General features: G+C 40.9%; 3 protein-coding genes across 3 annotated transcripts; 1 reads left to right on the top strand and 2 right to left on the bottom strand.

Annotated features, from left to right (window-relative positions):
* Positions 1–16923: 16923 nt before the first annotated feature.
* On the bottom strand, positions 16924–27383 carry slc17a6b (solute carrier family 17 member 6b). Its single transcript, XM_056412523.1, has 12 exons — positions 27310–27383; positions 25660–25915; positions 24652–24770; positions 22935–23049; positions 21508–21595; positions 21313–21399; positions 20675–20817; positions 20359–20508; positions 19536–19668; positions 19062–19172; positions 18085–18212; positions 16924–17265 (listed from the first exon to the last, which is right to left on the bottom strand). The coding sequence occupies exons 1-12, from the start codon at positions 27381–27383 to the stop codon at positions 16924–16926; spliced, it is 1746 nt and encodes a 581-aa protein (XP_056268498.1).
* Positions 27384–29271: 1888 nt separating this feature from the next.
* Positions 29272–50844, bottom strand: ano5b (anoctamin 5b). The gene is made up of 21 exons (XM_056412521.1): positions 50576–50844; positions 45455–45499; positions 41481–41545; positions 40098–40205; positions 39578–39646; positions 39112–39396; positions 38702–38821; positions 37932–38047; positions 37687–37821; positions 36172–36277; positions 35927–35987; positions 35339–35490; positions 35157–35231; positions 34822–35047; positions 34162–34340; positions 33854–33951; positions 33014–33144; positions 32641–32846; positions 32285–32472; positions 31451–31556; positions 29272–31353 (listed from the first exon to the last, which is right to left on the bottom strand). The coding sequence occupies exons 1-21, from the start codon at positions 50649–50651 to the stop codon at positions 31123–31125; spliced, it is 2778 nt and encodes a 925-aa protein (XP_056268496.1). The 5' UTR covers positions 50652–50844; the 3' UTR covers positions 29272–31122.
* Positions 50845–55445: 4601 nt separating this feature from the next.
* Positions 55446–108734, top strand: igdcc3 (immunoglobulin superfamily, DCC subclass, member 3). Its single transcript, XM_056413027.1, has 14 exons — positions 55446–55512; positions 61029–61334; positions 84634–84778; positions 84889–85019; positions 85232–85369; positions 87636–87794; positions 93183–93348; positions 101193–101440; positions 102584–102748; positions 102879–103067; positions 103338–103442; positions 104125–104260; positions 104413–104620; positions 108342–108734. Exons 1-14 carry the CDS (start codon positions 55446–55448, stop codon positions 108465–108467), a joined length of 2289 nt encoding a protein of 762 aa, XP_056269002.1. The 3' UTR covers positions 108468–108734.
* The last annotated feature ends 13639 nt before the right edge of the window (positions 108735–122373 follow it).

Raw genomic sequence — 122373 nt, 5'->3', positions numbered from 1 at the left:
TCTGTCTGACTAGCTGTATGTTCTCTATCTGTCTGTCTGTCTCATTCTGTCTGTCTCTCTGTCTCTTTGTCTGACTGTCTCCCTATCTCTCTCTGAATGTCTGTCTCTTTCTCTCTGTTTGTCTCTTTCACTCTATATGTCTCTCTCTCTCTCATTCTGTCTCCCTATCACACTGTCTGTCTGCATTTTATGCTCTGCAAAAAAAAATTTGCAAAAAATGCAAACTTATGTACAGGGCTCATAAGGTTTCCCTCCTCTGCTTTGAATGAGGAGGAGAGTTTGCAATTAAAATTTATATTTTTGTATTGTTTGCTGGTTAAATGTTAGTGTGCATTAAAAGTTGAAAAATTGCTTTAAAAAAAACAATGAATGCAAAGATGAATGATCCATCAGTTTCATCAACTCATCATTCTATCGGCCTCATCCGCCACTACCAGTGTCTGGACTCCACAGGGGAACTTTATTACTTGTTGCATTACTTTTGTAGTTTTTATTACTTTTTACATATTTATTACCTTTTTACTGTTTATTACTTTTGTACTTCTTTATTACTTTTGTCCTTTCATTACTTTTGTATTACTTGTATCCTTTTCATTACTTTTTTACTTTTGTTTAACTTTTTTACTATTGAATACTTTTTTATTACTTTTGTCCTTTCTTATTACTTTTGTACTTTTTCCTTACTTTTAATTACTTTTTTACTTAAAATTACTTTTACATTTTGTATTACTTTTAATTTACTTTATATAACTTTTTTTCTTCTTTTTCTTTTTCCTTTATTAATTTGTTTTACTTTACAGTGATATTGATCCAATAACAGTGATATTGTTCCAGTTACAGCACTCAAAAAACAATTCAAGCCCTTCTTAGTGGTGACCCATTTAATAATAAACAATTATCTTTTCTTTTTCTGACTTGTCTCTCCTGATTGAAATAATTCAAAAGTTTGAGTTTGAGAAAAATGTTTCTTAACAACAAGTGTTTTCACCAGGAGTATGCAGGGAGGTACATGAGCAGTCTCATCACCAAAGCCTACGCAGAGCAAGTACCTCAGCAACAACTGCATTGTGGGAAAGGGAAGGTGTGGTCCATCCCTCACTATGGTGTCCATCATCCAAGAAAGGGATTCCTTCATGCGGTGTTCGACTTTGGGCCACATTTCAAAGAGCATCGTTGAACAGCGAACTCCTCCAGAGTTCTAACCTACAAGCTCACTCTCTTTCTCATACTCATACTTCATACTTCAGACAGGAACTTGTGAAAATGGCTCAGGAGGAAAGAGATTTTCTTCGTTTTCTCTTTTGGCCAGATGGACACGTCACCACGGACCTTGTGATCTATAGAATGACCAGCAACCCAGATCACATGGATGACCTATGAGTGCACCCTCTGTGCAGAAGTGACCCGGCTGCCCACACCTCCAACACTTCTACCCAGAAGCCTGAGGAGCGCCCTGTGGTTTGTGAACCGTACCTGTAGCAACTGGAACAGATGGAGAGTAAGGGCGTGGTTGAAATGGGTGAGCAGGGGAGGGGTGCTGGAACGAGGCTGGAGTGAATAACTTTCTGCGGGGATCCAGAGTCAGTTCGGCACTGGTGTCGACTGAAGTGTTGGGTTGTGAACGCAGCCCTTAGGCTGGCCCCTCCTCTAACCAATTCGGTGTCAGCATAAAAATGGCACCTGTTGGCCTCATTCATTTTGTGGTCCCTGTTCTGGCCCTGTGGTGGCTCCTAGTGGTCTCCCTGTTTCCGAAGGTTCTTCATTGTCCCGCCGTCTGAGTGACTTGTGTCGGTACCCCACATATGAAGCGGTTCACCTGCTGCTGTTCTGTCTGCTGCATTGCTTTTGTTTTGTTTCTGTTCTAAATGTGTTGGCTCTTTATTTGTCTTCATTATGTCTCTTTGATTTCTTTAATAAAACCATTTGTTAATTTTTCCGAAAAATATCAGTAATGGACATATGCTCCATAAAGTTATGATGTGAAAAAAAAGATCTTAGGATCTCTGAAATTCCTACGATCGCAAAGTTAATCGATACGCTTTATTATTATTAACCACACAATATATGTGAGATTAAACCTGATACTAATAGCCAATTCAATTCAATTCAATTCAATTCAGTTTATTTGTATAGCATATTTTCACAAATTAGAAATTTGTGCTTTACAGTCTGTACATATAGACATCCCTGTCCCAAAACCTCACAACGGATCAGGAAAAACTCCCAAACAACGCTTCACGGGGAAAAAAAGGGAAGAAACCTTCAGGAGAGCAACAGAGGAGGATCCCTCTCCAAGATGGACAGGTGCATAGATGTAATGTGTACATAAGGAATCATGATACACAAATTAAAACACAGTAACAACACAATCACTGAATATGACAGAGTGTATGAATAGTTGGTAGTCGGCATATTCCACGATCCAGACCTCCACGATCCATCAGGCAGATGGAGGTAGAGAGGAGTGCAGGGCGGAGTCTCAGCAGGGCCATGGCATAGTTGGTAGTAGGAATATTCCACGATCCAGACCTCGATGATCCATCAGGCAGACAGGATCTATGACGTCTCATAGGGTCCGATGTCAAAGAGGAAAGTCTTAAGTCTACTCTTAAAGGAGGTGACTGTGTCTGCCTCCCGGACTGAAGGTGGAAGCTGGTTCCATAAAAGAGGAGCTTGATAAAACTGAAGGCTCTGGCTCCCATCCTACTTTTTAAGACTCTATAGGAACTACAAGTAGCCCCACATTTAGTGAGGCAGCTCTCTAGTGGGGCAATATGGTACTACAAGCTCCTTAAGATATGATGGTGCATCACCAATCAAGGCTTTGTAGGTTAAGAGAAGAATTTTAAAAGTGATTCTTGTTTTTACGGGGAGCCAGTGCAGAGCAGCTAGTGCAGGAGTGATGTGATCTCTTTTCTTAGTTTTAGTGAGAACACGAGCTGCAGCATTCTGGATCAACTGGAGGGACCTAAGAGACTTATTAGAGCAGCCTGATAATAAGGAGTCGCAGTAATCCAGACTAGAAGTAACGAACGCGTGAACCAATTTTTCTGCATATTTTTGAGACAAGATGCGCCTGATTTTTGAAATATTGAAATATTCAAGTCAACAATCAAGCATTAAGTATTACAACTACACATTAAATAAAGATTTTCTACAACATGTGGTGTTTGCCCCTGAGGGACTCAGTTACACCTTTCTTTCAGATTCAGAAAACTACAGTATTAGATTGTTTCTGACATATATCTTCAAACATGTTTATTTGTTGACTAATGTACATAAACAGGCTGCATTCCTTTGTTTTGAGATAAAATGGCTCAATATCAGTATTGAAAACTAATATCTCTTGAGCTCATTAACATTTTGATAACTAAATTACACTTCCACAAAAGCAGAATAATGCATCACTGTGTGTGTGTGTGTGTGTGTGTGTGTGTGTTTAGTCCCATGTGTGGCTGCAGGTTCATTTGCAGCTCTCTCCCCAGGGACTACGCCTTCGTGTCACTACATCTATCAGACCCTCCCCTCTTCCTCCATCAGTACACTTCACTGCTGCCCTCATGCTTATTTGCACTGGTTAGCATTCATCTGACCTATGCTATTGTGCATATTAATCTGTGTGTGTGTGTTTGTGTGTGTGATGGTGCATTAGTCTTGTTTCATGCTACATGCATACAGGATACGACCAAAACCTTTTCCAATCCCCTAAAACACAAAGGAGCCATTTGAGTGTGAACTGAGTGAATCACATCCTGTCTCTGTTATAGAGGCACAGTGCCTTTGAGCAGGTATATAGCGGACATACTGATGATGTTTTAAAGACCCGTTAAACCAATTTACTCATGACTCAGAAGCACCCACAGAGTTAATAAATAGTCGCTCAGCATCTGGAGCACAGCCCGAAGGATCCCAGACTGAACACATGTCAGTCAGGTACACAGTTCATGCATTTTATTTTGGAACTCTGTAATATTAATATTTTGAATTGCAGTAATTTATTGTCACAGGCTATTTCTCTGTGATTTTTAAGTCCAAAATATATTTAAAACGCAGCACTCATTTTGAAAATAGTCCCCAACCAACACACAAACTAAGCACGTCAAGAGCGCATACCTCTATCAACACCGACAGTGGTGACCCCTGTTTGACTAATTGGGGCACGGTTGACATTTTGGGAAATATGCTTATTTAAGTGAAATATTTTATCTTGAGCCAAAGCCAGGCCAGCTGTTTCTGCCTGTTTCTATTCATTTAGCTATAGGCTACACTGATCAGCTCCTGGCTGTAGCTTCATATTGAATGCACAGGCATGACCGTGACATCAATCTCCTTCTCTAACTCTCAGCAGGAACGTGATTGAGTGCTCTTAGCAAAATGTCAAATATTTCCTTGAAGGAATCACCAGTCTTTGGTTTGTGTGTTTTAAAGCCCTTCATGTTGCTCCTCAGTTGTATTTCCAACAAAAAACAATCGTATAACTTTGCTTGGTAGAAACATGCTGACATGAGTACCATGCATTTTAGCAGGAGGTCTGTCTGGCATTGAGAAAATGATTAAATTAAATCAATGTCTCAGCTACACGATGTGCATCAGCACACACATGACAGATGGCATCTCAGGTTGCCAAGACAACTAAACCCTAATCCGCCTCCCTCTTGTTCCCTCTGCAATGGTGGTGATGGTGGGGGTCGATAATTCAGCACAGGGCACCATGTGCTGTGTACCACTCAAATTGGTCCCCTGGGTCAAGAGGACCCGAGGCCCATCAGATGGGGACACACTTATTAGAGACTCACAAGTGTTTTATCATTCTGTCAGATTAAAGCAGATCTCATTGTAAATTGGAATGAGCTGCGTTCATGTAATTGATTATTTCTATTTTGTTTGCCTGATATGTGCATGCATCCATTATTATGTTCAGGTTTCATATACTTTGTTGTTGCTTCGTGGAAAAAAGTGTAAGCTAAGTCATAAAATACAAGTTAATTTTCACACATTCAAGTGGACTTTCAGCTAAAATGGGAACATTTTAAAGAGTTTTTCATCCGACAATACTTGTTTGTATTTGAATTTAAGGTGGAATTCAACCAGTTTTACAAACATCAGGTTACTAATCATTGAGGACTACCCAGCCAGTGAAAACCGCTGTATAATATCATCTGTAGCAGTGGATGAATAATTTCCAGAGTTTCTTAAGCACAGGCTTTGAGATGTCAAATGCATCAGAGAAGCCCTTTGTTACAAATGAAGGGGATGACATTTAAAAGATTCGTTTTTTTACATTGCAGAGTATGAAACAAAAAAAGAGGCTATTGGTTCCATCATGGATAATATAAGATCACGTGATTTTGGAGACTTTTACGAGGGCCTAAAATGTCGAGGCTATTGAGAAATGCTTCTTAAATGCATTCAAAGCTGCAAAGTGAGTTTATTGAAATGTCTTGTAATTTATATCTTATTAAATATTCTCCCATCGTCATATTATGAATTGTGAGGAAATACTCCACTCTGCCTCTTTTCATCTCCAAGGAATTTATTATGATTTATATAATGCCATCACATCATCTTAATTACCACTGATTATCCCTACAGAGCATCAGAACCCTTTCTTCCTGTCGGTGGGTGTGTGGCTGTGAGGCATTCATATAAATGACTAATAAATAATATGTCAGCCAGTCGTGCACATGACAAACGCATACTGGTTACCTCGACTGAGGCTGGCAGGCCAGGGGGTCAGTAGCTGCAGGGCAGACCTTTACTTTAATTAAACTACCTGTCACACTGAGCATCTGGATATGGAGCCAGGAAATGACTGCACTCTACCTTCAAGTTTACAGCAGCACCGTGGGAATAAATACACCTACAAATTGATATATGTATACAAATGTTTTACATTTTTTGAAGTTCTCCACACTACATAAAACACAACAACATGCAATAAGATAAAGCAGAATGGTTCAAGGGAGTGTGAAGACATGGCCACCAGAGGGCAGCATGGCAACTTAATCAAAAGCCCAGGATGATCGACTAAAAAAGGAAAAAGGGAGCCATCTTTACTTTTAATGGAGTGGGGCACATCCATCATGAATATTCTTTTTAAGTTTTTATAGAAGAAAAAGAGGAAGAAAGGAAAAAATCACTCCAACATTGTTCAGGTCCTTCACTTCATCCTAAAACTCCAAACAGCAAATGGACCAAAGAGTGAATACCTGCATTTAAAAGTGCATTTCAGTACCTGTATGCCTATGCAGCGCCATGGTTACTCAACAAAAGCGAAATGCACTTTAAAATCTTCAGTCAGACGTGGACAGGGCTCGGCTCCACGGCTGCTGCCTGGCTGTCATCCATCTCTCTGTCACTGCGATTCCAATCACCGGGATTTTAACAAGATTACCGGGAGCGAGTGGAAGCAAAGGAGTACCAGTGTAATGTAATTATCAGGTGATGGAGTGCCTGAAATATCTGTATTATCACTGGCCAGTCGCTTAACCCCTGTCAACACGTGAAGGATCACACCTCACTCCCTGTGTGGTTATGAACAAAGGTTTATCAGCATATTTGAGCATAATTGTGGTAATTTCTTCATTCATTAGCAACACGGACAGGAGAAAGATGGTGGCTGAAAGTCTTTTTTTGTGTCTGTATCTTTGTGTAAAAAGAAGAAATGCTAAAAGAAGAAAAATGAATATACTGCACTGTGGAGAAAACCCGAACACGTAGACATGCACCTGAACACACTCTCCCAGCATCAAAGTCATCGAACGAGAGTGTGTGGGGTTGCTTCTGTCTAACACCCGCGAGTGTGACGCACCTGAACTCGTGCTCCCCACATTTCTCTCTTGTGCCACTTCCTTTTTACACAAGTATCCTAGTCTCCATAGCAACTCATCTCAGTTTTAGAAACATGGACAAAAGACACAGTGGCAGAAAAAAAGAAAAGAAAATAGGCAAGGACATACACAAATACATATTGACACACAATAACAAACCGAACAGACACAAAACCTGAGTACACACAGATGCAGAGGCACACATATTACGATCACACCTTTCACCAATGGGAAAGGAATAAAAAAGACAGGAATAATGTTTTAGATTGGAATATACATTGAATGTTATAATTCTTATAATTGTATTTCCTTCGTCACAGATTGCTCTATTATAAACATCACAGAGCCACTGCAGCTCTGTATTCTGAAAAGATCTGTCATCAGACATGTGAACAAACTATGAACTTTGTGGATCTCTTCCCCCTTCGCTCTGTTTATTCAGGTGTACTTGAAGACAGTGATGGGGAAAGTATTAAGATCATTTACTCCACTGATTCAGCATTGCATTGCGAGACATTGCCGTCAGAAAAACATTGATGCAGCACAACAAGATATGTTCTCTTTTTTATTCTGTGCATTCTTCTTCCTCGTTGAAACGTGGCAAAAGATTTGGTAACGTCATGCTCCAAGCGGCTAATGTTGCCTCGAGCTGTTTGAGACAGGTTGGGACAGAGGTCTGAAAAGCTCTCTTCTTTCTAACTACTACTTTCTAACTTGTAGACTTCAGACTCAAATGAAGCTGACACAAGTGTCAACACTTACTGGCAACACCACTACTTAATACTTAAAGAATGAAAGTATTTACTATGCAGAATGCTTCCTGTCGGTGTTATCATTGGATCATTGTTACTCCCCTTTTGAGTGTGTGTGTTGGTCATCATGGCAACATGTGGTTCTGGAGAGAAGAAGAAGACAAGAAGACAAGATTAAAGTGCGTTAAACCAATTATTCCATGTGTTGAAGTTGATTGCTCATTTTATCTGCTTTATAAACTGTTCTGTAGACCACCCAAGTATTTTAATGTGTACCTACTTCCCTCTGAAATTAGTCAAGACAAAGTAACATCAAATGTAAATATACTCTAAAGCTCTACAGTGCTTGAGTAAATCTACTTGACTGACTTGTTGAAACCCCTGAAACAAAGACCTTGCATGTGTTGATGTTTGTGTGAATGTGCGTGTGTGTGCATGTTCATGTGTGTGTGTGTGTGTCTGTGTTTAAACTCTCCATTCGAGCAGAAGGGAGAAAGACTGACAGATGGACAGACAGAGCGAGGGAATGAAGAGAAACCTTGGCCCTCTGCGGAGCAGCTGATTGACAGATCTACCGTGTGTGTACACGTTTGTTGTCGCGGTCAGGGCGGTGTGAAGGGAACACCACGAGAATCAGCTTGTTTGTTAAGTCAGGAGGGCAGGTGCGGAGGAGAGTATGAAAATAAGCTATGATTGAAGCGTCGATCATGGCAGCTCGCTGGCCGAAGAGACACATCTGCTCGGGTTTGATTGGATATAAAGTATCTTAGAGGTTACAGCGTTGTGTAGCTCCTGTGCACTTGTGTGTGTAGAAGAAAAACATAACTTTTCAGTGATGGACAGCAGCAGGTCGGTGTGTGACTCATCCGGTATACCATTCAGTTGTAGCATCTCTGCAGTGTCTGAGTCACCATGCAGCAGTGGCAGAGGGAGGAAGAGGGAGGTAGAGAGAGCAAAGAGAAAAGACTAGATAACAAAGGAAGCTGATATGAAAGAAAGATCATGGCATTATCTTATCCTTTTCATCTGACTCTTTTCTGTAGCCTTCACTTGGCTTACTTCAGTCTGTCAGAGGCGTTATCTGGTGGTACGAGGGATATTGTCTCAATCTAGAGCTCACAGGAGGTGCAGCCTGGTGATTGTCTGGCTGAACACTGACAATGCTGCCAATACAGTCAATATTATATGACTTTGGGAAGTGTGACAATTTAGCATTTATTTTAAATATTTACAGAGCTCGGAAAATATGTTTTACTCTGTGGAGAAAATGAGACACATTTAAATATTGAAGTGCATTGCCAATAATGCAAAGGAAAACCAATTAAACTGGATTCTTTAATTTTGCAGTACTACCAAACTCAATAATAAACACAGTCCAAATAAGCAATAACATATAGATGTCTTCGTAACTTTACCAGTTATGATATATAGGAGTTGTAGCGTGAGCGCTCTTTTTTCATGTAGAGCTTTCAAGCTGGAATTTGTTCTTTCCTTTTTCCAAAGCAAATGTCAGAGACAGAGTCTCCTGTGTGTTGTATGCTCTTTGTTTATTGTCTGTCCACTCTCTCTCTCACACACACTCATCCCAAGGTGTCTCCTCTCTCAGGCTCGGCTCTTAAAGGCACCGCACATCAATATTTTATCACTGCAACGACACAAACCAAAATCCATTAGCTCAATGCAAACATTAAGTTATCGTTACAAATGGCTGCAGGAAGACACTAACAACAGGGTTAAATGACCGACTGCTTGGATTCAGCTTCTTTCTTTTTTTCAATTGAGGAGCTTTAGTGTGTGGTTGCTGCAGTGAATGGGGAGTAATTGCTCACAATTGCAAAGCAATTTCCAACCCTAATAGGTAAATTGGAAGGTGTAAAAATGGCTTGTTGTTCGGCCATTCACACTGTCAATTAGGACAAAAGGTGATTGAGATGATAAAAGGACTGTTTTGAAGCTTGTTTAACAAGTGTTTTTGTAAGGGTTGCTTTTATCTAACACAAAGTTGTCCAAGATTGATTCATCTAGTTCAGCTCCGGCAGAGAGGAGTGTGTGTTGAGCCGTTGCTCTGAGAGCAGAACAAAGGGGCAGACGGTGATAGCATCGCCCTCGTGTTATCCCTCCGCTTTGAGGACCTCTATCTGATGTGTCACATCACTATACCGAATGAAATCAGATGGACAATTATTATCCATCAAATCAATGAAGCATCAACGGTGTGTTTGTGAGCGTGCACGTTTTAGGCTACCCATAGTCTCAGCCTGAGGAGATTGTTTTGCAATAACAAAAGATGAATGTAAGGATAACTGGTCATTTCAAGATGCTCATAAAACACAACATTGCTTGCACCGAGATGGATATATTGCTAATAAATGTTTTCTCCTGTTCTATTAGACGTGAAAGCCCTCCCCCCATTTCTCACTTTTTAATGAGATTTGGAGTGTGTGTGTCACCCCACTGTGAAGCCATCGGTGACAGGGAAGAGGACAAAGGGAGGCCTGATCCTTGGGTTTAGGGAAGTACCCCCCTCCTAACCGAACACACACACGCACAAAAACACACGTACACAAGCACACGCACACACACCGCTAGCTCCCATCTGGTGATGGGCATAAAGAGGCAAGGCTGAATAAGGAGCTATTGGCATACACATATGCATGTTCATGCACACACACACACACACACACACACACTTCAATCCAGGTGCCTTAGCTGCATTAAATGCCTCCCCTTCCCTTCCTCCTCCTAATGTTCTTATCATCTAGTATCGACGTGTGCTGCAAAACTCTGCTTTATGGTTTTTATCTTTTATCCAAATATCTACAGGAGTAGCAGAAGGAAGACATTTTTTGCTTCAAAGGGTAAAAAAAATGTTTTGTTTGTGTACAAAACCCAAGCAAAATACCCAAGAAATGAGTCATGAAAAGGTCAATTTAAAATGTTCTGTTTGAGCTTCACTGAAAGCCAGACCTGTGACTGGACTAAACAAGTGCCTTGTTACCTCATGTCTTCCCTGCACCCCTTCCAAGATATCGCATGGATGTTTTACTCAGAATAACGCAGAAATGTGTGATCAAATCCTTGAACACACAGTGTGCTGGGAATTTCTCTTGAAAGAAAAATATTATTTTTCTTTCTCTGTCTGTCTGTCAATTTCCAATTGGAATCACTTCCTTTTAAAACCGGTCCAGCATTGAAGGTGGAAAAAGAGAAGATAAAGAAGTAAAGAAGATTATTATTGTGTCTGCATGTGACTTTACACAATTCTATCTGCAGACGTCTCCGCTCACGTAATCACATAATCTTGTATCATACAGAGACGCATGTGTCTTCTAAGTGTCTAAGTGTGTGTTCTTGAAGTAGCTCTGATGAAGGAGAGTTTCTGACTTTGTTATGGAGTGCCTCGCCCCAGACAAGCCAATGACGCACTTCCTGTCAAGAAGGTGGTGGGAGGATGTGTGTTAGGGGCAGAGATTGGGGGGGGGGGGGGTGATGGTGAGGACCAGCTAAATATATACCAGCTGTGGTGATGCTGCTAAAGGCTTCCATGTGCAACCAATCATGCTTGCTGAGTCTTGCAGGAGGAGGGTCCTGCTGCTGTATTCCGAGCCAACCGGCAGCGATCCAGAGCCTGTTGTGTGGGGGTCGTTACCCAGCATTCTTGTAGAAGTGCGAGGTATAGATCAGGATCTCGAATACCATGATACCATGCTGCACTCTACATATCTATGTATGGCTCAGTGGACACTCCCCCGGTTGTGATAGCAGCGATCCTTCATGAGAGCGCCATGGACAGCTCACGTGTTGGATGTATGTGACTGCAGAAAACAGGAGAGGCTGCATGAAGTTATACCTTATTTATTTTTCTCCCAAAACAAAGACATTTCTCTGTTTGTAAGCTATTTTAATGAAGCAACTCCTAAAAATGCTAATGAGGGGAAATGTTCAATAATGTATGAGGTTTGGAAAAAGAAAGAGTATTGCAGCAGTAAATTCTTTGTTCATGATTCTATGAGGAGAATAAGTCCTAGTATTAAATCAGTCATAACTGATGTTATGTCTCCTGCTTGATCTTAAGTCGATATTCTATCTAAAGACATATACTTTCTCATCACCCTGTGACTCGCTCAGAGGTGCTGGAGGCACAATGTGCAAATCAGGACCTTATTTATGAGCAGCATATAGCTCTCAGGGGCCCAAGTACAACGTGAGCACAGCCCCCAAGTCATTAAAGAGTGATTTTGGCATCCACTTCCACTCCTCTCACTCACACCCCCTCTGCTCCCTTGAGACTGTAGCAGCACCTGCCCCCCTCCCACATTTGAACAGCCATTTGAGATGCTGAACATATGCGCACGCATTCTCTCAATTTAGAATCCATGCTGTCAGACGCACCCGCCCACAAGCTATATTTATATACATGATGCAGATGAAAAGTTTAAACCCAACAGAATGTTTTAAAGAGTTGCCGGATGACGTGTTTCTGCACGTAGACTTCAATAACCTAGACACCGAGGCTGATATTTCCTTGTTTTCTCTTTTTTCTGACCTTTTTCTGTGAGGAAGTGGCAGGTTTTTGCCAAATAGACAGATTGATTGTCACAAAGGGTTATGGGTCACCTCCCTCACTTGCACCGGGACGGGATGACGGTTCTGGCTGGTTGACTCTGAGAAAACACCAGTTAGGGGTGACTGGTGACGCATTTATTGAGCCTGTCAAATTAACAAAAGCAATGGGCTGAGTCGGGACAAGAGTCACACACACACACACACACACACACACACACACACACACAATCACAGGGACAGAGAGCATGCTTTTAATATCCCCTGTTCCAGAAGTTGTGCATCAATCACACACTGATCTCTGTGTCACCTTGGGCTTTTCACAGATTCTCTTGCAGAGGTGTTTGACGTCAGTGACGTTAGGAGAGAGAATGTGGTCTGAATTTCATTTCACTAAAGCGGCTCTTCACGGTGCAGGACCCAACACAAAATGACTTTAAAGACAGACGTGAAGGTTAAACTCCAGGTGCACATATACTCTATAAACTTTAAATGGGATAGTTTAGCAGTGTTGGACTATTTCTTGTGTGACATCTAAAATAAGTATTATGATTCATTTGATATGATTATCAATATTTGATTCATCGGTTTTTACATTTTTTATTTTTCTCAGGTTTTACATCTTTCTCTTGTCACAATAAATATGTGTATAGCAATGTATTCGCCTTCACTGGGGAATACAGATGATGTATCCCTACTCAGGTGTACATTTTTTGTTGTACAGTATCTCCTCTTATGGTCATCTGTGAAAGTTGTGTGCTGAAGCTGTGTTGGTGGAGGTGGGTGGGGATCAGCGCCTAAATCTAAATAACACCTCCAAATAGCTCGATGAGTGCTCCTCCTCCCTCTCGTCTCCATTAAGAGGTTAGAACAGTCGATAGGTGAAGCAGAACACTGGGGACCGACCCTATTGATTTCACCGATGGGGAAGGAGGGCAGCCATTAACTGAGCACTTCCTGTGGCCTTGGTGGAGCAGCTAAACTACTGAAAACACCAAAATCAGGCTTTCACCCACTCAAGTTTTAGCTAAGATCATTCCTTCGACATCACTATATTAATGTTCCTGTGTCTTGCAGTGAGTAATAATAATGTGTATAATATGTGGGGAATTTCTGGCTTGTCACAGTATATAATTGTCACAATGTCGGCCTCAGTTGTGTGATTTATTGCCCATTTGGCCTCACTGTCCCTCCTTTCAGCCACATTTCCACATCCTCAGGTCCCTTTATTGCCTTTTAATCTGCTTGTAGATCAGAATGTTACACCAACCCCAGTCACCCGACTAACCCCGCCCACCTGCTCCCCATTTACCAGTCTGGCAGTATATACATCAGCCTGTTTAGTCTAGTTTGGGTCCACTCGTTTTTCAGTATTTGTTTCCACCTGAGCCACAATTTGATCACGTTCTGTCCTCTGGTGAAATGTTTATGTTTTTATGTTCTGACCTCCAACTGTTGTTTTCAGCCCCTAGTAGCAGTTTTAGTTTTAGGTCTGCTTGTTTTGTCTTTCTAACACAAGCTCTAACCTAATATGGGCTTTGGTAGTCATGTCTGAAGGATGGAATTGTTACATCCTCCATAAAAGTGGCCCATCACCCTCATTTATTTGTGATGTTTACTACACAATGCAGGGCAACACAGTGTTTATCTGAACTTTCTCTAAACACAGAAACCTATGATGAGAATTAACATGTTCATGTGATAATGAATGTCACAGAAGTTAAAATAAAAACCTAAAACATTTAGCTTCTTATTCAGTGTGAACAGTCCTTTAGTTTTATGGTTGACTTCTTACTTTCACCTACAATCAACCCACTGATTACCAACAACTGCCCCAAGTGACGACAGTCAGAGGTGTCCTCAGACCTGCCTCGCTGAAAACCTCACAGAGCCCTTTCCCAACATGAACACCATTATAATAAGCATATTACATTCACTTTGGATTTGAACACTGTTGAACTGGTGGGTCTGTGTCCGCATTTGTAGGAACAGTTGTCTTTTTCAGTTATTGTGCAATATTGCAGTTTTAACAACCTGAGTTATTAACAACGTGTGAATACGAAATGGAAAATGTTGCAATCATCAAGCAAAGAAATTGCAAATGTACCCTTGTTTGTGTGTTTCAACACTTTTTCATTACTTGTTCTCCTATGTTGCCAACACAAATACAAAAGACACGCATTGTTATTTTTTGTTATTTTTTATAAAAAATGATATAGAGTATTTCATTTTGACACCAACAAACCTCTCAATTTACACAGGAACAGAAGGCATAGAATCACACTATAACTTCAGAGGCACAGAAACAGGAAACGTTTGAACTACTTCAGGTTGCACATTTGTCATTTAAAAAAAAAGTAGAATCTGTTTAGATTTCATCCTTACTGTCGATGAATATTGGGACAATGAGAACAATGTTGAACAGCTGGAGAGAAGAGGTGCACATGGCTAAGTAGGGCAAAAAGGGTCCACTGAATGAAGAACATTAATGGAGAGAGAGAGAGAGAGAGAGAGAAACCACAGCACACACCAAAACAATAACATAAACATGAAGAAAAAGAGTGTCCGCCTCTCAGACGGACCTCTTTTTATCATTCTCATCTGGTGAGCAGCCCCGTCACAAACTCTTCCCTGTTTCAGAGACGTTTGTGTTGGACTCTATTACTATATTTGTCATACATATATTTCTATGTTATTTTCTCTTTAGTTCTATATTGACTCTTACACAAATGCATAAAAAACGGTTACATAATGACTGTTCATGACGTTTTTACCAGAACTGTTAATATGGATTTATTGCTTTGTACACTGAGTAATGTTTTGGTGCCACCTGCACGCTGTGGGTCCAAACGCTGGAACCTCGCTGCTGATGGTTGGTACTTCCTCAAAACATATTTGACTTCCAGCTAAAACCCAGCTCTGCTTTTCACCTTTGGTTGATTGTGCAAAGAAATTGAAGCATCAGTAACAGTTTCTGTGAGAAATACAAATAAGTTTGAAATAAAAGGAAACATAGAAAAGGACACACCACAAATTGCACTTTGTTCCATGCATAAATACACATCCACACACATCTATATTGTGAAGTGCTGACTTAAGGTCTCCACAGACAAATGAAACATAAGTGTTCCCCGTCACTTTGTCTGCGTGAGGGCAGAATGAAGGCAGAACTGATTCTGGACTGTGTGTGCGCTTGTTCTTTCTCTTCAGGAGCCTAAAACACTTTTCATTACCAGACTCAACATAAAGACTTGTCATTATTACATTATTCATCTCAATTCTATCCTGTGAAAGAAATCTCCTTTTATGGTGAACTCTATGCAAAGTACAGATTCATGTAAACATGTTCATACTTGTTTACTTCTATAATGTCATTTGACATTTCAAACTCTTCTCCTTTCAGTTTCAAAGGCTTCAAAGAAGAGATGTAGGATCACATCGCGTTCCCCTAAAAATGATGGGATCATACATGCACTCTCAACTTTCTGCTAAAGTTCCAACAGTTGTGATTCTTTCACATGATAGATTTATTTCTCTGTACTTTGATTGTTGCTTTTTTACTCATAATATGTGATGTCATAGCTAAAATACTTGGTTTTAACATTTAAATGACTCTCTTATCCATTTGATCATATACATATATTTCAAACCCTTTCAACTATTATTTTTTGTCTTGTACTCATTTAAGATTCTTAGGTTTGCTGCTCTAATAAAGTAAGACCCTCATACTGATTTTGATTCATCTGTACTTTCCTAAACTCTTTGCATTGCACAACTCCTTTCGACAGTCAAATATTAGTGTGAATCTCCGAAAGTAATCGATAAACTCTTATACATCTTTTACTCACTAGTTATCTCTGTCATTTATGTTTTCATTGAGACAACTCTTTCAACAATGCTTCGGTGCAACTAGACTTTTGACAGTTATGGTGAGTATAATAATGAGGATGGCTTTACTCCTGCACTACACTGCTGAGATGTGATGGATTAAAATTGATAAAATCTAAATGTTTATCTGCAGAGATACCGTGTCACCAAATGGATCACATGTAACACACATGAGACAGACATTTTCTTTTTTTTAACCTTACATGAAAGTGTAACCAAACGGTCATCACGAGTCATTATACCACTCAAATCTCTAAACAAGCTCACTTACATATTAAGGACTGTTACACACACATAAGCCAGTGATAAGAAAACAAAAAAACATAATATTGTGCATTAAAAGAACACACTACTCTGAGTGCAGAGAGATACAGTACAATCTATTTCAACAGAGGGTTTAGTTTCTGTTCACCACGCTGTGGAGGGACAGATCTATACATTGTAATGGCTGGCTTGTACAACGTTGTACTGTTACAGTTAAATTGATAAATAAGGGGTTGGCACGCTGATGGGCAGCCCCTATGTAACCCTACTGGCTTCAGTGTGATCATGAAGCCTCGGCTGATGGGATAGAAACGTTGACATTTAGACACAATTTCACTCCGAATGAATATATCTATTATCAGTATGCATAATAATACATTTACAGACTGCCAATTTGATATGTGTTACATCTCTAGTAATCCAATATCTTTGAATTGTGTACACACTTTAGAAATTTGAACATTAAGTTGAAACTTAAAAAATATATATATATATTTTTGAATGTGTGCAAACGATACAATGACAGATTGTAATTTTTCTTGTTACTCATTGGTTGATATTTTTTGGACTAAACTGATGCACATTCAAGGAAATAAGTCTACTCGTTTGTGAATGTGTGTTTGGGTCTAGGAGTATCCCTCATCCTTCCTGTATCCATAGCCTCCTGCCTGTGCGTTTTCCTGGACATACTCCTCTGTCTTCTCCCAGCCTGAAGCCCAGCCTCCATTCACCTGCGTGGTTGCACCGTATGACTTAGCCTGACCGCCGAAGGCCCCGTGACTTTGGGTGATGTCGCCCGTCTCTTCTGCCAGCTCGTCCTCGTCTATGAAGCCACACTTCTCCTCGCTGGTCAGTTCTGGGTCGGCCCACGGTTGTTTTTCTCCCGACGCAAAGATCCCATAGAAGATCACCCCCCCATAATGCACCATGGAGGCAATCAGGAACACCGACTGCCACTCCTCTCGAGTCTGAAGAGGGACGCAAACACAAAAGTTGATATGAACAGCATGGACATTTTCTTATGTTCATCTTATTTTAAAATAACTCAAGCCGACAATGAAAAGATCTGACTTCCAAGTAGTGTCTGTGTGCAAAACACATTGTTGTTGAATATTAAAAATACATTGTTCTTTCATTACCACTAACATAGTGAATATGACCCTGTTGCTGCAAGTTCTCACCAGCTGTCAAATGTGTGTTGATTTGCAGCTGAAATTGCACAATCTACCTCTGAGAAATGTGAAATGTGTGTTTTGTGAATCTGTAGTATTTCCCTGTAATAAGGTGGTGCAGACATAAATTAAACATTGAGTCTTGAATATTTCACTTTCAATATTTGACTCCATATGAACATCATATAATGTACATACTTTCATACATTTACTTTCCAGGTACCACTAATCAAAGAGTGTTGTGTGGGGCTCTGAGTCAAGTAGTCCAAACTGTGACTGTATGTCAGAAAACCATTATGTCTTCAGTAGAAAGCAATCTTAATTTATCGTACGAAGACATGTTTTAAATAGAGTCTCGACAGTATTAATGTCATTGCAACTATATTTTACAATACATTATAAGCATTCATACATCCATGCTTGCAGCTGCAATATAGTTTGTTACAGACAGTTAATTAAATGTTCACTGTATTTACTGCTGTGTAATGCTAAATAGGAAGACTTTGAGTGTCTCGGACTAATCTAGGTCATTAACACCGTTAAGATGACCTGCATGCATAAAATGAGTGGATCTAAATTTGTGCCATTTTGGTGGCTGAATGGAGAAGCTCTTACCTTGTTCTTTGTCATAGTACCAACTATCATTGGGCACACCATCCCAGACAGAGTACCCACACCATTAGAGATTCCCATTAGAATACTGGCGTAGCGCGGAGCAATGTCCAGATGATTGACATTAAAGCCTGATGCAGCAACAACAAAAAAGCAACACATTCATTTGAGATACATGTTTATCTTTTTACATTATGACATGACCAGACAACCAGATTAAAATGCCTCATTTAGGAAAACCACTGTGACTGTATCAAAGCCGAAGCTGGACACGATGGTAGATGGTAGATAAGTAGCCCAAATGGTGACCACCTTATTGCAGAAATAGACAGTAACCCGCCACACGTTCTGCTCCTCCCCCACTGTGACTGGCTGAATGAGTAAGTGTCCTCGCGATCTGCCTCACGCTGCCTGCCTGGCAAACCCCCCGAGACAGCTAGCTAGCACTGAATTATTAAACACTCCAAGAGAAAGCTCAAGAACAACGGGCAAGAAACTGATTTTGCACACAGTCACAGACCGGAGCATCAACATGAAAAGATCTGTTGAATCAGTCGCTGAAGAATGCTGAAAGGTCCTTTTTGCTCTTCAGTTAAAATGTGTTCTACTCTATCATGTGAAAATATCAATCTTCTATTTAATGCTCAGCAAGAACAAAATATTTTCATTTATCGAGACTTTTGAATTCCATTGTTACCTTTTGTTACAAAGCACTGACCTATCTTAAAAATCATAATGTCAAGAAACAGAACAGTAATACCAAACAGAAATTGTTGTGAACGGAATTATTTTCCCATGTGTTTCACATTTTGTCACTTCAAATGTGGCTTCTAGCCTCATTGGCCCTTCTTTTGTGAATGCTACACACATTATAATAGTCCCAGTAAAACATCCCACATATTGTATATGTAGTATACCGTACACTAAATTGTACATAAAGGACATTCTGATTGAGCAGAAAGTGTGTTTGACGTACTAACCTGATATAGCAAATCCACTGAAGCCCACTGCCAGTACCAGGAAGGAGATGGCCACCCCTTTGCTCTGGGAATATCCCACCACCAGCAGCAATGTGGCCTCCATGCCAAATCCTAACAGAGATACACAGCAGGTCACACACACACACACACACAAACACACACACACAAACACACACACAGACAGAAACACACAAAGCCCTCAGGCTGTTGGACATTGTGGTGCCAATTGAATTAATCATGATATATGGCCTGCACTCAATTACCCAAGTGACAGATATGAAATCAATGCACAGCACCAATCAACGAGTCAACTAAGTATTGAACAGAAAAATATATAAACACAACTATCTCTTCTCTGGCAGTGAAGAGCAACACAAAAAAGAGCAGTATGGATCTAACACCGTGAAGTGACACCCGGTATCTGAGCAGAGAGGTGTGGAAAATGATATTTCATCCTCAGTTCCGACTTCTCACCTCCACAGTTCATGATTTTCCTGACAGTGGTAGTCGTCAAAATGTTGTTGCTGCGTAGGTAGTCGGCCAGCTGGCCGCCGATGGGCACAATGATGGTCATTACCAAATGTGGCAGCGCGGACAGCATGCCGACCTGCAAGCACAAGCAGAAAATCCACCAATTCAGGCAACGCGATCGATACATTCATGATGCCTTTTTGAGTAAATACATCAGCATTTAGTTTCATCCCCGGCCGGCACAGTCACCACACAAGAGAAACAGAATGTGGTCCCGAATAATCATGGCTCATGAGCTTTTTCAAATCTTCAAAAGAAAAATTGTGGCAAATAGCATCGTAAGATTGTTGCCTTGGACACTACTTCCACTACTTTTTTTTCTCCACTGTCTGAATTTTGAGGGCATTATAGTGAACACATTTCATTTGTTTGGTCGAACATATAAAGTGGGTAAATGTAGTGCACTTTATGGTCAACAGCAGCGTGGGATTACAGGTTGTTAATTACTTACAACTAGAGATGTTTTCCACAAACCTTCAACTTTGAATGTTGCTTCATGAAATGATTTGTGATAGCAGTTACTTTGTATGTTTTTATCTCATTGAACCAAAGCTGCCTTGTTATGTAATGTGTCAGTTACAAAGGACCACAGGCCACCAGTTCAGTTGGTGACATTGATTTTGATAACGAATCATTCCAAGAGCATCGTGTCACATGCTCAACGTTTGGCACGAGTGTTGAGGGATTATTTCCAGTGTGAATCCGTCATTCATCGATCACTCAATACATGCTCCAACGTGTCCACTGACTCGTATCGTCAACTCACCTTGCTTATCTCAAATCCAAAGACTTCCTCAAAGTATGCAGGCTGGCTGATCAGCAGCAGGTAAAACGTCCAGCTCCTGCAGAAGTTGGCCACAATGATTGCATAGACGGGCATAGAGGTGAAGAACTTCTTCCAGGGGGTCTTGAATTTCTGCAATAGATCATCACAAAGGATTGTGTTTGATACTGTCTCCACGACAAAAGACAAAGGGTGATGGAAATGGAATAACTGTACTTCTAGTTCCCCGTACAACAAGAAGGGTTGAGAACAAAGAGGGCTGGGTGGATGAAATGATATTCATTGTCTCGGCCGTTACCTCGGCAGGGCCGGATAGCTGGACGCTCTCTCCAATGCTCTCCTCGATGTAGGTGCGTTCCTCCTCAGTGATGGTAGGATGTTCAGCAGGGCTCTCGTAAGATACAAGGACCCAGAACACATACCAAAAGATGCCAAAGCATCCTGCACATCACAGATAGAAAACATGTCAGAAATTCAGACCATTACAGACAAAGTGCTGCAGACAATTTTGACCTCAGCAATAGGTACACACATAGAGTCTGATCTTTCCAGAGAGAATAAAACCCAGGGAGGAGAGATAACTGTGTCCAGTCCAGTGAGAAACAGAACAGGGGGTGTGGGTGGGGGGGGGGGATTTATTGACACACCAAAACATTATGGGGGGGGGAATCAATATGCATGCAGTCGGCCTGGATAAATCCATTTGACATTCACTGAGTGTCAAACTCTCAAGGTTTCAATCAGCCACACACTTTCCACATACCCACATATTTATATCTATTTAATTACATTAATGAATGAATTTGACTTCATCTCGTATTTTTTTGTGGAATGAGACACACACACACTCTTACACACACACACACACACACACACACACACACACACACACACACACACACACACACACACATCACATGCATTGATCCATCTTACCATAGATGTAGAACACAGAGTACCAGCCTGAATACTGAACCAGGATCCCAGCCAGGGGCATGGCTATCACAGCACCAGCATAAGATCCTGGGAGTCAAGTCAGACTTCTTAACCACCATACGGCAATATGCAACACATCATTTAGTCATCCAATGTCTTAATGTCAATAGGAGAAGCTGAGAAATGAGTATTTACCACAGAATGAGAGGGTGGCCAGTCGACTCCTCTCCAGCGGAGGCGCCCACTTACTCCAGATGCCATGACATGCCGGGTAGGTCACTCCCTAAACACGCCACACACAGACAGTGTGTGTTCATGGAGAAACAGCAGACTGCAACTCCAGATTCTTCAGTTTATCATTTCAGCACTCCTGATACTCAGTTTGTTTTGGAAATGTATTTATTCAGTGAGAGTGATCAATTGTCCATGTAGGACATTTTTCGGCATTTGGTTAAAATAGATGTACGTTTTTTTTATAATAAACTAATTACAGGAATTAGTTAGCATCCATTTGGGATGGATTCCATACGATATTGCACCAGTAAATAGGGATCTTAAAATAAATAGAAACATAAGTATGATGTCCTTTTCAAACATAAACACATTGTCATGCTTCACAGAAATTGTATTTCTGGATTATTTGAGTTCAGGAATTACCAACAATCTAAGAGGCAGCTTCTATTTCAATATGAACATTAATCAACAGATTCTGATGTATTAACTCGAATAATTTAATATTGTCACCCTTTAATTAACATGAACACATTGATGAGCTGTGCATGGAGCGAAGCAGCTCTGCATATTAAATGTTCATCAGGCACTAATCTGAACAAACGTAAAATACAAAACATACTTCCTAAAGAGAGCAGTGCAGTGCGTTATAATATTACATTTCTGTATAATTACGTATTCTCCACAAAACCTTTAAAATCTATAAGTTAGCCTTCAACAAAGATGTGCTGTAACAGGCTGTATGATGCAAGGCTACAATCCACCATCATGACTCAGCATTTAATACGTTTTGTCTAAAAACACTGTCATGGAATGGAAAATATCCCATTTTTACAAACAACTTAATTTTTACATGTGATTACGTGTGTGTAATGTTTGTGTATTTAAGACCCGTGGCATCAGCTGCCAATGTTTAGCATTCTAACTTATTCACAACATCAACTGTAGGACAGCATGCCGATATCTGGGTGTCATATTTCACGATAGAAGCCAGGGGACCGATGTACTTTTGCCGATAAGCATTTTAATTTGCATAGCAGCACTTTGCTGTTGTGTTTCCACGATACAATGTGTGACAGCTAAATAAGAAGCTGGACTAAACACTCGGCTGTGAACTGGATCAATACAGCTCTCACATTACGTCTGGTTTCAAATCCAGTCTTTCCTGCTTTCTCCTGGAGTAACGTCTGCAGGGAGCCCCTTTGTGTTGTGTATTATTGCAAATCCTCAGTATAGCCACAATAACAGTAAATCAACCCGACATGTGAAACCTCTGTGTTCTATGAGAATCGTTTTAGGGCTGAATTTTATTTGTAAATCTATCCACGATTTGTATTAAATGTAAGACATAATTAAACTGTTGTAATGCACCTTTAGATATAAACTCTTACCTCCACCAGCCCTTGTAATATCCTGACAAAGATGACACACCCATAGTGGACTCGGGCAGCCGAGGGAATGAACATGTTGAGGATCGAGGTTAGCACAATGGCTAAACCAAACACCCTGCAAAGTATAAGATGTATTTTAAATGTAGCATTTCATAAATATAATAATTATTTATATTAAACTCAATGAATGGCATTGAACTCTGTACCATGAGCAGAGTATTGAAATGTTGCATGATGAAATATACCTTTATCTTTTTTAGGATAATATTACCACTCTTATCATATCGTATATAATAAACAGCCATAGCAAATGCATAACTTATATATTCTACCTGAAAGGTCATTAAAAGTATCGGTGTTTATTGTGGACACATATCTGTCGCATGTAAACGCCTCTATAGCTCAAAGCCGCATCATTCATCACCAATCGATGTTCGTCGTGTCCTCGTCTCTGAATGGCTCGCGCTCCTCTGACGTCCGAAAAAAATAATATTTTAAGCAGCAACGCCCCGTTAACGGTCACCTCAATGCGCACATGTCGCCTAGCAACCCTTTTTACATCGGTAGGCCGACTGTTTCAAGAAATTTATTTTTTATTTGAAATGTCATTTAATTTTACTTTTACATCGCCATAGATGCAAACAGAATATGTATTGAGCACTGAACATTTGCGGATAATGACTCTCCTAATTATCGAACAAGATGAGGCTGTCTGCAGTCAGTTGTTAAATTAACATGCACCTACGGAGCTATTTCTCATTTCTGTCACGTTTCCCCGCCCCTCTCATCTGCCCGGGGGGCCAATCCTAATCCGGTGGAGACGACTGTTGGGCACGAGACAAATTGATTCGATTACATCCTCGTGTCAATCAACAGGACGAGGAGCGGAATGAAAACGTAAAACACAAGCGAGCGATGGGGCAACTTATTCCATATCATAGTATTTGTTATATACATACTGGACCCTTTAAAAAAAAATAGTGTCTGTCAATATTAGGCTATTTTTTGCCTTTTAATTTATAGACCTAAACGTTAATTTAGCGCGTTCTAGATTTGTAAAACATATATTTAGAACCATGCCTTCATGGTGTTACCAATTGACAAGAGTGTAGGCCTATATCAATATTAAAATGCTAAAAACGTTGTATTGCTGTTATGGCCTATAGTGTTTGTAATAATATGATGACGCATGAATTAAAGCCTTTGGCAACAAGACAGGGGCTGGTCTCGGTGCCCTGAGAGAGCCCCCCCTCCCCCCCCCCCTTGGGATTTCATTAACAGGTGGCAGGGCGCCCTGACACCAGGAGCTGCGGGCCTGCCAGCCCGGTGCCTCGCTGCAGCTCTTCATCGCTTCAGAGCAGCTGACCGTCTGCTGCCTGCTGCCTGTATGCTGTGAGACAGTCTGGAGTGAATTCTTTAACCAATTCATAGTTCAGGCAAGACGCCATTTTTTGTCCTCACGTCTAGCCTTGGTTGTCTTCTTTTTTTGTATTGTCTGGATTTATTCCAGTCCCCACATGTGTTCATTTTCGTTTCCTCTTTATTTTCGAGATAATAGACAATAAATAATGAGAGTGAGACGAAGGAAGAGTGCCACCAACTGTTCAGCCTTTTTGATTAATTGGCAACAAAATGGTAATAATAAAAATATATACAATCTGAAAAATGACTGTCACTGTGTTGTAATTATGGTATTTCCCCAGGAGGACTGCCCTACCTGTTTGCTGCCAGCCTGGAGCATATATATCCTCCCGGGATTTGCGTCACAATATAGCCCCAGAAAAAGGATCCGTGAATCAGTCCCACCGTCTCTGGATCCCAGTTGAACTTGGCTTTCTGGAAGATAATATGAAACAAAAACTCGTGAAAAAAAGCAATGACGCTGCATTTTCTTGAATTGGCTCTGTTGATGAATAAGGGGTCAAGAAAGAAACGAACCATGTTCTCAGAATGGATTGATCTCAATCCAGGCCTGTTTATTAAAGGCCTGCAAAGGGTTATTTCGATCATATTAAAATTATCTTGGCATCAGACCATGCATGCGTCCTGCATTGTGAAAGAGAAATTATGGAGAATATATGTGGACGTGGCTGGGTGTCAGATGTAATTAGGCAGCGATGTTTCGGTTAATATTTGTCTAAAACGCAAAAACAACAAAATAATATTTAAATATACCTAAATATCTATATGTTCTTGTGAATTTGGTTTTTCAAACTTATTTCGATATATGTATAGCTAATATATGTCTTTGAACTTATTTATGTAAATAAATACTGTCAAGAGTTCAGAATAACGTCATGGGTTGTTAACATACTCGGTTTCATGAGATGGACTTTCCACACACATTTGATACTTTAAATGTTGCATCCCAAAATGTATTATACAGAAACATAGAAAGTCAACTTTCAAGGCTAGTTGAAATTATAAAAAATGGGAAGCATCTTTAACCTGTTAGTCTTGTATTAAAATATCGTTCGAAAGGTTTTCCACATATATCCACTGTGCTCATCAGCCGTGATTATTGGGGATTCTTGGCTATTAAAGGGAATTTATGGCGGAATATGCCCCTATAGGCGGAACATATTTAGTAAATCATGTGTGGAGGAATTATTATTTCCTTTTCTGTCCTTTAGTTTCTTGATTAAATAAGAGGCAGGTGTCTTGTGTCTTGAGGCGCGCGGTCACGTTGCCTGTACGTCATGAGTGCGCGCAGCCGTTGCCACACCTCTGTGATGATGATCTTGTCTTTCAGGTGGATGGTGCTGTTGTTGACCATGCCCACTATGGCCACGCCCAGGTTACACCGGATGCCGAAGGAGATGCAGAAGCCCAGGCCGCTCATCATGGCGATGATGTAGCGGCGGGGCAGACCGAAGCAGCGGCAGTCGCACAGCGGGGGCTTCTTCTGCGCGGCCTCCCGGGGCCGCCCATCCTCCGTGAGCTCGATCACCTCCCCGGTTTTCTGTTTCTTCTCCATCACCCTGCAACAGCCAGGCAGGACAGTGTGTTAGTGTGGGAGTGCCCCCTGATCGTACGACGTGATGCACCCTAGAACACATATCCCGTAATGGGAAATATTTCTCGGGAGGCCTTGTTCCTTCTTCCACTTGTGAGAATAATACTTGATTATAGACATGGGTTGTCAGTGGTTTGGGTGCCTGTCTGAGATTAATTGTGTCATGTCAGTGAAGATATCCATATTGTATTTTATTCTGTCACACAATAATCAGCGTCAAATGTGTGAGCTTCAAGTCAGAGGACTCATCAGACACGAACAGCCAATTGAAAGCACAACACGTTTCCTCTATTTGCACATAGGAAAACATAACGAAGAGGAAAACAAAACAGACTTGGCCTGCAGATCTGCGACCAGGTGAACATGTCCCTGACTGTACCGCATTGCAGCAGCCCACTCACTTCCACACTCATTAGCATGCACAGGACCGAGCAGCAGCGCCAGCCTCCAGACACGTCTGGGGGCATTCCTCAAAGTCCCCTTTTTTTTCTCCGTGAAAGTCACATTTAACACGTTGTTCGTCCACAAGCATGCCGCAAAACGATACAAAAAATTAAATAAAAACAAAACCGAAAGCTTTAAATGCGTGTGCCTGCAAACGGATGAAAAGCAACAGAACTAATTAATGAAAAGGAATCGAATAAAATGCAAATCGATGGAGTCTGCAGACTCCATCGATTTGCATTTTATTCGATTCCTTGCGACTTGCAGTGAAATCAAAGGCCTTGGAAATGAAGAACTGAGCTTTTCTAAACGGACATTGAAACCATAATTTATTTACATGCGACTTTACTGTATTTCTACTTTAGATTGTAAAACATAAGAATATATGAATACTCCAGATTGATATTAAAAAGAAGAGCACACTATTTTAAATAAACCCCATGTAACCCTTTTATTTATTCATTTCAGACACATTCCAAAGGTGTATCATTATGCGTCACTGGTTTTAAAATATGATAAGAAATGCATTACAAATTATTCATGAATCCCCTAAAATGTGCGCGTCGCCTTCACGTTGTGTAACCGATAATGCTCGTACCCGCCTGTATCAAGGCGAACTGGCTGCGTGCACGCTCTCTATCAGTGGCTTCTATAGGTACACCCAAACCCCCTGTCATCAGTGCGCGCGCACACACACACACACACACACACACACACACACACATTTGATTGCATCATGTTCCCCACACTTCTAGAGGCGTGACTAGAGATCCCTGTAAGTTGTAAAACAGTTAGGGTGACCTGCACATCAACACACCATCGTGTCTGGTTAAAAACACGTATGCAAATAATCAGACTTCACCTCGAGGAAATTGGCGCGTGCCAATACAAAAAACAAACAACGCCTGTCCTTACCTGTACATATGACCCAGGGTCTTCCCTGCAAATTCCTTCACCCCCGCCGTAGCTCTCGTCTTTACTGACTCCATATCCAGTTTTTATGTCTCGGCCTATATATTTCTCACTATTTTTTCTTTAATGCTTAATCGTCATGTTACGGCGCAGGATGGCCGACTGCAGCGGCTACTCGGAAATCAACAAACGAAGTTGTGATAAATCTGAGTCCAGGGAGGTGACTATTTAAACGACGAGTCTAATTTTCACAATGAAAGCGCCAAAGCGAGCAGAGAGGAGGAATCAAACGACCTGTGCGCCTCCATCCACCACCACACCCCCTCCTGCCTGGCGTACAGTAGCCGCGCCAGCTGCCATCACGACGGAGCACGAATAGGAGAGAAACTGTTAGCCAGCGTCGTTGATCGGCTTTGGATTTGTCCAGAATAAAAATAAGAGAGAGTGAAAGAGAGAGAGAGAGAATGAACGGCAAACTAAAAGAGCTCAAAGTTTAGAAAGCAGAAGTGGGTGTTTGGAGTAGCTTCAATAAATCAAAGAGGGAGTGAGGCTGCATCGTGTCTCCTGTGGTGCGCGCAGGTTCATCTGACGTCGTGTTCAGCACCGAGGTCAGCGACAGCAGCTCCGCGTCCAACATCTGGCCAGTTGCTCAGCACACGTTAAGGCCAGAATCGAGAAATAACATGCTAATATTATTACTATTATAATATATATACATATATATATATATATGTATATATACATATATAAGTTTGTTTCTATCTGCCATTTCATAAATTAACGGAGGGAAAGAGGAGGAAATGTTTTCAATCGTTCACTATAGCTGCGCCTAAATTATGACATTTACAGTAAAAAGCTAACATTTTAGATATTTGGATTCTATATCGTCATTTTGCGTTTTTGTATGCGTAAAAGTATGAATATATAAAACAAATTTAAAAAACAAGGACACCCCATTTATGAAAGCTGCAGCTTTCCCGAGGGCGGTGCTATGGAAACCAAATTGGATTTCCCCCCCCAACATGCTCCTCTTCTCAACGTGCTAGGAATTCATCAATAATTCATCCCTCCGACAACCACATTTTCCCACCAAAGCATGCACACAATTTTGGAAGCATTTATATATATATATATAATGAGATTTTTAAGCTTATGTCATCTCTGCAGACCAAATTGCTAATGCACAATAATGATAATAATTAATATAATAATGATTATATTCATACAAATAACAATACAACTTAAAACAATAGTCATAATAACAATAATGATTATAATACAAAAAATACTTCTAAGATATAAATGTGCGATCAGAGGGGGAAAAAAGAGAAAAGCGATTCTTCCTTCTTGCCATTTGTTGGTATTGGACACCATCATGTGGTCACACGCGACACAGCAGCTTTCTCTCATAATCCTGCAGATTATGTGCGTTGCTCAATCTATTAATATATATTATAATTTAGTTTTTCATAAGGTCACTCTCTGTGTTTTTGGTTATAGTTGCTTCTCTGGGATGTTTGAGCTTCACTGTGCAGAACGGCGTGTGAAGCAGTGTTCGACTGGAATAATGATTTCATGTCCATATATTGAAGGGAGGAAGTGTGTGATGTGTGCTCAGTGATACTATAAGTTTAACACTTCAAATGAGATGATTTGGTGACATAAAAACTCATTGGGAATTCAATCATGGTCCAAGATGCAATTTACACAAGTGGTTTTGGAAATACTAAGAATGGACGTTTCAGTGACCATGGAGACATCTGGTGTCCAGTAGTGAAATTAACAATATTTAGTCTGAATTTGTAACAATCGTTATAATTCGCAATATTGTGTTTTATGCATCTTAAAAAATTGGGGGAAGCTCCACAGTATAAACCTTTTCTCTTGACCTCGCCAGTCACAACAGTCATATTAAATTTAGTCTCTGCTTTTATGTTGTGTGCACACACAAAAACACACTCACACTATAACTTGTTATTTCTTTATTATATCTGCATTTATGTACAATCGTCTGCAGTGAACTTAGAATATAACTGACCATTTTTACACCAATTCACGCAATAAAAAGACACTACTTTGCAATGACTAGCAGCAGCAACATGTTTTATGCAACATGTTTTGAATTCAGATAGGAAACTTTGTTGTTACAAAATCATACAAAAACAGATAAACACAGAGGTTTAAGGCATTTGTTTGTTGAGAAATACATCATGCATGCTGCAGGAAGACGCTCTACACCAACTGACATCTGCTTACTTTATCAACAAGAGACGCTCAGCAAACATGAGCAGATGTCTAATCCTGAGATGGCTTAGTTCAGGCTTAGTTCAGGCTTAGTTTTTGATTGTGAAATATAATTAGCTGATATCTGAAATCACAACTGCATCATTTACAGTAAAACATATTCTGTTATATATACACGTTAAGCTGAAGATGATACAAAGTGATCCTGTATGGCTTTAAATAAGACAGATCTACTGTGAAGAAATAAAACCTTCTTTTTTCTTCACCACACTGGTCGCTTAACAAAGTAGCAATTTATTGAATATAATGTGCTTGAATAATTGTCTGAATTAACGCTACTCAATGTTTATAAGGCAATAGAAGTACTAAATAAGATATCAGGTCTTGCAAATATTGATGAATAACTCTAAATACACAAGCTTCAGGCGACCGAGCAGAAGCAGATTAATTAGCTAATTGTATGGCAACCATTTAAATAGATGATATATTATTTATATTTACAGGAACTCATTGGTAACCACAGAGTATGAACCAGTTACGAAAAGTCCCTCACGGAAATCCTCACTCACATGTCTCCCAACGGGGAGAAGAAGTTCTTCTCCTTTCTGTTTATCATGAAACGACGGTTATAATAGTTTATGCCTACGGTATGTAGACACCAATAATGGGAACATCTAAAAACAGAAATATAGGCTGTTTATTATCTATGTGTAACAAGAGGAGCAGTAAGGTCCCCACATGATCGACCTCAACTCAGACACATAAACTGATTGTATTGAAATAGAAAATCTGTCGTCTTTTCTCCTGGTAGAAATCTTCTAATGAGTCATGCAGCAAGTTGGAAATACATTTAAAAGGTGAGATGCACAAGTTTGCAACTGCTGTCTCACCTTGTTACGAACACAGGTTGATACCCACACTTCTCTTTGTTATGATGGAGGCTCTTGGTTTTAAAATGCAGACTTTAAGAGACTTTCCCTAAAATTCCTCCAATAACAAAACTGACAATCTTCATAGACCAGCTATAGATTAGAGGAGTTTAACATTCTGTAGCTACCAATTTAAAAAGGCAGTGTTGTAAGTTTAAATTAATAGTTACATGACAGAAAAAGCTTATGATATAAGATATCTTTAAAATGATATGATTTTTTTTAACAACAAATATTTTTTTAACTGCCACATATTTTCTTTTCTAAACAGTCAAGTCCTTCTTCTTGAATTCTAATTAGAAGAATCACATGCAGAACATTTTATTAATGATATCATAGCCAACTCTTGAAATGGTAATTACATATAATGTCACATGTTCAACACCACAAACTTTACACACAGAGAATACATTACATGGGGAATGATGAAGACTGAACGTTCAATCTTTTTGCTCTTTGCTGTTCCCACTTTCTTTTTTTTGGCACAGGAATGTTTTATCCACTCAAAAAGCAGATTTAAGCAAAGTAAAGTGTTGCATCCTAATATAGGAGTCCATTCAACAAAAAAAGATAACAGCGTTATTTAGCCCAAAGACAGAAACCCTCGTACACGGACGCTCTCCGTCCGTCTGTGGCTCAAAGCTCAAGGCGACAGGCACTCAGACAACACTTCATGCTCGTCTGTCATCAAGGACAGCTCTGACTGCGGCTCTGTGATGAAACTGGCACTCAGCTGGAGTTTGACGCTCTCCACCTCGTAGTTATGCAGGTACTCTTGAATCAAGTAGCGTTCTCGTTTAAACCGAGCCTTCACGTCTGAAGGGATGTCTGGGATCATCCACGCCACGAAGAACTTGACCACAAACACAACGTGCTGCAGAGGGACAATAATCACGTGGTCAAGATATGATCCTTTCATTCTGAGCATTTATTCTTTGAGCAAGGAGTGGGAAGAAGCGCTGTTGCCTTACCTCCATGATGATAATGAAGGCCATTTTAGCTGCCAGGATGTGCCAGAACTGCATGGTGTGAGTGTACTCCTTCTGGTGGCCTGGAGGGTAGCGGTAGTCGCGGTATCTGGATAAAACAACGTCATTAATGTTTAATCAATGTAATCATGAAAGAAAATGTGTTGACACCAGCACACATTAGTTGATGCGATAGAAACTTTTCAAATAGCGTGTACAAAATAAATACATCTTGAACTAGAACGGGCACTCGGTAGAGCGCATACCTTCGCATATCACAAGATTGGGCATTGAATTATGAACATTTTGGCATTAGTTGCATGCCAATTGGATACAAATTGGTAAAAAGAAGATTTTGACCTTTTCATGACCTTGACCTTTGACCCGATCGATCCTAAAATCTAATCAAATGGTCCCCGGATAATAACCAATCATCCCACCAAATTTCATGCGATTCGGTTTAATACTTTTTTTGTTATGCGAGTAACACGCATACAAATAAATAAATACACGGCGATCAAAACATAACCTTCCGCATTTTCAATGCGAAGGTAATTAAAGCATAATGTTTGTAATGTACACACCACTGACATATCATAAGCCTATATTATTGATATGGCTAACTATTTTCTTTGTTCTCCACTAACTCCTGAGGCAAATATCTGGCCTCTAGTCTCTGTTTAGGGTTTAGCAGATACTGGACCCTCTGGAAACAGCTGCCTGTTGCTGTTAGAAGAAAAACTATTAGATTTGAACATCAAAAATAGTGATTAGTGCAGTTTTAACGCTCTTCAGAAATGTCGAAATAAGCTCAACAAGCTCTTTAAGCTTCAGTACCTGCAGGTAGTGGTGGAGTTCTGAAACCAGTCGCCTCGTTCCTCGGGCATGTTGTACAGAGGTATCTGGGAGATGTTGTATATTGACAGGCTGTTGTTAACGTATCCCCTCATGCCGGCATCGTCATTGTAGGCATACAGGAACACCATCCGGGGGATCATGTCGGAGGTGAACGCTATTATGAAAGCCTGAGACAGAAGAAAGCACAAAAGGCATTTCATGAAATGTTTGAGTCTGCAGTGAAATTGTTGAAAATAAATGTTATTTTGACACACAGTGTCATTCTGACAGCCTGTTCAAACGTTTAACATCCGTGAAAAGAAAGACAAACAAACATATTCCTGCACTAGACTCACGTTGGTCACGACAGACAAAATGGCCACCGCATTGAGGATTTCCTGCCACGCTCCGATGTTTCGGGCCTTAGACGCTACCGGTCTCCTGAACTGGGTGGTGAACTTCCAGGCGTCCACCCTGATCTCCAGGATGTTGTTGAACAGAGCCAGCACCGGAGCCAAAGGGAAGGAGGCCACAAACAATGTGATGAAACCAAACTGGACCACTGAAAAGAAAGGGAGAGCAGGCAGAGAGTTAGTGAGAGCGGAAAGCAGTAAACGGAATACAGGGATGGAAAACAAGACAGTCTCCATATAGCGTACAGCACAGCATCTCGCTCTCCTCCCCAGATATGATCTCTGTGTTGTAAACAAGACAAGTGAAGCATCTCACCCATCTCCAGGTACTCATAAAACAATCCCAGCTGGCTGAAGTTCAGCAGGACGTGGTCCTGCTCCCACCGGCTGTTATGGTACTCAGTATGGCGCCGCCCCTTTCTGCTCGTCCACCAGTTACGCATCAACCTGTCAAGACCAAGAAACAGATGTCAAACAACGGAGATCTGTTGTCGAGATTTACCGAGACCCTCCTTGATCACCACAGTGGCAACACTACGTATAGCTGCCGTCCGATAATCTGAAATAAAGTTTACCATTTTTTTTGCTGTGAACAAGTTGTTTAACGGTATGCGTAAAAGTTTGCAACAACAATGCTCAAACCAACATATTCTTAAATTGTCATTCATGTACTTACTGTAATGTGTCGCTTTCTGGACTGAGTTTGGCTGCTAATGTCTTCTACTTCTAAACTCTGAACCTCTTTTATGGCAATAGTTTAACGGAAATCTTTCCTGTAACTGAGTCGTGATCTAAATCTACGCACCTTTGCCTTCTGTCCGCATATTCTTGATAAATATTGTGTTTGTGGGTGGTGAAGCCAAACTTTCATTGCGTGACCACCAAGAGGTAGAAAATGAAATGCTGTTCATGAGTTCTCTCCATTTTGAAGAGTGTGAGCATCTGCAGGAAGCTGCAGAGCAGGAAATTATATGTATTGAGGGAAAATCTACTTGTCGATAACTTGTGCACCCAACATATTAATCTGTTAAAAACAATTACACAAATTTGTAAGAAATCCACAAAAGGGAAAATTGTAATTGAAAACCTTAATTGAACATTATTCTCTTGTTACATTGGCTAATTGAGATGAATAAGTAAGAGTGTGTGGACTCACGGCAGCAGCGCTTCCTGAATGTTCCCCCAGATTTGTTTTCCTGACATCACGATCACCAGCTGTGTGGTCAGCTCAATCAGGCAGCCTCCAGGGTCACACTACGACAGCAAGACGTGCTAAGTTTACAGAACTAATAACTAAAACTTTCGTTTGATGCACTTCCTGTTGGCAGCACCAGTTTATGATCCTCGTTGGTAGAAAAACATTTCAAAATGTTACGTTATGAACCTTCCCTCTTCTATAAGGATGTTTACTTACAATAAATAAATTTCTTCAATCATTATTGTATAAAGAGAAAGAAAACGCACCTCCTCATTCCTCAGTTTGCTTCTTCTGCCAAACATATATGTGTACTCGCCAGGAAAACCAACAAATTTCCCCTTGAAGAAGGCCACGTAGAAGCACGATGAGTAGTAGTTGACGAACTGGAAGAGGAACATCTTCATGGTCAGCCTGTTCTCATACTCAAGGTGGGTCTTTGGGATTTCTGCAGGAAGCAAACACCAGATAGTAATTCAGTGTAAAATGTTTTTTAGCGTCAAAGATGACTATTGTGTCATGTGTGTTTATTATTATTCTCTCTATATAAAAGGGACCATGTACAGTTCAAACATAAATGTCACCATTTGATGCACTGTACCAGATTATCGCTTCAGCTGATTTGCATCTGTAGTCCCTTGAGAGGTCATAACAAACATAACACAATAGCAAACAGTACAGGATGAAAGACATGATATAACATGATACGTGGTGAGAAGAACACACACGACACACAACACAAAGCTACAGAGCAGCACATTAAAAGTAGGTCGTAAAAACAATAATAATGCTGCTCAATGAGGACAGCGCTGAGCAGCTTTTAACTGATTTTAAAACTATTTTTTTAAAGTGCTGATAGAGCTGCAACTGATTTATGGCTTTCCCAGAAAAGGATATCAGATACCAAATATCAGATTACATCTCTTTACCCATATTAGTGATCCACACAGCCACCCTCTCATAGAAGAAGTTGAGGATCATGATGATGACAAAGTTGATGCAGGAGGCGGTGACGGACGTCGCTAGCTGTGGAGTGATGAATCTGCCCACCAACTGGATCTTGCGCATGGGGTCTTTAATGATACTTGCAAAGGCAGCGTGCACAGCCAGCCTGTATGCTATGACCCCGATGATACAGGCCACGATCAGAGAAATCTGTGGGAGCACACACACGTAAAGCTGAGCGTGTGACTACGCTGGGGGGAATACTCACTATGTATTGTTGTGAATAGCACACACAGGAAAGAGATACATATTCAGTTACCCAAAATATGACAGTGGCAGCCGAGAGGCAGAAGCGAGCACACTTGCTGGTGGCAGGGAGATACGGCTCCATTTCCTGAAACATTGTTATTTATTCTTTATGAAGTATAGCCACGATGCAATTTTTTTGCAAACCACAGAGCACATAACAATCATTGTGTTCATGGTCATGTTTCGAAGCACCTGAGTGATCTTGTTGAGTCTCTTGTTAGTGCATCGGATCTCAAACTCGGGCCGGATTTGAAGCTGCTGCTGTTCCTCCTCAAAGTCCACCAAGTCCCACTCGTACTCCAGCCGGGCTTGACGCCGCTTCCAGATCTCCAAAAACAGAGTTACTGCCAAGTAGATTTGAAGAAAGGAAGCAAAAAGTTGTCAAATCATGTCCACAAATGTTGTTGTAAAGTGAGAAATCTGATGCTGTGCTGTGTGCATCCATATCTCATCACCCGAATACTGTTACACTGGTTGAAAACAATGCCTGTGTTGGGTTTGAGGAGTGTAATGTGTTTCAGCTGAGCAACAACACTTGGCGTGCTGCTCATGAGCCCAGTTTTTTAATTGGTACCATCAGCCTTCATTGTGCTGTGCGAGCTTTCTGACTGCTGCGTACCAACATAACTGTGCTGGCATCTTGTTTTGGGCCCAAGCAGTACCGATGAAGGTTCAGTGTGAAAAGGCTTTAATTGTGAAAATCTGTCTCGCACGAGGGGGACTAAACTGGGTCTCCAACACAGGTCAAACGCAGCTAGAGCAGCATTGACTGACACTTACCCCAAATGCCCATAAATATGGCAAAGAAAACCGTTCCCTCGTTGTCAAACAGATGGGATTGCTGAAAGAGAGATTATGGAAAAATGAGTTGGAAGGAACATGGTGACATACTGCTGACTCGGCAGGATCCAATTAACCGCCGATATTTAAGTTTCGCACACTTATGTAGCACAATTATAGTATGTAGTATGTGCTTTTAGGTTTTACAATGGTGTCAAATGAACATATGAAGTGTGATGTTTTACCCAGGATGAGAGACACGTAGAGTTGAGCTTCCAGAATGAACACTTTTTATCACAAAGCGGACACATCACAATACTTCCTCCAATATCAACGTTACATATTTCTTTACTAAAAGGAGAAAACAAAGAGAACAATTTACAAAGCGATCATCCCATTCTGATCAGACCATCATAGATCCCCATGTTCACATACTTTTCTGTACTTTTAGTTTGAGGCTGCTTTTCCAAGTTGGTTCTGGACACTTTAGTTCCAATACATCTCAATGCAACAGCACAGTGTAGCCAAAACAAAATGGCCGTTTATATAAATAAATAATTGTCCCGTGTTTCCTTTTATTCTTAAGGAAAACTTAGTTTTTCCCGCATGCCGTAATAGGGAAAAGAGAATTAAAAAACTGAAAATAATGTACATGTGATCTGTGTTTAACAACAACAAAACTATATCAAAACACCAGTTAATCCACATCATATGTATCCAATCGTATGCTCAGTACTTCCCAAACACATGCATCTTTGCTAAAACCTTTCGATCTAAAACACTGCATGTGTTTGGGATCTGGTGAGCGAATGCCTGGATAAATGAGACATGGATTATACTGCACAAGTCTTGATATACGTTTGATGGAGTGTATGTACATGTACTTACAGAATCAGTGACTTCTTTTAAATCACTTCTTAAAACCCATTTTATAGAACAGCTTTTAAGTGATCTCGTCCTTTTATGCAGAACTTTGGTTCCCCTAAATTAGTTTGTCTGTTTTTTACATTTTAAATTTGAATACAGTATATAGATATTTTTTTTAAAATGTTATATTTGTTTCTTACTATTCTATTTGTTTTGCTTTGACTCTCTGTAGAGCACTTTGTAAACTTTGTTTTTAAAGGTGCAATATAAATAAAGTTATTATTATTATTATTAAATGTATCACGGATTGTCTCTGTTTTTGAATCATCAAACAAAGTTTTCTCCCAGATTCAAGGCAACACAAGAGCTCATAAAGACGAGGTTTTCCTAAATTTGATTAGATTAGATTAGAAATTCCTTTATTGGTCCCACAGTGGGAACATTTCATGATCACAGCAGAGCACATTAGAGCATTAATAAAAATAAAAGATACAAATAAAAACACAAAACACAATAACAATACTAAATACTAATAATAAAATACTAAATATACAGAGGAAACACAATATATACACAGGGCATTGATGTGAAAGAACATGACTGGCCTGCACAGAGCCCTGACCCCCTCCCCGTCAAACACCTTCGGGATGAACTAGAATGCAGACTGTGAGTCAGGCCTTAGTGTCTAACATCAGTGGACCTCATTAAAGCGCTTGGGGACCAAACTCTATGCAGCCAGCTTCCACCGTCAAGTGGAAAGACTTCCCAGAAGAGAGGAGGCGGTTATAGCAGCAGATAAAGGTTTGTTAAATGGTCAACATTGATATTTGGGTTTATTTGGATGTCCATATATTTTGGGCCAGTTGACCCTGTCACCCTCTGGTGCTACTCACCTTGAAATGTTGTCATCATAACTCAGCAATCCATAGATGAAACATATAAGGCCCATGACGGCTGCAAAGAACAGCATCTCAGTGTAGAAGCCCAGCCAGGCAAAGTAGATCCCAATCTTCTCCCCATAGTACTTCCTACAACCAAAAACAGCACGTTTAACGACCTAATTTAGAGAAAGTTTTCACGAAACATGCTTCAGTAATACGTATTCCCCCGTGACAGCATTGAGATGTTGCCTGTTTACCTGATGAGGTTGAGAGGCTGCTCTTTGTAAAAGCAGAGAAACCCGGCCCAGTGCTTGTACAGGTTGTAGCGCTCACTCTCACACTCAGCGTTTCTGGCTCTTTTCCAGTATCGACACTGAAAGGAAAAGAAACAACGCAACACGGAGCTGTTGAGCAAAAGATATTTTGGGAAATTAAAGGAAAACGTTCTCTGCAAAAAGAGAATGAGCATGTTTCTGATAATGTTGTATAATTATTTATTCCTTTATCCCATTTTCCTTTAAGTAAAAAAAAAAGGAATCCCTTTATTTATATATGTATATATATATTTATATATATATATATAATATGCTGAGACATGCTCATTTGAATAATACTGCTCTGAAACTGGAAACGAGACAAAGAATACCTGACACTAATACAAATATGCTTGAAATGAAAATCCTGCATTCAATGTTTTGCAACCTAATTTACTACTCCCACATTTCTTTTAAATAAAAGTCACAGTAATAGTAGTCGTACTGTGACAGTGGTAATATTAATAAAAGTAGCATTACTCTTTCAACAGAACCGCTCCTGTCTTTGTGTTTATTTATACATGAGGCAATTTATGTTGTTTGTGGTTCAGGAAGCATTACTTTGTTGAGTCTTAACCTAGATTAATATCGTAGCTGATCACATTTTTCCCCCAGTGTAATGAAGTAGAAGGTAAAAACGGAGCCGCTCAAGTAGACGACTGTCGAAATGTTCGACCTCGACATGTTCATGTCTTGTCTTCCACGTGTCTTACGTCATGTAGAGGAAAGGCTGCTGAATACGTCCCATTGCTGAGCAGTCGCTTGATTCCCGTCTTGTCTCTTTCTTTCTGACCCTCTTTGTAGTACGGGCAGCGGGCCAGGATGTAGAACACCTTTACAACAAGGACAGGGTTTACCAAGAGATGAAAGGATTTGGATTTTTAGGAACTTCTTAGCTATATGCATTTAGCATGTTGCTTCATTGTTGCACACGCCTGTATCAACACTGTGGGGTAACTGTAAACAACAATCCTCCAAGGGTCAGCCTGTCCAGAAGAACTGTGAGCGTTGTACTGATTTATCATTCATAAATACTAATCAGAATATCCTATACTATCACACACAGGAGATATTTACGATGTACAAAAAAAGTGTATTCTGATTTTAGAAGAGAAATGCTCACAATTCTGTTTCTTGTGGAAGGCGGGAAGAAAGTATCTTTGTCAGTGATCAGGAAGAAGTCGGTCTTGCTCTTGTCGAAGGGGTAGGTGAAGTAGTCAGGTTGGGGACGCATTATGTGATCAGGCAAGCGTAAAGGACGAGAGAGCCACTCCAGTGGGACATCCTGGCCGTGCGGGATATCACTGGTTTTGAAGGGAACTTTGATCTTTAAGACGTCGGCGTAGGTGGCCAGTACATTCCACGGAGCATGAATCTTTAAGAAATATGTCTTTTGGTCTTTGGAGTCCTGATCCAAGGAGAGATGGAGGAGAGGAACACATACTAATTATTAGATATATTATTTAAGTTGAGTACTTGGATGGCAGTATAATATGAGCAATCCCTTTAAGACTTTTCCTGGAGAATGTGGTGCGCCTCAGCAAACTATCCACTAGGTGGTGTAGGTACTCTGTGGTTGGATCTCTTACCGATTTGTCCTCGGTCTCCAGCTCCAGTCCTTCCTTCTCAAGGTTGGCCTCAAACTCCCTCCTTCTGTCCTGTGGATAAATACACACACACACACCGCAAGCATGATAGCCACGCACACTCTTACAGTCTTTGCATGTTGTCTCCCTACAAAATGTCTGCAATAGTACCTTAAATTAGGGATCTCTCAATCAAGTTATTTTAATCCCAATTCAAGTTCTTTTATATTGGGCATCTGCAAATACTGATACCATCATTTTATTGACCTACATAATGTACCCGGGACATTAAAATAACAGGTGTAGGCCCACCTTATTGTTCACAAGCTAATTGAACCAAATACTGAAGGCCACAAATGTTGTCTGTCTCTGCAAAATAACCTGAATCCCATTTCCTCTTAGCAGTACCACGTATTCCTGTTCTGGATATGTATGAGTTGTGTAACGTCAACAGCATCACAGTTAGTCACCCTGTGAAATGCTGACTAACCGACGACAACTTTTCACTTTTTAGGACTCTTACCTGCTTCTTCTCTCCATCCTTGTCATCTACATAGGACAGCACAAAGTCTATCCTCCGGACTCCATCCCTGAAGAACACGGTGTCTGTGTTTGGTTGCAGCTTGTCAGTCTGAAGGAGAAACAAACAAACTCAATGCAACGCTCAGCTTTGACACAGAGTAGGAAGAGAAAGCTAAAAGACATGCAATACTCGAACAACAGATACTGACAGCAAGAAATGAAGTCTGAATCTTGAAGGCTCAGACTTTAACACTTATAGATATACAGTAGTATGTATGTATATAAATAAATATATATATATAAATATATATATATATGGAGAAGCACATTTTGTCCCAGAAATACACATGTAATTTAGTGCTGCTGACTCAAGGGAACAGTGGTATTGAAAAGTATTTAAAGAGAACGTGGTTTCCTTTATCCCAAGGCCATATGGACTGCAGAAGACACACATAAAACAAAACATTTTGGACACAGTACAATCACAGTTTGTCATTATACAAACGTATAATCTACTTTTTTATTTTACTCATTGTCCCACTACAAATTTGTTTTCTTGACACTAAAAACATTATTGTTCATCCTCACTGTCTACAATATACAGTGTGTGTCCTTATTTGTACTGCTGTTAATATGTATTTAATAATAGTTTCACAACCTGAAGATATGATTTTAAATCATCAGTCAAACAGTTGAATGGCCTGATTTTGATGAACCCCGGCATGGAGTAACCAGTGTGTTCAGTCGTTTTATGGACCCCACCCAGCTGGTTTATCAGACCCTTACATCCACTAACACCTACAGGGTGTGGATGCTGCTCGTTACTGTGTTATATAATCATGCTTGAACCTAATGAGAACATTGGAAACAGAAGTGTTTGATAGATTACCACTGATCCGACCATGAACTGAAGTCGTACATCCCGGAAACATATTATATGAATTATGAATTAAGATTGATAAACCATCTGCGTGTTGTCCTCACTGTGGCACTGACAACACAACAGACTGACTGCTGTGGGAGCAGCGACAGTTTATTTATTTCTCTCGCCGAGAAGAAAACAGAGGAGCGATTAGAGACCCAGAGGTCTCGTGACTCAGGAAAGCAAGTGGGGAGCTGACCAGAGGGTCAGTCATGAATCAAAGGACACAAACATAAACATTGATATAAATAATTTTGAAGAAAAACAACTTACACAGAGATATAACTAAAGCCACCTTCACATCCATAACTGTTGTTGGACATCTTGGTAGCTTTAACGTGGAGGTTATGTGTTAATCTATGCTAAACTAAACTAGCCAGCTTCATACAATACAGATTGTAATGGCAAACGTCTTCTTTCCCATTTGTCTGTGGAAACACGCGTAGAGACGATGAAGCTTACCTCTGTATGTCCAGGCAGTGCTGATTTTTCAGATAATGAATTTACACTAGCTCCACCATTTTCATCTGCAAAATAAAGAAAACATTTAGAAAAAATATATGTCAAAGTTAAACGGGTAGTAGGGGCCTAAAGGTTAATGAAATAGGCTTGTGACAAGATGATTATTGATTCAACCCCAGTCCAGCAAAAACTCTGTCAGTTTATTAGTGTTTAAGTTAGTCATTCGATAATGTGTTATGATGAAACTTGATAATTACTAAAGATACATAGCAAACAGTCCAACAACAACTTAAAGATGTCAGTGTTATGTTTAGTAAGTTTTAATTGTCATATATTTTTTTTCTAAACACCTGCTGTACGTCATATAAAGTGATAGGTCAGGTTTTTTTTCTTCTTTTTTATTGTGTATGTATATCTGGGCCTTCAGTTTGAACATGTGCTGATGAGCCATGACAATGTAGCATCTAAACTTAGAAAGGGAAAATACTGGAGAACCAGTGACTGCTGGCTGGTCAAACTAAACGACGTGTCACGATGTGTTTTCTTTAAAGAGAAAATTGTGTCTTTTCAGTCATCCGTTGCACCTTCCTGCTTATATGTGCCCAAACCCAACAACAGAAAACAATTGTTCAAAAAATAATGTCATTGTTAGAATTTCCTCATGTGCTCGTTTAAACTGTTGATGAAAAAGTAGACAGTGCCAACCCTTTAGCAAAGGAGAGGGTATTCTTCTCTACTGGCACACCAACATCCAGTAATTAAGCTAAGCTATGTTTGTGTCCATGCAGGATACGTGGTATGTAGGATAATACTAAGGTTCACTCAAAACTAAACCAAACCTCCTTTTAGAGAAATGAGCCGGCCAATAATCATTATGGTGGCACAAGCATCTCAAACAAACTCAAATTACAAATACAAAGCCTACAGTCTCTTGGCAACATCAAGCAGAGGAGCTGAGATGAAAACCACAGAGGCAGCACACGCACACGCACACACACACACACACACACACACACACACACACACACACACACACACACACACACACACACACACACACACACACACACACACACACACACACACACACACACACACACACACACACACACACACACACACACACACACACACATCTTCTTCCTCTCTCATGCAATGACACACAGCATTCCTGCAGTGCCTCCCTCTCCCTCCACACTGGCAGAGAGAATGTGCTCATGTTGCTCTGCTGCGCTCGCTGCCTGCTCCCCTGTTATTCCTGGTTGGTGGGGAAATGGCACTTCCTGTGGGGGAGGCTGGAACTTACATGAAGACATCAGCGAGGGGGAGGGGCCAGAGGTGGGCGTTGCTGCTGTGCCAAAAGTCTTACCTCCCCTTACATGAAACACAAAGAAGCCTTCTTTGATTAGACCAAGTGATATTACAGGCAGCAGTGTGAGCCAATAAGAGAGGGGCTGTGGTGGCTCCATGTGGAAGCTCAATATCTTTCAGTGGGCTCGTGGGAAGCATCGTTGAATGTGCAGCCAATATTATATTTAATCTGAGCAGCTTTCTTTTTTTTCCTTTTCTTTTTTTGGTCTCACTCCAACTGTGCACCGACAGTTATCAGAGCCTGACTTGAACAAACAGAAGCAAGGGGCCAGCAGTGTGTCACACTAGGTCATACGGAGTAGGCTGCATTTTGTTGAACGAAGCAACAGTGTCAGACTTAGATTCACAAATGAGCATGCATGTTTAAATAACTATTGTATACTCAAATCACAGACATTCCTTGATGGAAAAATACCATGGTAACTGTGGCTTTTGAGGGCACACATGAACCAAATAACAACTCATTTAAAGGTAATGCTCATGCACTGTTTTCTAACACACCCCAAAAAACCCTCAGCTGATGTATATTCATAGAATAGCTGAGATAATCTTCTATCAACATTCCCACCAGCAGAATGCCAATTTAGTGAAAGATATGGCCCTAACCTCTTGTGAGCTCAAAATCAAGTGGGAACAAAAGGGAACTCGAATCAAATGGTCAGCTGCTGCTGGTCAGCTGCTCACTGATATGAAAGCAATGAGCTAATGCCAACGCCAAATAAGATGTACTGTAACTCTTTTACATCATTTTATACAGATTCCAACTCATACAATATTTTGAATGTGATAGACAGTGCTTTCTTTTAAAACTTCTGTAAAGATGGCGGACTGAAGAGACAGGTTATAAAAGAATCGTCAAAAAGGAGTAAGGGCTGAGAAATGCTGACAGGTGTCGATTAGTCAGTGGCCTCCAGTATATAAGAATAGGAGGTCACGCGTATCAATATATTAGTTTTTAGGGCTTTATATTCTCTCCCGAAACAAGTAAATGAACTATTCCCAAGCTGAATAATTACAAATCCTAATTCACTACAACCTGATGAAGTCTCCATTCCCGTTGACAGTGATTGCCTTTGAATAAGAAATCCGTTTAGTGCACCACGGTTTCATTTGACGTGGCAGCATGTGTAACTGGCAGGAGAGAGCGGCCTCCCTTCGGTGAATCCCAAAGTGAGTCAGCAAAACAAATGTTAAGAAAGGGAACCTGCATCTCTAAATGTGAACCGACAAACAGGGTCTAGTATTTGTCTGACGGCTGGGAGATGATATCTCAGCCACCCACACAGACATAGACACACAAATGCACGCGCACCCACCCACACACACACACACACACACCCACGCACAATAATAATGTATATTAGTCTATATCAAGAAACTATCATGAACTTACAATCTACTTCCGACACTTGGTGGGCTGAAAGCACATGTTCAACAGCAGTGGTAGAAGATAATAAAGTAGTTAACTGAAGAACTCATAAGATAAGATAAGTTAGTACTCCTGTATTAGTCCTACAGAGGGGACATTTGCAGGATTAAAGCAGCATAGTGGATAGTGCAAAATAAAAAAACAGGCATAAGTAGAAAAACAAGACCAAACAAGTATAATAAATATGTGATCACACAGGTACGGTATAATAATTAAGTTAAAACCAACTAAAATATGATATAGTAGATATACTGAGTGGTTGTTAATGTTTCACAGTGGATTGAACACATGTATTTATATTGCACAGTGTATACATTGGATTTATATTGCATTGAATGAATACATGAATGAAGACTTGTGAGTGTGTGGTATGTGTGGTCTACTGGGAGCAGTGTTGGTTGTGCTCTGGGATGTACTTCCTTGAGTACTTCCATTTTTTTCTATACTTCTACTCCACTCCATTGTGTATATGACATATAGTATAATGCTAATTGTATTAAACTAGCCTTTAGTACATCAATAATACAAATCAAACAATATGGCCTGATAAAGCACTCTGACAGGGTCCATGATGTTGCCTAATGAGTGTTTTTACTTCAAATACATTATGATAATATTTGTTTGCAAATATTGTTATACTCCTACTGAAGCTAGCTTGAAGCTCGACTTTGTTATGGTGTATTTGTATTGTGGGGTTTTGTTATCTTTGAGTTAAAGAACATCAATACATCTTCCAGTTTGACTGTAAGACTGACAGAGTGAGCGATACAGCTCTCTGTAATGGTGTAACCTTATATTGTGATATATAAATATATACAGTGTTCTTTTTATGGGAAGTCAATAACTATAAGTAACTGTTTATAGATTAAAATAACCAGGAATGTTATTATATATATGCATATATGTATATATATATATATATATAGCAAGAGAGAGAGAGAGAGAGAGCTGAATGATATATATATATATATATATATAGCAAGAGAGAGAGAGAGCTGAAAGAGCAGACAGACACACAGACATCTGGGTGTGATCAGCAGAAACAGAAAGATTCTCCATTATTGAGGAAAGTTCAGCATGATGAAAGAGCGAGTGGATTAAAAGAGAAATAGCGGAAGTGGTGATGAGAGGACGGACAGACAGGCGTCACATAAAGCCTCCGATCTGCCCGTACCTGAGTGCAGGGTTATGCTGAATGCGGTCAACACTGCAGGACCATCTTTAAAGGACAGACAGATAGACACAGGTTAGTGTTGAACTCCAGGTCGGGAGAGGTGAATATGCACACTTGCAGAGTGCAGAGACGGTCTGATTGACGGCAGATCCATCAGAAAGCCTCACAGTATGAAACAGTGCTCACGCTTACTCTAAGCACCGCAGGGACAATAAACAACAATTAATCTCTTGTGGCGATCAGGCCGGGTCTTCCATCTGTGGCACAGCATCTGAATAAACAATGATGATGAAGACCTGTAATGTAAGTTTGGCTCAATAACAAAACAATAGTTTTTTCACGATGACTCAAGCAAGCTGTGTGGGTGTCTCCTCTCTGAAAGAGGAGCCCCATTAACAGCTCTTGTGTTGCTCTCCCACCAGGGTGGCACTCAGCTTTCAAACAGATGCTCCTCAGATCATTGTTTTGCTTTGCACGTCCACGAGTTCAGACCAACTAACCACAACTCCACATTGTGACGACATGAACCTTTTCTAAAGGGAAGTGATTCAAACATGTCACAGATTCCCTCTAAGCATTCGGTGTGTTAGTGCCAGGTGGATTGCGTATGGATGAATATGAAATATTAATGTGATGCAGGTTAATACTCTGGTTTATAGGTCACAGTCAAAGTCAACCACTATCCAGTCTCAGACAAGCTGAGTGCTGGTCTTGATGATTAGTAATGAGGCAAATGGGCATATGAAATGGTAAAGCACAAGACTGAAATATTACATTTCATACCAAAACATATGAGTGATAGTCCTGACGATCGAGCAGGCGTGGTGTGTACGATACAGTGAACCACAATATCCTGAGCTCAAACCGGGTCTAGGGCTGCTATGACAAGACATCCTCTCTATCTCTCTCGCTCCACATTTCCTGTCGAGTCAGCTAAAATACAAAAGGAAAGATCCATAAACTATGAGAAGAAATTAGAATTTTGTTGTTAGATTAAGACCAAAGAATACCAACTAATGGCTCATGTAATTCTTGTGAATCGTGACACTATGGAGTGAAAATATCGACAAACTAACAAAACTATCCTCTGTTCTATTTTCGTATTGTGTGTTTGATGGGAGAGTTGTGTCTTTGTGTTTTCATCAGACACAAACTTCCTTTCTTATCGTCAGGATATTATCGTCCCAAAGGGGAGGTTTCCTGACAATTCCCGGAAAGTGCAACAAAACCACAAACTCATGTGCAGGAATAACGTATTATCTTCATAAGGCATAACATCACATAAACATATTTGATGAAGGCATAATTATGGAAAAAAATGCCAAGGAGCACTTGTATGGAAAATTGTTTTCTCTTGCTTGCATGGCATGCAACCTGTGGCTTGATTATGTGGTTTTGATATGATGATAATGATGAAGAGTGCGATGGCAACAGGGCAAATATGTATGTGGTTTCTGTACTAGCATTTGCCTTCTGATCATATTATTTTTTTATTATTCGTTTTATTTAAGAAATATTGTACTAACTAAATGACAATTATAGTTCCCACAGGTGCAGCTGTTCTATGAACAGCTCATAGAGTCATTCCTTATTGTGAGGTCCTGGGACAGGGATGTCTATGCGTACAGATTGTAAGGCCCTTTGAGGCAAATTTGTAATTTGTGATATTGGGCTATAAAAAATAAACTAAATTGAAAACAAATGTTGTGATGTCCCACATGAGTGTTAGTATTCCCACCTCTAAGTGTTTCAGGTGCATGTACCCAAAGGCCAGGCAAGTGGGAACAATTTTATTTTGAATGTAAAAAAAACAAAGTTTTAAAAAGATCATTTTGATCCAAAACAAAGAAACCAAAGCAAGTCTACACTAGTTTATTGAGAGTATATCGTGGTACTTTTCCGTATCTTGTTTATTACCCGGCCTCCATCAAAGGAGCTAATTCAATTAAAGGCCTGTTTCCATAGTAACTCTTTGGCTCGGTTTCCCCTCTGACTGGAGAATGACTTCATGTGCCATGACTGCAGAGAGCAGAGTGAGATCAACTTAAAGATCTCCTTTAAATATGAGCATCTACTATTAGGGATGAATTCCTGACTAGCTGTCCCTGATAGATGACAAATAAATTGTCCACCCGCTACTGAAAGCTTCGAGGCCAATTCTGAATAAAGATAACACCAAGTACCTGCCGTGCCATTGTACCGCGACAGTACATCATCCAGTAGTGTTCAGTGGTGGATCTATAAATCAGTGTTTGGCCAGCTGTGAACGAGGTCATGCACTCCAAGCACACATGTGTATATACGGAGGTGAGGACAGAATCCTTCTTCTCTCCCATGTGGCAGAAGGGCGGCCATGATAAGAACAAAGCCTTTTCAGAGCAAGAGGAGACTATTAACCCGCTACTAACCCTTGATAAACAGGCACGTGTCTTCATTAACAACTTGCTGATTAACACAGTATAGAGTGTGGGATTGATGAATGGGAAAGGTCTCATTGTGATTTTATTATATTAAATGTGAATGCTGGGGAATAAATTATATTTGTTGTTCACTTCCCTTGATGATCTCTCGGGGACGCAGCGTTATAAATGCTACTGATTTCATTTAGCTGTTAGCTAGACGGTTATCATTCAAGTGAGACACAGGTTGTTGTTTTTTACTAAAAATATATTTTGAAAATAACTCTGAATTAAATACTGAGTTGCATTTCTTTTAATTGTTTAAAGTTGTAACTGTTACATTCAAGGCTGATAATAAAACATGTCAGGAGCTTGACATTACTTGAATTCTTAAAATCCAAATAATCTGATCACTTTCACAACAGTGCTGAAACTACATCTTCATGTATCAATTGCTTATAAAGTTATACAGGTGCACTTTTAATAATGCTTCAATGGGCATTTGCAATTAGTCACAAATTGATCGTCCATTGAGACAAGTGATTATTATTAAAAGCAAACTTTATTCTCTCATTCTCTGAGGCGTCTTCAGTGCAACGCTGTACTGCTCTTATTGCGAGAGCACCAGACTTTTCCAATCAAGGGTCAAGCAGAGTCAAAAGACATGATCAGTCACTAAATACTGTGCATGTGTCTTGACTCCTGACATGACTTCAGCGACTGAGCTCTTGACTATGATGGAAGTTTACTTCTGTAAATTTAAATATGCAGTTATAAATGTCAATGAGAGGATACGACAGGTTTGAAATAGAAATGTTAGTCCCTGAGAGAAGAGACATGGATGATATAAACAGGGATTCATCGAATAAAGGTGTTGGCACGTGATATCAAAGCCACTATTTATTACTGTGCATAAGACAAATATATTCATGTATGGTTAATTTTAACTTTTAAGTGGGCCTCACATTATGGAACATTAATGTATGTATCAGTCGTTAAACACAAGGAGTCTTTTCTGTTTGTCAACACTCAGTTATTTTTCCATTTAACTGTATGTGTAACGTTTCAAATAGTAGGGAGAACCCAACCACTATTCACTAACAGACAGAATAGTCATATATCTTATGTATGATTCCTTTCCTTGTTTTGACAGAGTTGTTGCTTCAAAACAAAACCACGGCAATGTCATCTTCACAAACTGTCATGCTGTGGGAGCTATGGGAGAGATAATGCAGCACTCAGCAGACCACAGCCCTTCAAGTCAGGACAAATGGAGCTTCATGGAAGTACGAACCTGAAGTCATGTTCTGTCCTCAGAGGTTACTGCACAGTACATTTGTCAGAGTAAATTGTAATCAAATTGAAAAAATGTGTTCTCTAAACAATATAACATTTGGTCCCAGTCCAAATAGAGTAAAATCTATCCTAGCCTCAGAGTTAATAATTCAGAGTAATTTTTACTCTATTGAGTGTTTATATTAAACTCTACATGGTGATAATTAACTCTATGTAGCATCAAATTAAAACAACTCTACAGCCGTTTCGCTCAATTCAGAGTATAATCCCACTCTATACAGAATTGGATCTCATATATTTTAATGACTATTTAAACCTGTGAGAAATGACTCTGGAAGGTCATCTTTAAAACGCAACAAGTTAAGATATCAGTATATTATTTATTTAGAAAAAAAACAAGTGTAAAATATATCAACATATATTTTCCAGATTACTTCAAGAAAATATAATTGGACCTCTGCTAAATGAATTCAATCACATTTCAGAAAGTGGCTTTCTGTTTTGAAAAGAGTCAGTTAAGCCTGACTATCTCAGAGGAGTCAATCCAACTAAATATAGAAATGCATACTCAGCTTGACAGATAGAAATTAGGAACATTTGACTTGTTTACGCACATGCTTTATTGCCTCTGATCATTTTGCCCATTTGTCAACTTCAATTAATTTACGATGAAAAAACATGGGAATGAAGATGCTTCTTGGGCTGGGATATTGCCTGAAATCTGCCTTTGAGAAAGACTTAAAGTCATTTAAAATGAAAGATGAAAAACAGATTAAATACCCACACATGTCTATTTTCCTCCTGGCTTGTCATGGGATATCGCTGTGAAATGCATCACATAATAAACTATTTTGTGTGCAGAAGTGGGTTTAATAGTTTGTTTATCTTTCTGCTATACTTCAGTCCTGACCTCCTGACTGAGATAACTCTAATTAATCCAAATCCTTCCCAAGCACTCCCTTTTTCTGTTCATGATGTCATTGTGCACAGCCTCTGTGTTCAGAACAGCAGTCACACACACCACTTTTAGAAATATAAATAGCATCTCTTCAAAAACTAATCTGAGCTGGTTCTAACACACACCCAAGTAAACACAAGTAACTGAGTGCCACTCAAATGGTAAACTGCCATGCTTTACTACATGACACGAGGGCAGCCTACATTCTCCAAGGGTTTACTTTAATTACACACCAGTTCTTTCGGATAAGGATCATCCCAGTCAAGGATAATGTCGGGATAAAGATGATTTCTTCTAACACCATACAGGCCAGCGTGTTTCTTTGCCACAGTAGGCTATGGCTATAGCTACTCCAGCACAAGCAGTAGTAAGGCAGCCTTTTGGACCAATATTAAACATGTGACATACGATAGAAACCTCCTCGTGGCCAGCTGTTGAATGTTAATGAATGCATATGTGTTTAATTACCTCCAGTCTGTGAATCCGTCGCGCTCTGCAGCTCGATCAAAGTTTCATCCTTCCCCTTTCCTGTTATTCGTCTCATCGCGGCCAGCGGTGTTATTCTGAAGGCTCTCGCCTCCTCAGGAAAGAAGTGGGGGAAGGAGAGAGAGGATGAGCCTCGATGAACTCACGCGGCAATCAATGAGTACGATTCAGATTATTGGATGGATTATTAATCATAGCTACATTATGACCGATCCTCACAGAAACTGTACCCTGCTGGGCTCCCAGGCGCTACCCGAGAAGACCAGGCACTCGGCAAGATCGTAATCGTAAAGGGGAGTGGCACGAGCGCTTTTCCGTCGGCCAAATGTTTGTTGCGCAAGGACGTGTGTACATGTGTACGCGTGTGAGAGAGAGAGAGAGAGAGAGAGAGAGAGAGAGAGAGAGAGAGAGAGAGAGAGAGAGAGAGAGAGAGAGAGAGAGAGAGAGAGAGAGAGAGAGAGAGAGAGAGAGAGAGAGAGAGAGAGAGAGAGAGAGAGAGAGAGAGAGAGAGAGAGAGAGAGAGAGAGAGAGAGAGAGAGAGAGAGAGCCTTCTATAGAAGGAGGACATCGCGTGGCGATCTTCAATACTGCACACTTGTATTTAATATCATTGGCCATTACTAGATTATAAATGGGTTGCCAGGTTTTAAAAAATCTCTCTGGATGGTATTTATCTTTTCCTCTACCAGTTGTAGTCGTTTTGTCTTAGCTAATACAACAGTTCACTTTAAAGACACATTACCACAGGTATAAACGCCAAAGCAAAATGAAGTTTATGACCCTTTATGATGACGTTTTAATATTTATATACAGACGTGATGCATTATTAAATTGGGCCCGGTGTCTTATAGACCTAAGTGATAACAAATAAATAAAATAAAACCAAATGATGTATCAAACAATACAGAAATTAGTAACAAACCCCTTTAGGAATGATGGCCTTTTGAGAAAGTGGAACAGATAATGAAATAGTGTTTATAATATTGACTTTTAACGTTTTAATTATTATTTTCCATTTATTCCAAGCGTGTTGCTCAAAGCTAACTTATTCTTAGCTGGGGGGCAATATACACTCCAAATACGAATGTAAAGCGAAACTATTTTTTCGCGCGACCGAATCCCATGAAAAGTCAACGTACAGATGCGTGTGGCTGCGATAGAAGCGATATTTTCCCGAGCGGCACGTTTGGGGCGTTTGGGGCGACGCGATGTGGGCGACGCATTTACAGCGGCGCAATTTTCAAATATTTCAACTTTGAGGCGGTAATCTCGCAACTCGGGCCAATCAGCTCTTGAGTTCCGCCTCGTAGCGCTGGAAGCGGAAGTCTTTCAGGCGTAACAGTAACTTCATCGGTGAAAGTGACCGAGCTGTGTGAGCCTACGGGTGATGTCATGAACCCAAACACGAGGGCGTTAGTGTGTGGGATGTCCACAACAAATATAAAGCAGAACTAGTTGTGAGTTATTCTGGTGGATGAAGGAAATGATAACGGTCTTTACGGAGACGAGACACGGAGAAAAGCCCCGCCCCTCGCGAAGCGTCTCGACGCTCATGATGCCTATCTGACACCTATTGCTTCACTAAGAACACAGCTGATGTCTGAGCACTACAATCAAACAGCAGGAACAAACATCAATGATAAACAATCTGAGCCAACCTAGTAAATCACATAATACTAAACACCATTTTGACCTCAGCTTGTAGCAGGTATAAAGCTTCAGTGGAAGCTCAGTCAGGACGGTTCATACATCTGACATTCACTTTTCATTTGGAACAGCTCTTGGAAGGCAAAACTTTGATGATGTAAATCATGCGAGCAGATTAACTGCAGATGGAAGAATCAGAGGAATTGAGATCCAGCAATACAATTCAAATACAGGAATGTAATCCTAATGCAATGCTACCACTAATTCTGAAGGCTTCCTCTTTTAGGGGAGTAGTTAACTTGTGCTTGACATAAAGAATTAGAAAATACCAAAGATTGTCTTACTTTACTAATCTAGAAGTGTGTAGATGTCATTGGATCAGATATAAGTACATGTGAGCTGCTGCTCTGAGCTAAAGAAGGCCACAACCTGCTGCTCTGAGCTAGACCTGTTGCTCTGAGCTAAAGAAGGCCACGACCTGCTGCTCTGAGCTAAAGAAGGCCATGACCTGTTAGGCTACTCTGAGCTAAAGAAGGTCATGACCTGTTGCTCTAAGCTAAAGAAGGCTCTGAGCTGAATATGGCTTCTCTAAATGTACATGCAGAGATATAGCCATACGGCTAAACACAGACAACAACGCCTAACAATCACTCCTATAAACTATGTGAGACATCTTAGAGATGTGAGAGGAGCTTTGCTCTCCATGTTTCAGTCTGATACAATAACTCATGGAGTCAACTCCTCAAAACATGTTCACACACAACACAGAGCTCCATCCTTCTGGAGACCAGAGGACTACATGATGATGATGTGATGTAGTCAGAGGGCTAAAACTGCAGAGTAACAACAGGACAGGTTACATGTTGATGATGATGTGATGTAGTCAGAGGAGTAAGACACTGACAGCAGAGTAACAACAGAACAGGTTACATGTTGATGATGATTTAGTTTATTTCGATCAGCAAAATATACAACAATCATAATTCAACAAAAGAAGAAAGTGGCTGACCGAAAGGGTCGAGGCTGAAGCTAACGAGCTTATAAGTGCCCTAACCTATGATTTCTCGAAAAAACGTATTTCAAAGAATCATATATATATATATATATATATATATATATATACATACATACATATATATACACATACATATACGTATACATACATACACATACACACACACATACATACACACACACATACATACACACACACACACACACACACACACACACACACACACACACACACACACACACACACACACACATATAAACATAAAACTTGTCCCCATTAACTGTTGATGTAATGATGATGTAGTAATGAAGGTTACAGGTGAAGCACAGGTAGTGCTGTGACTGGGTGCTAACTGAAGGCTGCTTAATAAGAAAAAATCAACTACTGTCTCTTTATTTTTCAATTGTCAATATGTATTGCCTCGTGGTCATCATATCCTCACTCTTCCATGTGGGAATGTTTAGTTCCAAAATGACCCAAATAAAACAAGTAATAAATACATGATGTATACAACTATGCTGGAAATTAACCATGAACATAAATATCAGAGGAAATAAACGGCATTAAATACATATGTATCAATAACAGGTATACTGCCATCTAGCGGTGGAAATATAAATATAATAACATCAACAACTCTGCACAGAAACATTACTTTGATTAATCTATATTAGGAACTGTGTTGCATCAAACAATGCAACGATTAAGTGAGAAGGTGATTCTTGCTGTGTACTTGAATATTAAACTTCCCGTCGTCACCACTGTCGCTAACATATCCAGGTTTAATTCTTTATTCTTTATATTGACTAATTAATATTCTTCTAACGTTACCCTGCTATGTGTTTGCATCGTTAAAATATCCCCGTTTAATTCTTTATTCTTTATATTGATTAATTAATATTCTTCTAAGGTTAATACGAATATGTATCACTGGCTTTTATTTTGACTTTCATTTTAAGCACTTCCGTTCTGTCGTTTTTGGTTTCAGACAGCAGAAACGAAATACGGGGTTTCCGTATTCCGTATTTGGAATTAAACGAAAAAACAAACTAACATTACGTACACGGACCCTCACGCGTTTTGGGCGACGCGAAAAATAGTTTCGCTTTTGGTGTGAACGCACCTTTACACATAATATGTTTTCGTTAAGAGTCCAAATACATGCTTCGTCCACCAGGGAGAGCTCGAGTACAGCTCATCAACCGCTGCTTTGTTGCAACTGAGTGCTCGAGGTCCCCCTTGTTCATTTATCATATCAGACTCACGTGTCGAACCATACAAAACAAAACAAGTCCAAGTCACCGAATTGTATTCTATTTTTTTTATTGGCATGATAAATATTTAAAAAACTAAGCCTGCTTTTCGAAAAAACGGCTGCCATGTGGTCACTGTGATCAACATGGTTTAATCATTTGTTTTATCATATATGTTGTGTGCAACCAATGACAGGGGAAAGATGTGTGCGGCCATAGTTTGATCATGTATCCGGTTTATTGTTAGAAACATGGTCAGTACCATAATATTATTATTATTATTATGGTCATCATGCATATCACATCCCCCGTGTGTAGAAATAGTCTGCGACCTGTTTCATTGACAGGTTGTGCAGGTTTCTCATGCGTTTTGGAGAAAAGCATTATTTCTAAGTGTGATTCATTATTAGCCTACTATTGTTAGTAATATTGTAATTTCTACCCCGTGTGTAGAAATAGTCAGCTACCACTAGTACATCGTATCATTGGCCGTGTTTGTAGGTTTCTCATGCGTTTTGGATAAACGCAACCAGCTCTTTTGTTCGAGAGAGAGAGAGAGAGAGAGAGAGAGAGAGAGAGAGAGAGAGAGAGAGAGAGAGAGAGAGAGAGAGAGAGAGAGAGAGAGAGAGAGAGAGAGAGAGAGAGAGAGAGAGAGAGAGAGAGAGAGAGAGAGAGAGAGGCTGTTTTGGGGATACAGCAGATTGATTGAGTGAGGAGGAGAGAGAGCGGGATGCTGACATATTGCTGATAGATGGCTAAAATGGCGAAAGCGTGTTCCACCTCAGCGAGCCACCACACTGTCGTACTGTAGGTCGGAACATGTAATAGCTGGAGCTGGATATCCGTCTTGTTGTGTGATTTTTTTTTTAACCGTCCCGTCTGTTCACCTGCACGCTGTCTTCTGCAAGTGCTGGGATATCTTTCGATAAGTGATCAAATGGCATCCACAAGGCGCCGCCGCCTAGTTCCGTGCTTTTGGGGAATACTCCTAAACGCTTTAATCGGTAAGTGGCACTGTCTCGTTGCGGGAGTGGAGAGTCTCGCGCCGCGGGGCGCGCGGTCGGTCTCGTTGTGGAGGATAACCGCTGTGAGTGCGCTGCTCCCCGGAGCCCGCTGCACGCTGCAAGCAGCGATGCGTGCGCGCCTGGCCAGTCACCCTGAACTTGGCCCCTCTCCGGTGTCCGTTAGTATTGTGGACTGAATACTTCGAAGTGTATTTAAAGTTGCATGTGGTGTGCGGAACTTTACATGTTAGAGCAGACTATTGTGTGTTGTTTCAAAGGCATCACTTTACACGGGCAATGTATCAGGTCTATCTTGCTTATGAGCACCATAATAACACACGGTAGCCACGTGCTACTTGCTCTCGAGAGTGTTTCGTTTGTTTTCAAATGTATGTGGATGGGAGCACGGAGGAATGGAAAGACTTCTGTATTGTACTTTTTTTTCTTTTTTTTTTACTCTGCAGAAAGTGCTTCCTTTTCTGCTTAAGTTGTTCTCATGACTGTCTTTTAATCAGGTGTCCCAATATGTCAAATAATGGCTTGTAGATTTAGAGCTCTTTCAGTGTTATTGTTCAGTACATGTTCTCAATTACACTATTAAAAGCACTATGACTGATGCTTCAGTGAAACTGAAATAAACCAGTGTAGTGTTGTGCTTTTAGGTGGTTAAATGACAATATACCCTTTCATCTTTAATTAAAAGTTAATGTTATCAAAATTGACTACCATACCTAAATCTTTAAAAAAAAACTTTAAAAAGTGATTTACTTTAAGAAGTAGACAGAAGTTATTTTTTCATATCAGGAGACTTTCAAAGTGCTGGTGTTCTTGATTGATGAGTCCTTACAGCACACCACCCTGTGGCTGGGGGGAATGAAAGTGGGCATGTCACAGAGGATAGATTAAATGACTGTGGTTATTTCCTGCTGGGGAGAATATTTGTACAGATTAAATGTCAAGGCTGTCCCTCTCCTCCTTTACATTTTTTTTATTTTTTGGCCCCTTTGTTCACTATGATAGACAGTTTCTCTCTCTCTTTGTGAGGCCCCTTAATTCAAAGGCAGGAGAGACTATTGAGTATTTGCAAAGCATACCACACAGGGACCCACAATGGCCCCGACTGGAATCATAAAGACTAGTATACAGTGGTTGATAACATGAACTTCAGTCAGAGGACTGGGAACATACACTTTAGAAACACAGCCCTGTAATGGATGTGGTTCCAATCTAAGGATCCCATTAAAGAAACAAAGCGTCAGAGATTAGATTCAGTTCAGATGAAGGCACTTTTTATGACATGTCACGAAGAGTTGATAAGAAGTAATCCGAGACATATTTGCATTATAGCTCTTTCATGCCACGAGGAGCTAAAACTAAAGCAAAAAGATGTCATTCAGAGGATCTCATGATATGAAAGTTTAAGAGCTTGTCTTTCAGACTTCAGAAAAAAAGACCATATCGGTGGTAAATCAGAGCATGTGAGAGAAAGATATGGAGAACTTTCACTTCATAAACAAAGCTACCAGTATGTAGTTTATTCGCCCATAGAAATATATGAAGATGAATACTGTGAGACAAGATTGTACAACATTGAGATGTGAATTGTGCAACAGCTGCACTCCATCTACCACCATGCCAACACATGGACTATTTCTAAGCATTCATGTGCTGCATTTTAATACCAGTATGACTGTAATGTCTGTTTAATCATCGCTGAACTTCTGTTATTATAACAAACAAGCGAATAACAGCCCTCTTGAAACTACATGCTCATGAGTATTAAGGAAGCTAGAAAGCAAGGGTATTGATTAATACTTTGTCATGCAGAAGCCTATAGGTGAGAATACAATCAATGCTGCATGCATATATTTACTCTGCTGTTTCAGCCATGCATATACATATACTTGATCTAAATGCAAATATTTGACTTCTACCGTGCATGGTTGAAGGCACCTCTATTGTGATATTTGATAATTGTGTAAGTCTATTTCTGTTTAATATTCTCCACTTGTAAAATCTAGTTGGCATGCATCATTTTCTTCCAAATGGAGCATCATATTTCCATTTACAGTTCAGTGAGATTAATGGAGGTTAAATGGAGTGTAGAATACATTTATCCACATTTCAAACATACCTAACATGATGGAATTTGCAGCAGTCCGTCAAAATAAAATTCTATTGGTTATTGAGAAATGCAGTATGTTGTATTTGTTAATATGGTGAAGAGTGAGCTGCAACATATGGATGCTGAAAGAGCAAGGGGGAAAGCAAAGCAGGTCATTTAGCAACACAAACTACCCACGGGTACTATTCTGATATGTTGTGTAGCATTTATAAGATATGCCTACTAAATCTAAACATTTAAAAAACTTACATACAATACAATATGATGCCATCAAGCTGTTTTCTTGCCAGAAGCCTGTGGCGTGTCCTAAGCTCTCTGAGCTCTATCGGTGGTACTCGTGCACTAACTCCATCTGTCTGGCAGTAGCTGGTGTGTGATCCTCACGTTACTGTTGCAGCAGTAAAACTTTGTGCCAGCCAGCCACACTTATCTGTCAATAGTAAGCCAGAGAATGAGCCACAGTCGGCCAACACTTGTCTCTGGTCTCACCCAGTAATCCGACATTAGTGTCTCTTTCCTCTGCATTAGGATGTGTGTGTGTGTGTGTGTGTGTGTCTCCTTATCTAACCATGAAAATCCATGGCTGTGTGGTCTTATGTCTGTGAACATGTGTTTCTGTGGATAGGCCGCGTTCTTGCCACTGGTTTCCACAGCTGTGCTCTCCTCTGCTCACCCTCTGGATGCTCAGCATTCACAGGTGGCTTTAACCTAAACCGCACGGAGCAACATGCCGAGCCCTTGTTTCTTTTGGCCTCTCTTATCTGCTTTCTCTCATTTGGATTCAGCACCGTATCCAAACTGCTTTTCTCTAATCTTGTTCACACTGTTGATTGTAACCCTCTCCCCACCCGGAGCTCAGCTTTACACGAGCCAGTTACTCTAGCGACAAGCTTTTGTAGTGGAAGATTATATGTTTTATTCCTTGCAAGGAGGAAAGTTCTGACACCGTTTCTCAGGGAACTCTGTGACACAAGATTCAACGAAGGAACAGTCACAGTCTTCTTTATACAACATTAGGTTACGCCTCTTAGCCCCGGTCAAACACACACAAGTGTTAATTCTGATTTATACGACAACTTCAAAGAAGAAGTCCCCTCTCCTTCGTCCCGGAAGGGTCAACTCCTTATTTTGATCAAGACCCTGAAACCTTGTATCTGCTTCCCCTAATCCCCCGTTGTGGAAAGCCATTAGTTTTACGACAGCAGGGGTCCAACCCTTATTTTCCCACTATACTAAATCACTCTAAAACTTTTGATCACCGTAGCTCCATTTTCACATAACATGACAGTACTATATTTTACCATTACACTTTATTCAGGAAAGCCAGGGCCCAATAACTTTGACATTGTTTGAGCTAATGGAAGAAACGTATTGTCCTAATTAAAGTAACGAGGATGTATATACAACATCAATAAAGTTATTTAATCAACTCAGAATCAATGCCATTTTAACCCATTGCACACTCAACTGTGAACCTTGTTTGCTGCAAGGCGTGATAGCATTGACTAATGTCATTTGACAGCATTGAAAGCTGCAAATGCAAAGCCTCCAATATATCCGTCAATCTGATCTATGGAAAACACTCATCTGTGTTACACCCTCAAATGTCTCCAGAAGCATTTTGCTCAGTGTATAATACTTTATGAGATAATTATCCATAAAGTGTGTCTGACTGCACGTGTGGCTGCAAGCTCATTACTTTGAAAGCTATTTTCTTCTCTGCTGGCTGCTTCTCATGTGAAAACATCTGATCTTTGTTGGACCAAAAGAGATGTAGCTCATGTGGCCAGCATCAGGTTTTGGAGAGTGGGATCACTGCCTGCCAGCTAAGGGTTAAATATTTCTCCACCACTACCCCCTTGTTTTTCTCAAGTGGCAGGACTGATGTCTCTCTGCTCCCATGGCCATTTACTTTCCGTACTTGTTGAGTGAAAAAGAAAAAGGAGGGCGGTCACATAAAGAGAGGAGAGCAAGAAGAGAGGTAGAGTTAATGTTTATTTGCATTATACTCTATATGTGATCTTCATGGAGGAGTGTGTCAATGAATTCCTTGTCTGCACCTAAGGGGAAGTGTTTTTCGGCTGGAATTTGAGGGATGAAGCCGGAGGTTCTCTGTTTTGACCCTTGTGCTTGCCCCCCCCCCCCCCCTCGCCCCAGTCCTACCAGATTCCAGGGCCTGGGGCAGAGGCTGGTAGTGCTTAGTCCATCAGCAGCTGAAACATGATACCAAGAGAGCCCGCTAAGCTCCTCTTTTATAGTACCAAGTCAGGTCAGGCTGTTTACATCCTTTATTTATTGTTCTCCTGTTCCCCCTTTTTTACCCTGAAACTGCAAATAAAAATAAAAAAAGGTTCTCCTCACGTTTCTATAAAGTGGGAAGCATCACTACAAATACATCTAATCACATATTATTTGGTGTTGAGTAGTGAAAAAGAACACTGCTATCACGGTGACAAAGTTGTTGCCATGAGCATCACATACAAGGCTGTGTGCGTGTGTGTGTGTGTGTGTGTGTGTGTGTGTGTGTGTAGTACCAGAGTATGTACTGTATGCTGATATGTCCAAATGTTGCACCTTCCGCCAAAAAAAATTCCTCGTTTGTGTAAACATTCCTGGCAATAAAACTGTTTCTGATTCTGATTCTGATTCTGATATGGTGCATTCAATCCTATAAATTCCTTTGTAACTCTAGCCTGGAGGTAGTTCCGTCAAGGCTTTACAGCCGACAAAGCTTGTGAGCTGTTATCAGTGATATAACATACAGAGCATTCTTCATGTTTGTTGAGTGTGAGGGTTAATGTTATAAATGTTCAAGGCACAACTGTTGCTGTCCTTCGTGACCGTGGATAGGTATGATCTGGAAGTAAGGAATAGAAAAGGAATGAATGAGTGAGTAAATACAGCTTCAGTGTTGAGGCTTGTGGCTGAATATTAACTCAGTGTCCACTAATTATCTTTTTCTCAAACATGAATGTAGTTTTACTATGACAACAGTGAAAAAACTAAGACATGAACAATACCTTGTTTGGCACCTCCTTTGTACAAGGTGTTACCACCAGGCTCACGGCTGGTAACAAAAAGGGAGGCCACACATCGATCTTTATAACAAACTATTTATTGTAGCAACCAAATCTTAACAGAAGCACATGCCGAGGCTGGTGCAGTAGGCCCAGCTGAGTAAAAGCATCATGTGTGCAGGAGCGAGAGAGAGAGAGAGAGCCTCCCCTTGGTGCTTCCTTTTATCCTCTCTGGTAGCTCCTCCCACCAGGAAGCCCTTTTAGGCCAGGTACCCAGCTGCAGCGGGGGAGGGTCGTCACAAAGGTTAAAAATGAACCTTCATGCTCAACGATATAGTTATCATATATGTTTGTGTGTGTGTGTCTCTCTCCAGGTGTGATGTGTGAAGCAGAGCTCTCCTTCAAGTTGGAGCCCAGTGACATTATTGCTGTACAGGATCAGCCCCTCATGCTCCACTGTCAGGTGGACGGCATCCCCCCAATTACGACCCAGTGGAGACACAACGGTCTGCCTTTAACTCAGGATGAGCAGCACGTCGCCTTCATCAATGGCTCACTCCTTATCGCTCACTTCCAGAAGACCAAATCCCATGGCTCATCTGACGAGGGTGACTACGAGTGTGTGGCACAGAATTTGTTTGGGCTGGTGGTGAGCCGCAAGGCTCGTATTCAGGCAGCCAGTAAGTCTCTTCTTTTTTCTTTCAGTAATGTAAGATGTATGACACTTGTAAGGACGGTATGCTATGTTTAGTTTGATTGCCTACATTCACACATGAGAGTATAGTATCCATCTTTCATCCAACTTTCTTTAATGGAAATACTACAAAATGTAATCAGCTTTTGAACCTGTGTGTTAGTGGTTGTTATCCTTAAATTCCGACTTAAATTCATCTTAAATTATCTTTTTATCTTGAGATACTACCAACTCAATAGTTAGTCTGGGGTTAATCTGTTTGTCAATTTGTCCTCCCAAGTGTAAAAAAGATAAATTATAATTGAGCAATGCAGGTACGACACAAGCGGACTCTGCAAACACTTGCATACGTTTGATTAAGTTGTGATCTGTGTCCTCGACTAATTTAAACAATGTAATTCAAAACATTAAATAATCACATTTCCCTCCAGTGCCATTAATCAGAGTAATGATGCGCTGAAAATGTTCTTATTTTTCCCGACCGTGGAGTCATTTGAATATTTGAACACCATTCTTTAAGCGTAATGAACTTTCCGATGCTCATCTACAGTGCCGCTTAGAAGTTCAAGCTTTTGAGTTTAGCGTTAACAAGCTCTCATGCTGAAAGTCTCCAAGCTGCTTTGTAAAAGTGCAATAAGCTGGAATCAACTGAGCAGCCCACCCGCTGGTGGAGGCATCTGGATAAATCTTCTCTCGCTTGACCACCAAATCTCTTATTTGAAGTCACTCTAGTTCAGCATGACTTTCTCATTATTGTTGCCATGGTTTATTTCCATGTTCATCATATCACAGTCATTCTGAATGTGTGTACTCCTCTCTTCTCTTTGCTCTCACACATACACAGTGCATGTCTCCTCTTTAAATCAAAGGCATAAAGGATGTGCACATTCCTCTGACTCACAGAGCTTCACACAACTTTAGTGATACTGTACTGTTAGATGCTGTGTTGAGTTAAGGCTTTTTGGAGGCTCTGTTAGATATACTCCGTAAAACAGAGATGGACAAAGGCTCGCAGAAGCCTGTTGATTCCCAGGCTGTGTGTAGACAGCTCACTGCTGTGCTGTTGTGGCCAATACAACTTTTTCACTCAGCGGGATAGGGAGGTTAGCATGGATGTCTCACTGGCCAAAGGGAAAAGTCACTTCAGCTCAGTGGCTGGCTCTGTCAAACACATGCTGCCTTTTAAGGCCTCCCCTTCCTTTTCAAAGGTCAGATTTAAGCAGCTATTTAATTGCTTTTTTTGTGCTTCTGGAAAAAGTCTTCAGTATTGTCCGGAAATAGCCTTAGATTTATGAACACAGAGTTCATCACCTGAAAAAGCTACAGAGAAAACAATCAACGTATCCTTATGATCCCCACTATCAATGTAGTGTAATGTGTATGATATAATATCTGTTAGCATACACATTTGACATTTGGCTTGTATTTCCTTGATATTAACATAATATTTTAAGCTGTTTCAAGGTTATCTCAAATGTTGCCTCACAAATTGTGTGTATGTAATATTCCCCAAATGCATCTTTTTAATTCAAGGGATCAATCCTCTATGAGCATGAACACTTTTAAATTATGCGAGCATGGAGCAATCCTGCGCTACTACTCATCTGTTGCTTAAAGACTGTGATGTGAATACAGATTCAATCTCTGTGAATGAACCTGACACAGAGAACTCCTTGGACTTGGTGGCTAAAGTTCAAAATCATTCATGGTGAAAGTATTTTGTTTTGGCGGGGCTTTGCAGATCCTTTTCTGCTCTTCCTGTAGTCTTGTATTAACTGGGCAGGCACTGAAGGATTACTAAAAGTCACATTCTGACCCCTGACCTTTTGGCTGGTATTGAGCAGTTTGAGGGCGAGGCATGGAATGAGTAGAGGTGTTGCTGTACTGTCAGTCTTTCCCTCCTTAATGGAGTCTCACTTTTTTCAAGGAAGCGAGAAACCATCACTGTGGGAATAATCCTCCTGGGACCCTTCAAAGGGACTCACAAGATACAAATTGGTGTTCGCAATCATTACTCACGAATACATTTTTGTATTTTGGAAGATTTTCCATAAAACAGTAACATTTCTCTGTAAATTACACTGTCTTTTTGTTTTTTTGCATTGATTTTTTTATTGCGTAGAGAAATGTCCCACTTCTTTTTTATGTCCTATTGATGAGGCTTTCTTTGCACTATTAGTTGTGGTAGTTGATTGCCAGTCAAACCTAGTGATATTGTACCTTACCTTTTATGTCACACCAAAGTCACATACAGTATTTTCACCATTCAAGTTGGCAAGATGTATTTCCTACCTGCAGACTCTGAAAGGCTTTATGGATGTACATTCAGAAGAAAAGTAAGCAGTAATTTTCCTTCGATTCTCAGCTTCTTTCACACCTCAGCCTCTAGGTTCCTGCAGGCGATAGTTCAGTAAGTGTTCGCCTGTTGATCAAGCCTTTAATTAGTTTTTAGTCTTCAATAATAGGTCTTAAACTATATTCTACAGGGATTTGGATAATCACCGGTCTGTGTCATCTTCTTCTGGCCCACCAGATTTCTTTACTGGGCATACATTATTTTCGACAGTGTTTTCATTTTGTTCACGAAGAGAAATGGCCCAAAACTAGTTAATGCTCTCCTTACAAAGATCACTAACTAGTGTTTGTTTCTTTATCTGTACCAAGTGTTTGTTCATGTTGATGCTTTCTTTGTGTTTTTTAGGTAATTTGCTGTGTTATAGTCCCTCTTACAACAGCTCTGACTTGTACCACTGTGATGCAATGGGTGGTGTGATTACTGAAGCCTCTTTATGGCCCTCCCAGTGGATAAAGCTTCCATCTTACCCTCCACACTACCTCCCTCCATAAATTTCACTTTTTATTTGCTTGACAACCGTTTGTGTGAGCTCACTGTCGGGGGCTGGTATAGGACGGACTCCCCGTTGCCCCTCTAAATTGGCGTTCAGTCCAGGAAACTCTTTTTTCTTCTAAATGTTATCTCTTTGATGGTCGGTTTCTTTCTCTTTCTCTCTCTCCTTCCTCAGTTTCTCTAGGACCTCCTCATTAGCTTACGTTCAGGAAGCTTTTCATCATTTGGATGAATGACAAGCCCCTGCCCCTCCCCCACAGCACACCCGCGTCACCAGGCAACACACCACAAAAGCCCCCCTGTTACAAAATAGCTTTTAGGATCAATTGAAATGACTTGCTTTTGTCTGTTTGTCTAGAAATTAATTGGAAAGAGTTGAAGCTTTGTTCTGAATCCCCCCCCCCCCAGTCCTTATCCATATACATGGAGATGACAATTGACTTCAGGAAACATTCCAGGAAAGAGATAAAGTGTGCTAATAAAAGGCAGTGCCAACAGCAGGATAGTGAAAACACAAATAGTAAAAGAAAAATGGAATAAATTCAAGTTCAATAACTCTGCATTATCCGTGTTATTTATTTTATTGACTACTTCGGTAATAGATATAAAGCGCTGCTGAATTTAACTGCCGTTATAATGGTAGGCTCTTGAATGAGACTTTCATGAAAACAGAAAAACCCAGGGGGCTCTGTAAAGGATGAAATAGGAGAAGACACAGGATGCCTGTAAAAGTGTCTCAGTTGCCTCCCACTTGTGTAAATGTAACTCCTTTCAGCGATTTAAATGTACACATATATATATATATATAAATAAAGTGTGACATCGACGGGGCAGAGTCCGATAGAAACCTCATATGTGGCTGTGGCAGAAGGTGACACGTTGCAATATGCTACATTTAAAAGGTGCGTGGATGGATTGCCACGAGCAGCTACTCAGATTCAGGCAGCAGTTGGTGAAAGTGATTCATGTGGTGCTCCTGTCAGTGTATGTCGTGTGCATGTGTTTGGAGGGTCGACGGTGGCTCTCCATCACCCTCCGACCTTCCTGTCCCTTACCCCTTTCATGGCTTCCTGCCTGGTTGAATTGTGTAGCGCTATCCCCACGTCTTCTTGTAGCTCCCTTTGTCTGCCAAACCCCGCCCTCGATATCCCCACCCACCCGCCCCCACCCTTGCTCTTCTCTGCTCGCTTGCCACGAAGCGAGTCAACTCTCTGTCGTATAGATTAGCTAACTAAATGCCATATACGCTTGTTTTGACATTTAAACATGAAGCCACGTCGTGCTTTATTTAATCCTTGCAAAATCAAGATGAGTTCATGCATCAGACCTGCTGCAATGTCAATATTGCAGCAGGTCTAAAAACTTCATTTATTGCAATGTGGAGCATTTCAGGCAAAACCAATATAGAATAGTCATCTCCCTGATTTCCTCTGAATGATCTCCCTGTCTAGAAAACATTACGTTAGTCGTAGTGCATACGGACATGGCCTGTGACTGCCCTGTTCCTTCCTTTCTGCAGGTGTGTGGCTGATGTTAAACCAAAGTGTTCCCTCCTGCTGTGTGGGCAGTGCCCCTCCATCTGTCCGCCAATGTGTCAGAAGGATTGAGGAATAAAGAGATCTTCTCTTCTTTTTTTACTGCACTGATTAGGTGGGCAGAAGGGATGAGAGCTCTGACCTCTGCTGTGTACTTACAGCCAAAATTGGTTAATTACTGTACGCCTGCAGACTTAATACTCAGATCTCAGATATGCATGCTCTATTTGAGTTGATTAAGAATTTGCTACCGCATGGAAGAGATTGTATTACTTGTAATAGAGTAGTAACCAGCCTTCCAGTGGTTCAAAGCGGGTCTCTTTCCTCTACTCTGTTACAGGGTAAACAATTGCTGGTGTCATTGTCTCTTTCTCTCTCTCCCTCTCTCCCTCCCTTTCTCTCCCATTAACAAGATGTTTGTCCTCTATTTTCCCATGGAGCTGTTTAAGCACAGCAATACATCCCTAATGTCAGCTCTGGATATTTGCATTGACAAATGCTTAGGCAGAACAAGCCTCCTGTGGAGAAGGGGCAGGACGAATCCCTATTATATCTGAAGATGACACATCATTGACCTTGAAGCTGTGAAAATAGGATCCCATACTGCTTTTAGTACGCCTTATTGTCTTAGTGTCCTGTACGTCTTTTACGGTGGGGAACAGTGCGATGAAATGTGAGATTCTCATTGAATTTTCAAACCATTCCAGACAGTTGTTATTACCAAACCACTTTTTATACAATGCATTCATTGCTATTTACATAATATAACAATATGGATAATGCGTGGTTGGAAACAAAAAAGGCGCAATTTACCTGCTTTTTTTCTCTTTCATCCTCCATCTCTAAATGTCACGAATGAATCCCAAATACAACGACGTCAAGAGCAAAATGGTTAATATTTTGAGCGATGCTGACAAGACTCAGAGCCCAGACATACATGGAGAGCTATAAACATCTCTTGTTAGAGGGAGCTGCCTCCTTATATGAGCGATGAGCTGCTGTGTGAAGAGGGCACCCTGAAGCACTAAAAATATCTCACTGTGAAAACGACATAACTTGGAAAATAAAGACATTAAACAGGTGAAGGAAGACTGAATATTGATGCAACTACTAGGTGATGGAAATATTGAGCTGCTCAAAATAGCATTTTGCTTATTCCTCTAGGTGCACTGTCTTCATGATTGACATGGCTTTAATCCTGCTCATGTCTTTCTCAGAGTGATATAATAGCAACTGTAATCGTATCTTATGTTTTTTTATAGAGCGCTTGAAAAATACATATAGAATACACATTCAAGTCAGGGCATAATAAATAGGTTGATGGGCTACATTTACAAACCAACTACACATGTATTTTAGTTGCATTAAACCCACAGAATCATGAAGAAAAGAAAGTAAAGATTATAACATGACGACCAACTTAATCACTTCTCACATGTCATGTCATGATAAAAAAGACAGACATTGAGTGAGTAAACGTGAGTATCGTCCTTCAATCGTCAACATCCTGAATGGCAATCAATCATAGAATGACTTAAATAATTCAAAATGTTTTCCGACATTTGATTTGTCTTTTTAGTGGCGCTTTTTGAGATTTAGGAATCACATTTAGCTCCTGTCCAGAACAACTTCAAATGCCTTTTATGTCATTATATGCTGCACCCTCCAGCAGCTGCTCTCATCAGATGGGTACACTGCAGCTGATCATCCAGATAATTCCCATTCAGATGATGCCTTTTCATATATTTCATTGCCATACTGAGCAGTGTTCACTTTGAGAAACACTCTTTCAATGCTATACAAGTGTTTAAGTGCACATGTGGTTTTCAAACATTAAACAGAACATTTACCTTTTGAAATAAAATCAGGTCTCAGTTCAAGTTCAGTGAAGGGATTTCGCCCTTTTGTTGAAGTGTGTGTAGCATGTGTATGTTTGTCTGTGTGTCTGTCAATGGATGTGTGGATCTGACCTCAGCTGTGCTTGTGCATTAAGCAAAGTAATACAGTCTGTGGTGGTCTCCGGATATGTCCTGACCACCCTTTACTCAAACAAACAAATCAAAAGGGGGCCTAAAGTTCCTTCTGCCTGCTTTTAAGGCTCATGGGAGGAATTCCTGAGTAATAGAGGGGAAAGGTGAACGAGAGAGCTGAGGCTGGGCCAAAGGTTGGAAGGGTCGGGCCAGTCCCTGAATGCTGGAGTCTGGCTTTACAATCTATACACGGCGATCTTGCATTGACTTGGATTGAGTTTGGTCTCGACTAAGTATGTGTTTGTTTTCATGCCAGCATCATGACAGTTTCGTTATCTTAAGGTCACCTGGCCCCTTGGAGGAGTGTGTTCAAAGATCTGTCCTCCAGAGTGAAGACAAGAGCATGGTTTTGTTCGTCCCAACTTCGTTAAGGTCCTATTTTAAAGTTTGAACTGTCATTGAGTGTTGCTCAAAATGAAGATATAGTTTAGGTTTAGCTTGGGCAACACCATATAATTCATTTTGTCAACAGGGGGTTCTCCTCAGGATGGAAGCACAAGGATATGTTGATGTCTATTGAGTGTGTATGTTGTTCCTATGATTCCAGGCTTCACCAGGGGCCTGGCTAGTACTCGCTACTGCCCCTCACCGCGCTTCACTACACTTAACAGCGCCTTTATGGCCAGATTGGGCCGTTAAAAGCCTTTACAGGGTCTGCACCATCCACCAATAAAAACACGAAAACTCCCTCTTCCTGTCTTCTCCTTTGGCCGACATTTTGTTTAGCATGTGTAAAATGTGTAATAAGGACAAAGACAGACAAGAGGTGGAGGTATTAAAAGTAGAGATAATAGTAAGCAAAATAGTGTATCATTATTTCTTCCTCAGTTGTTCACACACACACACACACACACACACACACACACAAATAGGGCCCCTCAATCCAGTTTTCCACTTTGTTTAAGCAGGGATCAGGAAATCTTTCTATGGTGGCAAATAAGCAGACGAGCGGGAGACAAAGGCCAGTCAGTGATGGGCAGGCAGCGGCTCTCCTTTGGGCATCGGCCATCTCTCCCCTCTCGAGCCTGTGTGTTTGTGTGTGTTGGGGTACCTCTCTGAGCGTATTGTTCGTTGTGAAATGCGAGGCATTGGAGTGGCTGGGAACAGGCAGAGGCTGTGGAGATGTGCAGCCTCTGGTGGCTCTGCTTTGTGTTGGTGGCCTGGGCGTTTGTTCTCCTGACCGCCTCAGCTAGCTGTGGCTGAGGCCCCCTTTTGTCACTGCTGACTCTGGGTGGGTGTGTTTTCCCTTGCACCCTCCCTTCTCCTTCTTCTCCCTCTGTTTCAGCATTGACTCAGAAATAGAGGGGTCGGAGGTCATGAGGGGCTGGACAACAGGGAGGGGGGTTTATCTGGGAAACGGTGACCTTTTTGTGTGCACTAAGGCAGAATACCCCTCCCCTTTTTTTTAAATTCTCCTCCGAGTACGTTTCCCCTCCTCCACAACTCAGCCTCCTGCTCATTCCCCAGTGGGAACCCATCCCCCTGTCTGCTGGCCCCGGGGGCAGTGGCAGTGACCTTGGCTTTGGCTGTAAAATAAGGTGGCCCAAACCTGCCACAGCACCAGAGCTCTAACTCTGCAACGCAGCAGCCTCAAAGAACAAGCACAACATAAGCACATTTTCTCTCGCTCAGAGAGGACATTTATTTGTCTCTCATGTTTTTCATCAAAGACGTACGAGCTTGTCGCTCCATACAACAATTACATTCTTAACGTCTAGTACTTCTGTTATTTTTTGAGTGTTGCACTTGACTTGATGAAATGTGTGGAATTATTTCAATAGTTTCCTCACACACTTCTAATTCTACAGTTCTGCATTGAACCTATTAATTTAGCAGCATTGTGTTGGAAGAATTGTTCTTCACTCTCACTGCAGACTAACTGGTATTTGAAAAGGGAATACTGAGGAAGGGATTACTGTAATAAATTGTAGGAGAAATTATTGAATGCATTCATGATCTCTTTGTTTTATGATGTTTTGTAATCATCTTTACAAACAAATTCTGAAATAAGGGATTTTTGCAAGAGACACAAACTCACTGGAATGGACAAAAAAAATCTTTACTCTTGTTTCTCCACAGTTGTCACATCGCAACAAAGCACCTAAAGTGTTTGGGGTTAAAAGCCTGTCAGGCTCCAATGTGTGTGGAGTCGGTCAGCGGGGATGAAATGAATTCCATTTAAAACCAATTAAAAGAGGTTGTTGCTGGCTTAGGATGAAATATTTCTGCAATGGTCAATTTCATCCTGCAAACAACCTGTGTGAAATGGCTGTAGTTTTGTTGTCAGCATGTATCACTTTTGGGAATCTAATGATCAAGCAGCTTACTGTATATTTCCATCTTTTATTTCAAATTATTAGAACATTCAGTTCTCTAAATAGCTGATTTTGGTGAAATAAGAATGATGTAAAGAGTGGTTTCTCATCAGCATATAACAGACAAAAGCAGCACTTAAACATATTAAAGGAACAACCATGTTGCCCAGCAACCCATGTCCATGAAGAAAGCCTGCAGTGACTATCAATTATTTTGATAGTCAAGTTGAGGTCTAAACAATCACTTATTCCAGCTACTCCACTTGTCTTGTATCATAGTAAACATATTGTCTTTCGTTTTGGACCGTTGTTCGGACAAAACAAGACATTTAAAGATGTCATCTTGGGCTTCAGCAAATTGTAATCTGTATTTTTTAAGCAAAAGGGTAATTTATTAATTAATAAAATAATCACCAGATTACTTGATAATAACTACAAAATTATTGCAGCATGAAGTACCATGTGCATTGATTACCGTGTGGAACAATATGATTTAACATATATTTACACCTCATTTGACTTTTCTATAATGGAGGAGTTAATTCAATCATCATCAATCATGTAGTGTGAGTGACTTAGCCGCATTCATTTGAGTGATTGGATCGGCAGAGCAAGTAGACCACAGCAAAGTAAGCGTCCATCAGTAATCCACGTAGGAGAGATGAAAGTGGAGCGAGGTGGGGAGTAAATAGATGGAGCATGTGTCGGTAGTCTCAAATGGTCTGCGGGCCCCTCTGGCTCTGGAGGCTGAACCTTGAACCAGGAAGGAACATTCCATTCTGATGCTGTGCTGTGACCTCCTGACCCCGGCAGCTTTGTTTCTAGGGCAGCTTTCGACAGGCATCAAGATGCAAAGCAACAGTGGCGGGCTCGCTTAGCTTGAGGAAGCACGCCTTTGCCGATGGAACATGCCAGAAAGTTGCCCCCCTGACCTCCCCACCCGTAATTCCTCACTGTAACTTGCACATTACCTTCCCTTAACGTCAAATACATGCACGGACATGTGCACACTCTTGCATGGGTTCATGGTCAGCAACTGTTCATAGCTGATGGTAGTAAAAAACAGAATCTAATGTGAAGTGTGCATTCCCTCAACACAGACATGTGACTGAGGCCCATTTTTCTCCCTGAATGCACCGTGAAAGGTTTTATTTAATTCCCACCTGAAGTGATGTAGTAGCAATTTAAGGATCCATCATAACAGATGTTTCAACCCTCTCAGTAGCCGCTCGGAGGATGAGATGTGTTTATTTTATCATCGCATAAAGAATTTGTATCATCTGTCCAACTGAAGCCTTTAATCATATTTATGAATGTATTTTCTTTAAAGAAGTGGGTTCATGTCATGTAAGGCGGACCAGTTCATTGCATCAGAGTGAAAAGATGAAACATAATGCTAGTAGTGTAATAGCCCTTTCCATTTGCCAGCACAGGCATTATTTGTGAGTGGGAAGACAGTTTTAGAGGGTTCGCTGGCTGATGGCAATTTGAAGGAGCCCGGTGATATGTGACAGATTCTGCTCGTGCTCCTCCCATCCACTGCAGGCAATAGACAACAGGAGAGCACGGCCGTCAGAGAGCCACCTCTGCAAGCTGCTTGTGTGTTCTGTGTCAGCCTCTGTGTCTTCAGGACATTATTTTACATCATATCTGATAGCAGAGTACAGACACATTGATATGCAAGTCAGGGACAGCCAAGAAATATCCTGTCTTTATTTCATTTAGGAAAATGCTTATTTGAAAAAATATATATCATTTAATATCAGTAGAAAAAATAACATTAACTGATGTGATGTCTGAAGTAAAACAAGTGTTTCACAGAAAATGAATACTGTTTTGGTCGTAAATTAATTATTTAATTGTTTTTTAAGCCAAAATGTCAAACATTTCCTGCCTTCATTTGAGGATTTTCTACTTTATTTTGTTTTAGAAAAGAATATTCAACATGAAAATAATTGGCAATGAGGTCAATTGTTAGTTGTAGCTCTAAGGTGGTTGTGGTAGAAATAAGTGTTCCCCCGACAGTGGTCTATACAAACTATAACACCAAATACAAAATATCTTAAGAATGAACCCCAAATACATGTTTTGAGCTACTTGGAATCACAATTAGTCTGTTTAATTAAGCACAAATTGATAATTCTGAGTAATTGAATTGCATTTACAGTAGAAATACAGAGACAAAGTCTGTATTTCATTCAGTTGTATAAGTCTTGGTATTTCTTTTTCCGTAGAAAAAAAAAATGAACGCAATTTATGTAAATCCGTAGCAGCTCTTTGTTTACTCAAGTCCTGAAAATGGTATTTCATTATCCGATAGAATAGATATTCCCTTGTTACGAATACAGTAGCCGCACAGTCTTTGTTTGCACACCCTGTAGGTAGAGGCAGAGGCAGAGACAAAGGGCTTTCATTTGTCACCCACTGTCTTGTAACACAAAGTGGTTAAGACAGGGCCTGCACTTGCCTTTCCTCTTTCTCCTCATCTGCTCCTCTTCCTCTCTGGTTATTTTTCCTGCTGAATTGATGTGAACTAGGTTCTGTGCAGTGGGCGTGTCAGCGGAGTTGCACATGTGCCTACAAAACGAACTTGAGGTTACTGACTGCATATTAGCGTGAATTCATCGGGATTAGCCAGTTTAGCCAGTCACAAAGCGAGGCGATGCAAATTCCCCATTACATTAACGGCTGCTGCTCTCTTTGTCATGATCCTAAATGGTCCATGCTCTTAAAGGACTGCTGTCATTATAGCGTTGTTTTTTTACCCATCCTCTTTCTTTGTTCTATGTTATGCATTTAAGTTTGAGCCTTCAGCACGCACAACATTGCTTTCACGTGTGCACGGATGTGGTCCTGTGATGCTACAAGTTCCTAAAGGCATGCAGTGGTTGGCAGAAGGATGTCCCACCTATCTCGTTTATCATGATTGATGTCACAGCATCTCTCCTCCCAATAATTGAGCTCATATTACAAGAATTGAGCATCTGGGGTTTTTCTACGTCCTGTGTTTGTCATCCATTTAGCGCAGCGTGAGCCAAAGCACAGACACAAGAGCAAGACGATTTACCCAAACGATTTGTTTACGAAACACTATTGTGTTTTCTGATCTTTCTCATTCCTTCGTCATCAGTCCACCCATGTCTTTGTCACAGCTGCAAGCTCCTCTTTTCCTGTGTTTTTGTCCCATTGCACCCCCCACCCCACCCCCCACACACGCATCTCTGTTTGCCGCCACACGTGATGGCAGTGTGTTGCTCGGGATTGTGATTAATGGCCGCAATTCAGCCTGAAAAATTCCCTTGAGTGGGTGCCAGTTGGCTTACGCAGAGAAGAAACTCATTACTGCTGTCAGTTGAGCTGACGAAGCAGGGAGGGTTGTGAGTGATTGTGTGTGTGTGTGTGTGTGTGTGTGTGTGTGTGTTCATAAGAGGGAGAGAGAGAAACACATTTTTGCCCATGTCCGTAAGTGCATGAGTGTCGTTCCACCTTTGCCATGTATAAGCAATCATGCGTGAATAAGTGTATCCACGTGTTTGAAGCTGAGCGTAAAGGTGACAGTGTGTCCCAGGGCTGGTATCCAAGTAACAAGGGTTCACTTCTGAGCCTGGTATCGTCAGGACCCTGCACACACAAACACTCCAACTTGAGGTTTTAAATGGATAACCTGTGGGAACCATGCTGGTTTATGACCACAGTCTTTCCCCTCTACTGCACGTCACACATGTTTGGAACATATGGATCTTTTGTCTATTTCTACACACTCCCAACTCTCAGAACTTTTATATGTGGTATGATAAATATGGCAGATATTACTTCTATTTGTGAGTCCTATGTTAAAGCTAATTTGTATTAAATTATTGGAATAGTTTTTGTTGTAATTACCATAATTACCTATCCACTCGTATTAAAAGTTAGAAAGTAAAGTAAGAAGTTGAAAAAACAGAAGAATAGAAAAGGCATCAATCTAAAATAAGGGAAGGATTGCTTAATATGGATAAGCAGAGAAGTGTGCAGCTCAAAGAGAGATTGCTATCTTTATTAACTGACATCTGAAACACTGCGAAACAAAGATTTGAGGATATGCACATACATTGCACATATAAATACTGACCCTATTGATTTTCCAGTTAGTCTAGGAGTATAAAGTGATCTATGGTATCAAAAGCCACATTGAGATCCAGTAATATAAGCATGTAGGTGGAATTTGAATCAATAACAAGCAGAATATTATTTCCCACTTTATTTAGTGCAGTTTCAGAGGAGTGAGGGACACGCCATGGAAGGATACAAAGATTACTGTTAAATATGTGAGACAAAAGTTACTGAGAAACAACTGAGATCCTGGATGAAGGTATGGTTTCTAAAGTTGAGGCTAACATGCGTCTCAAAGCTAGTGGGGATGGCCCCAGTCATAAGTGATAAATTAACAATATTTAGCATTGTAGGTTGAGAAGGCAGAAGAATTTATATTAACCAAGACTATTTGGTAGTCATCATATGGAGTCAGATGAGTAAACTAAGCTAATGCTTCTTGATACAACATCGCCATTGTCATCTCAGCATTGCATTTACAGAAACCCAGCCGTTCGTGCTGTCAGTTCATCCCAGTATCCAATATAATTTGTATATAGTATCCTCTTCTTCTGGAGTGATGCAGCATAACTTTACCTGAGGAAGTTTGTCCTGAGATGTGGAAGTGGAAAAATACTGTTGGGTAGTTATATGTGTAGCTTTAGGTCTAATCATTTCCACTACCAACTATATAATAAGTGGAAAGACATATTCAGCAAAGAATATACAGAAGAAACTAAAAACATTGAGAGTAGATGAGGATGTCTTGTGTTTGCTTGCAGTGACTTCTTGTGTCACTGTGTTGTGTTTATTGCTCAGACAGGAGATTTATATTAAATGGACAACTGGAGATTTCGGACATGCAGTTGTCACTCTGTTGTCCAAGGTTTGTGTGAATTTTGCAATTTTGGAAACTGTCTAACGGAAACCAACAGGGACACTGAAACCCAGATAAACGCCCAATGGGGACCACGCAGCTGAGGCACTGTGGTCTTACAACTGCCAGAGGCTTCTCTTGAGCTGCGTGTGGGGGTAGGGGGTGAGATTTACAAAGCCGTTTTCATTTGGGGAGCCCAGTTTTCAGGGTGCTGTGAGATGCAGTGGAGCGCATGGGCCGGTCCCGCCCTGCGTCTTTCAGATGTCCCGTGGGAGTGCCAGATGTGGGGTCATCCATCTACCCCTGGTTCAGGCCAGCCCCCCTCAAAATCACTGTCATATGCATAGTTAAAACTGTGGGCTACACTCTCAGAAAGCAACACACTCACACATTGCGGTAAATTAGTCATAGAAGATTTATGTTTCTTCCACAGGCAATATAGGATCACGGAACAGCACAAAGGAAGACTTTTCTGCAGAGATTCATCTTGGCCTCTTCAGACTGGCCTCACTAACCAATAGTTGTTCTCTAATGAGGGGGAAGTAATGTATGTTGGACTGGGGAGAATTGTGATGCCAAATGTTCATCCAGGTTATTATTCAGAGCCACTGCTGTCTCACTTATTTCTTGCTTCACAAAACAAGAGGCGGAGACGAGGCAAAGAAGAATTAAATGGCATTTCCATTTGAATATAAATGTTACCTTACCCCAGATGTCTCTAAAACGTTTTGGAATATTTCAAACTCTCCAACACCAAGAAGCAACGAGACCAGACAAAGATAAAGCAGTTGCAGGGTTTTGCTTTTGTGCAGAAGGCATACAGTAAATGAGCTGAAGAAAAGACAGCACATAATTCATATGGATATGGGCTCACATAATCCTGGTTGGATGATGGGGGGGGGGCGGTGGCATCTCATTTTAATTCTAAAGCAAGCAGTTGAATGCTGAGGTATTTGGCGATATTAATTAGATATGTGGCCTCTGGGCAAGTAGAGAATGGCACTTTGAAGGCATATCCTCTTTCCTGCAACAATCAGGTGGGAAAAAGAGGATTGACAGAATTTATATTTTTAAGAAGCATTAGTCTTTGTAATATACACATGGAGAGTGGTGTTTTTTGTGAAAGCCTGATTTTAAAATTGAAAAAGGAAGAGGTGCGGTCCATGCCTTCTGTTGTCCTGCCTTGTTGTGCTTAGGCTGTTGTTCTGAGTGTGAGGGAGTGTCAGAGAGTGAATGTGCTTGTAAAGTAGATGCATTTGTTCTACTACCAATTGATTTTAATCACAGACCCTTAAGGAGAGATTAATGCGCCCTGAAATGTTCAAGGGAAAATAATTTCATCATCAGAAAAGAGTTATCTTCCAATACCAATTTGACAAGTAGAAGAAAGACACTTACAAATTGGCTTCTGGGATACTTTCAGTAATTGTTATATTTTCCAATAGAGCTTTTCTTTTAGAAATCTTTCTAAAAATACGTTTTCTGCCGAGATGAGTCCATGAGCCACACAGTGTACGAGCAAAGTTCATGACAGTAAGACAGGGTTCAGATTTGACAGGCCAGAACAGAACTCCAGTATCATTATGAAGCTATTTAAACCTTTTTCAAGACAAACATATTGTCTGGCTGATGGGACTTCAACTCTTGGAGCTATCACACATGCAATGTCCTCAAAGAGCTGGTAATTTGCTGAGGGACAGACTTAAAAGAGGAAAGTTAAGAGGAGATTGAATTTATTCGAGTAGAGGATCCCAGGCAGCATTAATGGGAGTACGATCATCCACTTAGCTGCCGGTCCTCAGACCGCCTTTATCTCTCTGCTTTACTATAGCAGAAGTGTAATTGTGTTTCCAATGTACAATCAGGAAACAGAAATGAAACACTTTTATGCTACACGTTGTTTGAAGAGAGGTATTTCTGAAAGGTCACAGATCCGAGAATGTGAGCATTTCGATTCCCTCTCGCTGGCTCTCAACGCGCCGATGGCGACAGCGCTCACGGTGGCAAAGTGCTCCCCATGAGACACAACATGGTGAGGAGACTGGACGGCCTCGGCCTACCTGCATGTGAGAAAGGAACATTGTGATAGACAGTGGGGAAAATGTGCCACCAGAGGAGTGAAGTCTGAAGAAAGAGGAAAAGATTGCCCTTTTGAGCCGCGTCACTGATTATCACAAGTTAATGTTTGATGTATTTTTATGAGTATGCAGTTTTACGCCCAGTTAGACCTTAAATGTTACAAAAGGACTGCTCTTTTTGTTCTCACACTTCAAACTACTTATTTGTTGCTTGTGAATCTCCGCATGAAGAAATACTTCTCATATCCCTTTCTATTAAAAAGGAGACAATACCAACAATGTTGATGCCAAAAAGCAGAAATGCTGGCAGTTTCAAATCAAACTTGTTTGTCTGTTATTTTAATCCTCCTTTTTTATGCCCCAGCTCTCTCACTCTCTCACTTGTTTCTTATCTTACCCAAGCTGCGACTGGGAATCATTTAAATAATCCCTTAATTTACAGCATCTGTTGTGCTTTAATGGGTCTCTTTAATTAGGGCCAGCGTGCTGAAGTAACTGGAGGAGGCTTAGTGTGGAGATTTGGGGCCACAGGGGCCGAGCAGGAGTGCAGGGGCTGGGATGCTGGGGTGGGAGGAGCAGAGGCTTGAGAGACGATGCTTTGAGGAGGATGGAGGGGGCTTGAGGTGGGGCAGGAGTAAGGGTTGTGATGGAGGCACATGCACGGGGAGGCCCAGGCTTTGTCCATGGAGTGGAAAGGTTAGGATGGACGGGGGGACAACGAGACAGTGAGAAATGGGCCTTCCCATCATACTCTTTGCATGACAACACACACTGTTATTGTCTTACCATAATTACTTTGCAAATATTAGCTAATGCAGAGCAAGTGATAGATAACTTAGCATTTTCAATGAAGAAGTTTAAAATGTCTAAATATGCTGTTTCAGTTTTTGATCAACATTGGCCATCTTGGCAGACCGTCAAATAAAGTTTGGCTTCTTTAGAAGCCAAACTTTATTTTTATTTTTTGTCTATATTCATATCGATTGTCTATATTCATATATGAATTTAGACAATCCTTGAGTTGTTATTGAACCACCAAATGGTTTACTAAAGCAGTACTATATAATACTGCTATATGTAATTAATGCCTGCCAGATGACCTAATTGATTTTCTATATAGACTGTATGGAGGAGCTAAATGTATGAAAACCCGTATAATGAAAAACAATCCAAAATAGGTTTACAATTCTTGATAATATTCATTATCGATTAATCTTGCACCCATCATAATTTCTCAAAAGCCCAATTTAACATAATCAAATAGCTTTTTTTTTGTCCAACCAACAGATTTAGATTAATGAATAACTGAATATGTAATGGCCTAATTAATTCAGATCATATTCAGTAAAACTTTAAGATTATAATCCCAGAAATAAGCCCATAGGATCAATTGTACATATGCAGTTAACAAAACAGTTTCAACTTGCTCGTTCTGGATCTTTCGACTGCATTACACCGCCATCCTCAGCAGACTGACTTCTCTCAACTGTCATGGAAGTGCAGATAATCAAAGGGTGATGATTTTGAGCAGCTTTACTTATAGTTATTATTAATTACAGACCATTTCTGTTGGATTGCATTATAATGAACATGGGCTTCTATTTTGTTTTACAGGTCATTGCCTCTCATTAATTTCCTTGGTTAAAGAGAGAACATATTAATGTGACTGGTAACTGTTAGCAATGCTGCTCCCTTTACCTCCTACTGGGAGCCTTACAAGCAGCCATCAATCTTACTATATTTAACGTATTGCTCACAAGCTCCCCGGTATTGATCAACACAACAGACTAAGGAAAATCACGCCACAGGAAAGCCTCATGCAAACAAGCGTTCGACACGAGCCGAAAGGACAACTCAATTCCAGTCTAAATGATTTTAAAATGTGAGATATGAAAGTAAGAGAGCTATGAGTTTAGGAAATCAAATAGGAGGAAATCACTTCAGTGAAATAAAGGCTGCAAAATAATGAAATTAAAAACTAGGTTGGTGTTTGAAGTGGACTAGATATACAATATATGTGTGTCATTCCCAACAGCCATAACAGACACAAAAATTCAATGCATCACATTGTGTGGTTCCGATACAGCTGCCTGTGATTATACACTTGACCAGTAGGTGGTTTCGAGAAATGAACCCTTTCTCGAACAAATTGGCTGAAGTGGTTCGATGCCTCATGAGGCTTCATCTCACCATCACTAGTGATTATGCAAGTAGTCTTTAGTCACACTTGTGCTGTGTGTCGTGAGGTGTCACAGATGTCGCAGCGAGAGAGAGGACCCAAATGACGACATAACTTCTGCAAAACCAATATATTTAATTTCAACAAACTAGACAGGACGACAAAACGCGGACCAAACGGTACGAAGCCACACTGGGAATAATACGAAAAGGGTTGACATACACAGGCAGGCGGAGGTGATTGGACAAAGGGGAACGAGACACAGGTGGACACAATGAGGGCGGGACCAGCAATCACACAGAAGGAAACAATCAGGACCAGGGCAGACAATCACAGGGAGACAGACGACACAAGGACTTCAAAATAAGACACAAAACGAGACACAAACTCCAGATCCTAACACTGTGAGTCTGGGGACCGCATTGTGGGTCTGTGGCTCACTCGGTCACTTGTTCCACCACTCTGGTCCAGAATGAAATGTGTCAACACCTATTGGATGTACTAAACTTCTATTTTGTAAAGACATTCATGTTCTCCAGAAGATGGATCCTTATGACTTTACCACTAGCACCACCATGAAAAAGACATTTCCAATTTTTACTGCAGTATCTCAACAGCTATTTAAATGAATTTTGCTATCCAGATTCCTGCCCTCATGAGGATGTTGTAATAACTTTGATGATCACCTGACAAGCACCTGAACACTTAGGGTGAACAAATCCATGTCTGCAACATGTAAAGGCAAAGTTTGCATTGGACCAGAAACATGTGCCTGTTGAGTAAAGACTGATCAAATGACACAAGTAGCAGAACACATAAGGTTGAACTCAGATAGCTGAACTGCTCGACGAAATAGCAATAAAGCATGCTTGTAACCTCCTGTTGTATAATATATATTACATGTAAATTGACTGGAGAGCTTTTAATATATACTTCATGATCAATAGGTCTGGTTCCTCAGTCTTACTGTCTTCATGTACATCCTTACATCTCCCAGCTGAAAACGGCAGATATGCAGCTTAAGTGATGCTTTGGCTCATGCAGGTACTGACAGGGGAAAGTGTTGATGTGCAAAAGCATTCAAAAAAGAATTAATGTGTGTCAGAGGAAGACAGAGTACAACCCATGCACGTGCAGCCCTTCCTTTCATAGGTGATAAGCGTCACGCACCACGAACCAGCAGATTGATCACATAGTGCCCAGGCGTGGGTGCAGCATGGGGGTGGGGGTAGAGAGGGGCCTATTGGGGCAGGGAGCCAATAAAATATCACATCTGCATTAAAATGCCATCTTTAGGGTCCCAGCACAGGGATCTGCTATTTCAGAGAAGCCTATTTAAAGGATGTTGAAGTGTGGGTTCTCCATGCTGGAATAGCACCATACACCATCTCCATTATTTATGGTCCTCATCTCTGTTTAACTGGTTTACCGAAGGGGGTGGGGTAGTTACGGCAGTCATCACCACTGCTTGAACAACATGTGCTTAATGATATCACAGGCCTGAGAGGGCTTATGGGGGTGGGTGGGTCGAGGGGTGTGATGAAGAGCCGAGCAAGCGGTTGAAATGAACGGTAGAGTGGGTGGCTTGGAGGCAAGAGGACATGTGAGGGAGGGATATGACATTATAACATCACTGAAGCTTTACACCATGGCTGCAGGTTTGAATGGTACTGTAGGATGCATGTCCCGAGCATCATTACCTCTGTCATGTCAATGAATCCTCCACACTCCAGGAAAAAAAACTCAACATGTGACCACATGTCTGCACTGGAAATGTCTCATCAGATGTGGTCACGGAAGCAGGAGTCTTAACAGAAAACAGCAGTTTGGGCTTTTAATCACCTTGTTAATTATGTTCTGTTGCATATTTGTGTGTGTGTTTGTGTTTAACTGAACAATAAAGATATGGATCATTACATTTGCGCTATTAGGCAAAACAAATAAATCAGCTGGGGGTCATTCAAAAACTCTCCATTTGATCGACATTTCTTCTGTAGATAGATTTGAGTTGATCATGGAAAACACAGAAAATCTCAAATATCTGTTATATTAGTGCTAGTTTAGTTTACTGCGGTCAATTTAAAAAATAAATACACATACAAAAATAACAGAAACAATAATAAGTAATTATTTTGGAAATAGTGAAAAACTAAAGCAAATGCACACTGAAAAGGTGTAGGCTGAAGCACTAGTTCATTATACATACCATATTTACTGACATTATTTTGTATGATTCTCATAAAATGTATACACATAAAATTAAAGAGAGATACCTAAATAAAATATTGGTATGTTAATTATACTTCTAAAAAAAATTATCCTATACACACATACCCCATTTTTGAAATGTGTTAATCATCTTATATTTAAATAATGTTATTTTTAAAGCTTTGAAGTGTTTGTATTTCCTTTTTAAAATGATTCCACAAATTAACTCCTCTCATTGTTACTTGTATTTTATGTCTTGCATTTGTTCTGATCTTTGTTTTTGTTAACATGCACATTATTTTTAGTTCTTTCTGACTCACATTAAGTCTGAGCAACTTCTGGATATTGTCTGACAGGATGTTATTTTTCACTTTATACATTAATTGGACATGACCAGTAGTGTGTAATTGAAGGGTGGGTAATTGACTGTCCCTTTCGCTCTTCATTGGCCCTCAAACCCCAATAATCAGTGGATCAGCACTTGGAGTGCATCCTTTGTCTGTCTTGGTGAGATATCCGTTTTCAATTTTGACGTTTAAAACAAATGTTTCTGTTTATTTCTGCCTGTTTATGACGCCTTATGGAAAAATGTTGACATAAATTCTGGAAGAAGCATTCAGGCAGTGCCACTCGCTTGTTGGCTATCATTAGATGACCAGTGTTTTGACAAGACCTGATTTACAGCACAGCTACCCTTCTAAATCACCACGCTTCAAATTCCCTGTTTGTCACTTTCCTTCATATTACTCCCTCACTCCTTCTCCTTCTATGGTTGTCAGAGAGGACCTGTCAGACACATGTTAAAGAGGCAATGTCCTGCATGTGCACATGTGTATGGATTTTATTTGAGTATGCACCCCAACCATTGTCTGCGTCATTGCAGTAATTAGACCTACTCCATTAAAGCCAACAGCATCATGCTGGTCGTGGACAGTCTTTAATCATGTGTGAGTGTCTATCAACACTTAGCAAAGGAAGAGTGAAAAACAATCGAGGAACATGTCTGTTAGGGCTGGGTGTTGGGAGTGCCACATGTGTGTCTGTCTTTTCCTGCAGCATCGAGGGGAGATTGCTTGAGTTGCTTGTTTCTGTTGAAGCAGCTCTTTGCATTTGTTTATACGTGTGTGTGCTGTCTCTGAGCTCCATCCCTTTAGATTGACTCTGCAACCTCTCACACAATAAAAGGCAAATGCATAATGCAGATCTCTCCTTCTGCATATGTTTATCTGCATATCCAACCTATTATTTCTCTGATTGTGTCTGATCCTACGAGTGTGCTGATGGTCGCAGGGGTGTGGGCCTCTTAGAGAAACCATGTTTTATGCATGAGGGCCAAGGGTGGGGCCCGTTATGGGGGTTGAGTAGGTGGACACACAGAAGCGCCAGATCAGCGGATACCATGACTACTTGGCAAAGATGGACAAAAAAAGCTCCAATCGGCTCTGGTCCTCCGATTAAACTCCTTTGTTCCTCTCCATTCAAATGCAATTTTGTTTCCCTCTTCATGTCCCCAGTGTTCCCAGTACACATGGACAGCACAACCAGCAGTGTTCCTGCATGCACGTATCTTACATTGAGACTGTATTTCCAGTCAGAAAGTGCCTTTTGATCACATCAGTCAGTGAGCTGCTTGTTTTTTGTGTGTATTAGGTTCTGAGGGATTCCTCGTTTTCTCCCCACTCCTAAACTTTTGCAGTGACAGTTTTGTTTAGGCTTGAATTTAGTAATACACTCTGCCAGCCTCTGCCCAGGCTCCGTATTACAGCAGGCCAAGACAGAAAGTATTGCTCATTGAGAACCTATGAAAATGTTCTTGATGGCCAATATTCTGTCATGTGAATTGGGAAATATCCAATAATAGATGTAACAGTTGTTATTTAATGGACATGCAAAGAGTTGTATGCGTGGTTTGGTGGTAAAATAATTCTGTTCTCTGAGACAGTCAAGACTTGTATGCTTCCCCGTGAGGACTAAAATGTAAGTTGTGGGTCTCAGATAAAGACATTGCACTTGGGCCACTTACTTCGGCCAAATTACCCCAGTAAGATATATAGCTGTCTACGTGTGGCTTCATAGGAGGGAGACGAAGCAAACATATGATCCCAAGAAATATGTAAGGTTGAGTCACAGTCAGATTCGTCTTGAGACAAAACAATGGAAACCGTATATGTGCTATCTCTTCTCACAGAGAACTTGCAGTGTAGGACGAGTGAGCTGTCACTACTGGAAGAATAGTCAATTTGCATGTTTAAGTTTTCATCAGAGCTCCATACATCTATTCAGAGATCTAAGGTCAAGTCGTGTTGGAGAATGCCACGCTTCTCATTAAGCTCTGAAGTGGAATACTCTGGACCACTGACGCAGCCACATCGGTCTGAAGTACCGCCACAAATGAATTACCCCTCTCTCTCTCAGCGTCTTGTCCATTAAAACGAATGTGTGCCATTTGGGTATGTAACAGTCCTTTTAAACTGTACTATCAACCCTTTCCAAATAACAATGGCATGACAAAGACTGAAATTTCTATCTGTATTCGATGAGGAAACACAAACAGGCAGGAAAAAAGGAATTCAGTGGAAAGACAAGCAGACAAGAACCGTGCATGTTTCCTTTATAAATAAGCATAATGAGAAATTAGTAGTTCCGCTTACTTCCTGCTCGTCCTCTCAGTAATTAATAAACGCAGGCTACAGGTTGTGAGGAGCAGGAGGTTATAAAATAATAAGGGATCCGTCCCTCTTCTTATGCTAACAGTGTTCAGATAAGTCCTCCTGTGTCCAAGTTAATTATGGCTGACATTTAAATGAGTACACTTGTGTTGAAGAAGGTGGGAGAACTGTGGAAGAAGAGGCCCTCCCTCTAATTGAGTTTGTTGCTGGCTCCACTTTCGATGGCGCTTTTGTTCTGCTGGCACCGGCAGTAGACTAGATATGTGAATACAGCTCAGTGAGGCTCTCTGTAGAGTTATTGATACTGGTTCTGCTATATGTGACATGTGTGTTAGCATGAATTGATAGATAGGTGGTTCATTTTTATGATATAAAAGAGGGAGGTCATCTGACATAAATAGTTATTTCCTGGAAGCAGCCAGGTGTTTTGTGATTATATGGCCTAATATCCCCCTCTCACTCCCTTCCTCTACAGCTATGGCAGACTTCCATGTCCAACCAGAGTCAGTGCATGCTGAGGAGTCCGGCGTTGCTAGATTCCAGTGCCAGATCCATGGTCTGCCACTGCCGGTCATCAGCTGGGAAAAAGACAGCCGTCCTGTGGACACCCAGGACGACAGGTTGGCCCACACCAAATTGCAAAATGGCACTTGTTAGTGATGGCAGCACTTTTACCAAGTCTCATTGTATTTGACTCCTTCTGTCTTCTGTCTTTGTTTCTCTCTCGCAGGTACACTCTTCTGCCTACAGGTGTTCTACAGATTACAGGCGTGCGTGAGGAGGACAGTGGAAAGTTCTGCTGTGTGGCCCATAACAGTGCTGGAGTGAAACACAGCACTGAAGCACTCCTCACTGTTTCAGGTTGTTATATTTAATCAGTTTTACATCTACACCTCATGAGCGGGCTATCTGCCCCGCATAATTCCAAGATTTTCTGAACCTATTGTTCTTGTACATGATTCAAGAGATAGCCGCATATTGAGCTCATGCATTCCGGAGAAATACAATTAAAGGATGCCATCCATCATGCTCGTTCCCATCTTATTGTCCCCTCTCCGCTGCTTTCCCCCCAGTCTCTCAATCATCTGTTTACAAAGAGCCTATGATAGTGGTCGGTCCAGAAAACCTCACCCTCACTGTTCACCAAACCGCCATCTTGGAGTGTGTTGCTACCGGATACCCTCGGCCCATTGTGTCTTGGAGCAGACTAGGTGAGAACAATTTGTGTTCATATCAAAGGAAAAGCCCTAGAAAGTGCATTTTTGGAGTTTAAATTTTTCTTTCTTTTTTTGCGTGCTATGTGTTTGCAATTGAGGAATTAAGTGTCACTTAGTCGAAGTACAATCTCAGTGGGAATCCATGCATGTAAAATCTGAGTGTTTTGAATGGGTCATCTGTGCTTTTTGTCCTTGTGTGTTTGTATGTTCTTCGCAGCACAGCTTTGATCTGTCCGGCATTGTGTAATAATGTGCATGTGTGCACAGAATACATTCGACACAGTGGAGCATCTTTTGGATATACAATATAGGCAATGGGATTCATCACTAGGCCTCGAGGCCTTGAGGCTAAACATGGTGTTTGACTCTGTGTTTATAAATGCATGCTTCTCCTTATGAAGTTGAATAACCCTCGAAGCATCGGCGAGCCTCTGAGTAATTGCTATGAGGTGGTGAAACAGACACGATTAGTTTTCCCCTTCCAGCCAGGCTTGTGTGTTTTTTCTTTACGATCAGTCAAAATCTGTCAGAACCTTGTTTTTCAATCTGGTATTTGTTTTCTTTATATTATACAATACCATTTGCTGTTCCAAATGTAAATTGCTGCTCCTCCCAAGCACTTGGGCATAATCTGATTGAGGGTATTGCCTTACACAATGTCGCTAGAATGAAATGCTAACACTATAGGATTTGTGTGTATTAGATTACAGCAGGCTGGGCTAAAATGCATAATTAATCTGATAGTTTCACATCAGTCATTCCTTTTTGCCAGAGTCTGTTTACTGCTATTCATTCAACAGCCGGCTAGCTGCTGTGCTCTTTCTTTTCTGACATTAAGTTAATTAGAGCCTGATGGAGAGAAACTGATTGTGGCGGGATGGGGGGGGGGGGGGGGGGCAATAGAGAAATAACTAAATATAGTAGAAAAGGAAAGACTGCTTTTGTTTACACAAAAGCTCACTATACTGATTAGTTGGTTAATGATAATAGAAAAATACAGAAGAACAATAAGACGTGTCTCACGCACAGCAAAACCAGCTGGCAGGGAAATTGGAGCAATTTATTTAATCTCAATTACTTGTCATTATTCATTACAAATATTGTCCTCTTCTTTACACAGCTTTACACAGTTTTATAACAATATTATATTCTCTTTGTTGTTCACTTTGTGTTTCATTGCTATTCCCTTTATATTTTTGTTTTATATTGCTATGCTTTTATCAGACTCATGCAGTAGTACAAGCCGTTTAACGAAAGATAGTTTGAACTTAGACAAAAGCTCACTTTTAAACTAAAAATATTTGCATTAAAGCTACGAAAGTACACCTAAGGAAACACTGATAACCAGGGATCATATGGTTTGTTTCTCCTGCCACTGCATGGGTCCATCGGGCTGCCCATCTCCCGGCCTCTCTGGTTTTTGGGTTTTAAAACTTAAAATCTGGAACATACAAGCTTGCAGGCTGCAGATGGAAATTAAAATGCCCACTTGGCCCCGTAGCTAATATCAGAGGCAAACTGGAGTCATTGTTGGAGCAGAGACTCCACATAATGAGCACAGGAAAGAGTGAGCTTATCATGTAAGTACAGCGAGAGCCGAGACTAGGCAGCCATGGATCGTGTAAGGAGATAGAAGATTAGAAGTTGCAGTTAGAGTTTCTGGTCCCTCAGTGGCGGCTGGAACATCTCCTGTCACGGTTTAAAAGCAGCTGTACTTCAACGCTTTGTCAGACAAAAGCATGAAGAAAGGAGTTAAAGTGTGAAAGCTTTAATTAACCGAACATCCATTAGAAAAGCTGCACTTACAATAAAAAACATATGATGAATGTACTCTTTAGGTAGCCACTCTGACAACTAGCTCCCAGTTAAGACAACTCATTTCAGCTTGAACACCGCACACGCAGCAATCACAAACTGTGACCTTCCTGTCTTTATTACCCTTTTGTCCGTTTTACTGGCAGCTTTGTCAGAAGACATCGCACACAGTTCATTGTGAAAGCTGTATGCTTGACTTGACTAGAAATAGCACACACTTTGTCAAATTGAGTCTGTAAAAGTGTATCTATTTATTGAGTCTTTCAGGCCTCCTCTGACGTCAACTCGAGAACATGCACCACATTCATTCCCCACGTAACATGAATTAATGCTGTGCATGGGCACACCTGGTCCTTTTTTGTGCTGCCTTACTTGCATTATTTTCCATCCTTCTTAACTGCTCTCTCTCTCTCCTTCTCTCGCTCTCTCTTTCCTCTCTGAGTAGACGGACGTCCCATTGGTGTGGAGGGAATTCAGGTACTCGGCACAGGAAACCTGATGATCTCAGATGTGGGTGTGCGGCACTCAGGGGTCTATGTTTGTGCTGCTAACAAACCGGGGACCCGTGTTCGTAGAACGGCTCAGGGACGTCTGGTGGTCCAAGGTGAGTTCTGGAGAAAATAAATGTGCTATTTACAAAAGGTAGGTAGGAGTCGTGGAGGGACACTCAAAGCATATAAATACAGCTGTGGTCAGGTGATAAGGTAAAGCGTGTGAATTCTGTGGGTGGCCATCTGTGCAGGCACCTGAATTCCATATGATAACTTCTCCGCCTTCACATCAAGCGTAGAAAATACACTACGTGCACAGGAGAAAGAGTGATCCCCTCATAGGGAGGACAAACTGTCAAAAATAGTACAGAACTAACCAATCTATAACATTACATTAGGAGTTATGGTTTCAGTAAAATAAATGCTATTTAATTAAAAAGAGTTTTTACCATTGTTGGTCTGTATACACGGACAAGAAATCATGTACAATATAGTATATTTGCAGAGGCAACAAGTGATTACATCTTTTATGGCAAATTGCTTTTTAGAGATAGGGCCAACAAAGGATGTGTTTCATTTTGAGGCACTGAGCACAGCGTCCACAGAGACACTTCTCTTTCATTCCTCCAACTTTTTAAAATCCAATTCTGTCATATCATATAGGGTTGGGTACCGAAACCCGGTGCCAATATGGTACCGGTTCCAATACAACCGGTATTACCCGGACCGAAACGCAACGCACATTTCGGTGCTTCTTTCCGGTGCCTGAGCCGATTAAAATTGAAAAAAACTATTGTTGTGAACTTCTCTGGTGACTCCGCCCTGTCAGCAGGTTACGATAGCCTATCATTTAACTTTGACAGCGGAGGCTGCGCCGTGTGCAGTGTTGCCAGGTCCGCGGTTTTCCCGCGGAATTGGGCTACTTTTGAAGTGTTGCCGCGGGTTGAATTTTTTGTCCGCTGGTTCGGGTAGACCTATTTTGCATGCAAATTACATGAATATCTTTAAATAAAAATCCATATTTTAAATGAAATAATTTATTTATACCCAAATCCTACCAAACTGACTCCAGATCAGCACGTACACGCCGACACATCCGCACAGTGCCTTCGATCTCCGCGACCTTGTCCGTCACCATGGAAACATTGTCACGTGACATCTAAGCACTTTGGTGCTAGTGACGTCACGGAGCCCCGAACCAGAGTCTGGAAGTAGAAGTGATTTCCAGCAAAGCAGCAGGGATTTGTGAATCTCACAGGAGCGGTGGGCGATAGGCGGTTCAGAATCGCCTACACGGGAGGAGCGATTCATAGGCGAGTATGATTATGAATCGCCGACCTCCCCAACGGGGTGGGACGGTTTGGCGAGAATCACCTCGTGTGATTACTCCTACACCCCATCCCGGGGTGGGTTTGGTTCTGTGGGATTCACAAATGGGGCCCTTTTAACCCCTTAGTTTAGTTTAGTTTATTTTAGTTTAGTTTATTTTATTTTAGTTTAGTTTATTTCGATCAGCAAAATATACAACAATCAGAATTCAACAAAAGAAGAAAGTGGCTGACCGAAAGGGTCGAGGCTGAAGCTATCTAGCTTATAAGTGCCCTAACCTATGATTTCTCAAAAAAACTTATTTCAACGAACCATATATATATATATATATATTAGTGCTGTGAAAAATAACGCGTGAACGCCTTATGATTAAATTACAGGATTAATTAGTTACTTTTTTTTAACGCATTTAACGCATGTGCAGAATGAGCTTCCAATACGTCTGTTGTTGGTCGTCTCTACAGCAGCATGTCATTCTGTCTCTACGTGTCGCGTTAACACTACTCCGATCTCCGTCTCGCGTGCGCCGCAGAGCTCCTGCGCCTGACGAAAAAAAGTCACTTGCGCCCTCCTGCCCCCCCATCATGAAGGAGTTATGGTTAGGGCACCAACATGGTTAGCAGCGGTACTGGACATGGACTTTAAAAGCAGTGTATATGGTTTGGCACGGGCATATTTTGAGTTCTGATATTGGGCTGGTTTTAATTGGCCATTGGGCTGGTTTTGTCACACAGACCTGGCAACCCTGGCCGTGTGTGACTACGTGAGCCCGTGTCGAGCACACCAGCGTCAGGCTGGGCGCGATGGGGAGACCGTCACCGGTCCCCCTGAACACGTGGAGACCGATTATGACGAGCAGCCTGAACTTAGATTAGTACCGTAACGTTGACTGCAAGTCTTGCATTCATAAAAGTAGGCCAAGAAATAATAAATTAGCCATTATAACCATGTTTAAGCTAGCAAAGCGTACTCTGGCGTGACAGTCTGCTAGCAGATGTGTTGGTGTCCAGCGGTCCCGGCTGTATACCCGGTGTTACCGGGAATATAGTGACGGAGGAATAAAGACCGTGGGGCGTCACTTTGTTTCAGTGGAACTCTCGCTGTCAGAAGCAAAACTGTACTTGTCACGTGTCATCTTCAGTACCTCTGATTGGTTGTTCTCTTTGCCCATCAAAACAGTGACAGGATTAACCCTATAAAGTCTGCACATGACAATACATATCACATCATATAATGGAGAACATATATTGTGTATGTTAACAGTCTGATATCCGTTGTGTGTCAGTGCTCCATGATAACGGCTTCTACAGGGAATATGGCCAAGGAGGTTTTTAATGTCCTCATTGTGCGTTTAAAAAAAAAAGTATCGGTTCAGGCACCGTTTAGGCACAGGTATCGTTTTAAAAGTACCGGTTTAGCACCGGTATCGGAAGAAGAAAAAAACGACACCCATCCCTAATCATGATAGTATCGAGGAGAGTATTTGTATTGGCTTCATTAGCGTTGTGCTGTTTTCCCGCATCTATGGACGGGCACATCCATTTAAAAAAAATTTAAAACAGTTTTATCCTTCAAACTTAACATTTAATGGCACTATAACACAAACAAATACAAACAACATCATCGATAAAATGTATCAGGCAGAAAGTCAAATACATATTTGTATTTTTACAGCAATGTAACATGCACAACTGGTATTTCCCTTTAAAGTTGCTCTCTGAAAATGGTGTTTAATCTGTTATTTAGTTCTTTTATATTATTCTCTTTGTCCATGCTGTGTTGTAACCAGTAAAGTGTTTGATGGTAGATCAGAGAGATTCATGGTTTTGACCAATGAGATGCAGCCGGGTGTGGGTGGCCCCCGGTGGATTAGTTGTCGCAGGAAACATCCAGCATCTGCCTCACTCACATATTGATCAGATATACCACACTTTGCTTCAGCCCATAGTAGTATTGATCCTAATCAATATTTCATTTTTTTCCCTGCCTGTCAAGTTTGAGACAAGGCCCCATACCCTAGCAGGAACAAAGAGGAAAAGCTACGGATGTAATTATGTGTCAATGTCTTTGGGTTTTGTCATTGATTTTTGGAAACAAAGGTGTGCTCTGGTGAGAAAAACACTAAACTTCTGTATGTCCTTATGAGAGGATGTCAGTGGCTCTTAATTCAGAAAAGGATTACAGAGGTCACAAAATGCCAATCATAATGAATGCAGACCAGAGGTCTTATGAAACCATTACAAATGCATCTGATACAGCGAATCAAATAGCTTCAGAAACAAAGAACGGAGGAGGAGTCAATTGTGACTGCCCAAATGTGATAGATGGTGTTGATGATCTAACTCACAAATATACAGGTGCAAATCAATATCTTCTCCAGCTCCCTCTGACCTTCACCTTTAAGAAAGCCTTCAAAGAGCACATTGAGTGAGAGGGAAAGAGAGAATGAAGCTGGGAATAAGGGAGAAATAAATGAAAGGACCATCACACGCTGTCAGCCACCTCCTTTCAAGTGCCGATGGGTCCCTTAGCTTTGGAAAATGAAAATGTTCCCATTGGAAAAGTGTCAGGCAACATTTTGTCATTTAGGTTGGGAACACGAGGGAGGACAGAACAATGCGGGAAAGATATTAAACTGGTATCGCAAAAGCAATAAGCAATGATATTTGAAGTGCTAGACACTGGGCCATTTCATTAAATGACAAGGATGGTTTGAGTCAATCATTTTATCATTGTTAAAAAATCCTTTTAAAAGATCATCAATAAATCGATCTTAGTAACAATTATTTTCTGTGTATCCAAATTCTAATTCTGCAATAGACCTTCATTGTTGTCCAAAAGCCATTGATTCTGCTGTTTGTTTTGAGTCAATCGCATCCACAGTAAATACTCACAAATGCTGAAAATAGTCCTCAACAAATGCATTATTTTGTCCTGATTGAATAACTTTTGCAAACAACTACTGTGCCAATGAAATTAGGGACATTATTTATTCTTTTTTTTTTATCAATCAATGTCCTTAAACTGTATATTTCTGGACGGTTTTTATGATTCAAGTCTTTCCAGAAATGTTTGAAACTGAGAAACACTCAATTATTGTTTTAGTCTCTCACCGGTGCTCAATCATTGGTGTAGTCTCTCACTGATACCTGTTACCTCTGTTAAAACTCACTCAACATAATTCAATGTTGTTTTATTCTATCCAGCATCTGTGTTAAAGGTGTAATTTCACATTTTGACTCCAGTTGCTCAGGTTCACCAGGTAATGATGAAGGATCGGCACAGAACGAATGTAGGAAAGCTGAAGTTTTTAATTTTTTATTAATACCCAATATGATACGCCCAGTGTTCCAGATTTCTACCCTCTAGTGATGTCTCTCAGATATTATAATTACCACATTTTATCTTAGTTAATATGGGCATAAATAATTCAGGTTATTAATTCACTGATAACCGCTGGGACAATGAGTGCAGAGGATACGGTACAATACCTCTCTGTCTGTCAGATCAAATGAAAACACCAAGCCAGAAATTAAACTCCGGCAGAGTAATTACTCTGTGATTATAAAAAAAGTACCTTTTCTGCTGAAAGAATAATTTCATATGAATAAGTCATGACCACAAATTGACCACGCCTGTAGCATGGGATGAGACAAGATGTTATGAAACTACAAACTGCATCATTTAATTTCAATTTAAATGTGTTTGTTTTAAAGCACATTAGTCCCCAAGTAACATTGTTGTTGTTGTTGATTGTCTTGCTCTCTTCCTTCCACTTTTATGCTTCTCCCCTGAGTTTCCCCTGAGTAAATCTGGAGTCTCTTTTAATTCCACGAATTTACTCTAATTGCTAGATTTTCAACAGTATGTATACAATAGACCTATAATGCAGTACACTACTTATTTTTAGTAAAATACAGCTGCCTGTATACCTTGTGGGATCTTCTTTATCCCCTTCCTCATTCATCCTTGCGCTGTCTCGCTTTTCTCTCTGTGTTTTCGTTACGCTCATTCTTCTCAATGTTTCTGTGATTCTCTTTTTCATTTTGCACCTTTGGATTCTGCTCTAATCTTCTTGTTTTCCTCTCTGGCACTGATTTATCTCGCGTCGCGTCCATTTGTTTGTAAATCGAGGTCATCTTATCTGACTCGCTGTCTCCCTCCTCTTTCAGCTCCAGCTGAGTTTGTTCAAGCTCCGCAGTCCATCTCTCGGCCCGTCGGCACCAACGCGGTCTTCACCTGCCAGGCTGAGGGCGAGCCGGAGCCCCAGCTCACCTGGCTGAAGAACGGGCAGATTCTGGAGCCCTGGGGACACGTCAAACTCAGGAACAACAACAGGTGAACAATAACTTTTCCTTTTTATCTTAAGGAAATGTATTCATATATACGAGGGTACCCACTGATTTGTCAGGTTGTGGAAAAAAGTCACAAAGCAAAACAATATATATATAGCAAAACAATAGCCCTGCACGACATGTATGGTGAAGCTTTTTCGGAGGTTGTTGAAACTGTCAGAAGTATTGTTTCTCCAAGCAACTCGCCATAATCTGTCATGTTGTTTAGCTGAGGAGAGGTCTGCTTTTTCCATACTTTTTTTGGGACTAATAATAATAATATATGAATATCCTATATATGAAATTCTTCTCTGCATTTGACCAATCCTTAGTAATTACAGGCAGTGGGCTCCCCACTGAGCTACAGCCAACCCAAAACCCAAGACCCAAAACCCAAGACTAATGCAGTGCTTACATCTGATGCACCAATCTATTGTCCATGTATATATTTTACATGTACACGTGCAACACTATGGAGACTTCCTACTTGGAGGGATGTTGGTACAACTTTCTAATGAGCCACACTTTATATGAAATCATTGTAAGTCTTTATTCATGGATAATAAATAATGCATGTACACATAAGACATCAATAAGAGTAGCTTTTAGGCTGCCAGGTTGTGAAAATATCTTTTGGCTGGTGTTTATCCTCAAACAAGACACTTGTCTTTTTAGCTCTTAAATTCATCAGCAAGACCCTCTAATGGACCAATTTATCTGGATCAAAATCTGTCTTAAAGGCATATGAACATGTGTAACTGTAGACTTGATGGCTTGTGTGAAACCCACATGTGTTGACTAAAGGATTATCAACATTTATAATTGTATTTTAACCAAAGAATAAACATAGCCTGGCAACAAGTTTAGAAAATAATCAGAAAAAGGGCCACTGTGGCCAGCACATTATGCAAACTGTGAGTAACACAGCCCAGATTTCCCTCCCAAACCTGACTCCCACACACTCACTGTGTCCTGACAAAATTGGACCTAAATCACAGAAGAAATATGGATTTCAGGATTAAACGACTGCCTTAATCAGATCATTGGCATCATCAAATGCTCAATTTTGCTGCGTTCCCATCACTCCTAACGCGGCAGCTGCTGGAATTCACGCCTGCCAACTCGTGAGCCTCAATTTATTTGTGCCTTTGTATGCGAGCAGCGTATTGACTGGATGTTGGAGGCTTTCCCATGGCAGTCTCCAGGAATGTACCCGGCAACCAGCTCTGTTAGTTACCATCCTCAGCTCCTCACAGTGGAAAGGTTGCATGTTACAGTGCCTGTTGTCTGTGTCAGAGGAGGGCTATCTTAGAGATAATATAGAGCAGAACATACACGGTGGACCTACTTTTTTTGTGAATTATACCAAATAACGGCTGATAATGTCTGGTGTTTGTGTGTGTGTGTGTGTGTGTGTGTGTGAACTGCTATACTCTATCCTTCCAGCAAATAAAGTTACATGTTGGCAGCCAGCCATGCGTGCATATTGTAGTTTTTATGAAAGAGAAATATGAAGTGAATTTATTAAATTTGCACAAAGAAAAGCCATACTCTACAGTGAGTGACGGGAGCAGACCTCTCCATCGTTCACACACACACCGCTCCACTCCTACTTGCCTGAAGAAATATATGAGTGGCCGCACTTGGACGTATACAAAAATATGAGCGGGTGTTCAAAAGTGAAATGCTGAGTTGGCAGAAAGAGCAAATGAAGAGAGAGAGGCCGAAAGATAGAGCGGGTAGTCAGAGAATCACAGCGTCTTTCACTTGCCACCATTCGTGTATGCTATAGACCTGCTATAATGGGTCGCTCATGCATCACAAATCCTGCTCTGTGATTGGTTCAGGAGGCAGGCCTCAGCTGGAGATCTACCATTAGCTAATTATCTCATAAACTCTGCTAGTTGACCAGGAAATGCAGCCAGCCATTTAGAGCACAGAGCAGCTCAATGGGCCTCTTTTTACACTCTGTAGATAAACTCTGAGGCGAGTAAGAACACATAACAGTACGATTCATTATCACAGTTTCTTATTTATTATTACTTTATTATCTAACTCTGTGTACTACAACATATATACACAGACTAGTTTAGCCGAATACTGCTCTCTGGACTGTGTGTGCTTGAAACAAGTGCTAACATTAATTTGTATTGTTGATTAATCTATATGTCTCTTATTTTCTTACAAATAGATTTGTATGTTTGGTATTTAAATAGTATAAAATGTGCATTAGAACATCCTAAAGCTTGAGTTGATGTGTTTTTCCGACCAAAAGTCCATAACCTAAATTTATGTAATTTACTGCAATTGAAGTACAGTAAAAAACATCAAACTTGGTTTTGATATTAAAAAGGTCAATTTCAAGCACAAGATGCATTGAACATGCACTTTACCGAAGCAGAACCGAGTGTTTATCCATTACATGCAAACATCTAATGCACAAATATTGGAGGAGCTGAGGATAGAAATACCAACCCCTGTGATGAGGCCAACATGCTCTCCCACCGAGCTACAGCCATCCCATACATGTCAGTTGCACATGACATTTTGCAGAGGGATGTTTGGAGACCTTATAGTTTTACCTGAAGCTGAAAAAAACCAATTGTGTTGTTGTAGTGGAGGTCCCGAAAAAGTGGGAACATAATGAGGCATAGGGCACAATGTACCTCTTAAACCAAGCCAAGACACAATAATGATGAGCAAATGATATTCAAATGTCAGCTCTGGGCAGCACAACAATTGTATTATGTTATATATTATAAACACATATACATACTCTGTTGGATACCGGAAGTTTCTATATGCAGTGTTTATATACAGTGTAAATTGTGTTTGTGGTGGGAAAGTCTGTATGTGTGTGTGTGTGTGTGTGTGTGTGTGTGTGTGTGTGTGTGTGTGTTTGTGTAAAAATATACATACACTGTTTGTCCCTTCAGCATCCCTCATGACGCTGACCTTCAAAAGCAAATCGGACAAGGGAAGGAAGGGAATCGATTGTACATTTCATTCACACACACGCATGCACATACATTAATCAAAAAGCAAGTGAGCCTCGTATGTGCACAAGTAGCCCTGTGGTCCATGCCATCATTCATGTTGTGCAAATGTATAGTCAAACATGACTATTCACAAAATGTGGTGCGCCCTTGTCACGCAAGTGTTACACACAAACAAACACAAGGAAGACACGTGAAACGCTGCATGAGACGCGATGATGTTAAAGAGCAGCTGATTAGCTGCTTCTATAAACAGACTGATGCTCAGTGTGAAGTTGTGTGCCTCAACAGGCTTTCCTACACACACATGCTCACATGATGGAACAAGAACACACACACTATTGCTACCCCATTCATTATTGGCCCTCGCTGGCAAGGTAAAGCATGTTATTGTGGCTTTTTGAAGCTGATGGATAATTATCAGAATTATGTATGAAGACTCGCCTCACTCTCTAAAGTTGACACATGTAAACATCCAACATGTACAACCTGTGATCTTAAAGCAGGCAGTCTAATAAACATTGAAATACAACCTTTTTTATTTTAAAAGTGATATTGTAACTGATGTTGACGAACAAATTAGATCTTTTTCATGTGATGAATGAAGATAGGAGAGAGAGATCCCTCTTTTTCTCAATCATTTAGATCTTTTTCACATTGATGTAGAGAGAATTTAAGTTGTATAGTAAAGAAACAAACATTCTTCAAGTGTGTGTGTGTGAGTACCGTGGTGTGTTTTATAATTAATGAGCAACATCTGAAGGAGCAGGCCACTACACAAACCTAGACATTTCTTTGCGGAATCCTTTCAAAGGGTTTTCTTTTTTCTTCTCTTTCTTTCCCCCAGACCTGCCTTTCTTGTTTGCGGCCCCTCTCTGTGCCCCACGTCCCCCTTCTGCCCCCATGACAGAGAGCTGGGGCCTGGGCATTGGCCTTGAACTCTGACCCTGCCTGTAATCAGTCATATCCCTTGGCCCTTCCCTCCTCTCAGGCCACAGACACATTGCTCCTCCCCTCCCCTCCCCCTTCCCCACCTCTTCCTCCTGTTTTCTCTTTGTCCCCATATTTTTTTCCCCCATTCTCTCTTCCCGGATCTAGAATGGCCACACTGGCTTTTGGTGGGGTGCTGCTCAGAGACAACGGAGAGTAAACAGAGCCGAACAACAGATCCAGAGCTCCACTGTCAATCACGTATCCATAAATCTGTGAAATGACCTTGAACTAATGGGTAAATGATGGGGTCAACCTGTCAGGACCTGACAGCATGGCTTTGGAGCTCATGTAAGACAAAACAAGCAAAAATTTAGGCCAAACCCCTCTCAAAATGCTGTGTGACGGGTTTCCATCCTTATATTCTTTCTCACACACTTTATGTATTTTTGATGGCCAAGCTCTACTGTTGCATGTGAATGTATTCTAAAACAGAATGTCCAAACTATTTATTTGAAAAAATGGTTTAAAAGTAGAACCGTGTCTCATTTTGTGACCTCCTCTCTAGGAATATAATGGTTGTATAATAACTAAGGACAATATATTGATGAAAAGTATTGACAATCCAAAAGATTTTAATGCATAAATGTATGCTTTGTTTTCTTCTGTCTTTCATCAATTCATCCTAATTGTGATGCAACCTAAAACAAATTATTTTAAAACATTCGGCATCGATCAGGTCTTCCCTGAGAAATATCCTGGTACAGGAAGAAATGTGGTTTACATTTCCAGCTTCCGCAGCAGAAAAAAAGTAACACCTACTTCAAACAGAGACACTCTGCTCCTTATTTGCCCAATTATTTTTAGAAAGTCTCCAAAAGCACCACGGTATCTGCTCACCGAAGTGAAACCAAAACACAGAATTGTGTGGAGAACAATTCTATATTAAGTTATATCTAAAAAGTTAAAATAATCATATATTCTGATACTCTAAAATGTTTAAACCTCTGAGCTTTTATTCTTGAATTTGGAAAGGACGTTTTGACAGCAGGTGTGGAATTTCACAAGTTCAGCAGGATCGGTCTGCGTGTAATTGGCTTGGCATCACACACGTGTGTGTGTTCATGCATGTGTATGTGGTTGAGCACACATGCGCTCGGATGCTACTGTACCTTTTGAAGCAAGCAACGTCTTGTGAAATGTCCCTGCATTCCCCTCACACACTCAGGAGGCCCATCCAGGCCCGGTGGTATCCGGGTAGGGCGTCCCCGGGGGCCTCTACGCTACTTCTGTGGCGTCTGGTCGGGGGTGCCCATCTACAAACACTCCATCCATCGCTGATATGAAAGGCTGTCACAAATGTGATGGTTGAGTAGCGAGCTGAGGGCTGGCGACTGCTGCCACTTCCGGGGTCAGAGGTGGGATTGGGCCTCTTTGACCTGATAATTATCCAGATTGAATCCACCTGGCAGACAAGAGAGAATAATAACTCCTTTACCTCGCAGCCAATTCTGACCACGATTAGAAAAGTATACTGTAATTGTAGGAAATGGAATAATTCCCCTCTCCATCCTGCCCGCTGACCCAGAAGAGCACCCCCGATTCTTACAAATCCATCCTCACAAACCACGCTGAGGCTGGTATGACTTCTGTCCCCAGAAGAAAGGCAACTTTCCTCATGTCCCATTTCAAAGGTCCAGAAGGTCGCCAGTGACGGACCACAAGCACCGCATATGGCTGACATGTTGTTCTTTCTATGAATGGCATGCAATACATTTAGATTTAATACACAGAGGATACAACCTGTCAATCAAAGAAAGATGACAATCAGTTCGACATGTTTTTACAAACTTCAAGTGACAAATTAGTCGGGATGCGATGGGGTCAGATCAGTTTCAATGATTGCAAATACACACAGAGAGACTCACAAATGAAAACACGATGATTCACAAATGCGCACAGAACATTCACAAATACATTCCAATGCACATGTAAATATATTACGATTTATATAAATGGAAAAGAAAAATCACCAATATGTTTACGCATTTCTATGTGGATTTGTCTATTTGTTTGTGTATTTATATGTATTTATTTGTGGATAACGCTGCATTTGTTTGTGGATCGCTACACATTTGTGCACGGATTTATGAGACTCCCCATGCCGACTCAACTCGGAAATGCGTTTTTTTCAACATAGACCCATCTCTAGCCAATCAGATGTCGCCCTCACGTTTAACCAATCACATGAGCGTCATTCACTTCGTTCCTACCTTAGAGGGGCGGGGCTTATCTCGGTGGTTTGACCGCTGCCAGTCTAATCGCGTTGGAAGCGGCAGTCGTGAAAATTACCGAGCTGTGTGAGCCTATGGGGGATATTATGAACCCAAACACGAGGGCGTTAGATGTTCCGATGTGTGGGGGATGTCCTCAACAAGCATAAAGCAGAACTAGTGGTTATTTCTTTCATGGTGGATGGCGCGGAAAACTTTACTTTTTCCACAGAGTCAAGCCACGGAGGCGGGATGACATCTGATTGGCTTCAGGTAGGTCCATGTTAAAAAACCGCATTTACGGATGAGCCACAGCAGGGGAGTCTCATGAATCTGTGCACAAATGTGTAGCGATGCACAAACAAATGCAGTGCAATCCACACTTATATACATATAAATCCACAAACAAATAGACAAATCCACATAGAAATGCATAAATATATTTGTGATTTTTCTTTTCCATGTATATAAATCGTAATATATTCACGTGTGCATTGGAAAGTATTTGTGAATCATTCTGCGTGCATTTGTAAATTGAATATATTTGTGAATTGTTCTGTGCGTATTTGTGAATCTTCATGTTTGCATTTTTGAGTCTCTGTGTGCATTTCGTTTTTGTGAATGATCTGACCCCATAGGATGCTGCAGGATAAGTTGAACTCCTGTGGCATTACATTTTTGTTTTTATATTAAAGCATAAGAACTTGAGGCCAGAGGCTTTTTTTCCTTTATTAGAAAGATGCTTTAAATCTGTAAAATGCCACGAGCTGGGGCTTTACAGTAAGTAGCAGGACAAAGTTACAAAGTCAAGCCCTTCCAGATTTCCAAGGTATTCATTATGTGTGTTTTCACTTTTCTCCCACACATATTATACATTACACCAAAAATGGCATTGGTATGAAAATGGCAAGGAGTAATGTTTTACACCACAGGGGGTCTTTTATATAGTTAAATTATTTATTTTTGCCTTCAGACAAATGAGAGTGGATTACTTATTCTCGTCTAATAACACCTACTCAGCATATACACACAAACACACACAATGCTTATATTTATTCTATAACAGAAGACTGGTTCGGAGGGAAGGAGGAAGAAGCAGATATACAGTAGATAGACAAAGAGCAGAGTGGTGAAGGAACAACAGTGATGAGCGATGGTTGAAAAAATATAGAGAGAAGGCAGTGATTGTGTGTGTGTGTGTGTGTGTGTGTGTGTGTGTGTGTGTGTGTGTGTGTGTGTGTGTGTGTGTGTGTGTGTGTGTGTGTGTGTGTGTGTGTGTGTGTGTGTGTGTGTGTGTGTGTGTGTGTGTGTTTCTAAATTATATGTTTTCCTTGCTGGTAAGCACTTGGCGCTTTATAGCTAAAATAAGCAGATTTGAAACAATTATTATTATAATAATGTAACACTATGACACAATAAGTACTTCTTACTACTTTGCTAATGGAAATGTTAAAGTACTTTAAATAGTGAACTATTAAATAACATAATTAACCTTGTGGATATGCAAAATGTCCTTTAGATTTCTTACATATAGTCAGATACAGTCAACTGAATATATATATGTGTCAGAGAAACTAAACTTCCCAATTTCTTATTTTCTTTCCTTCCTTTCTTTCTGTTGCACCTCTCCTCTTCTTCTCTTCTCACAGCACACTGACGATATATGGTGTCAGCCAGGATGACGAGGCGATCTACCAGTGTATCGCTGAGAACAGCGCTGGCTCCACACAGGCCAGTGCCCGCCTCACCGTGCTCTGGGCTGATGGCCTGCCCGGTGAGCCCACCCATGTGCAGGCCGAGGCCCTCTCACCCACCAACATCCAGGTGTCCTGGAGGAAGCCCAATCAAAACACGCAGGACATCATCGGTTATGTGCTCCACATCCGCAGGATTTCAGGTGGGTTGCACTCAAGATCGAAATCGTTCTATGCAATAGATGACATCAAAATAAGTCACCAGACGAAAAGCTGATGAAGATAGATGGCAGTGACATTGACAGCGAGGGCCCCAAATCACAGAAACAATGTGCGCCCACTGCTTACATGCGGATCACAAATGGCCCTTTTCATCAATGATTGTCACGCTCCTCTTTCATGCTTCATGTGGTGGTCCTTGTGATTGATTGCATGTGTCAAAATATTCCACAAGGAAATTATCTATTTTTGCAGTTTGAATCACAAACGAATATACTGTACACATACATGTCTCTGTTGCAGATCATGGAAACTATGATAAATGCACTGCGTTTTTAGTGTTTCCCATCTCATTTTCATGACTTTCATTTGGAAGATGCTTTTGTCCATAACTGCTTACAATATGAGGAAAAAGCAGAAAGAAAATGCATTCCTGCCAACAAACAACTAAAAGTGTTCAGTGCTATGTAAGTCCCCACACTCCACTATCCAGATGGATATAATATAAGAACTACAATTTAAGGACCAATTTTACCTTGGGATCCATATGTTTTTACTCTTGGTATGATGCTTCCTCTGTGTGTCCATACATGCATATGTGCATGCTTGTTTATGAGCATGCAGTGTAGTTGTTTACAGCTTTTGGCAAGCGTATGAGTGTGTGCATGTGATTGTTTTTTTTGTGCGTGCCGAGGTTCTTGGAGTGCCTGCTGCTGTTCTCTTTAGTAGTTCTATAAGACGGATAATTAAGGGCCCCGGGCGCCAACCAATAGAATCTGCTGTTATTGCCCTTCCAAGATGGTATGGCCCAATAGGTTGAGGGCTGGAGGTGCATATTGGTTATGGTTGGTTGTCTCCGGCTTGAGAGCAATAAAAATGCTTTAACACGTCCTTTGCGACTCCACTTTTTACCACCTCCATCTCCTAACTCCACCCCTGCAATTCAGCCAACCTTCCCCATTTAGTTCAAACAAGATTAGCTATTATCTAACAGAGCGCCTCTGATAAAACCAGTGAAATGTGCAATAATCATAAAATAACGACCGAAACCGATTATATTTATTTTTTTCTTTTCCTGTTAATTTCATTTTATATCCTCCTTTACCTCCCCATGTTTCCTCCTTCAGACCCAGTGGAGATGGAGTATGAGGAGGCCGTCAGTAAGGTGACACTGCAGCAAATCATCAGGGACCTGGAGCCCTCCACCTGTTACACCTTCTACATCAAGGCCTACACATCCCACGGGGCCAGCAAACCATCAGACAGTGTCACCGAGAGCACTCATGGGGAGGGTGAGCTGGAAGCAGAGCACACACAAAACACACTCACCCACACAACCTATATGTTTGCCAATAATATACATTAATATGAAGTGTTTACAATGTAAAAAAAGACTTTTGTTGACTGTATTTTATGTTTCAGTGCCAGCACCTCCATCCCTCTACACTAAGGTGGTGAACAGGAGTGTTATACAAGCAAGGTGGGAACCTTCCTCCAAGATGGGCCAACATCAGGGCTTCAGGCTGTATTACAGAAGAGCCCACACACTGATGTTCACTGGTCCCATCTCATTCCCTCGCAACGTCACCCAGTACAACATCACTCAGCTCGGTGAGATGTGTAGTTTCTTAGAACTACAACTTTTGGTCATAGCAAACTTCTATTTTTAACTGACTTAAGTGTTTCTCTGATCTTAATTGCCATTGTAATCTTAATTAAATGAGCCACATTGATAGTGGTTTCTGGTCTTGAAAACATGCATTTCAGAATCTCTCTGTGTAACTGTGCTGAAGATGGACCGAGGACTAAAACACACTCCTACCTCAAGAGATGTGTGCTTCTTTCATTAGCTTACCATCTGTTCCTGTCTTTTTTGTCCAGATTCTTCACTTCTTTATGAGATAAAGCTTCTCGCATTCAACGAACACGGAGATGGCAACGCCACCTTGCGATTGGTTTCACTTCGGGAGGCGGTGGAGAAATCTGGTGATTGTCTTAACGAACCAAACAGAGCAACGTGCAGCTACACCACCAGTGCATCCCAGTTTAATCTTTTCAAGCTGACCATCACAGACACATCCACACATGCACAGCGCCCTGACGTAGTCTTGGAGTTTGATTTATCACAAAAATTGGCATATTAAAACTAGCATTAATATAGTATGATTTGAGTGATTTAACATGGTTAACTCAATGAATAATGAAAAAATATGTTTGATACACTTTGAAAACAAAAAATATTGGTATCATGTTTGAGTGGGAATGTTTGGGACTTCCCGAGACACAAATAGAAAGATGAAACTTTGTGTCACTAAAATAAATATATACTATTGTCTCCAAAACAAACTTAAATAGAAAGGAGTGTCTTCGGCCTCAGATGTAGAAATGCATAAGACAGCGGTCGGATGAGAATGTTCAACTGGTCTCCGGAGGTTTCCTCCAGCTGGTTCTTTGCTTGAAGAATAAACTCTATTGCATCGAACTCTGACCGTTTCCAGGGCTTACTTCAAACATGTTTCGGACACCAATAGTTATGAGAGAATAGATAAAGTGTTGGAGCAGTAGTTTAGACTTCTTCAACTGGCCCAGCCTGAGCTTTTGTTCTCCAATACTTCTTTTCACAAACGTTTGTGGTGGTTTGACTGTGAGGTTTTCTGTATCATGTCAGTGTTGGACGCCCCATGCGATTGTGTGAAAGATGAACAGAGCGAAACATCCACTACAGGCATCATAATCGGCATTCACATCGGAGTCACCTGCATCATCTTCTGTGTGCTCTTCCTCGTGTTCAGCTACCGCGGCAGGTCAGTACCAACACGGCATGTAAATGCTTCAATAACAAAACGTCCCAATGGAATAACTTGCCAATCATTTTTTATGGAGATAATTGTCATGTTGTTATCATGTGTGTGCGGCTGACAAGAGTTTTCTGTGTGTGTGTTTATGTAATCCATAGGTTAGTGATGTGTAAGACGGTTCAGGCCACCCCCCAGGCGGGGCACAGCGCTGTGCTGGAATCCTCTTCCTCTTCCCAAGGGGCCTCTGGGCAGAATGGGGCTGCCAGGAGAAAGATGGAGGTCAATGGCAGCGCTGCGGGGAAGAAAGTGTCCGAGAGCAACGAGCTGGAGAGACTTTTCACTCAACCCACACAAAAGACATGCATGGTGAGGCCTGATAAGACATTAAGTGAACTGGAAGCCATTATGAGTGATAGATAAAGATATTTGAAAGGTAAAAGAAGGCTTCTATTTCAACTTGGGTTATACATTTTTTGTATCTTCGGCTGCCTCCGGTAAAATTAGAACCAAATTACAGTATAACCCCAACTGACTTTCAGCCGAATTTCCTGGTTTGTTTATCTTAACATACTTGTCGTAGTTATGCACATTCATGGTTTTCCTTTTGAGAGATTATTAACAACATCACAGGTGAGCTCACTTGCTAGTCCGGGCTTTTAGAATTTTTTTATTTAGGGTCTTCTGATCACTCGTGTTTCTTACCCCACTGGACCTATTCTCAGAAGTTACTTTTGTGAGTGCAGTGTTATTGTTACTGATATAATTGAAGCCCGGAGTGCAAACATAAAACCCATGCTAGAATAAAGGTGAAGAGTTATGCTTAAATTCTCATTAATACCCAATTTATTTTAGCTTATTTATTCCATCATGCAAATTAGAAGCTGAAACTGCATTTAGCAGCAGGGAAAACATTCGGCTTTATATCTTACCATTTGTCAAATAAATTGCTGTCACTTATTTAGCAATAGTAGAATTTTTGTTTCTTCTTCCTGCCTTGTTTTCTTTGGATGCAACTTCTAAATGTCTCTCCTTCTTTTGTTCATTACAACCCAAACAGTTGGGCAAAAAAGGAGAGAGGAAATTATTCACAACATAAACACATTTCAATCAGGAGAGACGGGTATTTAGAGTTGAACAATCATTTATTACAATAGAATATTGCAATAGTGCAAAGTCTTTTTTGGCGATTGGACTCCATCCTGAAGTAGGATAAACCAGGGGTAGAGATGCTGATATCTGCGCAGGCAGAATCCCCCCATGGAGTCACATACACACAGGTGTGTGCAGAAATGAAAGTGGCAATGCTCAGCAGGAATGTGCAGGGCAACAAGTACACGTGTGTGTGTGTGTGTGTGTGTGTGTGCCTAGAGGGGCAGTTGTGCCTGCCTGACCGCAGCAGCTGAAACAGTCTGTTGTGGTGAGGATCCTCATGATCCTGCCGGCCAAGTCCTGCAGGGTGGGAGTAGTGTAGTTAGTGCTGCAGCCGAACGCACTACTCTCTGCAGAGCCTTCCTGTCCTGCGCGAGAGAGTTGCCAAACCAGGCTGGGTAGAGGCGCTGCCTTGCCTTTCTCACCAGAGTGTCTGTGTTTGACAGTAGTCCATTAATCCCAGTGGTGAGTACGTCCCTTCGTCCGTTGTCGGAGATCAGCCACCACCACTGTGTCATCCGCAAACTTGATGATGGTGTTGGTGTTACAGGGAGTACAGAGGGGGGGAGGGAGCGCAACCCCTGGGGATCCTGTGTTCAGGGTGAGGGATTTGAGTGGTCTGCCCACCCTGACCACCTGTGGCCTGATGACCACGGTGAGGGCCCACGGTCGGTAGTCCCTCTCACACTGTGCTCGGTCACACAGGTGTGTGTGTGCCATCCCCAGAGAACTCACTGCCACGCTTAACGGTGTTGTTTGTGTTAGCGCTAGCTGGCTGTTCAGAGCCCTCCTCACACTGTGCTCGGTCTGAGTGTGTGTCATCCCCAAGGTGGTGAACTCACCCGCTAACGCTTACAGTGTTGTTGTGTCAAGCAGCTAAGCGCTGTTGTTGTCCGCTAGGATGCGTCGGCACTCACCATTGCAGTAGTCGTAGTGGCCCCCTATGCAGCGCCTGGTGTCCGCGCTGCTCCATCTGTGATTCCTCTCCTCCTCTTCTCCTTCTTCTTCTCTTCCTCTCCTCCTCTCAGACACTGCCTTGCCGCCTTGTACGCCCATGGATGGATACAAGACCCGAGCAGGCAGCAGCACGGGCGCTCACAGCTTCACGGATGGATCTATCAACCCACGGCTTTTGGGACCTAACTTACCCTAACTTTGGGGCGATATGGTGTCCCGCGTTGCTATATGAGGCTCATTGCTACTTCAGAAACTCGCTGACGTCACTGAGACCACGCATTACGTTTCCTCACTCGCCGCTTCCGCGCGATCCTTTGTTTATTTTCCGGGGAGAGGAGAGAGACAGTAGCCTCTCTTGAATGGCGTAGCAGTGGTCCACGTTCTTTCCCCTCTGGTAGCACACGTAATGTGCTCGGGATACTTGTTCTGATGCCGACATAACACATCATGTAGGTCGATAGTGTGCTACGGTGTCCGCTGTTGTGGTGGGAATGTGGCGGCTGTGGTGATGACGAGCGAGATACTTCTGATTGATGCGATAACATCATGTAGGTGTCCGATAGTGCCTGCCCGCCGGTCGCCGTGGAAATGATGTAGACTGTGTGGTGATGACCAGCTGAACTCCCGGGAAGGTTTCAGCAGGAACGACAAGAAAGAGTCTGTTCTTTGGGGTCGCACCACATGTTGTTCGCGTCGAAAGCAGACCTCCACCGATGTTACAATCCGCATGTCCCGCTTGGATCTGATCCTTGCCCTAAATTCAATTCCTCCGTTTCCCTCGATGTTTTTTCGTCTCTCCGTGCCAGCGGCTCCACTGTTGTTGTGTTGTTTTCGCGTTACACTCCCGCCGCCACGCTGCAAAAAAAAGAGCGCACAATCTCCGCGGAGCTGCCGCGACGGCGACTGGACACTGCCGCGCCATCTCTGTGGAGTCCAGACACTGGTGATGGTGTCGAAGAAGAGTTGCCACAACTCCAACTGGAGGAGCCTGGGGTGGCGGAGGGTCGAAATGACGCGAGCTGAAACGACAACTGACAGCAGCAGAGAACACAACTTTAAAGTGTTACCAACGACTCTGTGATAGGCTTATCCAACTGGGCTGGCTCTAAATGGTTGGTTCATTCATCGGGCCCGCCCCCAATCAGCTAATGGAGTAATCGCTGCAAGACTTGTGAATGAACCAGCTGTACCCAATGTCTTCCTGTCTGAATTTTCGCTAAACTACATTAATACAGGGTAATATACGTTCTACATAACTCAAAGGTGTGAGCTACAGTTTATAATGCCTTCATAATAGTCTGGTAAAAGCAGGAAAACAACTATTTTGAAGATAACTCAGACAATAAACAAAAGCTTTAACTGCACTAACGTTGTTGATTACACAACAAAGAAATGGGGCATCCTGCACTCAAAAAAACGATTCACGCACTTCTTAGAGGTGACACATTTAAATATTGTTTGATACATTTAAATAAATCAATTACAAAACGAAGATATTTATTTTGAATGGGTGTAACACAAAATGTATGAATACTTTCATTTATTAGATTTATTTAGGTTACACTCACAAAAACGATTCAAGCCCTTCTTCGAGGTGACACATTTAAATATTGTTTGATACATTTAAATAAATCAATTACAAAAATAGATATTTATATTTAATGGGTGGAACACAAAATGTATGAATTCTTTCATTTATTAGATTTATTTAGGTTAGATGGTGTGCATATCAACTCAAAATAAATGTGTTTCATTGAGGACTACCCTTTGCGCATGCGCCAGCTGAACATCAGTTTTCTTTGAGTGTGATGGCTAGGAGTCCTGCCATGCATATGCAGCAGGACTCCTAACAGATTTCTGGCCAGGGACCTTTATTGTTTGTCATATGTTTCAGGTCTATTTATTCATCTGTGGGCCAACATGTCCAATAAATGATTTTAATGCACTTTGTAACCCTATTTAATTATGCATGTGCTTTCAGTCCGACTCCTACGTGCTGAACGCCGGCCAACTGTCTACGATACCGCTGGACACGTTTTCGGTGGAGCGAGAGACGCATTTCCAGCAGCCTCCATCAGCGGGAGCAAGTCGGCATGACCATGGCTAATCTTATGAAGGCCACTTCACAGGACAGTGTCCACAGAGACTCTTCTCTCACTCAGGTTGACAAGTGTTTCCTTTCAAAGTAGTTTTTCCTTTTGTGCAAAGATTTTATCTTCGGTAAGTTAAGAAGTTCTAGAGAATCTAGGTATGTACATCAGAGTGGTTTTGGCTTGAGGTTTGGGAGAGCTCTCTTCTGACGGACGGTTGTTTCTACTAGCCAAGCAGGCCAGTTAAAAAAAAATATTTTTTTATTTTGAAATTTGGACTTTTGTTAATGTGGTGTTGGGCAGCATACATAATAAATTCCCCAAAATGTTCTTCTACAATGATGATTTTATATATATATATATATATACATACTTATATGTTAAAGAGTTTATAAGTTATTATATATATACATATATATCACTTATATGTTAAAGTGTTTATAAGTTATTGGTCTGATCTCTACTTTTCTGTGGATGTCAAAGACTCCTGCTGCCTGCTCTCACCTATCAAGGATTCCACCTTCTCGCACACCGAAAGACCTCAGCCTTCATCCAGGGATTCGATGTGTTCTGTCTCAGGACTTTTTTTCAGTGATATCGACATTTTCTAATGCGTTCTCTGCCTTCATACGGGCAATAGACTTGGCTGTTTGAACCTTACTATTCAACAAAAACCTACCTCAGCCGGAATGAATGTCTTGAGGGAAGCTTTTCGGACTCTACCTTCCCCTGTGTTCACAATTACTTTACATGCAGAGGAACTGATTGGTTTGAAAATTACAGGATCAGGTGCCGCCCTACCTCAGATGTCAGGAATCGTCTCTCTTCTTCTTGTCGAAGCAAAATGAACAAAAAACGAGTATCCAACATAAAGCACTTCCAAATGCTGATGTTAATGTTCTACCTCAAAATAACAATGTTAATGTTGCTGTTGTTTGTCTGTTTATTGCTAAATGAAAATTCCTCTTTTCCCCTCTCTGAAATCGTGGCGTTCCCTCTCTTGTTGAATATGGTATTTGAAGATACAATGTCAGTACCTCATGCAAGATGACAGACTGATAACACGTTGTATGAATTACAGTATGTTAGTTAGGACGATGAATTATGCTGTTACATTGTAAGCCTTTTTTTACATTCAAAAGATCATTATCTTTTTTCTCTTCAGTTGTATGAATGTGTTAGAGATACACTGCATTTCTACTGACATTTTCAGGACTATTCACTATTCAATGAGACGTGATTCATAATGTTCAATTGGACAAGAGGAATTCAAATATGTCTATAATTAGCCATGATTTAATTGTGTGTATGTTTGTCTGTGCAGATGTGTTTTATTGATTGAATGAATGTTTTCATACATATGTGATATTTGTAAAAAAGAAGAAAATTAAGCACAAATCTTACCAATATGTTCGAATAGTTGGACATTTTGGGACAAACGATTTTTTACTTTCTAGCTGTCAGTTAGATGATGCCACTCTGGTGTCTCTGTGTTTATCTGTAAAGCTTCATTATAGCTAAAAGGCAGTAAGCCGAACTTAGCATATTCAGAACAGGACATAACTTTCCCTGAAATCACAAATTGCTATATTCACATCACTGTTTCAGCACATTATTATTACTGAGTGTACATAATTAGTGAGCTGTTAAAGTGCTGGTTTTGTGAACTTTGGTAAACTGTTTCTCCCCGCTTCACGTATTTGTGCTAAGCTAAGTTAATTGTCTCCCAGCTCAATCATACTTAGTTTGACATGTGCATGTGTAGGGGAAATGTGTATATCTTCTTGGTTAGATGAGAAGATTGACATTACTATCATTTTAGCAGGCAGTTAGCCTAGCTTAGCATAAAAACTGGGAACAGTGGGGTTGATCTTCTCAAAAAGCAAGACCGTGTGTTTCTGAAGATGTTCAACTTTGATTTGAATTGGCTGCAGTGTATTTCTAACCTCATTCTGGATAGTTCTTGCTGCACTGCTCTTAGTGATTTTGATTTCACGTCACATTATCCGTCTCCTTTTTAAAACAAATTAGTAGCCTTTCAGACATACGGTGCCCAGGAGACATTACAGTTGCTGATCATGCTTTACTATTGTTAATCCCTTCCCAAAACCACAACTGCCGCTCTGCATTCTCCCTCCTGTCAACAATGACAAGTTAAAGTGCTTCAGGAACACCGCGTTTATAATATCGCTGGATGTTGACGACCACAGAAAGAGAGCTGGCGGAGGGAGATGGATGTTGTTGGTTGTCTCCTATCCCTGGGCTTCTCTCTGTGTTGTCACATACTGTACAGGACTTGCTCTGATGCAATATGGTTACCTACCTCAATCCGATTTTTGGCCTTGATCTCAGATCGATGAAGGAAACATACAGAGTATGAACAATGGAGGAGTGTGATACACCCACATATATAGATGTATACATTGCAATGGCGCTACTTGCTGGACAGACATAAAGAGACGGTACACAAACAATGGAGGGAGAACTTTTTAGGATATTTATCTTGTGCACTAACTATTAAAACCGTTCAAGTTCATACTTACTTTTTAGTGGATGTGAATGTGTAACTTTGGTTATCAGATGTTTTATTTTTAATATGACAAGCTTTCAACATTTTCTCACTGGTGTTTGACTGTCCTCTTTTAACCCTTGTGTTGCCTTAGGGTCATTTTGACCCGAATCAATATTACACCCTCCCCCCGCCTTAGGATTAATTTGACCCCATTCAATGTTTAATGTCGGTGTTCTTTCGGTAGTCAACAAACAAACATAAAGTGCCTCACACTTAAACTTGGAAAACAATATTAATTCTAATAATTTTCTGGAGGTTTTAATTGCTGGCGTCAAATTGAACCCAAAGGGTAAAATATGTTAGTAAATATAAAGGTAACAGGAGGGTGAAACATTGAATCGGGTCAAAATGACCCAAAGGCGGGGGGAGGGTGTAATATTGATTCGGGTCAAAATGACCCTAAGGCAACACAAGGGTTAAAGGTATATTCATGAACTATGCTACATTCACGTGATATCGTAAAATGGGTTTTTATCAGAGGTCCGACATCTTCTACTTAGCAAAAAAGGGTAAGCCTACAGAAGAACTAACAAACTAGAGCTCTCAGATTTTCAGAAAATCAAGTTCAGATGAACTAGTGAGTCATTTATACAAAATGTTTTAGGGGTTACTTTGTCCCATCCGTTCACCTTTGCTGAAAAATGTTACTTTACACTCTGCAAAATCAGCAAATGACTTTGCTTTTACACCGTAGTTGTTTACATGCAGCCAAAATTCCTCACATTTCCTCTCAGATAGCCCGATTTACCTGATGTCGACTGTGGGTATAAGTCTGCCGTTGCCTGCCAATTATAGCCAGCATTCTCTTCGTCTCCCACTATCTGCGCTTTATATTTTTCAAGAGCAACGTCGCTGTTTCGTGTGCTTAAAGAAATACAAACAAGCCAGATCATATTCATTTTCCCCTGTAGAAATTTGAGAATGTGTGGAGCCAGATCTTCCTTTAGCGCTGACGCGTCTCTGTGGAGATAGGTCTGGCCGGCTATGCAAGACAACCCGTCAGATCGTTTGGTATGTTTGTTTAGCACACCAAACAGCTTTCTCCATTTTGGTGTAGCAAAGATAACAAATCTCCAGTTTACTGAGAGACAACAGAGCATGTATTGAGTTAATTGGGCATTTTTTCTTTAAATTGATTCTTTTAATTTATAAGTAGCTATACCCTACTTATTTGTATCTGGTTTCACACAACAAAACTGATCCTGGATATCTAAATAGTGTGACTACACGGCTAGCATTGGGGCTAACACGAGAACACTACGGAGACCGAATTCACTGTAGGTTTTTCAGTTTTCCCATTGTGCTGACATTGCGTGAATGCAGCATAACAATTTGTGAAAAAATAAGAAATAGTTTTCAAAATACATATTTCAATAAATGTGGCTCTATTCACAGTATTGTATCTTCTGATTGTCCAAACCATTCCATGTGAGTGTTGTTTCTGTCCCTGCAGCAGAGGATCACCTGCCATCTTTGTTAGTTCTGCAAACCTGCATTATACACAGTTTCCATGCTAGTGATCATCTTAGGTAATGTCATGTTATGCCTTTTACATTTATTTGTTCATGTTGATTTGGTTGCAGACTTTCTCCTTGCATCCATGTATTGTATTTAATTGTACGCTGTGTTAATATGTTACAATAATGGTACTTGTCAAAATAGCAGAACAAATGCTTGAACCTAAATGTCTCCTGCTTGTATATTTATTAACTACCAGTGGGATATTCTCTCTCCAGGCTGCTTCAGCCTTAATCAGTGTTTAATTTTCAGAGTAATTTCACAAGGGAAACAAGTTGTGTTTTCCTCCTTCCTTCCTTCCTTCCTTCCATTTCCTTCCTTCCTCTTTTCCCTCGGTGTAATTTAGGGTTAATCTCCTGCAGGTAATTTTCCACATCTCACCCGTGGATTTGACAGGTTTTAGTGCCATGCTGTTTAACCTGATTCACTGGTAATGTGGTGCAGTGACGATCATGTTTACGTGATTAGACTGTGATTGGTCAAGTTGGTCATTTTGCTGTATAATATCTGTATAATATCTGTGTGATTTAACAGAGCCCTCAAAGCTCTTCTCGCTGACTGACTAGTGCTGTAACTCCATCAGCAGACGAGATCAGATAATTCCTTCACTAGCAGTTATTGGAAAAAAGGGCCTTCATGTGATATATTTTGCAGCTTTGGTGTTAGTGCTATGTCACCAAACTCTGCTCCTGTCAGTTAGCTAGTCTCCTTTTTTATTTGTTCAAGAGTCTTGACCTCTGGACAGAGAAAGTTTGTGCTCAGGGACTCTCTGATCCTCTTAAATGTGCATCAGCAGGCCATGCTTGGAAAAAAATTTGAATTCTGCTCTGTGCCCAGTTCAGACACATTTGCTGTTCAGAGATGCCTTCTTTGTTGGCCATTTACTAAATAAGAGAATGTGTTAGTAGGATGATGAGAATTTAACATTGTGTCCTCTGTTTTGCTACTTTGCTAGAAACAGAAAGGAGCAATTTCTCAGAAAATAGTTTAACAGCTTTTATTGTGTCCTAAAAGTTGATGAAACCAAGGATATAGAGAGTATGCATTAACATGAGGTTACGACTTCTGTGGGGAAATAATCCGTGACAACTTCACGGAAATCACACTTTAGTTTTTTCTCGGAAGATTACTGTTAAAGCCTCGAAATCCTTCACAAGTCTGCCTGGATTGCCTTAGAAGTGATCGACTTCTATGGTAATGTGTCTCGATAACTAAAAGGCTTATGTAGTTCTGTTCAGGCTGAAACAATTATTCAATCAATCAGTACAAACAAATAATTTACATTTAAGTCATTTTTCAAGCACAAAAGCCAAAAATGTTTCAAACTTACAAATTGTGAAAATTTGCTAATGTTCCTATATATTTCTATATAATATGTGATGGTAAACTGAATATTTGGGTGATTGTAGACAAAACAAACGTTTAGTTATGTTGAGCGTCATAAAATCATTATTTCTCACTTTTTTCTGACATTTTCTAGACTAAACTAATAATCGACTAACTAAGAAAATAATAGGCTGATAACAAATACCAAATGTAAATAATCATTGTTTGCAGCTATGATCTATTCATTCTCCTCAAGTTCTTACAAAGAAGGCATCCTGACTGGGCATGTGCAGGATTTACTTTCATTGCCAGTACATGGCTCTAACGGTCTTATGCATTAACTTAACACAGGTGTCCAGATTGGACAGGCTAGATGGACATTGTCTCTGTATAGTGTTTGTTTGGTTGTACAATGCTGGAATTTAACGGCTGATCTCAATGGTCAGGATGTTTTCGGTTAACTGGAATACTCTCACTCTGCTTTCTCCAAAAATCCAAAGCCAGATGCCGTTAGCCTCTGCCTGAAATATCCTCCCATTACGCGGTCCTGATCGTTGTGGCACAAATGATTAATATGATTGTGAATTGATCACATTTTCAATGCATTTATCTCTAGGGTGTTCTGCTCTGAGACCTCGATGACTGTACATGTAATGCTGAGTTTTCCAAGTGGTTTATACTCTTGTCAAATGGTGATTTGTGATTTATTGTAAATGTATGTTAATGTTTGAGATCAGTATATTTTATATACCTCTATCAAGAAAGCAGACGGATTCTGATGTGTTCAAAGGTAGTCGGCAGAGAGAAACCTACATTAGATCTGCATGAGAAACAAAAAGCTAACCTGTTATTTAAAATGATTCGAAAAGTGTTAGTTGGACTTGTGATGGAAGCACTGTGATATTTAGCCAAATAATGGAACAAATTATGTTGTGATCTCAATATGGTGCTATTGATGGTCCCGTCTCACATTGTCGGTCAATCGGTTTTGATGGTGTGTTTTGATGAAAATACATTGATATACATTTTTTTGGTGACAAATCTCTCTTGCCCTCACTGATGCGTGATGATCACTTCATCCTCATCCTGTTTCCACCCGTCATCCTCACATGAGTGACTCGGGGTGAGGTCATGTCAGTCTCGTTACCTTTTAAAAGTGACGAGTTGTTTTCATTTTCCTTCACAGACCACCTTTGCCAGAGGAGAATGTGTTTTCTGTATTGATGTTGCCATTGTGCTGTGAAGCTGTTTGCCACATGAGTATATTCTAAAGGCAGGTGATCGACCCTCCACACCTGTCCTGGGACGTTAGCGTCAAATATAAAAATCAATAACGGCTTGTCAGTAAAAGCATCATTGTTAAAGCAAACATGCATTGTAAAAATCTTCCTCTATAGAGCACCACATTTATGTTTGTGAGTCACAGCCACAGCGCCACTCTTGCAGCACTATAGGCAAGAGTGTGTAGTTTTAAAGGGAAGATTATGCCAATATATTGTTGCCAGATGAAAGCATGTGGGCGTAATACTATTTGACCTTCTTTTGCCCAGTGTTGCTGGCTTTGATCAGGAACTGTACTCATGCATAAAACAGGAACTGATGTAAGATTAGTTTTAATCGTGAAAGCTGACGGTTGAACGTGGTTTAATTGGCCAAGCTACGGTTTGAATCTGTTCACCATCTCCAGTTTGTAGGAGGTGATTACAAATGTGGTACAAGGCTGTGTAGATGTTTTTTTCTCAGTCTACATCTGCCGACTTCAAACCAATGAGAAGAGCGAAAACTCAAATGATTAGATCTCCAATGTGAAACCGCCAAAACCTGAAATATAACTTCGGCAGGAAATTGTGTCTTCTTGTAGAGTCTGTTCTGTTCCTGAGACACATTCACTTGATTTCAGACTGAAATCACAGTCTTCTTTTCCAGTAGTATATGTGACCGCAACAAAGGGCAAGGCAAGGGAAAGGCTGTTAGCCAATTTATTCTTAGTAGAGTTGCTTTTACTGGTACTACGGAGTTTTATTTTCATTTTAAAATCCTACAGGGTTCAAATGTGGTGACAGCCTGAAACCAAAAACCATATGCATCATCTGTGTGTAGACGACTTGTTATCGCCAAAACAAGCCTCATTTGTAGTGTTGCCTGCGTTGAATTCACTGATCGACCAGTTGGATGGAACCAAGGGAGCAGACATCTGAACAGCAAAACCATGATCACACATCTGCCTGTCAGTCACTGTGTCTGTCTGTCTGACTCTCTTTGAGGTCTGTCTGTCTGACCTTTGAGGTCTGCCTCTGTCTGCTGTTACTGTTTCTCTCACAGTTTAATTCAGTTCCACGTATATCTCAAGACTATTGTCAGGGATCACTGCTGTATGTTTCCACAAGCTTGTGTTTTTACACTCTCTAGACCAAGGTTTTGAAGTTATACATCTGTATACATATCCACATATCTTCAGTGTGTACTGTGTGTGTGTAAAAAGGCAAAATAGACAATTTTAGTGGTTTCTATTGTTTTAGGGTTCATTGTGCAAAACTGAAGACAAAAAACAATAACAGTGATAATAAACTAGCTCTAGAAATAATAAATCCAAAGACTGTCTTTATTGTGTGTGTGTGTGTGTGTGTGTGTGTGTGTGTGTGTGTGTGTGTGTGTGTGTGTGTGTGTGTGTGTGTGTGTGTGTGTGTGTGTGTGTGTGTGTGTGTGTGTGTGTGTGTGTGTGTGTGTCTTCCTGGGACTTGGTGGATAAAGAAGCGTTATTTACAGCACAGATGTGTTTGCTTGCTTCCTGCCTGCAGTCCACTGAGATGCAGCAGATCAATCGGATGCAGGCTTCTTGCTCTCCCTCCCGACTTTACCGTCCTGCTCTCTGTTCGGCACATTAATTCTTGGCCTGCTGGACAGACGATAAGTATTGAGCTTGAAACCCAGAGCTCCCGGTCGATGAAGGTGTGTGCCGGACTTCTAATCACTGTGAATCCCAATGCATGTTTGAACTTCAAGACAAAGGGGGAGTCCAATATGGATCCACCTCCTCCTTGGCTTTTTTTTCCTCTCTTTTGGTTGAGGCATTTGAGGATAATTCCAGTTTACTTTTATTGTTGTGCAGATCGTTCCTCTGGGTAAGGATTTGACAGGGTTTACACAGACCAAACCAAACGGGTCAGCCAAACTTATTTCAATCAAAAATGTCTATTTAAATAAAGAAAGGATCATTATTTATTGTTAATAGATGATATGATAAAGTCTCAGAGTCTTTGGCACTTGGACTCTACAGGAAGATTTGTAATGAGGGCCTTCTCTCCCGATCAGCAACAAGATAAATCCGACCTGGTGGTGGTGGTGATGATGAGGCTGATAGAATGATGAGTTGATGAAGCTGATGCATCTGCAAAGACTGGGTGGAGATGGGGAGATGGAGGGGTGCGTAACAGCAACATGAATGAACTGAAGATAGAGAGACAGTCATATTTAAATGAGACAGCAGCAAGATGATTGGCTAACGATGTCCTTGTGTCGTGCTTATTGGAAGGAGGAGACCAGCTGATCTAAACAAGTGAATAATGAGTGAGAAGTGATTGGCAGATGTATGAGAAATAAACAACGTGCTTTAAGAGTCTTCTGACTGAACTTAGTCTATATAACTGCATTAGGTAGAGGAAATTAAGGTTAATTGTCACGTTATTTTTTTAAAACTAATTCACAACAAGTTCAATTTATTAGCTCTTCTGAAGCTTCAGATCCTATCACAGGGTCCTTCAGATGTTTTGCAGATGTGGAAATGTAAATTATTCTGAATACTTATCATTCATTTTGGCTTCAAAGCTAAGATTAAAAGATTGTTCATAATCTTAATTAAATTATTGCAAAAACATCCATCTCTGATGTTCAGTTGCCTAGTAGTCCTTTGACCTTTTGGATTAATAGTATTGGTGTAAAGTGGTTTACACCACCTGACCATCTGAATACTTGTTTTTCTTTGTGTCTTGGGAGATGCTTAGGATTCGTAGTGTTGGGCATTGTTTCTATTGGTTAAGATAACAGAGCACTTTGCAAGATCATTTGCTGAGATCTATGATCAGTGAATGCAGCAACGTCTGAAAAGAACATATTTCAAAGCTGATCTCTGTCTCTCAGTTCAGGACTGTGTTTCTGTTTTGATATAAAGAAAGCTCTTTCACTACAGCTTTTTATATTTGTGGTCTTAATAAAGAGACAACAGCAGCTCCCTTCTCTTTCCCACTCACAGAAACACAACAGTCCAGACTGGCCGTATAATGCAGTGAAACTCTATCCCTGGCTGGACCACCTCAACTGGGCCCCGGCTCCTCCTGACCCCACAGCATTTAAAGTGAGTTGAGAAAGGGGACCTCAGTTTCCCAGAGAGAGCACAGAGGAGGAGAAAGGGGGCTGCAGCTGTCTTCTGGCTTCTCACACCGCACGCCTTTTAACGGCTCTGAGGGAGTAGCTAAGAGGGAGGGAGGCCAGAGGTCACACCAGCCAACTTTCATACCGCCTACCTCTGATGTTTTATGGGTTTTTTTCCTCTTCTTTTTTTACTGTTTCCAGATTTCTCAGCCGTAACATACTTCCCAGGTGACATCACTGCACTCACATTGCAAATAATCAAACCGTCTTGTCAGCTACTGTCTCTAGTTCTATCCTCCGTGGTTTTGTGTGTGTGTGTGTGTGTGTGTGCGCGTGTGTCTGTGTGTGAGAGAGACAATTAAATATGTATGTTCTTTCAGCAATTGCTGTTCATATATTTACATTCTATAATTGGTGGTCCATATCGTCGATGCTGACGTCTGAAGTCTGCGCGGGATTCAGCTGCGTTCTCACACACAATATTACAATGTTAGACTTTATCGTTGATGGTCACCATTCGTCTTCTCTGATAAAACAACATGGCACGAGGATTCCTTTCAGCCCTCAGTTCTTCAAAGTATCCACTGTGTGTTTTCTTCTCCCGGTGATGGATACAGGTATAATTTTAAATAATTTAAAAACTATTAATTAGTGCTGTGAAAAATAACGCGTTATGATTAAATTACAGGATTAATTAGTTGTTTTTTTTAACGCATTTAACGCATGCGCAGAATGAGCTTCCAATACGTCTGTTGTTGGTCGTCTCTAACCAGCAGCATGTCATTTTGTCTCTACGTGTCGTGTTAACACTACTCCGATCTCCGTCTCGCGCGCAGCAGAGCTCCGATCCAGCGTGTGCGCGCACATCGGGACGAAAAAAAAGTCACTTGCACCCCCCCCCCCCCTTCTCGGCTCGCGCGCGGCAGAGCTCAGCCGCGATGCGCGCACACTGGTGAGCAAGTTATGAGCACGCCTGTGTATAAATGTATATATCCGTTTTTTGTCATAAATCTTTATGTTCTCACAAAAATATACCGAGAATATCGGTAATATGTGATTAATCATGATTAATCCACAGAAACCTGTGATTAACCTGATTAACATTTTTAATCGTTTCACAGCCCTAATATATATACAATCCACTGCTGTTCAACAGGTGCAATCAAGTAGGTCTGAAATTAAACCTGCATTAACAGATTTTTGTTGGCCACTTGGGGGCAGCAGAAACAAGTTGTGAATACAACACTGACCTATTATTATTTATTTTGGTTAATTTGAAACACTTGTGAGAAAAGAATAGCTTATTTACACATCCAGCTGTTAATGAGCAACATTATCAATTGGAGTCATCAATTGGATCAATATTCACTCTTATTAATCTCTGCCTTTCTTCTTTCGGACTACGGGAACAAAGACATGAGCTGTCGAGTCTCTCCTCCCGTCTGTCTAATGCGAAGGCTGATTAGCATCATAGCTATACCGTTGGGTAGGTAGGGTCTTCCTGCAAAGCATAGTGGGTCGACTCTCCTGCACATTTACAGGACGGATCGGGAAACTGTGGAAGGATCGGGTTCTGACAGTCTCCATCAACTCCTCTGGGAAATGTGTGTCTCTTTAGCAGCTAAATGCTCCACTGTGTTCACCAGCAAGTCGCTAACTGTCTCTGTCTGCCGTCTGATGCGGACAGGTAGTGTACAGTGGATGGATTTTTTTGGTGAGCGCTTCCTACTGGGATTTAAAACAATGTGAATGAGAACAGTGAGAGTGAACCGAAAAAGAACAAGTTGTCCGCTGAAAAAAACTAAACAGTCAGCTGAGAGTTGCTGAACATCCCTATAAAGCCGAGGGAAACGGCAAAGTCTTGTGATAATTCTCTGTGGGTTTGTCACTGCAAGCTTTTACATTACACAATGAATTTTGTTTGATTCATGAGAGAGAGAGAGTCTCTGACCCTTACCCAGAGACTATAAAACAGGGAGCTTTAATCAAGCAATGTGATTGGTTCATAGCGGTGGTACGTGGTTACAACCACTTGTGTGACGGCATGGTTGAAAATATCATTTCTGCCACTTCTCTCGTCTCTGTGGCTCCGGTTTAAAATGGAGTGTCATGTGTTGGAGGGTGACTGATGGAGAATGGGGGCATTAACATGCTGAGGCCACCGGAGACGTGGCACTGAAAGCATTAATGGAGGGACTGTTTCTGAAAAAAGGAGGGCTGATGTGATTGCAATGGGTGCCAGGGGAATCGTTCTGCAGGAGCCGACCATGCATGCTGTATGGCATGCCCATATAACACATGTATATGTATTTGAGAGCTAAATTGGTGAGCCCTTTCAGTTGCAGAGTGTACGCCTCACACTCACATGCAAAGATTTTTTTTTTTCATCTACGACACAGCAATCCCACCCATCAAGTTTCTTTTCATTTGTCACTCAAACACCACCGGTTAACACGTACAACGCACCCACGCGCCCTCAAGAAAGAAGTGTGGGAGCGGGGGGGAGTGTTGTAGAGCATGGAGGAAGGAGGAGCTTTAGAGATATGCATCCCCTGTGCGCACAACGGCAGTGATGTGTGGAGCAGGACAAAGAAAGGACGGAGGGTGGGACCAAGGGAGTGAGGGATGGAGATGTTGAGTGGCTTTGAGGAAAGAGAGGATTGAAGGGTGCTGGAAATAGCAAAAAATGGCAATATGTGAGGATGAAAAATAAAAAAGGGGGAAACATGGTGCATGCTGCTTTGAAGTAAAACAACAACAACAACAACAACCTCGAGTGGTCATGCAGATACAAGCGTAGGGATTTCTGCTGAGTGAATGGAATTTCGTTTGTGGTGCTCGCAGGACTGAATGCAATATTTTCATTTCCCCTGCCAGCATTTTTTACATTGGAGCACCATTAATTGTGGGATATTCCCCAAAGAAAGTCTGCTGAATTGCAGTCTCAATGAACGAGTGCAGAAATGGCTCAAAAAGGGCCTCAGGCACTTTGTGATTCCACATCAGCCTTAAACATTGTGTCAACAGTTTAGCAAACAAATATGTATTTGTAGAAAGTAGTAACCATGAAAAATGATCTGTGACCAGTTGATGTTTAATTAAATGTCCCAACTACTATGAGATGGATTGATGTGAAATGTGGTTGAGACGTTCCTCAGGATGAATTGTAAAAACTTTGAACACAATCGGGACAAAATATACAATTATTTTTGGTCTATGACCAAATAACTGGAAAACTACATTTCTATCCGCCTCAGCGGTTCATATTTAGAGCTAATTGGTAAATGTTACATACTGGAGTGGAGGGAGATTCATTTTCTTGAGTGAAAAAGAAAAGGATGGTGGAAGGTGAGGTAGAGTTTTATATTACTGCTTTTTCTTACTCTCCTGCACGGTCTCCACTTTATCTTGCTGCTTGTTGCCCCAGGCCTGTCCCTGTCCATTACCCCCAGCCCTCACCTATCTCTAATCCATACTCAGGAGGAACACCACTGGGGGATTGTGGGCTGCAAACAAGGCTTTGTTCCAACAAAGGGGTCACGGCTTTCTTACAACACTTGTCTTTGGCCTTGAGGAAGCGTTGTTTCATAACAAGTGACATGAAACAAATATGGTATTAATTGTCTTTGATTGACTCAAACATTTTCCACATTGATTTTTCAGGGTTTAATCTCGCTGCTTTGTGCCAAGGCCGGCTTCCTGTTTCATTGCCCTGAACAGTTGTTGCAGGCAGAGGGAAACAGCTGATGCTGCAATATATTCTTATCCATCAATGAAGGAAACATGGTAGTGTGGACCCCCCCGCCTGCACCCTCAACACATCCTGTGCCGTCTTTCTCCCCCTTTATCTCCCCTCCCCTCTCTATCTGTTTAATCACACAAAGCCATATGGATGAACAGTGTGTTGTATTAATTAGACCCCAGGGTGTGGCCACACACCATAGGGGACTGGAGTGACTCTAGCAGTTGCTGAGATGAGAGCGAAAATCTACCTCCCAGCATAAACTGTGAGGATGGAGATACAGAAGGTGAGCTGAAGATGGGTCACAGGCAGCTAAATATTTCTCTGGTAGTAGCGCTGCGACAATGGAGATACAGTTTGTGTTAATAAAGAGCAACAGTTCTGGCCTCAGATCAGC

This window comes from Pseudoliparis swirei, chromosome 4 (genome assembly GCF_029220125.1).
Source record: "Pseudoliparis swirei isolate HS2019 ecotype Mariana Trench chromosome 4, NWPU_hadal_v1, whole genome shotgun sequence".
Lineage (NCBI taxonomy): Eukaryota > Metazoa > Chordata > Actinopteri > Perciformes > Liparidae > Pseudoliparis > Pseudoliparis swirei.
This window is presented reverse-complemented; position numbering and strand designations above follow the sequence as displayed.

What these genes read in the sequence shown, in the direction of transcription:
- igdcc3 (XM_056413027.1), top strand. Translation starts at nt 55,446, where the DNA reads ATGGCATCCACAAGGCGCCGCCGCCTAGTTCCGTGCTTTTGGGGAATA. An exon ending in CGAGAGCACTCATGGGGAGG is followed by an intron (nt 102,749 to 102,878) that starts GTGAGCTGGAAG and finishes TTTATGTTTCAG; the next exon opens with TGCCAGCACCTCCATCCCTC. An exon ending in GTACAACATCACTCAGCTCG is followed by an intron (nt 103,068 to 103,337) that starts GTGAGATGTGTA and finishes TTTTTTGTCCAG; the next exon opens with ATTCTTCACTTCTTTATGAG.
- slc17a6b (XM_056412523.1), bottom strand. Translation starts at nt 27,383, where the DNA reads ATGGAGTCAGTAAAGACGAGAGCTACGGCGGGGGTGAAGGAATTTGCA. An exon ending in ACCCTGGGTCATATGTACAG is followed by an intron (nt 25,916 to 27,309) that starts GTAAGGACAGGC and finishes TGGCTGTTGCAG; the next exon opens with GGTGATGGAGAAGAAACAGA. An exon ending in GTACTATGACAAAGAACAAG is followed by an intron (nt 17,266 to 18,084) that starts GTAAGAGCTTCT and finishes GTCCCTCTTCAG; the next exon opens with ACTCGAGAGGAGTGGCAGTC.
- ano5b (XM_056412521.1), bottom strand. Translation starts at nt 50,651, where the DNA reads ATGAGACGAATAACAGGAAAGGGGAAGGATGAAACTTTGATCGAGCTG. An exon ending in TGGAGACCGAGGACAAATCG is followed by an intron (nt 39,397 to 39,577) that starts GTAAGAGATCCA and finishes TCCTTGGATCAG; the next exon opens with GACTCCAAAGACCAAAAGAC. An exon ending in CAGCCTTTCCTCTACATGAC is followed by an intron (nt 38,048 to 38,701) that starts GTAAGACACGTG and finishes TTTTCCTTTCAG; the next exon opens with TGTCGATACTGGAAAAGAGC.